Source organism: Ambystoma mexicanum, chromosome 9 (assembly GCF_040938575.1).
Source record: "Ambystoma mexicanum isolate Mex_15411 chromosome 9, UKY_AmexF1_1, whole genome shotgun sequence".
In the NCBI taxonomy this organism is placed as follows: domain Eukaryota; kingdom Metazoa; phylum Chordata; class Amphibia; order Caudata; family Ambystomatidae; genus Ambystoma; species Ambystoma mexicanum.
The window spans coordinates 1,451,545,768-1,451,689,946 of NC_090931.1; positions in this window are offsets into that span (position 1 = coordinate 1,451,545,768).

Consider the following 144,179-nt stretch of genomic DNA (forward strand, 5'->3'; position numbering starts at 1 on the left):
GGCTGCGTATACTTTGCCACGTGTAAAAACACACGCGGATGTCTGAAATCTTCACATGCGGCTTTCCTGGCTGCATGTAAGCTGCATGTTGCATGCAAAATCTCTTGCGGTTTCCTGAACTCTTCAAGTGCGGCTGTCCTGGCTGCGTGTACTTTAGTGCGTGTAAAAACACACGCTGGTTCTTGAACTCTTAATGTGCGGCTTTCCTGGCTGCGCGGAAATTGGTTGCGTGTAAAACTGCACACGGTTTTCTGAACTCTTTAAACGAGTAATTCCACACGCAAGTTGTGCTTCGCTTTGGATTTAATCCCTGGCACCTGTGATGAGATAACAGGTGGACTTCAAGTCATTGCTTCTGTTCTACGTGGGAAAGGATGTTTTGCCAACAACTGTTTATTTGAAGGTGATTGTGCACAGTACTTTGGACGCTATCCTGTGGTGCACCAACCCAGTATCTAGCGTGAGCCTCGTGCCGTTCGGGATAAGTTTCCCTTACTAACCTTCCCTCCTTTTGTCGTTGTTTCAATTCCTGGATTTCTTCAGAGACTTTGGCGGAGCCTCCAGTTCTAAGTCTACAGGTTAGTGTTGTACTAGGTGCTATTGCTGTGCCATTAGTGAGAGATTAATTTGGGACACTTTCTCATTATACTTTATTGTATCCTAAAATGACTTCCGATGATGTTATCACGCCCTTTCCAGTGATCCCTTTCTCTGCCTGTTTTATTAGTCAGAGAGTTGTATCATTTGGAAGGTCTATTTTTACTTCACTACTGTCAAACCGCGTGATTCATCAAGGATCCGGAGGAGCCCTACCAATTGTATCCTTTATGGTTACCTGTCTCCTTTTTCATAAGATACCTGGGTGATTTATGACAGATACAAGGGTTCACCACTGTTTGAGACTGCTCAATGTAGGGACTCTTCTAGTACATTCCATGATTATCTTATTCCGAGCCATGACTTGAAGCGAGAGGTAGCATCCAGAGTGAAGGAGGCAACCGCCATGTTTTCCACATTAATCCTACAGAGAATGTCAAATGTTTTGGGAAAATCCATAAACCTCAAGCAAAATTGTGATTTTTTTGTGGTTTGGTGGACGACTGCTGTAGTACTAAGCAGTTGTGCAGGGTAAATGACACATGTTAAACACTGATCATTTGTTTTTCCTTTTTTATTCTATTTTCTTTTCCCATTTATTGTTCCTTTATCAGGTGTATTTTTATTGATTGTATTTGCATTTATTTTGCTTCTAAAGTGCTTACAACTAATGAAGTAATGAATGAGTTGGTACAATAGTAGTTATGATGACAAGTTAACAACTGAACAGAATAGAAAGAACACGAGACAGAAGAAACCTTCAAGCTCTGGATATGGAAACTCACTCCTATTAAGTCTGTAATGTAATTTTTTTTTTGTAGTCATCAGTAGTCTTTAGGTGGCGTTCTGATGTAGAGTTAACACAGCTATTTACAAGATATCTTAAAGTTTTAGTAACATTATTTTTAAAAACCTGCTAAAAAGTATTTTTAGACGATGTAAATTCGGTTTATTTTTCAACATAACTATGCGGTTTTCAGTTAATGTAATTGACATTTTAGTCCGTTGTTGCTTTTAAACAAGTCAGGCAAGTATACTGACAGAACGTCGATTAGTCTTTGCTAGTCACATGACATCAATGAAGTGGTTGTATGTTTTTAGATTTTCTAATCATTCAATCTCCAATGGGCAGCTTTGCAGCCAGCCAGACTCATTGTTCCATTGTCTCTTGTACGCATACGGTTTCTTGCTACAATGTTTGCTTATTGATTTCAGGCCGCAAGTACGAACGAGCATGAATTTGCGTCACTTTCACAGCCATATTTTTTTTAGGGTAATCTGTTCCTTTCCAGGGCCATAAATATAGTTTGTTTTTTATTTTTTCCTATAAGAATTGAAAAAGGGTTAATATGCGAAACATGTCGCTCACATTTCAAATTCTGCCATAAAATACGTTTGAAGGAACACCGCAATGTGATTTATCAGCTACTATGAATTGGAATTAGATTAACTTTATTTCATATTCTCTCCTTGAGTAAAAGAGTGCTGGCCCAATGCCAGGAAACATTAGTAGCCGCATTTATGTCTCGATTCAGTTTGTGAGTAGGCAATAACGGTATGTTTCATAGCCCAATCCTGACTTTTCTCTAAAAATCAACTTCGACAATATTCCCCCCTCACCCGCATCTCCAACAGGGCAGTGACTCTGCCATTTGCTTCCCTTCTGATGCAAAGGAATAATTATGCACATGTTGCATTAACCAGCACAATGACAGGTGTCAAAGACTCTCTGAAGACCGGAATTAGAATCTGCACTGATATGCTTTCCTCACTAGGGCGACAGACCCATTAGACCCAAGGGCTCTCCAGGTCATTGAGGGAATAGCATTGCTGATGCCCCTATCTAGCACCCTTATCAGAACTCGGGGGGAGGAGTCAATCAGCTCGCTCCAAACACTGGTCGGAACTACTGATCACAGTCCGCATTACGCTTGATCTTGGAGCTGAAGGCACCGCTCCAATCATCCTCCTCCGTTCACAGCTTTCCTGGACCTGTCCTCTCGGAGCTCCCCTTGAGCTCCAAACCCATTCATTGGCCAAGCCAACCTTTCAGAATGTAGTCATTCTTCTCGTATCCTCCTGCAGCACCGTCGCTGCCAACTACGGAAATGGAAGAGGGGCTCTGACCTCCATGGTGGCCATGTGTAAGTGATCCGAGTGCTTTACACTACTATATTGTTTAACATTTGAATACACTTTTATCAACTCGTGGGTTGGTCCTGGTGTGCTAATAGCAATAATACAAGCAGTGGCTAGCTTGATTGGTCGATGCAGAGGCCGAGCATTACGGCACAAGCAAACTTTGGACCCAGGCCTATACCAGCTGATTTAGCCCGCTGCTATGGTTATTATTGCTTACATACACCTACAGCCTCATTTAAGAGACTGCAGTGTCAAGTGATGGAGGCACAACTCATCCTTTCATCCTGCAAAGTTGATAAAAGGAGCTATTCAATGTACACAGGCATACCTGCATCTCTGAAACTCTATGGAACATTGCGTTTCTTTGTTCACCAGTTCAGTGAATACTCCATGATGTTCTTCTGGCCAGAGTCTACCTTATTGAGTGCATGCACTGATCATACACCACAAATGAACAACTGCCTCCAACTGTGGACAAGCTCTACTAGAGGTGCACGGAGCACAGAGCACACAGGGTACATACTCACTCAACCCCACAGACAGACTTCGCCTGCACACAGTAGTTAGCAAACTGGTGGTATCCGCGAAGTGCGCGATGCACAAAACACAACCTGCAACCTCACAGCTTGGCGCTATTCGTGGACTGTCAACTTTTGGACAGAGCTAGGGAAGAAAGCAAATTACTCTGCCCCCCCCTCAACACCCTGACGTCCCATCCCCTTATCCAGTGGTGGAAATGGAAAAAACGTGGTGGGGTATCCCACAGCACAAGGGCCGGGGTGGGGGAGGTCGTGGTCTAGAAGGGGCGAGGTTCATAGTGGTCATCCAGCAATGCTGGAATACTTAAAAAAAAAACAAAAAAAACTGGCAGCATTGCCTTTTACCACCGGCGTTGGCACTGGTGTGTAACGCACAATGCTCACTACATGTACAACTGAAAGTAATCAGTTGTACATGTAGCGAGCATTGTGCGTTAAACACCAGTGGCAACGCTGCGGTAAAAGGCAATGCTGCTGTCACAGGAGTTTTTTTTTTTTTAAAGTATTCCAGCGCTGTTCATGGGCTTGGGCGGCTGACTCTGGCAGGATCCCGGGATCCGGCTCCAGATCTGGTACCGGATCTCAGATCCGCCGAGAGCCGGCCCAATGACCAGCACTGCCCTTATCCCATAGCAGTGAAAAGAAAAGGTAATTGGAAGATGGGAGGTGGGAAAGTGGTCCTCACAATAGACATTTTAAAATAATGGGTCTCAATGGTTCCTTTTACAGCACAATTTTCTGAATTTTTCTAGAAAGCCTCTGGATTTACAGGCATTTCTGGAGGCCAATGGGGCGACCATATTTAACCAGCTTTGCAGAGGCTGTGCTGGCACGCGTCACAGCTCGAATGACAGTGGCAGGCCGGCCCTTCATGTGCGGCGGAGAACACGCGCCATTATGTCCCAGGCACGACTCTCAGATCAGCCTTCAATGGGCAGAAAGACATGGAATTGTTTACCTTGATCCCTCTGGCTTTACAAAAAGCAGATGAATCACACTTATTTTCTAAATAATATCTTGTTAGCTCAGTGTGTGGCCAAATGCAGCATTAAGAGGCCAGGGCGTGGCGATGGCAGGCGATGCAAATGAGGCCGAAGATGGGAGTAATGCAAAGGTTCAGTACCTTCGCACATGAACTCATTTTGGCCTCTTGAATCACAGCCCTCCCCTCATGTATCGCCCCCAAGCCTGTTGTCTGAGCCCCTACACTTCGAAGACTATTCAAATCCCTACCTCTAACCCCAGTTCCCTGCTTTACTCCCCCACCCCACTGGACCACTCTAACTCCACGCGACGCCACCAAAATCCCTCCATCTCCCCATTCACCTGACCTTCTCGGCCACACCACTCTGCTCTCCACTTCCTGGCTCTGTGCAATGAACACCGGATAAAGAAAGTGGACTACACTTTCAGTCCCGTCGTGGCCTGTGGTTTTCAACTACCCATATTGTGAGGAATTGGATTCGATTCTGCCCTCCAGAAGTACAAGGATGAGTAGAGGCCAAAATGCCCACTCAGCCCTCACACTGCTACAAACCAAGAGCCAGGCCCGGCTCCAGCATGGGGGGCAGGGGGGCCAGGCCCCCCCAGAGCCAGCCCCTGCCCCCCCCCTACAAAGGAGGTCATGTCAGTGGTGTAATACACCATTAGTAACCAAGGTAGTGGAGGGTGGATGTCACTCTAAACATTCATCAGCGACCTCACAGACATCATTCTGAGAGGCTGAACTGCAGGAGGCCCAGCCAGGATTTGTTTTCTTGCACTAGACAATGATTTATGCCACACAGCTATGAAAGTACAAATGACCTGGGAGATGGAGGGCCATTCACAACTCTAAGTAAGGTAGCACACATATTCAAGCAGGCTGCCTACAACTATTTTCTCAAACCTAAAATCACAATTTTGGTTTCTGTAATTTAAAGTATGTTTATTTTTTGTGGGAACATAGTGGTTTTTCACATCATGCTTAATAAAATGGTTAATTATATCAAACAATATAAATGACAGTTAAAGTTGCTTGAACACAGATTTCTGCAGAAGGTGCGTCAACTGACTGGTGGCTCTTACAAATTAAATTCAAAGTATATATTCTGCTGCATTAACTACTTGAGTACAAGTGAAAAGATAAGATTGGTAGTAACACACATTTAATTCTGGAGGGGAAGAGTGTAGTAAAATTAAAAAGTGATAGATGCAAGGCTTTGAATTAAACATTACCACTACCGTTTCTCTGCGCAACATTCCATTTCATAATTCTGTAGTATGTATGTGCCATTACAGAAGGGGACAAGCCATTCGCAAATTACTTTTGGTGCTGCCACCAAAATGTGCAGTTCAATATCAATTGCTAGGCTGTGTTTCATCTGCACTGGAACACGAGTAACCACATGCATTTTTAGGCCCTTTGGTCTAGCAGTTTGCGACGGGCTTCTGATATTAGTGACAGGGCCAAGTCTGATATGCAAACAATGGTATGGAAGGCTGGCCAGAGCAATGACAGTGGTTCTAATTGATTCAGAGACTTTTTACCTGTTAGGTGCAACCAGAACACATGCTGTGAAACACAGATAGGATTGCAATAAAATGTGAGGAGAAACGCACACCCTATGGGGGTGTCTGGTCATTTACCCACCTAATGACTAGCCATGGCTATGTTAATGCCTCATCACCAAAACCCAACCTTTCTAGAACTCTTTGAGCAAGCTCTATCACAAACTAACACCAAATGTGTTGCTGTATGGGCCTGCCAGTGTTATATCTAAGCATTCTTTTGAGTGTTTAATTACTTAATTGCCTCTGTAAATGAACTCCTGGTCCTCTTAATGCGTGTCTTCAGCTAGTTGATTTTCAATATATTTGTCAATGCCTCAGTGACAGTGCACTAAAGTCCTGTCTTAAACAAGCAACCACATTCCATCAGTGTTTGCTTGCGCATAGGTATTAGCCGACATTTGCCAGGCAATGCAATCATGTGCCCAGTTACTGGCACCATTTTCCAGCTGTTGCCATTTATGGCCATTTGGTACCCGCATGTGGTACCCTTATGGCAGTGCCTGGCAAATGCCTATCCATGCCTAATCAAAATCCCAAGCTGTTAGCTTTGCCAATGCATGTTGGCTTCCGTTTGTCTCCCTAAGTGAATGTGTATATGCCCAGATGTGGGTGTCTTGCTTGCTACGCCTAGGGAATCAAGCTGCACCGCACTGTGCTGGTCCATCAAGGCCCTACCTGAAAATGATAAGGCTAGGTTGACAAGTATTGACCAGTTTCAGATTTTCTCATGCACACTTACCAGTGGGGCTGCGACTTAAATAGAATGCATCTTTGTTTGGAAGCCTAGTCTATTCTGCCAGAACGTTTCGTGATTCAAACTGATAGGTACTGACTTGATAACCTCATTCTGTAATCTGTTTGAGTAACTTTACAGAATTTGCATGCACACAGAATATGTAATGCTTGTTGTAGGATTTGTTTGGAAAGCATGATGTAAATCCTGGGTGCTAGGTGTTTATGCAGTGCCGGAAATGAAACGTAAAATAACATAAAAGAAGAGCGTTTTCTATAATGTTGCGGGCAAAGTATAAAAGGTGCACATCTTTTATAACTAAAGAGCAGTATTTCAATATTTTCTAAAGAATGCCATCAGAGGTGAATTTAACATCTGGACAAGGTTAAAATGCCAATGCCCCCCACCCACTGTTCTACCCTCTCCCCTTAAATGCAAATAGCATGGCTGAACAGGCCCTACCATTGAGATTGTTTCTTTTTAACGTGCCTCAGAGGCAGATTATTTACAACAGGAAGTACTATGATATGCTGTTGACACTGTGCCTTTTCCCTTTATCAGATGACCACTCCAAAGACACTGAGGTCATTAATGCCACATACGGCTAAAATCCAGCTGATGCTGTATAATGGCCTAGCCGTGAATAACTTAAAAACTGAGAATATCATCCTGGGCACCGACCCAAGTGGCGCCAGCTTGATCAGTCCTATTGATTCTTTCAAATTGTAGACAGTCTGCTCCCCACTTTGAAAAAAGTAAAAACCTTGGGGATCACTATTGACCAGTAGTTCTCAATGAGGTCACATATCAGTGGCCTAGTGTCTAACTCAACATACTACATTACACTTTTGGCACAAATCAGACCATTCCTTGAGGACTCCAGTTGTGCCACCCTATCCAGGGCGATCATTGGGAGCCGCACGGACTTCTGTGCCAACAGTCTACTTGGGGTAGGCAAAGGAGAATTCAATTGTCTGCATGTTGTGCAGAACAACGCAGTGAGGGTCGTTATTGGTATGCGTAAAACAGATCATATTTCAACAGCACGCAGAGCATTACATTGGCTCCCCATTAGAAAGAGAATAAAGTTTCATACCCTTTGCATTGCACATGCTTGCATGTATGGACTAAGCCCTTCTTATATGGCAGCACATTTGAAGTGGCTATCTAACAGGCGTAATCGAAGATCCAATAACAATGGGTTGCTTTTCACCCCAAAGGCCAAGCTGGTAGAGGTGCAAAATGGATGCTTCCCAGCCGCAATTCCTCACTTGTGGAATACTCTTCTGCCTGATTTGAGGCTGTGTGCCAGTCTTCCCAGGTTCAAACGTGTCCTGAACACCTTTCTTTTCAAATACATTGATCCTTGCCCTCCACTAGTTTCCCTCAGGTTTCTCCTGTTGCTTCTCTGAGCTCTGTTTTTATTGTATGTAATGTCAGCGCTCTTATGCCTCCGGGGCCACTGTCCTAGCGCTTTAGAAATAAATGAAAGATGAAAAAAGGTAAAAAGACAGGGATCATTGCTGTGACACTTTAAACAAAAAAAATTATATAGGGTTTTAAAAAGCTGTTTGGGTGATTAGTAATTAAGGGGATACAGAACAAGTTGTGTGAAACAATAACCTTGTTATTTCATTTCACTTTGTGGCTGTATCAGATTTTTTGTACGTTCTCATTAATTGCTATGCTGAAGCTTATAGGCTTCCATTCAGGATGGGGAAAATAAAGCTACAGTCATAGGGGATTATTTCCCAGGTCAAGCGGAGTGGAAGAAGTGCCACTAAATGCATTTAGCTCCACTTTTTATAAGCTGTAGGATTTTGTTTGATTTGATAGGCGAAGTTGGAGAGCAGATCAAACTTAAAAAGGTCCCCCTGCCAAATCCGATTGGTATTCCATCAGCATATATTTTTATGTTGGCAGAAAACCAATGGATTCCTATGGGATCTGCCTGACTTTTACACCAGGCAAAAGTGGACAGAGTCAAAAGGAATCCATTGTGGATGGCTCCCACAATCGTTAATTGTGGAAGTGATTTACACTTTTCCAGACACTTAGTGGTAAAGTAAAGAGCAAAGGCGATTTTCGCCTGTGTTTTACTCTTTACTTTTCCAGTACTTGGTGGAAACAATTAAAATTAATGAATGGCCCCTTTTGCAACAAAAGTGCAAACAGGAGAATACAGCTCTATGCAGTTTATAATTCAAAACAAAATGCCCCCCTTAATCTTTTCATCAACATGTTTCACAATGATGAATACATTGTCAGGTTGTTTTATCATGTGACTTGTGCATTTTTAAAGTCATCTGTAAATAATTGAGCATTATTTTAGGTATACAAAGCTAAAATTCAACATATATTTGTACCAACTTGAGCTCAGAAGATGTGTAGTATCTAAATTTCAGGCTAGTCTGAAATTATGGCTTTACCACTTAACCAAAGTGTGTGATCCTGAGCATTTTATTTTTCACTATGCCTTGCTTGTTAAATTGAGGTGCCCGTAGAAGTGATTCAGTTTGAATTATAAGCTATTCCAAAAAGCCTCACTCATGGTTTAATGGATGGGCAGAACAGGCATTAGGACACACACACACACACACACACACACACACACACACACATCTTACTTTGAAAATATCCGGGCCACATTTATAGAACAAATTTGTATCATTCAATACCAAATCAAAGTAAACACATCAAGCAAAGAGACATCATGGACAATTGCATATTATAACTAGTGTATAAACAGTATGTACCAGACAATGATGTACAGGGCCATGGCAGGGGAGCAAGGCCCTCTCCTTCATGCCACGCCCCACCAGGAGCGATATAAGGATGCCGGAAACCCCTTAACCAGCGCCGTCTGCCTCCTGATGCAGCCTTAGCACTGTCTTGCACTCTCAACTCAATTAAAATGTTTGAAAAAATGCAACAAAATCTAACTTTTTGTGTTTAAAATGTAATAATTTTGGACATGAACCATTGATGGGAAACATTCAGAATGGGACTACTGTAGGGGATCAGTTGGAAAGGAGGGGGGGGGGTTTGTGGACTGGGTGGGTGAAGGGAGGATTGTATACATGTGTATCCTATTGGAGGATATGTTTTTGTGCTCTAAATATTGTTAAGATCAACAAGGCTACCTGTATTGTTTGGGCATGGTATGTTCTGTTCTTGAAAATAAAAATTAGTTTGAAAAAAATTTCATTTTGTAGGAAATAAAATCTCCTATTCCTTGCTTCAGTATTCTGGGGTGTATGGGGGTATATCTTTAACATCAAGATGGAGGGAGCACAAGCATCTCCTCCGGGGTCTGCTGGGAGTAGCCACAGTGCTCAGGAAGGTTTTGTTGGGCAGACACCATCTGAGATGGTACAAAGACTGGGGGCCTCACTGCTCAGCCTCTCAGAGGAAGATGAGGAGGCATCACCCTCAATTCTGAGATGGTACAAAGACTGGGGGCCTCACTGCTCAGCCTCTCAGAGGAAGATGAGGAGGCATCACCCTCAATTCTCCCAAGCCAGGCCAGGAAAGGTGTGCTGGGTGCTATTGTGAATAGGTGGAAGGGTAGGTAAATGGGAACGGTAGTTAGGCAGCTGTAGGAAGGTGTCTGGATGGTGAAAGGTGAAGGAGGATCAGATATAACAGAAAGGGGAGAGCAGATGGGAAGGGAAGATAGGTAGATTGAAGTTGCAACACTATTTGCCTTGCTTCTCTTTTGCAATCTACTGTTTTTTATAGAGCAGTGCAAATGGGAGCTTGCTACGCCTGGATTCACGCCAGCACTTTGATTAGGGTACTCCTAGACCTAGACCCACACCCAATGAAATGTGGGCCCCCCTGGTCAGAACCCTGGCCCACCCAGATGAAAATTCCTGGAGCCGGGCCTGCCAAGAGCCAACACAATCATGAAGCTAAAACAGGCACAGTTAAAAGATATACCTCCTTTGCCTTCAGTGGTAACGTGGGCTGAGGAAAGGCTATACTCTTAAGAGGGATGTGAAGGTGAACCAGTAGCAACCCAAACAGCAAAGTATAACAGTCCAAAATAAAGGGACTATCCAATTAAGATTCTATACACATAGATACACTTTAATAAAACCCAGCATCTGAACAAAATTACTAAATAGAAAAACAAGGCACTACACACAATGCACTCCTAGGGAAAGAGCAGTGAATAAGCAAAAATAACACAATATAATGCATCAGGGGTGTAATGCAAGTCAAAAACACAATATTCTTTAAAAAGGGTATGTTTCGTGGATGCAAAAAAAGAATTAGTGATCTAGCCATTCTCTAGGGCCAAGTACTGGACACAGGGGGCAGTTAATAGTCAAAAGTACCTTTTTGCAGTTCTTGGCGGTTTGTCAGGGACAATCCCATCCTCGAGCAGTGATGCGAGCAGATCAAGCTCATTTCGGTTGTGTGGGGCCGTGTGAGCCCAAGCAGCAAGTGGGCGTTCAGCAGATTCAAATGTGGTAGCTCTGCATGGTTCGGATGTAGCATTCTGAGAAGCAGGTCGGGTGCTCACCAGCATCTCTTCAGAGTAGAGCCAGGTCGTGTTGGGTTGTAACCACTAGGAAGGATCGACAAGTGACGGTCCAACAGTTCGAGTCAGCGAACGGCAATCATTCAAATCAGTGATCCTGTTGCTCCAGTGTGCGATTTGACAAAGCATCAGTGCAAAGGTGAATCTGGCCAAGTCGTGGTGTAACCCCAGGTCCGAGTCAGCAAGTGACTCTCCAGCGGTTCGAGTTGGGTCCCAGTGACGAGTGGTTGAGTCAAGCCTAGCAGGTGATGTGCTTAGCAAGGGCACAATGCAGCGTCAAGCTGGTTCGAGATGCAAGCACTGCAGTTCAAATGGTTGGCGGTAACACCAGTGGGATCCCTCTTGTTCGATGAGTGGTGAATGTTTGTGGACAACAGTTTGATCAATTTGGTGCAGCAGAACAGGGAGGCTTAGCTGATCTGGTTCTCCATATGCTGTGAGACCCACTTCATGGGTTCTGGGATAGAATGAGTCCTTTCACAGTCTGCTCTCCCAGCCTTGGATGATTCTGGTGCAGAGTGGCAGGTCCTGGTCCACAGCAAGAGTCACCTCCAATATGCCATGGGAGTGGGTTGTGAGCAGAACTTTCCTCTGCCTTAGACTCCTCCCTTTTGACCTCAGGGTTTGAGAGCAATGGACAGTACAACTCTCCCAAAAGAGTCCAGTGAATCCTTCTCAGGTGCTGTTCCAGAGTGAATCAAAGACGTGGTGCAGGACCTCTTCTTTTTAAGGCAAAAGCCCACTTGTGACCTGACTAACGCTAGCCTGACTTAGTAGTCCAATCCCTGTTCTTGAATGAAGTGGACGTTGCCCTTCTGACATCACATCCAAAGTGCTTTGTCGAAGTCAAAGTTGAAGTCAAGGGACGGGAAGGAGAGCGAGAGGTAGAGAGAAACACGATGGTGGAAGCTTTCTTCCATGGCACAGAGCTCCCCTGACTACACTGACCCTACCAGGCCTTTATAAATGCAGCACCAATGTGTGAGGCTTCTCCCTTTGAATGGGTGTGCTCCTTTGATGCCTCAGCCCAGGGCAGCTGCCTGGTGGGTGGCTGTCTCTGGCAGAGGGCATTACTACCCTCACAAATGATCAAAGAAGAGGCATGACTATTCAGGTACCTAGCTGTCTTCTGGCAGTCTCAACCCTTCTGGCCAGAATACACATCACCCTCCACTGCTGGGCTGACTGATAGGAGCTTCCACATGTGTGATACCCGTGGCTGTAATAATTATGAGAATACCATCCAACTTACCCTAACTAATGTATGGCTTATATTTAAAGATTCTGCCAACAGGAGGTTCACCTACAATTATAGGGTTTTGGAACAGGGGTGCATATCTTAATTGCAGCACAATAACTGCAGAGACGTTGCTTTCACAGCAGTTGTCAAATGGGCACCCGTGGCATCTGAACCAGCTCTGTGCAAATGATAAAGCAGGCACTGCAAATCAGGATACTGATGCAGCAGGACACAGGTGCACACTATGCTTTTGGCATGGAGCTTATGAAAGGGGAATCTGATCAGCATATTTCCATTTCAGCGATGGAATTACCTGCAGTATTTTATTCATTTAATAACAATTAAAAAAGCTAGGGCTCCTACACATATTCCAACTGACCCATCTTCAGTGTAAATGGGTAGATCTACAGCAAGTAAAGCCCCTTGGCTCACTTCCTTTGGACTCCAGGAGGATGAGGCTGCACTGCTACCATCAGACTCTGCTCTAGCCATGCTCTTTAGATCAAATATCCTTATTCCCACCACTGGACAGACTTTGGGACCGATTCATGGAATTATTTATTTATTCTGTGTGAAAAAAAACATTTGTCGGTTTATGGAATCGACTGCACAGCACTTTTTTGTAACTTGTGGGGACTTCGGCAGGCTTGGCACGTCTCTGTGAGCGGTCGAGTGCCTTGCGCAAGACACCACGCAGAGCATGGGTGAGGCCTGCGTAGGCGGCGAAGTAGGGCAGAACTCGGAAAATGTGTAAGAACATGTGTAAGAAAAAGGGAAAAAGTGGGTGTTATGAGGGACGACCCGTAGGCAATGCATAGCATGCCCATGAATGCGCACAACAAAGCATATTCATGTATGTGACCGCGCAATCTCTCGCCTGCGAAATACCCACGCAAATCCATCCATCTCTACGCCACCCAAAGGCAGGTGTAAGAAATCTTGCACATAGTAATCACAATGCAGAGGTGGGTTTGCATGTTGGATTTGGTGTTGCATATATGCAGCGGGGGATCTGATCGGACTTAGGTGTGCGCATACGCAGTAAAGTGCGGTGCAGGAACGGTTTACTGTGAATCACTTGCAGACTTATACATCATACGCATATTGTCGGGGTGCCAGTAAGAGTTACAGGTGACCCTGCGCACTGTTTGAAGGGTGCGTGTATTCGCGCGCAGGGCAGCATGCAAAGGTAGCTGTTCTGCTGTTTTTGCGTTGTGTGGGTGGGCGTGTCAGTGGTGTTCTGGCTGCGAATTGCACATACGGGTACTTTGCGCTAAAAATTCCATGAATAAGTGAGGCGTGCATTTTTATTCTGCGCTCAGCATTTGCGGGTAATATGCACACTTTTTCATGAATCAGGCCCTGTGCCACCATCCATTGGTAGGAAGACAGCAATCTGCTTTTCTTCGCCAGATTACCCCAGCTGAGCAGACCTATGCAGATGCACATTGAAAGTGAACCCCAATTTACAGGGGCGCCCCTTAAATATACCTTGGTACCCCTGATCATGCCCACACCAGATTAAATGCACCCATCTAGGGAATTAAGGCCATGAGTCTATCTTGCAAGGATAACAAACTTTAATCTTTACAAAGATGAGGATTGGGGGGAATGGCAGAGGACTCTGCCATTCTGACCAGCATTCTGTCTTCTGTGGCTGGCTCCTGCAGAGTAATGGCAAGCAGGTGCCTTTATATACTCTTCAACTTGGTCACTGGATACCGGCATGGCTCATCCAAAACTGTTCTTCTTGACATACCAGGGATTCTGCAAAGTCTTTCTTTCTTCATCATCAGCAATTCCTGGCAGCCATGCTGCTTAACATATTAATACCTTACATAGACACACACTGCACCCCTGCAGATTTTTACAAACCTTGACGCCTAGCCCCCAGGAATAACTAAACATTTGTATAACTAATTTGCATTCATACTCCATACATCTTACTCATATTTGTATGTGGTCCTACAATCTCTTTTAAACCTGGTTTCATAATTCTGTATGTCGTGCATTGAATCTGTACATCCCTATTCTTTATACATGGGCTTTTGATGGATAGGAACAGCTGCTCAACCACTTTGTGTTCTCTGCCAGCCTGCCTGTAGTCTACTTTTAGCACAGGCTGCATTCCTTCTGGCAGAGAGCCTGCTTTTAGATTTGATATTAAAACTACACAGAATAACATGTACACATGTTTTCTACTAATGGCTATTTGCACCTTATATTTAATACTATTTTCATTTAGTGGCTGGCCAGCCAGTATGTGATTATATTTGCATGAAAAAAGCTTTCTCAGTGCTATAGTGCTTGGAGAGTGTTTCTCCGCTTGGGTTTTAGAGAGGGGCAGATTGCAGCAGTTTGCAGCTCATGTTTTCTCAAACTGAGACGCCTTAGAAAAGTGCTGCCATATATTTTTTATTTTTTATTTTAAATTTATAAAGCACTCACACAGCCCGCAGGCATCGAGGCGCTGTTACAAGAATTGTTTGTTTTTCTTAGTTGCGTAATTGTTTTTTTTTTTTTTTTGGTCTTAGTTACGTATTTATAGCGCGCTTAAACACACATAGGTTTCTAAGCGCGGACCCGGGGATCGAACCTGTGTTGCTTCGTGTCGTCTTGCTTCCAAGACGCGCACGCTGCCGCTGAGCTATCCTCCCGGGACTATATATCTCCTTGCAGCTCTGCACGACTGTATTCACAGCCTCTGTTATGGGTGGGCTGGACTACTGTAACAGCATCTACCTGGGCCTGCCCGAATTCTTGGTCCACTGGCTCCAGACCCTGCAGAATTCTGCTGCTCGTTTGGTGCTTAATACCCCGAGTTGGTTGTGTGCCTTGGGGCTGCTGCGCAACCTTCATTGGCTTCCTGTCAAAAGGTGGATTCAATTCAAGGTGCTTTCCATTACACACCATGCCGTTTTCTGTGCATGGTCCTCCTTTTCTGAAACCAAGCTGACCTGCAATCTTCCTAGATGTTGGTTGCGGTCACCTTCTACTAATTTGCTGGATGTACCCAATTTCCGTATGTCCCGAGTCAGAGGCCGTTCTTTCTCGGTGTTAGCTCCCACCCTGTGGAACACCCTTCCAGCATTCCTGAGATTCCATATCATTTGGGATTCCATAAGACTCTTAAGATCTTTTTGTGCCTGATCCCTCTTGCTTGGTGGTGAGTGCCCAGGTGCCTTTTGGCATTTTGGTGCCTGCTCTTAACACATTATTTTACATTAAAATCCCCACTGAAGCAGCATTTTTTACTGTAATTGATTTGGAAAATGCTGTTTCCTCCATTCCATTGCACCCTGATTCTCAGTATCTCACAGCGTTTACATATTGCGGGCAGCAATTTCAACACACAAGGCTTCTTCAGGGGTACTCCGGTATTTTCAACAGAGTAATGCATATGGATTTAGGCAACATACACGTTCAGAGCATCATCATTTAGTCTGTAGATGACTAGGAGGGGCTAGGAGATGGACAGGGTCCCAGAGATTCAGGCCAGAAGTCGGAATGCCAGAAAGAGTGGACATTGGGTGGACCAGCAACCATCATTTCTGTTTTATCCCTGCTGAGCTTCTGCCAGTTTCGGGACATCCACCAGCTGTTATCAGCCACACAGGATTTCAGTATAGATGGGGTGTCTGATATTGGGACATTTAGTTTGAACATTAATTGGGTGCCATTGGCATATGTATAAAAACATATGCCATGTGACAAAATCAGTTCTGCAAGAGGGTGAAAATATAAATCAAACAGTGGGGGAGATAGGGATGATCCCTGCGGCACACCACATAGAACTGGCATGGAAGGTGCTCAGAAGTCTGACAGGGACACAGTCTGCACGCGGTCCCTCAGAAATGATGCAAACTGAGGCAAAACGGGACCAATCAGACCTGCTAGTTCTAGGCATCCTAAGAGGATATAGTAGTCACTTGTATCAAACACTGCAGAGAGGTCAAGGAGAATCAAAATTCTGACCACCCCGTGATCCTGGAGCAGGGCCAGGTCATCCAGAATCAAAACCATCACAGATTGCATCCACATTAGTGGTATAAAACCTGACTGAAAAGGATGAAGCCGCCCATTTTCCTTGAGGAATCTTGACAGCTGGGGACCACAATAACTTCCATCAGCTTTATGATTGCTGGCAGGAGAGATACAGGGCAGTAATTTGCTGGGGACAGAGATTCTAGTGACAGCTTTTCCACAAAGGCGTGACGATTACATCTTTCAGGACCGCAGAGATTATCCCATTCTTAAAGGACTAGCGGAGCGCTGAGGTAAACAGTGCAATCATGTCCAACGGAAGGGACTGCAGCATTAGGTGTACTGATACATTGCTAGAGGGTTGAATCCAATTAGTAGTAGCTCACAAGGAACATCATAGCAAATAGAGATAATAGAGGACTTCAATGATGTTAGATGAATAAGAGTGAGGCCACTGTCCTTTTTAGGGCTGGCTGATCATCTCAAAATATTATATATGCAGGCGATATAAGTTGGGCTATGTCTGGACTGGAAGAATCGGAAACCCATATTTCAGTTAATCAAAAAATATCCACTTGATGCTCAGTCAGTAGCTCAAAGATCTCATGACAATGGGCAACTGCTGAGCACGCATTTATTAGGAGAACAGACAGAACTGAATTACAGGGTGCATAATGACGGGTAGTATCGTTCAGTGGCAACGCGCTCATCTTGGAAGCAAGACGCCACAGAGCAACACAAGTTCGAATCCCGGGTCTGCACTCAGAAACCTCTTTGGTATTAAGTGGGGTATAAAAAAGTAATTATAATGATGGGCATGGTTGGTATGTTTTTCTGAACTAGTGCCCTTTCCCAGTGCTTCACATGGCCAACCACTGGGAAAATGGGTATCATGCGGGGATAGCTTAACTAGCTCAGCTCGGGCATACTCCGTGATCTCCATTAAATGCTCGCTGCTCTCTGGGAAATGTAGCATGGAGCGAAGTTGTCCAATGGATGGGCACAGACAGGCTTGTCTTTTGCATGCCTTAGCCATGCCCACTGTGCCGATGTGGATACTGGCACATAAGGGTTGAGTGTAAAGGCCCACGTGACAGGGGCACGCAGAGCCTTGTGTGCTAATGGGCTAATGAGCAAAGACAGAATAATGCTGCAGCAGGCAAGACACAGTAAATAGAAATCAAGTATATATAAAGAATAAGGCTAAAATGTACGTTTAGGGCAAACACACAATGAGGGAATATTTTGGGTAAAGGAAGGCTTCACACATCCGACATTTAAAATATTAAGCTAAAAGCAAATATCGCAGTAGAATTAAATGAATCAAAGTGATGCCTCTGTTACTTGGAGAATTCTTGGGTATGTTACAAAGGATTGTGGCGGGATTTGGAACTACTGGGAATTCTGCCTCCACAATGTTTTTTAAAGGGCAGAGATCCTGTATCATTCTTCAACTTGACACTTCACTTTCTTGACAGTATATATAGCTGTGCTACAGGGGGATTCTGATAGTACTATACTGCTCTGCTGCCATAATGCCATGATGGTGTCATAAATCCCTTCATCTGCGTCTCTAGATAATGGGTATCATCGTACTCTATGTAATATTGCACCTTGCTTCAGCTTTACGTGAACATCCCCTATGCTCTTCAGTAAGCCTACATTGTGGGGGTTGATAGTCCAGAAGGTTCTAGGTATCTTGGCCATGTCTTCCTGTAAGTGAGAGGGTACTGGTCTAGCAATAAGTGTAGTGTTCAGTTCTTCTCTGCTGCACCGTGACCTGGCAAGGGATACATATTTCAAAAATAATTTCTCCATCATTGTCAGCATCTTTGAACAACTCCTCATCAGACAACCACCTTAATGGCTGGTTGGGATCTATACACAACCCCGTGCACCACTCACCTCCTTCTTCGTCAATCCCTAACAGTACTACCTTATGTTTTTAGGTTGTTGCGCCTCTAGATCTAGTGGCCATGGCATGATATATTCCTGTGGTTGAGCACACTACAATGTCATCAGTAAATGTAATAGTCATCTTTAGCTTGGTCAAGATATCCATGCCTAGCAGGTTCACTGGGGTATCTTTTAAAAATTACAGGGCTACCACCTCTTGGGTACCTACCTTGATGGGTAAGTCTTAGGTAAGATGCCCCAAAGAACCCCTACATGTCCATTACTTTTCCTGATAAGGGGATGTGACCTTCCATAATACAGGACTTTGTAGCTCCTGTGTCTACCATGAAGGTGAATATTTTACTACCTATCCTCACACCTAACTGGGGCTCCTCTTCCAGGTGGGCAGTGACTGACAGGCCTGGGCACGTCAGGACTGTCTGTGGGCTGTCCTGTTGGGGATAGGTGTTAGACCCCAGAAGTGGAAAAATGCTCCCTCCTATTATTACGCTTTCTCCACTGTAATGGGTTACCGTACAATGTGGCATAGGGTCCATGACCCAGCATGACCCAGGGCTGAGATGGGGGCTATGGGTCTTGCTGCTGTATATTCTCCATTATGGGATTTGGACCTGAGTTCTGCATTTGCCGGTGTGGAGGTGTTGGATACTGATAATGTGGTGGTTGTCCAGGGTTAGGCACTTATGAAGGGCCTGGGGCAATTGGAGGCATCATCTTTGATGGCGGGTGATAGATAGGCACAAACATGGATCCACTACGATAAGCGTGGGGATCATAAGAATATACTGATCTGCTCCTAATCTCTCATGCAAAGTGTCCTGTAATTTGAGCCCACTTTGGCACGGGGGGCTTGTACATTCCCCTTTGTATCTGCGACCCACTCACAATGGTATTTGAGAATCTTTTCCTGGTACCACCGAAGTGCTGAACACATTTACTCGAGTGGGGTACTCATAACTCTTCCCATTTCTCTCCTTAACAAAAATACTTATTTCTCAGATAGCCATTCCAACAGCACCTTTCTACCCCACCCTACCAATGCTGTGCACACTCCCCATCTCCCTTCAACCCAATGACATCAGTGATGTCATCAATGACATTTGTGATGTCATCTTTGATGTCCTGGGTGTTAGTCTTAGCAGTGCATGGTGGTGGCGCGAGTTATGGTTGCTTAGCTTACCATAACTGGCAAATTTCAGGGGTTATTCGGTTTTACTTGGAACCATAATGTCCCTTTAACAAAGTTTTTTCACTGAATTTCATAGGTTTTTAATAGCGCAACTTAACCATAATGTCCCTTTAACAAGTTTTTTTACTGAATTTCATAGGTTTTTAGTAGCGCAACTTAACCATAACGTCCTCTTAACAAAGTTTTTTCATTGAATTTCATAGGTATTTATTAGTATTAGTGCAACTTAACCATAACGTCTATGAACATCTAACTTCATTGCAGACCTTCCGGAGAGTGCCACATGAGCATATGCTGGCGCGCACCATGATGACGTGTCCAAGAACCCGTACGCACTTCACAACAAGATCTGTGCTTCACGGACAGTTTGGAACTGCATTTTCTACTGATCTATGAACTTTCAACTTCGAAATTTCCCTTGCACAGCTCCAACACCTATTCTTACTCATCCATTAACAATCTAGTACACAGCACATACTTTTAGCAAAACTACTATTTATCTTAAAATGGCCTCAGCAAAGGCCATCCCTCCTCCCCAAGAGACAACATCACTGCTGTAATCAAGAAGCATGAGAAACACTGCCCCCTACCTTAGAAATAACACACACGCAACATATTCCCCTGTCCACCTGCCCCTCCATATTAGTGTTTGGTGCCTCTTCCCTCATTTTCCTCCCCATCTTTCGTTCTTAGCTCTCCTGCCAAAAAAAAAAAAATACATCCAAAAACAACAAAATAAATGTTCCTTTAGGAACCACCTTTCACAGTTAATAGAACTAAAAAAAAACATATAGACTCCATCTACTTTATATTTCTCACTAAAGTACATAGACTCAATAAGATTTTCCAACATTTCCATTTGCATTTTGTATTATACTAATGGCAATATTGAGGCGTTCATCCTCCGTTCCAGGGACTGGAACAGTGGATTCCGGCACAGCAGCCCAAGTTATCAGCCCAAGCGAAGCGAGGGTGGATAACGAGGTCTCTGGACCATTATCCCCCCATTCCAGCCCCTGAAATGGGGGATGAAGGCCATTAGCAGCCTAGGTTCCCAAAGCAGGAACCCGTGGTACTAAAAAAGAGGATTTTTCGTCCTACACCTACAAGATGGCTACCATGGAAAGGGAAGGCAGGGGTTCCATACAGGACCCCTCTTCGCTTTCCATGACAGCCTGCAGAAGGCAAAGAGAACACCCTATGACCATATTACCACGAGCACATTTTTCATCCCTTTCAAATCTATCCTAATTTCGAATAACTTTACCACAAAGCCAGTCCCAGGTGGACATGGCCACTTTAATCCTATGTTTTGTCCATTCTGGTCATGGCCAGTAACCAGATTGTCCGGATCATGACCTTATTCCATGACCCGGGCATTCTGGCCACTGCCCATGGCCACAGGCTACCCCACAGTCACTAAAGCTATACTGCTTTTTTTTTTTAAATACATTATGACACTTGTCAAATAAGAAAACACTGCCAGATTTGCAAAAACATGCTTGTAGATCCTTGCCAATGCGCCTTACGCAAGTTTGCTGGTAATCCATCCAAGTTTTATTTTTTAAAAAACTGTCAAATGAATGCACATACAACCGTCATATAAACTCTGCACAAAATCCCACCAAACTTTGTAAACTCATTCGAAATCAGGTCAAAAATATCCCATCCCATCCTCATCACCCCTCAACTCCCCAGAGATTATTTCATAAGTTTGACAAGTGCAATGCTCAGAAAATATTATTGTCCCGAGGGTTCGGCCATGTATTTTTATACATACGTTGATCTATCGCAAACATTTCCAATTCACCTTACCTCACTTTTCCTCTTTTATAAACATGCAAAATCTGGCAACAGGGCGCACCCATCTTGTGCAATTCTTATCCATTGCTGCATAGGCCTAAGGTAAACTGCCCTGACGTCACTAAATCATATGCCCCGCCCCTGAGTCTCACATCACCAAACCTAGTGATACTCTCCACCTTTCTCAGTGACGTTCCTCATCAGCGTAGCCAAATGCACCCATAATCACCTATGTGACGTGACGCAGAACCCGAAAATCAACACACATCGACACACAACACAGCACGTCACAATTCGGAATATTAAACCATACTTTAAAAGAAAACAACAAAACTGTATAATTTGTAAAGTACTTTTATTTCCCAATAAACACTCCGAGAACATCCGACTATTACCATATTCATTCAAATTGCACATTTTTTTCTTCGCTCGCGATCCAAAATGTTTATCGTGAGACACGCGTTGTTCTTTTTGCGTACACAATCTTCTGTAAAAGAAGCACTTGGGTCGCACAGTGAATTCCAGTGCTTCTGCATGAGTTTGGGCCTAGACCCCTGTAAAGGGTGTTATGTTGCTCCTAATCGCTAGTACAGTGTAAGGACATATGGGCCCTTGGCGATCGTCCCAAAAAAAAGTCACTGTGATCCAGTTGTTCAGAACTATGGTCAGATGCCGATTGTAAAACCCGCCAGTTGGCATCTGGAATCTATGACAATCGCAGAATGGCAGAATGTATCTGTTTCAAAAACATAACAGAAAATGTATCTCACTACCCGAACTTTATTACAATTTATCTATTGACTTATTAATTCGGCATAGAGTTTAAACTAACGATTAGCACAGACATCAAACAATCTCAACAGAGAGAAAACAACGTGGAAAGTGATACACAATTCGAGATGGTCATGCATGACATTTTAATGAAATATTAGCGTTGAACCAGGGGAAACCGAGCGGTGGTCTACATGCACCTCGATGCTGGACTCCCCATAACCACGTTAAAAAGACAACTACACACAAAGATTGTACTTGCGTTTCATTGCAATAAGCCACACAGAACAGACGAATAGAATGTAACCCAAAAATAATCTTCAGATAATAATAAGTTAATGCTCATTCCGGTATACAATTGTCGAAAATCAAACTTACATTAAATTCACCATTTCCATTCTCTTGGCGTAACTCAGACCGTAACACTCACTGGCCCTCATTACGACCCTGGCGGATATTTTCCGCCATCGACGGACTTTCCGGCCATGGCGCAAAGTCCCTTTACGCCATGGCGGATGGCAGACTTACCGCCCCATTCCGAGGTCGGCGGGGCGGTAAGTCCCCATTGACCCATTTACCCTTCCCCATTCCCATTTCGGCCCCATAGGGCTCAATGGGAGTGGGGAAGGAGTTAATTACGCCACCGTAAAATACGGTGGCGTAATTAACACCAAGGTCCCAGAGCGCCATGGATTTTTCCGCCCGCAAAAAGCGGGCGGAAAAATGACCATGGCGCTCCAGGAACTCGTAGTTGGCGGTAAGGGGTCCGCGCAGCTAACGCTGGCGCAGACCCCTTAGCGCCAGGGTCGTAATGAGGCCCACTGTGTTTGCACCAACTATTCTTCATAAACTGAATTTACATGCTCCTTACACACTTTTGGAATCCATAACCTTATCATATCTTCATTATTACAAACCTCCTTTCATTGAATTCCTTTTGGAATGGTCCCTTTCTCTCAAGGTCAAAAAACAATTGAACCTTATACTGTGTGTCCGATGCGTGGGCTTCCTCAGCTCGCAACCAAAAATTAAAGGCTGGTGACCTTCACTCAGAATCAAAATACATTCTTACTTTGCAACAACTTGCTTCACCGCATCCATGAGAACTGTTATTCTCATCCACGTCCATCAGGCACTGCAGAGCCTGAGGTGCCAGGCTCTAGGGGGCGCCAGTCTGACTCCATTATTATTTTAATTACATTTTAACACAGACACATTAGCCCTTTATTTGCCGTGCTCTGGGTGTACCACCAGCACATCAATTTATAAACATCAAGCGTTTAAATTAAGAGTGTAAAATAACCCGAAATTGCTTCTATTTAATATTAATAAATATTGTGCAACCAATATAAACAATATAGAGGAACAGGCATTCGGAATTAAGTATTACTCTGTAATACCACAAGGTAAGGTTGGGGTTGCAGACTGCTAAAGCAACAATCTATATTTACAAGTCCACAATTCCATGATTATACATCTCCATACCTTGAATGCCACAATGCAATCTCTTTCACCTGTACTTTAGGCACATATTATGGAACATCTCCAAATATACCATGTGACTTTTGCGACAAAAATACACCCGTTTTTTTGCTTCTTGCAGCCATATCCCATCCCATCTTCATCACCCCTCACCTCCACGGAGATTATTTGATAAGTTTGACAAGTGCAATGTTGTGTTTTTTAATATGTTTTTACTGCAATGTCCGCGGACACCAAACATGGATCCAAGATGGCGGGCGCATCGGAACAATCTGACGCACTTCACGCTCTTCACCATCCAGTCAGAAAACATGTCACATGAACGCGGACATGATGCGAGCCGACTAGGCAATCGGTGTCCTGTGCGTGGAGCGAAGAGGGAAGTGTGTCCGCGGAGCGGACATAGATATCACTAATTTTGTGAGACCTACTTTTTGATCATTTTTTTTTAAAAAAAACTACTTCACATATTTTCACCAAATTTACAAAAGCATGCTTTCAGGACCAAGCTGCTGCTCCTGCCGCAAATTTGGTGAAAATCCATCCGGCGGTTTGGGCTGTAGGCGTGAGCAAAGTTTTTCCCCCATTCAGTCTATGGGAAAAAAAGAAGTTTTGGAACCCCCCCATAACTTTGCCCCCCCTGACCAAACCTCACCAAACTTTGCAAATACATTCAGAGTGTTTTGCAAAGTTTGGTGAGGATTCGTCCAGGGGGAGCGAAGTTATAAGCCGCCCAAAAAGTGCTCTTCCTATGGGATTAGCAACTTAACCATAACTAAAGTGTAATATATATATTGTAGAGGAGGTCCCAGATATGGCCTGCACTCCAGCCACCCATTTTGAAATACCAAGAACATATTTGCCGAGATATGTGACGCATGAGGAGTGAATTAACCAACAAAGAGCAACGCTAGGTCTCTGCCTAGTGCCCATCAGAAGAACAATACCTGTTGAAGCGCCTATAATAGACAACCATGGGCAGCACTGCACCCGTTGAGACAACCGTACCAACAGCTGACGCGAAATGAAGACTACTTACAAACTGTCCCCGAAGAGTCCCAAAGGGCCTTAATGGAAGGCAAATGGTGATGACACGAGGGCCCGGACAGACGTACAGATGAACGAACAACAACCAGAACAACAACCAAAGGATAACACACTAAGACGAAACACTATGGATAAAGATATCGTAGACATAGAAGAAGAGACAATGTCAAAATATGAAGAAACATAACCATAAAGCAAGATGAAAATATGCAACCAGTTAATGCCTGTACATAGGCTTGGAACGCAAGAAGCTAAGGAAACAGTACGGCTTGCAATGCTTAGTAGAAGAATAGAGCAGCAAGCGCCAACTATATACATATATATGTCTACCTCAATGGAGCACGTTATATAAATGCAGTCCACTTTACATCAAAGCAGAATTAAGCCCAGGTTGGAAGGGACCTAACAGGCCAGGATTCATATACCAGCTCAAATCCAGATGAAAGAGCAGAATCGAAACTCAGTAAGAAGCAGCTCATGCCTGGGAATTCGAGGTCAACTCCAGAAAGGGAGGAGAGCGGCAACTCCGGAGAAACGAAACCTAAGAGCATAGCAGCCAGCCCGTGAAGGTCGAGATAAGGAGGCCCAGCCAGGTGGCAAGGCTGAAGGAAGAATCAAATACACAAATAGAGGGAGAATGAAGCAGATTCACGGTGAACAGACACGTGACCAGCCAAGCACAAGAGGTACCCACGTCTGCTGTCATCCAAACCCAGAGGGTGCCGTAACTTCTCCTGATAAGAAACTACAGTTTTGAGGCCATCCTCTGCCAACTAATTGACACATAGCCCTCAAGTGCTTATTGATGGTAGGGAGGCAGGTTGAATCTTGGGGCACTCCGCAACTGGGTGTCTATTCTGCATGCTGCTAATTAAAGTGGAGATTTATGCCTAGGGGTGTAACCTACCCAATCACAAAGTACCAAATAATCTAGGGTCCTATAGCTAGTAGAACCAATGTGACGTCATACTTGTAGTGACGTCTATTATGAGTGATGCAGAGGGATGGGCGTAGACTCCCACCCGATAAGAGTTATCCAATCCTCACACTCTGTTACCATATACAGATATAGCACCTATACTTAAGTTACCTTTTACAGCCAATAGAATTGCATGACAAACTTATGAGTGTAACATGTCAATGAAGACGAAAATTAGCTATAACTGTTGCTGTTTATTGTCTATTGTTTCCCTAGAGTTCAGTGCCTGCAGTTCAAGTAGTATGACCACTCTTTGGGGAGGGCATTAGTGCTCTAAATCGTCATCGGGTCTCTTGGCATCAAAGAACCCCATGCCCTGCTCACATGAATTCAACCTTCAAAAGGCTCATCTCGACCATTCCTCCATGGACCCAACATTAATTTCCCAGTTCCTCCGGGCTCTGCAACTGGACTCAATTACCTGTTATCAAAACAGTGCAGCTGCCTGTGACCCTGACAGCATAACTTCTCTCTGTGGCAAATTAAGGGGAACTTGTCTCAGGATCAACTGGACAGAGCTACTTCTCCACATTAGGCCTGTTTCTCAAACTTTCATGAACACATCCTGTAACATGCCCTAAAATCCAACATAGCGTAACTGCTGCTACCATAGCCCCTGGACATCGCCTTTACTGCATCACTTCCCTGACTCCACCTCATACTCCTACCTATGTCAGCTGGCTACTCACACACCCCTTAAAATATAACACTGTACATTAACGCTAAAATTCCTTACCTTCTTAACCGCAATGTGAATATATTGTTGCTCTTTCTGTATGGCTATATGCTATTTCTAATATGTGTCAAAGCTAACTATAATTGGATACATGCACATTATGCAGCACCCAATGAGAACTCCTAGCACTAGGACACCTACCATTATGTTTTTCCCAGTTTAAATCTCTTTGCCTGACTGGGACATTGCATTTGCATCCCAGCAAACTACTCTTTGAAACTTAGAATATTCGGGCACATACTCTAAGGCCTGCTATTTCTTCTACGTCCTGATATAGCATAGGGTCTTATGCCAAAACCTTTCCTTTACAGCAGCCCCCAAACCAATATAAGCACCTACCCACTTAAACTAGAAACTTAAATTCCTATACAAGAGGCGCAGGAAGTCAAACTGACAACCCAATCTAGTGTTCCTTGCCCTGATCAAGGAAGTTCTGGATTACATACCTGCCAATGCAGATATCAGTTTTACTATCCAGAGGGCAGACTGGACAGAGAGGGTCAGGTTGGGACTGGAAGCTGGATTGACTTCCATCCTGAGGAGACATTCAAAAACAAGCTGTTTGCCATGCATAATAAATGACCTCTTCTTGGAAGAGCTGGTGCTATCAGGTACACAAATGGGATTACTCTAGCTAAAAATAAAGGAAACTAAATCTACTCTCTCTCATTAGTGCCACCGCAGTTTCTAAACGGCCATGTAGGCAGTACATGGCCATACATGGAGTGATGTAAGGGGGCCTGCTCATACATGTTATACTTATTTAATATGTGTACAATATGCCTTGGCAATCATATTCGGCTATAAACTGAACTACCCAACATGTTCCTCTTTTTCCCCGAAACATACTTTTCCGAGGCTTGAAATTAATTGGGACACACTGATTTGCATGGTAGTACAACAAGGCTATTTGGTTTAAATTCAGAATCAGCCTTGTGTAGCCAGAGGCAGGAGGTTGCACAGCAATTGCGAGCAGGCTTTAGTTGAGAAATAGAAAGTTGATAACATGTAGTTAAGGGCGCAGCAGAAAATGTATTCATGAGTTGAAAATGAAAATAGGTTTTGTTGTGGGAGAGGAAGAAAATGAAAATAGGACATAGTTGAGGGTGAGGTAGCAGCAGACATGAAAACACATTGAATACCTGTAACTAAGCATGTTGTCTTTATGTGGCCAGTCCACATATTTGCTTTTGGAGGAAAGAGGCGATTACATTCATTGTCTATAACTGTTACACTGTTACTGTTGTTCAAAGGTAAAGGAAACTTGGGTAAGTTTTATTACTTGCCTAGGCTGGCCTACATTGAATATATGCCAGTATAGCCATGTAATAGCACTTATGATGTTTGCTTTATCCCCTCATTCACAGTTACTGTGCACCATGGGTAATGAAAACATGATAGGTGTTATTACTGGGCTTCATTCAATGTAGGCTAGCCCCGTAAATAAAGCATATCACGTTTTCTTTATCCATGATGCACACTTATTGCAAACATACATGTTATTACATGGCTTGACTGCCTGCATTCAATGTAGGCCATTCTAGCCAGGTAATAATGGTTATCACACTTGCTTTACCCTTTGATGCACAGTTACTGATCTTCAAATCTATTCAGGGTCTTGACTTCCACTGCCTTGATGACTTTGACCCATCTCTCTTTACTCTCCATCTGTGAGAGTCTCTTTTCACAACCTTTCTCTTCCCTTCTCCCTGGTGCCTCCTGCCTCTTCCGCTCCTTCTCTCCACTTGCCCCACTCCACTGCAATGCTCTTCTATCCCGGCAATCAAAGCCAGCACAATGGTAGAATATTTTGAACCATGGCTAAAACTCCACTAGCTGACCACTGAAGATGCCTTGCCTATCCTCCCCAACTAACCCCCAGCTTGCCTCTCTTGAATATGTCAATCTCAAATGCATATACGAAAATTGCTCTTATGTAGATTCTGGCTCTATGCTCTCATTGTTTAGCTTCTTTATGTCTGCGTCCCCTTCACTGACCACAGCCTACGTGCAATTATAATAGCTCTTGTGATAAAGTGACCTCATGGTCATCTTGACATGGACATGCAGATGCTAACCCCACATCTTAGAGACCTGCAGTATACCCAAGCCAAATCCCCCACCCCAGTCTGGGATGCCCAAAATCTAAAAACCACAAGTCCCAGAAACCACTTTAAAAAAAATAAAAAAGATTTATTTAGTTTATAGTGCAATTGGTTAGTTAAAACCTTATACACTTGGTAAAAACAATAACATTACACCATTTACATACAGCATTCAGTTACATTTCATCATACATTTATTTAAACCGAATCATTATATTCATATAGTATAACTTATAATAATATTCTATTACAATTACACTTACAATTCACCAATTGACTTTTCCCTATACATAATATCTACAGATAACATGTAAAAGTTCTAATATGAAACAAATTTCCCTTATTTCCATTATTTCATAATTATTCCCCAAGAGACATAGGGCCTCATTATGACCAAGCCGGTCCGGAAACAACAGTGGCGGTAAACCCGCTGCCACCGTTGTTTCCAGACTGGCAGTTTAAGAGTTCTGCAGGCAGGTGGTGTCTGACCTAGTGGGAGTAATGCAACCCGCCTGCAGACGGAAATGGAAACACTGGCACCGTTAATTAGGTGCCAGTGTTTCCACGGTCCCCATCCCCATGGAATCCTATGGGAATGGGGAGTAACGTTATTCTGCTTCCGGTAAATCCGGCAAATCCGGAGGCAGAAATTCATTCCGGGTCTGGCGGAGGCCTGCCGGTTTTCCGGCACGGCTACTGCCGCACTCGTAATGAGGCCCAGAGTGTAGCAATTAACCATCTCTTACATGGTATCCTAGCCTAGTTTCCTTCAATCTGATGATGATTCCCTTCCATACATAGTATGCTGTTCCCACATATACCAAAGTTTCAGCCATATATATCGTGGACCAGAAATTGGTCAGATGTTATAATTCTTATATCACATACTAATTCCTTGTAGCCCTTATAATACCATTCCAGAAGGTAATTACAGGCAGTTAAAAGATGTCTAATCGTCTCAACCTCCTTATGGCAAAACCTACACACTCTTTCATCTCAAGGAACAAGACTCCACGCTCCCACATACTCAAAACATGGTAAGGTATTAAATCAAAGGAGGGTTATGAATAAAGGGAATTTCTTATTATTAATTTTGAATAAGTAACTTTGGGGGGTTGCGGGGTGTAACCCCTGTAGGCTACATGTGACATAACATTCTCTTGACAATATGGCGAAATTATTGATTATATCCCATTCCATAGTTTTCGCATTTAGTCGCTTCTACATATATTTAGTTTTGCCTACCTCCCTTGACACAGATCAATGTCATTTAAGAAAGTATGGACAGTTGTCTGGAAGTCTTTCATGAAGTTACTCAGCTTTTCCCTCTTGTTTATACTCCTGCCAATCACACTCATCAAGGCCACTTTATTGCTTTCCCTTGCCGTAATTATGATACGCTGCTCACAGCAGCGTCCACAATGTCTTTAAGGAGGTCAGTCCCGGGTCACATCTAATGGCTTCAATTGGTATATACCGAGACAGACTCAAAACTGGTCTCCTCAATTTTCCCTCTATTTTATCCAGACCATTAATATACCTGCCCACCAGGGACTCTGGTGCGTATAGTCCACCTGGTACAATGCAGCTCTTATATATTTTTAAGAAGCCTTTCACCGAGTGAATCCCCTTTCTGGCCATGTATTTCCTCATGACACTCCACTTTTTAATTACCTTAGTTTCTACTACATTGCAGTAGAAAGTCCTGGTAGGATTATTCAATGTGGGTATTCCCAGATAAGGATAGATGCCAACTACCTCTACGATCTCCATATCAATCTTCCACTTAAAAGCATACTTGACCCTCCTATATTTATGTCCATCAAACACCACGATCTTGGTTTTGTTTGCGTTAATGCATACATTATTATTTATTTATTTATTTGCATGTTATTATCTTTTGCATATATACACATGGCGTTCAGCATCCTCTGTAAACCTATCAGAGTTTTGCCCAAGATGAGCGTATCATCCGCAAACATAATCCAATTAATAGTTACATCCCCAACTTTAGGCAGGTAATTAATTACTGTTTCTAATCTTTCCCTCATTTCGGCAACGTATTGGTTGTATAGTTTTTTGGAAGAGTGGAGTTTGTGGCGGGACTCCCTCTCTCCTGCGCACCCTTTATTTGGTTGTTAGTTGAATTAGACCTGCAGCCAGAGTCATAGTTTGTCAAGGAACCAACTCCGAGGTTCCTACTGTCTAGAAAGATTGTGGGGGGAGTGACAAACTTTTGGACTGGAAAGGCGCTGGTTGGGTTTGATAGTCCAGTATTTGTTTGTAGGTAGTTTGCACAAGAAAATAGATGGTCCAGGTTGTTGGTGTGTTAAACATGAGATTTATAGGTTTATTCCTTGTTATAATCAGCATAGCCGATCCACGACTCCACACAACAGCATTGCCGAACCCGGCCAAGTACGGCTATTCAGCCCTCTGGCACCCACACTTGGGAGGACCAGCCCATTCCACCTGAAAACTCAACCACCAAACCCAATTGGCCTTGAAAAAGACTTAGGTTGAAACGCGCGTCGGCTGTGTAACATATCATCATGTTATGAATATTACATTTACATCCAATGATGTCTTTCATTGGTGCTGATTATAACAAGGAATAAACCTATAAATCTCATGTTTAACACACCAACAACCTGGACCATCTATTTTCTTGTGCAAACTACCTACAAACAAATACTGGACTATCAAACCCAACCAGCGCCTTTCCAGTCCAAAAGTTTGTCACTCCCCCCACAATATTGGTTGTATAGCACAGGAGATGTAACACATCCTTCTTTCAACCCATGTTGGTCTCAATGGCGGGAGATAAATGAGCTCCTTTACCCAGACAGATAGTTACTGTTGTTTTTGAATACATTGCACTAAAAAAATACAATACTACAGGGCTGACTTCCCAATTTGCTAATTTGCTCCAGAGACTACCTCTCTCGACACAGTCGAAAGCTCCGGCGTAATCGATGAAACACACATGCAATTTGGTATCCTTTCTATCCATACTATCCGTGATAACATGGTTCAACATAACCATGTTATCTAGGGTACTATGGCCCTGTCTGAAGCCAGTTTGCTGGGGACATAATAGATGTAAAATGTTGGAGGAAGACACAAGCCATTTTTTTGAGATTCTGTTTAATAACTATATTTGCTAGCCCATCCGGCCCTAGGGCTCTAGATGATTTCATTTTGTTTATTATCTTAAGGATGTCAACCATGTCAAATGGAAATATGATTCCACCACTATCCCAAATCATTCTGTTTATCCCACAGGACTTATTCTCCATGTAGTATAACTGTTGTATATATGTGGCCCATTCTTCCAATGTAATGACATTTACATCTTTGTTCTCATCTTTAATAAGGTGTTGCCTATACAAGTACCAGCATCATTTGGTTTTGCATAAGATATACACTCTTTTCCAATTGACATTATCGACATCCTGTTTATGGGCTTTTAGTCAATTCGTGTACTTCGCTCGTATGGCAATTCTCCTTTGCCTCTTTACGTCCTCATCTTTCCGCTCCTTATCCTTGTTTACTTGGCTTATTTCTGCCTTTACACTCCTTTTCTTCTTATTTATCATACCGTCATATGTATTGTTGCATTTGTTACCAGTACTTTGAGTGACACTAACTCTGCTATTGGTTTTTTGTATCATACCGAGTAGGTCACTTACCACCTCTAGCTCATTTAAGGCAATATCCTCTCTTTCAATGGGCAGTATATTAAACATATTATCAAATGTAACAATGCTTTTCCCATCTAGAGAATTCTGTTTCCCCCTCTTGTATTGGATATTTAAAATATCTCCACCTTGGTATGTTTGTTGATACACTTTGGAAAATCTACACTTCAGTACCCTATGATCACATAATGGGGTGGGTATATGCTCAAAACTAGCCACTTGTTTGCACAGACCATCACTAACAAACATGTAATCTATTCGGTAGCTCACTTTACCATTTGACCAAGTCACATGCTTTTCCCCCAAATTTTCTGAGTACAGGTAAAATAATCCCCAGCTCTGAAACATATTTACCCATCTGATCCCATTAGTAATTTGTAGAGGGGGATTTTGTCCAATTCCATGTTTTCCCAGAAAAGCAGGAGGTGCAATCTCAAATTCTCCAAACAATCATTCCATTGTACCATCATATCAATGGCCTCATCACAGTAGGCGTTAATATCTTCCACTATCATGATTTCCGATTTTGGGGATTCCATCGTCCAACCTTCAATAGTGTCCACTATCACCTTACCTACCGTTTCTACGTTTACCCCCCGGCCGTGAGTATACATATCACCAATCTTACCCAGACTCCCTATGATGGCACACATAACAAAGGGGGAACAACCACATTTATTGTACTCTCTAATTGTAATTGGGCTCTTAGCACCTATACAATTTCCCCCGACTGGTAGTCCCTTGCCACTGCAAAGTGCATGTTTCACCAGGACACTGTAACCATCAATCAAGACTGCACCACATACCCACGTCTCCTGAATAGCAAAGACATCACAATGTTCCATATTATTTGTCCCGTCGTTATGTAGAAAGGACCAGAACCCTCTGGTGTTCCAAGAAATAATTATCGGCTCTTTGCCTACATGCATTTCTCAACATTCTTCAAAATAATTCCTCTCAGGGATCCACCAGCCATTCTCCTTCTATTCTCTGGGAATTGCTCTTCATTCCCATTATGGATACTTACTCGTTTTGGGAACATTATTCACAATGTTGTTACAAATTATTATTTCCAAACACTATCCCACAGTGCCTCTGAATGTTCCCTAATCAATTCCACCATCACTGCTGTCCCAGATTGAACAGTTGCCCAATAGTCCCAGCTACAAGTTTCAGGGAGTGTCACCCTCTCAATAGCCGTGGTTTTTATGCACTGGAGTTGAGGAACCCTGTGTAGGCGTTCTACCAGCCATGTCCGGTTAAGGTATGGGCTTTCCTCAGAGAGAATACTCTCAATTAGCTTAATACACTTGCCCAAATTAAATACCATGTCAACATTATCATTAGCCACACCCACCATCTTTTCACTGTATTTTCCATTATTATTGCACATGTGAGACTCTCCATTTCTCCCATACATATGTCTTTTTCACTGCAAGATAGGGATTCGATAACCTTGCAAATAGGGTTGTTCAAATACTTTAGAGGTACCTTTGATAGTATAAACCAACACGTAGTTAAAGTCGGGTATCTCCGAACGTCCACAGTAATTGACTCAGCAACTCGGGACAGGAAACAGCACTCACCTGGTCCACTCTGCTGCATGAGTGCGCACGCCTGCCCCTAAAGTAGTGGGTTCTGGGAAGGGGCGAGGCCTCACGTTATCTAGATAAAGAGTAACAAAAATAGTCGCTGTTAGTTCAGAAAACCACAATATTTCACAATCTTTAAGTCCTTCAATATAATCCACTCTTCCGTAGAAGAACCTTTGATGTTATAAACTAACACGTAATTAAAGTTGGGTATCTCCGAACATCCACAGTAATTGACTCGGGCCAGCAAAGAGCACTCGCCTGGTGCACTCCGCAGGATGCACGCGTGCAGAGGCAAGCACCAGCCCCTAAATGAGTGTGTTCTGGGAAGGGAGAGTGGCATCACATTATGTTTGATGGAATAAACCAACACGTAGTTAAAGTCGGGTATCTCCGAACGTCCACAGTAATTGACTCAGCAACTCGGGACAGCAAACAGCACTCGCCTGGTCCACTCTGCTGCATGTGTGCGCACAGATGCGCACGCCTGCCCCTAAAGTAGTGGGTTCTGGGAAGGGGCGTGGCCTCACGTTCTCTAGATAAAGAGTAACAAAAATAGTCGCTGTTAGTTCAGAAAACCACAATATTTCACAATCTTTAAGTCGTTCAATAATATCCACTCCTCAGTAGAAGAACCGTTGATGTTATAAACCAACACGTAATTAAAGTTGGGTATCTCCGAACATCCACAGTAATTGACTCGGGCCAGCAAAGAGCACTCGCCTGGTGCGCTCTGCAGGATGCAGGCGCGCAGAGGCAAGCACCGGCCCCTAAATGAGTGTGTTCTGGGAAGGGGGATTGACCTCACATTATCTTTGATGGAATAAACCAACACGTAGTTAAAGTCGGGTATCTGAATGTCCACAGTAATTGACTTAGCAACTCGGGCCAGCAAACCGCACTCGCCTGGTGCACTCTGCTGGTGCACTCTGCTGGATGAGCTTAAAACCTAAAACCTAAACTGCGTCCGTGAGAGTCCAGTTTGGGGGTGGAAATGCCCAAGAAAATACTCATGTTGGTCCCTAGGATCATGAAGGACATCATGGAATCCATCCCTAACCTAGGATCCATAGCCTTTGTCAATAGATGGGGAATATAACGAATTTGTCTTCCCAATTCCCCTGCCCTACTGAAGGGAAATCTAGAGAAGACTGGGAATATTCATTTGCTGGCGTTGACCCAGAAAAACCATGGGGGGACTGGAGGGCCCAACATGAATGCTTTCCCACCCTTAGAGAGGGCCCTATTGGGAAACCAGTGCCACTTTCCCAGTTAGTGCTCAGAAGAACAGAAAAGTGCACTCCTCCCCCCAGTGATGAGATCTGAAAGAGTCACAGGAAAGGACTGCACAGCAGTCATAGTTTAAGGAGCTGATGGCATCGCAAGCTGAGGAAATTCAGCCTCCACTGCTCTATGTCCCAACAGTGAGACTATGTTATGTTATGTTAAACTATTTTATATAGCACATCTTACACCCAGGGGCATCATGGCGCTTACAGAGATCCAGTGAGAAACAGAGAGAAAAGAATCTGAGTTGACAGGAATACAAAGGTTTTAAGATGGCGCCGAAAAGCGAAAAATGTTCTGCAATTTTTCGGAGGTCGAAATGAAGCTTATTCCATAATTGTGCAGCAGTGATGGAAAATCTCAGCCGCCTATCCAAGCTCGGCGGACTCTAGGAACTAAAACCCAGAAGTGGAAAGAAGAACGGAGCGGCTGAGCAGGCACATAGCGACAGAACGTTTGCCACCAATAATCAGCGCCTTGATCATTAAAGGCACAGTGGACTATACATAGTGCCTTAAACTCGATGCAACGGGACACTGGGAGCCAGTGGAGGCGGCGGTGCCCTGACAAAACGTGGTTACGGGAAGAAAGCCCAAGGACGGCGCGTGCCATAGTGTTTTTCAGCACCTGCAGTCGATCCAATAGATCAGCTGGCTGCTCTGGTATGCCACCTACGCTTATTGATGGCCCATTTGATGCCTTTTAGTCGATAAAAAGGTTGCCTTTTATAAAAGTGACCTCAAACGGGGGACTGTTAGACATAGAACCCCAAACGTGTCACCAAGGCCATCTTTCCCAACCCACAGGTTCTTCTTCATGTCGGGGTCTTCAACCTGCAGCTCCCTGGACGTTTTGAACTCAGAACCTCGTGATTCCCCACCACACACCTACTACCTACGGCTGATCTGAGTTGTAGTGTGAAACATATGGCGAACCAAAGGTGTAGACCCCTTCTCTGTTAAGTAAAAGCACATACACAGAGAGCCTCTCAAACCTCCCATTGTGGACATTTGGGAACTGACCGAGGTTTGGACATTTCCTAAACCGAAGGAGGCTCTGCAAGTCCCAGTTGAGCTGGATGAGGTTGAGAAAGCAGAACATTATGTACTATGTCCCTTTTTAGGTTTTGGCAAAAACAATTGGCATGGACATTGCCAGTTTGCAAATGTGTACGAATACGCACCCACTTTAGTGATGTGTCATTATTCACTCCTTTTGTATGTTACTGGCGTTGTGATTTGTGAACATTCTGCCTGTGACTCTGGAAGAGTTCCAGAGGTCTGAGACTTGGCAGAACAGTGATGGATTTGCTGTGCCTTTTATGTTTGAAGTACGTGACTGTCTTGTTTTAAGTACTTGACCGATTATTGTCACATCTAATGGTGGGAGGTGTTTGATGCCCTTTACTCAGAGAATGGCATTTGTTGGGCCACTGGAGTCTTCCCTTGACATCTGAAGCTGAAACCGTTTAGCTTTACAAATGCTTGTTTTGAGTTTCTTTGAAAAATATTGAAGCCAGAGACTTTTTTAATTTCAATTATAGTTGTCATTGTGGGACCACTGGATGAAGGTTTTTTTTTTCTTTTCTTTTTCTAAACATTCTTACTTTGTGTCTCTTAACCAGAGCGGATGAGGGCATCCCTGATTGGATAATCCACTGTGCCCTGCTACATACAAACCTTCTCGAGAAGGTGGTCTTCCCCCAACTGACCCAACATACTGAGCATGTTGGTTGCACGCACGATCATCGAACTGGATTCCGAGCATCCACAGGCACCGAAACTGCTCTCTTGAACACCCATGAAGAATTATTTGCAGCTCTCGATTCCAACTCACCTGCTGTTCTCATCCTACTTGATCTACCTGCTGCTTTTGACATGGATAACAACTCCATCCTCATAAAACGCTCCATGAAACCCTTGGTATTTCGGCACGGACACTGGACTGGCTTACCTCTTTCCTCACTGACCGTCTCTCCCAGGTTATCCTGGGTTCTTTCTTCGCACCCCTCTCTATCTCCACTTGTGGCTTTTCCCAGGGCTCTATCCTTTTGCCTTAGTTCTTTAACATCTATCTTGCCCCTCTTGGACACCTTATCTCCACTTTTTTCCCCCACTTTCAGTGTTATGCAGATGATACCAAACTCTTCTTTATACTTTCCACCTGCATCTCTTCTGACTTCCTCTGCCATTCCTGATTGCATGTCCACTATCCAGTCTTGTTGCACCTCCAATTAACTCTGTCTTAATGCCAGCAAGACTGAGATTCATCCTATCAGGACTCCTGTTCCATCTTTTCTCCCTTCACTCTGGCCTCCCTCGATGGGCTCTCCCCATCCCCTTCCTCTGTGACCAGAAACCTGTGAGTTATCTTTCAATCCTCTCTCTCTTTTATTCCTCACATCCTAGACCTTGCCGAGAAGACCCATTTCCAACTCTACCTCCTCAGAGGCATCCTCCCTTTCCTCACTTTTCCCCGGAAGCTCAATGTCTCCAGAGCTCTGGTTCTCTCCAGGTTGGACTATTGTAACAGCCTCTTCCTTAAGCTAGCTTCTTCTTGTCTCCGCCCCCTCCAGCTAATCCAGAATAGGGCTGCGAGAATTATCCTTGGCCTTGAGCCCAGGCAGTATATCTCTCCAGCCCTAAAATCCCTCCACTTGCTCCCGGTTGTCGTAAGGATCAAATTCAAATCCCTCTGTATCGTCCATAAGGCTATCTGGGGCCAGGGACCACACTATCTGGAACTTGCTCTCACCAAATACTCTCCTTTCAGATACCTCTGATCCTCCGGCTCCAACTCTATAATTGTCAAGTGCTTCTCTAAGCAGAGAGCAGGCGGCCGTTCCCTTTCCTCGGCTGGCTCCCTCCTCTGGAATAGCCTCCCCCTTTCTCTCCGTTTTGAGTCAGATCTCATCAAGTTCCCTAAGCTCCTCAAGACTTTCCTCATCTCCTCCTCCTTCCCTCTCTCCCCCCATGCTAATCCCAACAGTCGCTATGATTGGTGGCCTGGGCCCTTATCTGTCCTTCTGGGTCCTGGCCTTCTGTCAAATCTCCCATAGAATCCACCCTCCCCCTGCACTTGTCTTCGGGCACCACTTGGCCTGTATTGTCAGACAGGCCTGCACTTACTTATGGGCTGGTGACCCCTCTACTATCTTGTGGTTCCTTCGCTGTGGCCTTTTCAACTAGCCCTCTGGCACTTACCTGTTGCCATTGAAATTGGCTCTCCGGCACTTCACCCCTCTTTGGAACCTCTAGCACTTACCCCCTTTCCCCTGTCCCTTCTCTCTCTCTGCACTTGCACGATGAAAGTGTTCACAAGGCCTAGGAGGACCTTTTTTTTTTCTTTCTGCTAATTATTGTTATCATGCTCCATTTGTTGCTGTTCCTTTGTTCCCTCGTTCCCGTCCCATTGCCCTGTGGGCGCTTTGAAAAACAATTTCTTCACGTATACGCGCCTTGCAAATGCCCAATAAAATCAAATGAAAAATAGAGTGAGTCAAATTAAGATGAAGAAAGTGGTTGTGGACATTGTATATTTTACCACTAGTAATTTAGGTTGGAAAATGAAATGGGTTGGTGAAGAGTCAATGAGCAGATGGATTGGTGGATGAGTTGATGGATGGGACATTTGTGTGGCTGGATAATTAAGCAGGTGAATGAGCGGATGAGTGGATGAGGGGATGGCTGGGTGAATAATGAGGCATTAATGGCGACCCATGCAGGTTGGCAGTTTGATGAATGTTTTTGTTTTGTGTAATTAGAAAAAGTGCCTTTTTTGATTAAGCACCTTCATTCTTGTTCGCCAACAAGACTTTGGTGCACTTAATACATATTGTACTTACTTAATGTATGGATGGATGAGTGAATTGATGGATGTGTGAAGGGAAGAACACATTACAGATGGTTGGGTGAGTAATGGATGGGTAATTGAATGAGTAGTTAGGCAGATGAGTGGCTGAATGGATACATGAGTCAATAGATGCAAAGTAGTGGTATAGGTGGTTGAGGGAGTAGATGAATGGCTAAATGGAAGGACAGTGCTATTGCCATCTGAGGATAATTGGTCTCTTAAAGAGCCCAAACAGATCACAACAATGAATTCCAAACTAAAGAGGGCTCTGTGAAGGAATGTCCAGGTAAAAAAAGTCACAAATGCCATCAATAAAAGATAAACACACATCTGACTTCATTATGGATCAGAGAAACCTCATCATAACCAACATTCCTAGAACTGGAACCAAAGAGTCGAATGAATCCTTGCGCAACAAGGTACTTGCCTGGATGCGGCAAAGGACAGGGCAAGGGGTGGTCAGACGGACTGACCTGATAATAATTCGCAGGATAGATCTGAGTGACTGGTGCTCGATTCCCAAAACTGACTGTATCATAGTGGGGTGTGGGGCTAGTACTTTACCCGCTTTTATTAGAAACTGTAATTATATGCCCAAAGGTGCTTCTCACTGTAATTTAATCACTTAAATACGTTAGGTACCCTCTTCTCGATATTTTTACCCTCAATCATTGTTTTGTTCAATTGCCTGATGAATGTCACCTGCTGTTTATGTTTTTTGTTGTTTTGTCTTGTGTGCGCCATCACACCTGCAGGTCCATTGTGTGCTTTACAAATATAATAAAGTAAAGTAAAAAACAGTTGGGTGTAGCAGCGCATGGATGATTGTGGGTTGATGGGTGAGGCAGTAAGTGAGTGGGTTTGTGGCAACATGAGTGCATTGTTTACCGGGGGAGTCTTATGCTGACTGGAGGAGTGGATGAGAGGATGAGTACATGTGTGAAAGAGTTGGTTGATGGATGGATGAGAGTTATGTGGATGAATACATTAACGGATGGGTAGGTGGATGGATGAGTATGTTGGTGAGTGATTGAGTGAATGTTTAAGTGTTATATTACATTGCACACATTTATAAGACCCTAGTTAACCATCGAAAACCACAGATGGCAAATGGCTGAGGAACAGGGCTTGGACCACAGACCTATATGTTTGTCCGTGATGATGTAGATTTTGGGTAATCATGAATAAGCAGGCATAGTCAGAAACATGTACGCGTTATGAGATATGTTTTATTGTGACACCAGAAAAGCACTGTTCTAGAAACATAACTGCGTACAGCAAACAGCAAGCCTACGGAAACCTTTGCTTGTCAGCAATAAGAGAGTATTCCTTTTAGAAAACATGACCACTAGACAAGTAACCATCATGAAAATACATGGAAAACCGGCATTTTATGACAAGCATGGGTTTCCTGTCTATTAACAAGTGGTTTCTTCTTATTATTATTATTATATTTATTGATCATGGAAATAGCTTCGAGAAGCAGCGGAGCGCTTTACAGAGATACACAACAATACAGAAACATAACAGAGCGCTTTATAGAGGTATACAACATTACAGATGCATAACAGAGTGCTTTTCAGAGATAACAGCAGCACAGATATTCAGCGGGGCGGTAGGAGATAGAGAGGCACAGAAGAGGGGTACAGCTGTACCGAGTGGTGGGTAGGAAAGGAGCGGGCGGTCTCTAGCGAGTCAGACGGTGCAAGGGGCGACGTAGAGGCCTATGTGTTGAGGAGAATCTGCTTGAAAAGGTGGGTCTTGAGTTCTTTTCTGAATTCTAGGAGCATGGGGGCGAGTCTGATGCTGACAGGGAGGAGGTTGCATAGTCTTGGGGCGTAGGCAGAGAAAGCTTGTTTTCTAGTTCTTTCCTTTTTGCAGCTGGCGGATTTCAAGTTTGCACTTGTGCAGGTCCACGCCTTTGAAGGACGTTAACAACATTAGGATGACGTAAATGGATGGTTTACTTAAGAGTTTACCACTGTAACTCAAAAATAAACATTTATATCTGCACTGTGAACTATTTTAGAACTGTATTTATTGTTGTTGAAGTTAACACATACCACAATGCAAACGTACAAAGGATTGTGGGTATGCAAATAAGATCAGCCCTGGGTAACAGAACAAGCAGTTCTCTATCCTGGTAGTGGAGGTCCCCCGCCTGCAGAGCATTGGACAACGGAAGATCAGGGTACCCATCTGTAATATTATGTTGTTTATGGCCACCTGGTATCCTTGTCCACTCTTTGTGTTGTCCCTTGTGGACTAGCATTGCAGGGGTGAAGAGTGGAGAAATCAGGGGAATAGGTACAGCATACAGAAATACCAGGTTCCCCTTCCCCTCACCTCATGATAACCTTAAAAGGAAAACAAATGCCTGGCAAAGATAATACTCTATCACAGGGTTGTCCAACTCCAGGTCTCATTAATATTCATGAGATTCTAAATGTATGCAAATTTGTCCTCACAAATATTAATGCGGGTTATCCTGAAAACCCATCAGGATTCCGGCCCTCAAGGCCTGGAGTTGTGATGTCATAGCGGTTGATTGTGGATTCCTATATCCTCTGCCATGATGTCACAGTAGAAGGATACAGCATTGTGAAAGGAAAATAGTTGCTAATGGATTCCTATGGAAGCCATAAACAACCAATAAATATTTTTGAAATAGATATATGTCTTGAGCAGTTTCTGGAAACATAGTGATTCGCAATGTTCCTGATGTAACATTGGATCTGCTGTCCAATTTCTCGTATCAATACTATACAGTGGTATGTGAATCAATCTGACCCACATTGCGCCACCTTAATCTCCCCCTGTAACCCGTCTTCTTCTGTCTCAGGCTTGACTTGGCACCTCCCTAGGACCCAAAACTCTTTTCACCATTGGCCAGAAGTATCTTCTCTGTTTCACTTGCAGGTATGTATAGATGTATAAAGCGTGATCCCAGCTGGGAAGCAAAGTAAGGCTGTACCAAGTAGACACTCCAGGAGGTGGCATGCAAGGGTGCAGGTGTAGCAGAGTAGCTGGGTGGATATGGGGAGGTGGAGGGGGGAGCTCCAGAAGGGAAGGATTTTGATTCAGTGGAGAGATCAGCGATGGATGCAATGTTCTTTGAAGAGTAGGGTCTTCATGACTTTCCAGAACTGCAGGATGGAGGGGGCATCTAAAGAGAAGGTGCATAGCAGGAAAAGGCCTGTCTCCTATGTTCCCCTCTTGCAATGACCCGGGGGAGCAGAGGGAGGGCAGACAGACAGTGCACACTGGAAGCAACAGGGTCTGGAGGGTATTGAATGCAGCAGGGTAAAGACTATAGGGCAAATGCGCGTGGCTGGACACTGGGGAGAGAATACCCAGAGGGCCATCATAGACTACAAGTGATGCCATCATATACTCACATTGAAGCATCATAGGCCTAATTGTGGCATCACATGGCCATGTACTGTTGTCATCGTTTCAGGAGCTACTGTCAAGTGTCACAGAACTGCAATCCCTTCTGCAGCTTCTCCCACCACATGTCATTTATTGGCATAATATTTCTAGTTACTTGCACAATGTGTTAGTCAGATGTTGCCATAATGGACGTGCTATACTGTGCCATGTACTGCCATCATATGCCCAGGTGTTCCAGTCATATTCAAGACTTTGAAAACGTATTTTGGATCAATATCTCTCATCACATACTCAGTATACTGTATGCTCATACACATACCATGTATGGACAGGAGTGCTATTTTAAAACAGGTTTCTTTGGTGCAGGTGCTTACCCCTGCATGCATGCAGGGGCGTTGCAAATGAATGACAGCTTCCCTCGCTGATTGCCACTTTTGCATGCGCTATAGGAGCATACATGCCAACATTATCCATTCCATTTAGGAGATATAAATCCGGTCCTGGTTTTTATTCTGCATTCTGGGACTTGCAGTCCTGGATGTATACTGGGGAAATCCTGGACTGAAAGTCTCAGAATACACAGTTAAAACCAGGACCGGACTAGCATATCCCCAATGCAATGGATAATGTTGGCATGTTAGACGCAATGAGATCATCTAAATCTGATGCCCCCATGGTTTCCTATGGGCCAGGCATCCCCAGTGCCATTTAGTATCTGCAGATGGCAGAGGCTCTGCAAGCCTCTACGTGGGACAGACATCATCCCACATCAGGGTCTCTGTCACTGAAGGTAATATGTACATTATTCTCTGTTATATGCTGCACTCCTACTTCAAATGACAATTTGTAATTGCCTGGGCATAATGTTAGGAGCTGCATCCCATTGCCCACCGCATATTATGATAATCTGCGACTGCCTGGGCATAATGGGAGCAGCTGCCACCCAATGTCTACCATGCACTGCGATAATCTGTGACTGCCTGGTCATAATGGAAGGATCTGCCACCCAATGCCCACTGTGCTGTTGACTCTGGTATGCCAGAGAGACTGAGGGTTACTACGGGCTCACCTGTTCAGTTCCTAGGGCCCAACAACCCTCCCCCAGCACACAAACGGAGGGCTCAGCCAAGGGCAAGTTAGAGGTGTCATTTATTACGCAGACAGGGATCATACAGGACATTCCAAAATTCTCCAAATCACAGCTCCTGAGCATGTGTCAGGCCATTTTGTTTCATTTCGACGTCACAACATGGGCAATTCCCACAACAAATTAAGAGTCTGTTTGGTTGGATGATTCAGGTGGAATCACCTATGGACGGCACCTGTAGATATTATTTTCTTCCTCCTCACATGTCAGGTGGCTGGCCTGCCCCTTAGGGTCGCAGGATTTCCATTGGCCCTTGCCCTCTGCCACCCACCCTTGTATTTCTGTTTCCTGATAGGTTGGAGATGGTCTCCCCAGGCCTGGGACCCAGCACTGTTCTCAGTGCTCTGTGCACCTTCTGATGGTGAGGAGAAAGACAATGTGTTCCCAATGGAACTGTTTTTCTACCACTTTTGCCTGTGAGAGTGCCCTCAGTGTTGCAACGTTGTTAAAGATTCCATGCTTCACTTCATATCTGTGTTGCTGAGAACTGTTTGTCTACCCACCGCGGGTGAATGACCATTGTCTAGCTCAGCTGCATCACGCGACTGAGGACAGCAAAATGGAGCTCTCCGGTATGAAATTTATGACGATTTGATTTGTTCTTCTGCAGATGGCTCCATGTCTCTTAGCTCCTGAATGTGCTCTTTGTCGCTGACCTTGGCTGCGAGCCCTAACCTGCTGTTCTGTGCAGCCTAGTTCTACTTTTCTTCGTCTCTCATCCAGTGGCTTGTGCCCTCAGGTAACCTCACTATAATTATACTATGATTTCTACATATCTATACCGTGCTATGTTTCCCATAGGTTAGTTGTGCATGGTCTTTCCAGGCTCCTTACATGATCCTTTAGTTCCATAAGGTTAGTTGCGATAAGCATCTGCAAGCTTGCTCTGCATCTCTTTGTTGCCTTGCGTTCAGCATGTCTGCACTTGGCTAATGAGAACAATAATAAAAGCTTTTGACAGTATCTGTCCTCTATCTACAAAACTGTGAAAGTGTGTTCTTTGTGTGAGCACGTGTGTGTTCATGTGACTTAGTGCATGGCTGCGAATTTGCTTCATGACTAAGGTGGCTATGTCGTGGTGTCACTAATGACATCCGCACAATGGTTTCTCTGCATTAGAAACCTCATCCACCAAGGCATTTGGGTCCATGACCATTGTTGAGGCATCTGTGTCCACAAACACATTCACTAGATAAGGTTTTAATGGTTGTCTAAGAGGGTATCTTTCTGTATATGTGAATGTCACTGGCCCTCCTCTGGGGATGTCCGAATTGTGAGTTGCTTTGTGTGTTCTTAACTCTTCAGGCTGTCATGTTCATGGTGGTGAGGGGGGCATTCCAGGGACCCTCTCTTTAGTCCCCCACACTGGTCGACTTGTTGACCAAACCACCATACTTCATCTCTCTTGCTTTTGGTAGCCATATCTTCATTACTCCTCCAAGATGGTCATAGTAATTTGCATGGTCATCGAAACTCCATGTAATATATATCTGCAGTCCCCTTCTGGGGTGCACCATACCCATTTTGCTCAGTATCTGTTGTTTTCATGAGGATTGTTGAATGTTATCATCTCAGTCAGGAACAGAGGGCACTCCTTTATCTTTGCTCTCAGGTTATTTCTTTCTTCCACTGTCTTGTCCTTTTCTTCTTCAATGTTTATATCCACTAACACCTTCATCCCTATCATTTTCTCAGTCATTTTGCAACATTGTGTAATATAGATCTTGATGACGCACAGCCCTACTAGTACTAATAGTATTGCCCCTAGCAATATTTTTAGTCCATCCTCCAACCATGTTGGCATCCATGATGGCAACCAGCTCTCGTCTTTTCCTGTTCCTCAGGCTTCTGCCTCCATTTTGGCGTGCATTCTCGATAATCTTGTCACTGTTTCCGTCAGTGTGCCATTCTCTCTGTCATTTTTGGGCACGAACATGCAAAATGAACTCCCGATCTTGGCACAAATTCTTTCCATTGCTGTGAGGAGGTCTAGAATGCATCTGTTCTGGAGAGCCATCAACCTTACTGCTTGGAGCTCTTCTTTTATTGCATTGGAGCCATTCACTGTTGCGTGTATTGTCTGCATCAGCTCCTATTTTGTCATCTGCAATCTTTTTACATTTGTGTACGTTTGCACAGCTGGAACTACTGACGTGAAAAACATTTCTGTCCTACTGAACAGCCGGGGGTTCAGGTGGCACATCGTACAGTGATGTTTCTGATGGTGACGAGAAATGGATGTCTCTTTTCACTCTACTCACTTCTATCATCTGCTTCCACTGACCTCTTCTTTCTATTGTTATTATCCATTTTAGGGAAGTCCTCCATTTTGATGTCCTTTTGTGTTACCACCAGTGCTGGCATATTGATATGTACCAACAAGCAAAGTCTTCCCCAGTTGGGTGGCAGCTTCTCGTATGCCTTGGATCCACATGCCAAATAATAATCTATTAACAATGCCGTCCTAATCTTTAATGCTGGGTGCTTTATGTGTACCTGCACTCCATATTCTCTCCCACCTTTACTGTACCGTCACTCTGAAAACACAATGCTGGTTTCTTCAGTGGTAGTATGCAATGCATCAAGAGGAACCTCTGACAAACTGGCCTGCGGTCCCCTTCAAAGGCAATACCTACTCTGCATCCACACCAAAAAATATCTTTATTCAAGCCCACATCTCTGTGACATCAAACAACACGGCCAAACTTTTCAAAGTATGTAAGGAACTAGCCAATCCTGCAGCAGCCTCCTATTCTGTCACACCCGTCCAGGGCCTTTGCTTGTCCCTGGCTTCTCATTTCACTGTAAAAAACCATGACATACTTTCCTCTCTCACTTCCACATCTCATCTTACACCAATACCCCTAGAACCTCCCTCAGCCCCTCCACCACTCCTCTCTTCTCTCACTCCCATCACACCTGATGAGGTTGACAGACAAGTCTAGTCTATGAAGGCCGCATCCAAACAGGTGGACCCCTGCCCCTCAAAAATCCATTAAGGACAACATTGACTCACTCACTCCAGCCTTTGCCAATCTCTGCAACCTCTCTTTTGTCACTGGATTGAACTCCTTGAGAACTCCTTGAGAAGCTGTCTATCTCTCAGCTCACCCTCCACACTGAATCTGCCGGTTGCCACCATGATCTTCGGACTGGCTTTAGAGCATCCAGAGGCACAGAAAATGGTGTTCTGAACACCCGTGAAGACCTGCTCTCAAATCTTGACGCTAACACCCCCTCTGTCCTTATTCCTCTTGCCCTCTCCTCTGCCTTTGACACAGTAAAGCACAACATCCTGATCGCACGTCTCTGCGACACCTTGGGAATCACAGGTCAGGCTCTGATGTGGCTAACCTCCTTCCTGTTTGACCACGCATCACAGGTGGAACTTGGACCATTTCTCTCCATTATCACTCTCTCACGTGAGATTGCCAGTTTCATCTCTAATTTCTAGTGCTATGCGGATGACACACAACTCTTTTTTAGGCTACCCTCAGCCACCTCCTCTACCTTGCTCCTATCTGACTATCTGTCAGCAAGTCAGTCATGGTGTGCTGCAGATGGCATCTGCCTCAACGCCAATAAGACTGAGATCGTTCGCATTGGGACTCCTGCTCCCGCTTTCCCACTCTCACTCTGGCCGGCCTCCCTTGGCCCTGTGCCCGCATCCACCTGTGAGGCAAAAAACCTGGTGTCATCTTCAACTCCACTCTCCACTCACATTTTGGACATCTCTAAAAAGTCCAACTACCAGCTGCACCTCCTCAGAGGTACTCTTCCTTTTCTCACCTTCTCCCAGAGGCTCACTGCCTCCAGAGCCCTGGCTCTCTCAAGGCCTGACTACTGCATTAGCCTCTTTCTCAACCTCTCTGCCTCTTCTCTGCGCCCCCTGCAACTCATCCAGAACAGAACCACAAGACTTATGTTTGGCCTCAAGTCCAGGGCCAGCATCTCTCCAGCACTGAAATCCCTTCACTGGCTCCCTGTGGCTGCAAGGATCAAGTTCAAGACCCTCTGCATTGTCCACAAGGCTTTCTGGGGCCTTGGATCCATCTATCCTCACTGATGCCTTCCTAAATACTGTCCCTCCCGAGCCCTCCGCTCATCTACCTCCAACCGTCTGCGCGCGAGCCGGTTCTCTAAGCAGAGATTTGGAGGGAGATCTTTCTCCTCAGCAGGGGCCTGCCTCTTGAATAGCCTCCCTGCTGCCCTCTGTCTTGAGCCTATTCTACTTAAGTTTTGGAAACTCTTTAAGACATTCCTCTTCGCCTCTTGCTTCTCTCTCCCTCTACCCTGCTAACCCCTCTCTCCTCTCTATCCCCCTCTCCCTCTCTTTCCACACAGCGTGCCGACTGGCGGCTGGGAGTATCTCATAGTCTCACAGGTCCTCGGCAACCTCACTAGTCCTCCAGCTCTTACCGAAGGACCTGCACCTGTCTCATTGCTATGGTCAATTACCCAATAAGAATGGCATCTCTCAGCACTTATCCAGTTTCTGACCAACTGGGGCATCTGGATTCCTCCCCCGCACTTGTCCTCCTCCCCCTCCCGTACCATCTGTACACTTGCACAATCTGAACGTACCATGCCTTGAAGATTGTCTATCTTTTCCTCCCTGTCCCCTCTCCTGCATGGTGGCTCCTCTATGCTCTGGAAAAACTTCAGAATTGTCGTCAGACCTATTTGTTGTTATCAACACTGTTAATTGTACTATATGCACTTACTCTGCCTGTGCAGACTGGTTATTGTTCAGAAACTCAAGGGCTCTGAATGACTGTTGTTTTTCTCCCCTGCCCGCTCCCTCCTTGAGCACCTCGAAACACTTGCCTTGTGTGTAGGCGCTTTACAAATAAACATTACCATACCATGCCATTGGTCCAGTTTCAATGTCCACCCAGGTCAGTAACTTGGTGCTTGCATCCCATTCCTTTAGACACTTGACATTTTCTGCTTGTACTGTGTTTACTGGTGCTTGTACTAGGGTGAGTGCCTTGCTAGCTACTACTTCCTCTTTCCATCCTTCAGGTGTGTATACTTGGCCATCCACAAGAATTTGTGGTCTTTCCAACATCCCGGTTTGCCTCCTATTTCCTTGACTGCCCTCGTCGGGCATGGCAATTCCTTCACTGTTATTGTTTTTGTCTCTCCTTTCTGTGGGCCATCAGTTATGTATTCTATGGACTGGTTTAGTTGCCAGTAATTGTTCATCATGGCAGGAGTCTTTATATAACTGTCTTCACAGGGAAATGCTGCCATGGACATCCATCTCAATGTTGCTGTTTTCGCTTGAAATCTTCCTCGCGTCGTAACCATGGATAGGTACATAAGGTATTGTGCTCTTGCTGCTGCTGGTATTTCCGTTGCTATAAACATTCTGAAGGCACTCATGGCATAGGGAATTAATGAGCAAACATAGCAGCTACCCCCAGTCATTCCTTTACCTACTTTGGGCATGTGTTTGTACCACATGTTTTTAGATACTCAAGCAGTATCAGTGAGATATAGGTCCACCCCTCCCATGTCTGTGTCAGCACTGCACTTACCTCTCCTTACTGAGCTTACAGTGCATCCCAGTTCACCTGACATGGTCGTTCCACCTGATGAAGTTGGTGTAATGTTAGTAGAGGATACAGTGGTAGCACTAGCTACAAGGAATATTTGCCAGAAAATTAAAGCAAAAACACCACTTGGAAATAAGAGACAAGACAAAATTAGCACTTTTTAAATAAGTGTTTCCATGACTTATGCTGCTTGGATACAGGTGAAGCTTGAACATATCTGTTGCCCGCCTGAAACGTGCAAAACAAGCATTATTGGGTTAGTATTGAATTAGTCCCGTGAACGAAGTAATGTGCCATAGCAAGAAGGAATAGCTGTTCCCACACAGATTTTATTCTAGGGTCTCGAAGTACTGCAAGGACTGAATGATTTCCCCTTTCAAGGTGTAGATAGACTTGGGCCAGATATGCTTTGAAGACACAGAAACACACATTAGGATGACGTCTCCATGCAGTGTTGGATCTCCTAACAAATTGGACAAATTGACCTTGCAAAGTTTTGGGATGAGGATCACAGGGAATCATGGAACAAATGCAATAAAATCAGTCACACTTTCACGATGAATATGTGCAGGAAGAAAAATAACAAACAGACAGTGTACCCTCACTCGGTATGTGTAGGAAGTCATTGCCCTATCTCTCCTGCCCGTGAGCGAGTAACCATTGGTTGTCCTCTGCCAGGCTGCACTGATTCCAGGTTATTGTTTTGCTCTTCTGGTTGTGGATTGTTGGGCATTTGATGTTGGTGCTAGGAAAGGACACTGCTTTGTAGGGCTTGTTGTCACTGAGGTGGTTCCAAGTATTCTTCCCGACAAGTTGGACAGCTCACTCAGATATCAGTTCATTAACATACGGTCCTGTGAGCTGCGGGGCATCCCATTTTCTGGAGAGATTACGTAAGAATACTTTGTACTGAAGGCCTTCCTCCCCATCTTCCATCAAGCACCAGACCTCTATGAACATTTCTTTAGAGAGAGACAAGAGAAAATCAGACACCTGGGATCTTTTTCATCATGGCCTTTATTAGCTGTAATAACAAGACACACACTCAAACATTTTTTTACCTTAATCTGCTTTATAGTCTTTTTAAATGATGCAACATATTTATGCAAATAACAACCTTGTACATGGTATGCTTCTGATAGGTCCCCTTAATCAGAGAAAAAAACATTCCTTCAGTATCATTGGATAGAATCACTTTTTGTGTACAACAAGCCCACATTAGCATAGCTGTCATCCACAATTTTCTCTGACGCATGAAACTGATATGCTTATTTTAGACTTGGCTGGAAACAACTATGACAGTGCTCAACACCTGCCCAAAAAAGTTCACTCACCAATATCTAATCCTTATCTGATTGCTGGGGTCCTGCCAAGTTAGTTAGTGCTCTATAATGTTGGAGAAATATATATATACTCTATTATATAGTGCCAAAACAATACAGCTGGTCTCTCAGAATCGTCTACATAACAGATGTTGTGCCCTCTTCAATAAGAGCATAGATAATCATATCTAAACTTCCCCTAATCTAGCATCCTCACAATCCCGTCTGCTTTTTCTGCAAATTTCCATCTTTAACCTAAAAAAACTAATAACCTCACTGTGAGATACTGCCAAAGACTTTCATCAATGTATCAGCTTCTGTTACTTGTCTGAAAACTCTTGGCATGGGATATAGGCCTGTAAACAATTTTGTACTTGAGTATCCATTTTGAAATATATATTTTTGTCTGACACTGTATTTTTCTTTAGGGAGCTATTATTTATTTAATTAAGCACTTCTCACTTTGTATCCTTGTGCACTTATGGAGTGTGTGTAATATTAAAAGTACCCTTGATCTCCTGGGTCATCCCAACCAAAATATGCACAGTGCCATGTGCACTTTTTACTTTTAATAAAGGCACTCTAATCCTAATTTCTGCAATGATGGATGGGAGAGTGAAGTGTTTCGATCTGCCTATTATGTTATCTATATCCAGTTGAGGGGGAGGGGTTGGCACACCCTGTACAACTTGGTTGCATGGATACAAAGTTGGCTGTTTAAGTAAGCCCTTGTTGGCTTCAGTACTGTCGCTCTATTCTCCGGCTTCATGCCTCTCCCGTTTTCTCTGCAGCTGGCGAGAAATAAAAGAAGCACTAGCAATCAAGGAAGCTGTATATTCATAAATATCCTGACCCAATACATCAGACACACTCTCAGCATCTTTGATTGCCCTAATGGGAGGAACCAGTGGAAGTTGCATGTACCGTCCTGTTACCACCTTATGTGGGCTTAAATGGTGGTCAGACCCAGACTTATTACGCAGTGCGAACAAGGCTAATGGAAGGCAATGGAGCCCATTTATGCTCAGCGTCTTTTTGAGCTTGGCTATATTTTCCTTGACCGAGCCGTTGAGGCGCTCACACAGCCCGTTTGCTTGTGGGTGATAGTCACAAGAACATTTGTGTTGGATTCCTAACAGGGTTGTGATGTGTTGGAGCATTTCATTGGTGAAGTGAGGGCCATTGTCAGACCGCAGGATGTCACACATGCCCCATCATGTGAATATCTACCGGACCAGGAATTTCGTCGCTCTAAGGGCGTCAGGATGGGAAAATGGACATACAACCACTATTATGTAGCAGTAACCTTGGCAGACTTGGATCATGTCGACATAATCGATGTGCAGGTGTTGGAATCGACCCACTGGGTGAGGTATGGCTCCTCTCACTACCCTAAATTTATAACCTGCAGTGTATTGTTTACACACTAGACAATTAGTCATGAATTCAGCCACGTGTCCACCAAGTTAGGACAGAACCATGGTTCTCCAATATAAGCAGCAAGCACCTCCTTCCATGAATGGGTCGGATAGTTTAAATGCGTTAGTGCATTGTGCAATAATGAGAATGGCATGACTACCTTCTCTGTATTGTTTTGCCACCGTAGGTAGACTGTCGGAGACACTGTACATCCCCTCCTTATCGACAGCTCTTTTTACTTTCTGGGTGCAGCTCCCTGCATCTCCATAATCTGTGTTGCTGGTAATGTGCTGTACCCTTCCTTTAGTATCATAGTTCTTGCATAATCGCCCGCATGGAATGATACCTCCATTTCTAAAATGTCCCCAAAATAGGCGGTGCATTATGCTTCCATGTCTGCTGCTTCATTACACCTGGAGATGAGGTCCTCCCCTTTCATTTGTGCTTGGCACTTCGCTACTGCTATTCGCTCAGGGAGTTCTATTGCGTCTATCAATTTGCCCAATAGGAGTGTGTGCTGTACTGGTGACCCATCAATATGCCTGATGCCCATCCTCAGCCAACGTGACAGCCCAGAATGCTCTGTGGGTATCACGTATGCTGAATCTGAATAAATCATCCCTTCCTTGTCCCTGCTGTGCTCCAATGCCAATATTAAGGCCACTCATTTTGCTGCTTATGTTGAATAATGAGATGGCAGACATGCGCTTGTCCCTACCTCACTTGTCCCGTCCTCTCTCAACATCACAACTACTGTTCCAGTATCCCATTCCCCAGTGGTTTGGTCAATGGTTGACATCCCGTCAATGTGAAGTATGTCTCCCCACTCAAGTACATCCTCCTGTACCTTGCGAGCATCACTGAATTCTTCTATGTTTGCTGTGCAGTCTTGTGCCTAGTCCCCCCGCTGTAAGATGTCAGTGATAAAGGTCGCCAGGTTGACAAGTCTGCATCTCACTATCTTGAGAGCCAGGTTTGATAGTAACACCTCATACCACGAAGAGATCTGTGTTGTCAATGGCCCTCATTACGACCCTGGCGGAAATCGCGGTGCAAAATGCACCATGGAGCACGGCGGAAAGCTGCCGATAGCGCCATGGGGGTTGGCGGATTCACCGCCCCATTCCGACCTTGGCGGAGCGGTGAATCCCCATTCCCCATTTTACCCTTCCCCATTCCCATTTTTGCCCCATAGGGTATAATGGGAGTGGGGAAGGCGTTAATTACGCCACCGTTAAATACGGTGGCGTAATTAACAACAAGGTCCCGTAGCGCCATGGATTTCTCCGCCCGGAAAAACCAGGCGGAAAACGCTCCATGGCGCTACGGAATCTCGTAGTAGGGCGGACGGGTCCGCCGCGAATAACGCTGGCGTAAACCCACTCCGCCAGGGTCGTAATGAGGCCCAATGTGTTCTTTGGTCTTTCCAGTATTGCAAAAGAGAGCATGCTCCACATAGAGATAAGTGCTGCATCCCATGGTAATACTCGCTGACTTGTCCACTTGGAATACGGCTGCAGCCAATACCTGTTCGCATTGATAGTGTCCTCTGATGACTGGGTCTAATTTCCCACTGTAGTAGGCTAGAGGCTTGTGTCCAGTGCTCGTCTTCTGTGTCAGTACTGTGGTCATAACCACTCCATCAGAGTGTAGAATAGGAACAATTAATTTTGATAATTTGGGATACCTAACACTGGAGCTGTGTTTATTGATTCCTTCAGCTCATCAAATGCCTCAGTCATTTATGTTGTCTATTGTAATGTTTTCTCCCCTCTTTGTGCTTCTTTCAGTGCACTCAATAAGGGCCTAGTGTAAGTGCTGTATTCGAATACCCATGCCCTGCAGTAATTACGGAGTCCTAGGAACTGCTGCATTTGTCTTACAGTTATGGGATTTGCTGTCCTGCATATTGCTTCTGCCCTTTCTGGTGTGGCTCTTCTGCCATTTTGGAATATCATATGTCCAATGTACAACACTTCTGTCTGGCAATATTGTAGCTTGGCTTTGCCTACCATGTACCCTTTTTCTGCTAGTACAGTCAACATGTGTACTGAGTCATTTCTACAATGTTCCTCTGTCTTGCTGCAAATCAATGGGGATGCTACACAAAATTGTCACCGGATTCAGAACTAAAGGAAATTCTGCTTCTACAATGTGCTTAAGAGGGGGCAAGTCCTGTATAAAACACATGACCAAACCCCCCCCGTAGCCTTTTTGACAAGGTACACAGACGTGGTGCATGGTGATTCTGATGGCACTAGGATTCCCTGCTTCTTAACCTTTCGGACTGTCATGTTCATGGTGGTGAGGATGGGCATTCCAGGGACCCTCTCTTCAGTGCACTATGATAATTTGTGGCTGCCTGGGCATGATGGGAGGAGCTGCCACACAATGCCCACCGTGCATTACGATAATCTATGACTGCCTGGGCTTAATGGGAGGAGCTGCCACCCAATGCCCACCATGCACTATGATCATCTGAGGCCGCCTGGATGTAATGGGAGGAGCTGCCACCCAATGCCCACCATGCACTATGATAATGTGTGACTGCCTGGGCATAACGGGAGGAGCTGAAACCGAATGCTCACCGTGCACTATGATGATCAGTGACTGCTTGGGCATGATGGCAGGAGCTGCAACCAAATTCGTTCCATTCCCATCATGCCCTAGCTGCCAATTGAGGACAATATCCTTCTGCCAGCTTAGGTAAAAGAAGGTGAATGTTTTTGCTATATTCAAAATGATTGTTTTAGCACAATCAAAAAAAAGGGGAGGGGTTACAGACACCTTTATTATCCAACTAAATGGTATTTGCATTATTGGCTTCGCAGATTGAAAGGTAAAATAAGCCATCCAGGATAATGATAATGATGTGTTATTTATATTGCGCCTTAATCCAAAGCGCTTTACAGAGCACATATTTACATACAATATCAACCAACCAAAATTGTAACCTGTAACGTGCAGGGTACACACAGATCCCAGGTACATGTTTCTTTATACACTGAGCTAGTTTACTGGTGCAAACCCATGACTTGCAGGTAATAAACAGCTATCGCCAGCAAGTGCATTAACTTATTGACCTATTTAAAGGAGTTTTAAACCTGTAACCTACAGGTTTAACTGGCAGCTCTGCGGCACTCGATTTGTGGAGCTATTTTACCAATGTCTGCCATAGCGGTGGGAGGAATGGCTCAGGGGGAAGCCCATTGCCTTTGGGAACAGGTAGATGTCATGGGCCCTATTTCCGTCAAAGCAACAAAAGTGTAAAACTAGGGAGTTCTATTTGTCCAGGAACCCCCGGTCAGTAGCTACGTGTATCACCATTGCCAGCTGGTGAAACTTAGATCATTGCTGGTTCTCTAAACGCATGACTGCCAGTTATTGGAAATCGGGCTACGGGCTACTGGGTGTACTTCTAGGAGACTCCAATGGTCTCATAATTGGTCAATAGAAGGCCTCTTCAAGATAAGAATATGCCACCACAGAACTCACTCAGGGAGGTGAGTAAAGAGTAAGGTGGCATTAAGTCCTTTCTCAGTCACTGCCATGCCTCCGAGCAGATCTGGGATTTACTACATATATGAAGACTGCTGCCCTCAAAGTGACAAAAGGTCAAGTCTGGCAGCCAAAGGGTGGCCATCAAGGGCCCCAGATTCTGGAATCTATGGGCCTCATTACACGGATGGCGGCATGGTTACCGCCTTCCGTGTAATGAGGCCCGCTGCTTTCCAGGTGCTTTGAGTATCAAATAGTACATCAATGACATAATGTGTAATGACATCTGTGGTGCCATGTGAGTGGTCCTGATCTGTGCAATGGTTGCAGAGTTACGGCTATGTGTTACTAAGCAAAGTACATTTCGGGTGTTTTGTACTGTTATTATAATGTCCCATATTATGATGTTCTCCAATCTCTTAGTTTGATTAACAGATGTTGGTTCTTCTGTTTGCCAGGGAGCCATGACTGGTGCCTTACTAAAGTATATCTGTATCAATACTTGGAGCTGCAACCAGGAGCTCTGAAAAGCAACCTTCCAAAGTATGGTTCTGCCAAAGTACCCCCACCTCCTTCATAGTGGTGACAGCCTAGAATGAAACTAGCTGGATTCTGGGAACTGCATCTGCTCATTTGATGGGTGAAGAAGTGTCTATTCAGATGTGCTACCTGGAGCCAAGATGTACCATTACAGACCTTCACCATCTACTGGCAACCCCCAGTGGTGTGCCCCTCTCTCATTCCCCTCACTGATCCATCATCAAGAGGAAATTCATACCTGTCGCCATGGTCCCCAGCCTAACATAGTAAAGGCCCCACTTCAAGCCCTCTCTCCCTCAACTTTCCCACTCCATCATAGTTGCCTTGGTTGATTTCAAAAACAAAATCTCTACCTCCTTTGACCACCAATTCTGATTCCAGCTCTCCCTCTGTCCTCTTGACCTTTCCACTGCTTTTGATACGGTCAATCCTGACACCCTGATCAATCATCTATGTGACAACCTGGGCATCACTGATCAGGCTCTGGCATGGCTGACCTTCTTCCTCCTGACTGACCATCCCAGGTCCAACTTGGGCCCTTTCTCTACACCACTTCTCTCTCCACATGTGGTGTTCCCCAGGGCTCTAGCCTTTCTCCCTGGCTCTTCAATGTCTATCTGGTCCCTTTGGCCCACCTAATCTCCACCTTCTCACCTAACTTTCAATGCTGTGCGGATGACACTCAGCTCTCTTTCAGACTTCCCTCAGCCTCCTCTCCTTCCTCACTCATTCCTGATTGTCTATCCACGTTTCAGGATTGATGTGCCTCCAATGATCTCTGCCTTAATGCCAGTGAGACTGAGATCTTTCTGATTGGGACTACAACTCCTGCTTTCCCTCTCTCACTTCCTGTGAGGCAAAAAACCTTGGTGTCATCTTCAACTCCACTCTCTCCTTCTCTCCTCACATAATGGACCTTGCCAAGAAAGCCCACTTTCATCTGCACCTCCTCAGAGGTATCCTACCATTTCTCTCCCTTCCCCCAGAAGGTCACTGTCTCCAGAGCCTTGGTTCTCTCCAGGCTGGACTACTGCAACAGCATCTTTCTCAATCTTCTAAACTCTACTCTCCGCTCACTGCAACTAATCCAGAACAGGACTGCAAGACATATCCTTGGCCTCTAGCCCAAGGACCGGATCTCTCCTGCCCTGAAATCTCTCCACTGGCTGCTGGTGGCTAGAAGGATCAAGTTCAAGAATCTCTGCATCGTCCACAAGGCATTCTGGGGCCTGGGACCGCACTACCTCTAACTCTCTCTGTCTAAATACCTTCCTTCTCAGCTACCTCTAACTCTCTGAGGGTCAGACACTTCTCCAAGCAGAGAATGTGGAGTAGATCCCTCTCCCCTCTGGAACCGCCACCATGCCCCTCTCAAAATTGAGCTGGACCACCTGAAGTTCCGGAAGCGGCTTAAGACCTTCCTTTTGTCCTCTGCCTTCCACCTCTCGCTTCCTTGCTAACTTACCTGTCTAAGGTGCCGACTAGTTGCTTGGTACCTTCAGGGTCTCACTGGGTAGCAGGCTCCATGACCAGTCTTTCTTACACTGCCTCCTGGCCTACCGCGCACTTAGGGGCTGTAGCTGTAACCCTTAAAGCCTCCTTGCCTCCTTGCACTTACCCAGTGCCGCGATACCCTGGCTGCATTTACTCAGAACATTGCTGCCTTGTTTGCACTACCACCTTCCTTTCCTCTGCCCTTCCCCCTCTCCCTTCCACCTGCACTTCTCGCTGTCGCACTTGCATGATCCGAATGTCACAAGTCTTAGGAGGATCATTTGTCTTGTCTCCCCTCCCTTGTCTTGTGTTGCCTAGAAACACTTGTGTACAGGTGTGTTATAAATATCATATCATATATCAGCACTATCCTGCCCGCTCCCTCACCCATGGGTGAGAGGAGCCATGTGCCTCTGCCTGAGTAGGTCACTTGCACAAAAGTGTCTCCCCTACTCTTCTTGCTGCTTATAAAAACCGTCTCCTTGCTCCCTCCACTGATCTATACTCTAAAATCCTCTATTACTGTCCAGGCCATACTTTTCCCCCTAAAGAACGCTCCCTATCCTCCTCAATCTCTGATGGTGACTTTGACTGCTACCTCTCCTCCAAAATCAGCAAAATATGTGGAACATTGCTCGCCCTCCTATCTCTCCCACCCATCCCTCCCTTATTCCTACTTCCGCATTTCCTAACATTGGTCATTATCCCACTGCACTCATGCCCATACTCTGCTCAGCTAACCCATCCTGTGCACATGTTAATCCCCTTTCTCCACAAGAAAAGAGTTTGCACCTGTCATCCCTTCCCTCTCCTGCCTCTTCAATGTCTTCGTCTCCTCTGGCATATTCCATGCCCTCTAAAAAATAGTCACAGTTACACCGCTATTAGACTCACAGCACACCCCAACAATCCCTTCTTTTACAGACTTGTCTTTCTGCTGCTTGACCAGTCCAAAATCAGTCACAATAGTTTCTTTCACCCTATCATCACCAACCCTGAGGCCCAATCACTCTGTGAACCCATGCAATCTGGAGCAAGCACTGCACTGAAATTGATTGTTTACTCGCCATAATGAGTCCACAATTCTTTTTGGCAATGTCAATCACCAGTTGTTTGTAAGATGTAACTCAGGATGTAAGCTGTTACTGTGTTTTAAAATTACATACTCTTTAATTGCTATTTGCACCTGGGGTGGGGGGAGCAGCCAATCAGGTTTTGCGGATCGCAGGCTTAAATCTCTGATCTCAGCCCTCATTCCAAGAAACCCACAAGCTGCCTCTCCTGCTGCGGGCCACTATCTTCTCCCACCCCCAAAAAATATTCCCCAAGCCCCCTCCCATGTCCCACTTACCTGATTGTTTTTGGGGTGGCAATGCCTGCCGCCTCAGCAGCTGCTTCCCTGCCACTCGCTGTTCCAGGCCGTAATGGAAGAGGGGCCCCGCAGGGAGAAATTTAGGATTTAGGATTTTCATTCATTGAATGGGATGCGTTTTTTTAAAGCACCTTGGGTTACTGCTTTGGTAACCCAGTGTGCTAATGGCGTTAGCACTCCGTTTCAAGGCCTGGAATGGATGGTAACGTCCTGGTGCCCTGGTGATTATCCATCGCATCGCTTGAGCCTATAACTCAGGCTGCCAGGCCACTACCCCCTGTTCCAGCTCTTGGAATGGGGTGCTAATGCCATAGTCTGACATTCACAAGCAGTGAACAAACCCAGATCTCCTGTGCAGTAACATCCCACCACTATAGCAACCCATCACTGGATTGACTTTAGGTTTTCTTTGAAGGAACTTGTCCCCTATTTGACATAGACACTGTTTGGGTGTGTAGTGTCTCATTATGACTTGTTCGTATTACCACTGTTATCATTATCTCCACTAGCTCTGGCTGCAAATCCACCACATTACGAGTGGCAGGTTGGGAGTGTTAGTCCAAATTATTTGCATCCATGGGAATACATTGGGGATTTTGGGCATTTACTGGGGACAGTTAATCTTCAATTTGCAGGAGCCAAAGTAGAGGAACAACCAAGTTGTGAGGTAGCGTGGCAGCAAATCTGTTACTGACATTTTACCACCTTTTACCATGCTACCAGACTCATAATGGGGGCCTAAATTATTTGGGCCTCATGAGTTTGGTGCATCTTGGCAGGAAATCTGCCGACAAACCACCCAAACGAATTTACCGCCACTTGGCCAAGTGGAATTACTGCAGTATTACACGTGAAGGTATGGTGGTGTTAGTTCTCATTTATGAAGTCCATGGAGATTTTGGTGGAATTACCACTGGCAGTAATTCTGTCTGTGGCAATTTTGCCAAAATGGCAATTTATTGGCAGTAAGGTGGTGGAATTACCTCCAGTGGTAATTCCACAGAAATCTCCATGGACTCCATAAATGGGGACTAACACTACCATACCAACGCTTGTAATCATGCAGTAATTCCACTTCATCAAGTGGCTGTAAACCCATTTGGTGTACCCAGAATCTGGAGTTTTCCTCCACCTTACTTGCAAACCCATAGTTCGGTAGTGCGGTAATGCAGTGGTGATGCATTGCCACTGTTTTTATGCACACCACAACACTCATGTAAAGGAGGACTAATTTTGCAGATACAACCTGATAAAAAAACACTCCATGGAACAGCAGACACTGTGGAGAAAACAAAGATTTGTAAATTTAAAAAAAAACTTCAGCTGGGAGGATTAATTCAAAACCAGCCCTGCTCTGAAGTGTTACCAATGTTCTCAGCACTGCCCACTGCTTAAACACTTTTTATACAACAAAACATTCATTAAATTTTGTGCAGGTTAAACAAGCTGATTGGTGTAAATTCCACGACTCCATACATTGTTGTGATTTCATTGGCTAACATATTTCCTGGCACTAAAACCCACACCACTGATTTCTGACATCACAACCTCATATTTCCCCTCTTCTTTACTGACATCACTGTGTGCTGACCAGCAGAATACCTACAAAAAGGAAGTATACCACGAGGCACGGCAACGCACCCAAGGCCAAATAGACTAGAACATCATCCCAAATGATCTCTGATTGGTTCCCTTTGTCCCTCCCTATACTTCCTCTTACTTCGTGCCAAGCCTAGTTATAAAAAGTATTATCAAGGCACTCCTGAAATTTGTATTTTCTGCTATTTCATTCCCATTTTGCATTACCTTTTACTGCCAGAGTCTGTACAACTGGCTTTCTGGGCGAAAAGCCCTCCTCCCATAGGAACATTCTTTCTTCGCGTTTCAACCGTGAGGTTCAGCATTAAACTATCTTTTGCGCCCAGCAAACCCTTGTAATTTGCATGTGTTTTGTAAATTCAGCATTGCTGAGTTGTCTGGAAGGCCTTGCTAATTCTGAACTTTCATTTTAAAGAAGATCTTAATGACCAATGAGTGCTATGTTAGTTCTTCATGTATAAATAGATGCAGTTAATATTCTTCATGTATAAATGCATATTTCACCTAGTGCGTTTTTTCTTCATGGTGAGCGCATATGTGCTTCATGTGTAGTTGATGCATATGTATGGTTACAACATTTGCGTTAGTGAATCTCGCCTGCTTGTACCTTGTATTGGGCCTCATCACGAGTTGGGTGGTAGCCCTTAAATGCAGCGGTAAAGCTATTACTGCCACATTTAAGGGTCCGCTGATCTCGAGTTAGGCAGAAAGTTGGAGTTTTACCTCCAGCTTTTTGCTGGAGGTAAAATTCCAGCTTTCTGCTCCTTTTTGGCAGTTTACAGCACTGTTACCGCCAGCAGTAATATCGCTGAAGCCCATGGCGTCCTATTGACTCTTAAAAAAATTGTGAATTACAGCCTTAGCACTACTCATGATATGGCGCAAATTTCACTGGACCGAGAAGCAGTAATGCTATTTGCATTGGTGGTATTCTGGTGGTATTATCGACGGGACACCGCCAAGGTCATGATTGACCCAGTGTCTCTTACCGCTGTGGCAACAGTGGGGGAAAAGGACAGAATGGGTGTCTTCAGTAGGTGGCATTGACGTAATATACATCTGCGTCATTGGCTGTGGTGTGGTTTTGAAATATATTCCTTATTTATGTTTATTTTGGGCCTATCAAAACATGGCCGCCCAATTGTTCGCATATATATCCCAATGCATCTTCATCACACTCATAATGAGGCCTCAGTTGATGTTAGAGTGCTTTTCAAGAAATATTGTTTGTCTAAGACCAATAGGCATTCATCTTTACAGACCTGATATGTTTGTGGTATACGGTATCTATAGCCATATAAAAGACAGGCACATGCACACATGCCTGTCCACACCCCTCTGTGTAGATTGGTCCTCATTGCTTGATCACCGCTACCATAAGTGACACCGTGCCTATATACTTCAGCGTGCTAAGCCTCGGTTCACAGAGAACTCTAGCAGTCTTACCTTCAGGAATTCCGCTCACACTCTCTCGGAAGAACATGGAAAAGGCCTGGCAATGATGGCAGTCGGGTCAACTCGGATCCATGCTTCCGCCCTCGGTGTTGCAACAGTAAGTTAAGTCCTCTCTGTACACAGATAAGGTGAAAAAAGGTTCCTAGAAATTGGAAAGGAAAGACATAGGGTGTCATTATGAGCCAGGAAGTAATGGGCAAATCAGAAGAATTTGTCAATTGCCATGATTTTTATTACCCTCCTAATGCCGAGTTTGAAGGGAAATATCTCCAGCTGTATTTCTTTGGAATTCAAAAATGCTGGCTTTTGCTTATGCAATTTTTGGACTTCACCCAAAATCTGCACATGTGGTTCATGGCAGGGGAGAGGTGATGTATCCCGAGCGCATCCCTCATTTACACAGGTTTGTGCTGCGGGTGCTGCACCTCTCTGACTCTTTCTTCTATGGGTCACATCAGTGCTTGGGTGGAGCGGCAAAAATGCAGCCGTAACGCTATTACCGCTACAGTGCCGCTCCGCCCAATCCCAAGTTTGGGCAGAAAGCTGGAGATTTACCTCCAGCACTGAGCTGGAGGTAAATCTCCAGCTTTCGGACCATTTTCGGCGCTGTTACCGTCAGTGGCAATAGCTCCAAAAAAACCCATAGAGTGCTATGGCCTCATAACAACTGGAGACTAACAGCTCCACTGCAACTCAGGATCCGGTGCAAATTGTGCCGGAGCGAGTTGCAGTAACCTAATTGCATTGGGCGGTATCCCAGCGCAATTACCGCTGGGATACCGCCGAACTCATGATGAGGCCCATGCTTCTTCTGCCCAGACATAGGGGAAAGCACAGCGCATACTGGGTTGCACTCTCGCATGCTCATGTCTGGCTCTTTCCGCTATGTCCGCACAGGTTTTTTTTCTATTCTCTGAATGTATTGGAGAGCTCAGAATAGAAGCTCTCATGCAAAGCATGAGCTTCTCTATTCCCTTTCTTTCCAATTTCCACGCAATGTGGGGGGAATGTAAAGATGTCATTGGGCGTGATGGCTATCAGCCGTGTTGCCCATCCTGGTCTCAGCTATCTACCTACATGGGCGACGGGTACCAATTCCTATCGAGGTGTCAATCCTGTGCCACTACTTACACCTGTGCCACTAATACACCTGATTAGGGGTTTTACATGCAGATCTTGCTAGTTGCTGGATGCAATGAGAAGTTTGTTCCTCGCGTCATGTCCCCCAGGCCACATGTCTTCATGAGCTAGGGCCTACATAGCTGCTTTCTGATTCCAAAGAGGAAAGTTCAACTTATAATAAACCTAGTAAAACACGACCGGAGAGGAAAAAAGCCTCTGGAGAAAAGAATTCTATTCATGTAGATGCAAAAGTGCCACGAGGTTCTGAGGTCATCAGTGTGTGACGCAATCACCCACGGGCTACACAGATCCTAGACACACATCCCTAGTGTGTACATCCATCCACGCTTGGACCAGTCCCACTCAAACCCACTCATCTGTCTTCTCCGCCCCCTTCCATGGTGGCCTACCCCTTCCTCCTGTCTACTCCCCCTCCCCTGATGGGTCGATTGGATCTCTTGCTCCTGTCTACCCTTCCTGGGGCTGTTTGTTGCGTCTATAGATCCATTGATCGCCTCTGCTTCCTCGTCTAACCCACTGTCTATTTTCTCTCTAATTAGTCCATCACTTTGAGCACTCCAGGCGCCCACCTGAGAAGGGGGGCGCTGGGCCCCCTCACCTCAGCCTCTGATGGGGGGCAAGATGTTTTATAGGTCAATCTCAGATTCGAAAGATCTTCCGTGTTTTGAAAGCCATGCCACATACATTGTCTCAGGAGGATAGCTCAGGGGCAACGTGCTCGCCTTGGAAGCAAGACGAAACGGAGCAACATGGAACCTAACCTAACATATCAAGATTGTACATGATCAGCCTCGTTACGAGATGGGCGGGAACACTACCAGAGGAATGTGCCACTAATGTGAGTGGCATTCATAAGACTTTTACCAATTCAGGGCCTACCTCTGGTATAGTGGCAAGACTGTTGGTATTGCTTTAATACCGTCAGCCATTTTCCAGAAATACCACTTTGATATAGATATATTTAAATATATATATATATCAAACTCAATTCTGTTAAAACCTTGGAGGTGACGGGCGCCTGGACTAACATCCTTAGACCTATGCGCGCGGGCTGCCTTTGCGGCACTGCTTCAATTGAACAGGCCAAACATCTGCTGGTCCAAGGTGCGACACGCTTGGACTCTCTGCTCGGGCGGCAGCAGGCCTGGAGCCTTCCATCTCTGCTCCAGCAACATGGGAGTTATATATGGGGGCGAACCCTGAACCCTCCATGGTGTTTTCAAAAGGTTGCATGCATGTTGAAGAAACCCCTCGCCATAGCAAGCTATTCATTTGTTTACTTGTGATACCACCAGATGGGACCCTTCCTCTTTTTAGATAGGTTTTAAAAAGTAGAGCAACAGTTTGCATGCCAAAACTGTATGCCCATGAATTGGTGGTTGGACACGATGAATACAATCAATGAATCACTGGCATTAAACAAAGTCGTTGAAAAGGTGTTTTGTAGGGATGAGTAGTCCTGAATTGAATGATCCTCTACACGTGTTTCTCCAGCATTGTTAACGCTGGTTCATCAAAGGGAGTTTTGAGGAAAGTTTTTACATTTTCGATACAGCGATAGTTGTACTTAGATGCAGGTTTCAGTTTTGACTCTATAGAATGTGTTCCTTTGAGGGGGGTAAAGTTGTAATCCTTGGCATGGAGACCCATATACGGGTATGCATTCCAGCGATGAGGGGGGCTCCTTTTTACTGTGACTTTGGGGCCCTCACTAAAGAGCTGTGCGATGTACCCGCGGATGCCGGGTGTATTGCTGATGCCTTGCCAGTCAGTTTGGCGCGCAGATTGTTCTACTTCTCAACCAATGTTGGGCAGACACATTATCTGGAGCAGCAGGTGCGTGACCACCAGTACTCAAGATCAAAACGAAGTTCGCAGGTGGTTTTTTGTCTGCAAATGCACTTTCCTCTTTTTAATTTACCGTTAATAAGCTGTTTTCTTTGCTCTTATTGTGTTAAAAAGCTGTGTTTTGCTTCTGTATAACACTGGCTAATAAAAAAAAGGTATATATATCTATAGATATAGATATATATATATATTCAATGAAAAAACTTAGTTAAGGGGACATTATGGTTAAATTGCACTAATAAAAACCTATGAAATTCAATGGAAAAACGTTGTAAGAGGGATGTTCTGGTTACAGGTAAAACCGAAAAACCTCAGAAATTCACCAGTTATGGTACGCTAAGCAACCATAACTCACGCCACTACTGTGCACTGCAAGGACTAACACCCAGGACATCAAAGATGACATGGCAAATGATCCATGTGCCGCCACACCAAATCCAATGACCGCAATTCTGTCAGAAAAGTTGTTCCTTTCTCAGCAAGTTTCTCTTCCTCTACCTCATCTTCCTCAACAAATACTGTAACCACAGAGCCTGATGTCTGCGGGCTTTGGCGCGTTATAAATAAATAAATAAATAAATAAATAAATAAATAAATAAAGGAGGTCTACGGACTATTATTGTCCATTGTAGCCCCTGAAATTGAAGATAAAGGCCATTAGCACCCCTGTCCCCAAAGCGGGAACCCAGGGTTCGAAAAAAGAGATTTTTCTTCCGATAGTGGGACGCCTCCGGTGTCCCGCTGTAAGAAGGAAGGATTATCCTCTTCCAAGACAGCCAACATGGAAAGAGAATGCCAGGCTCCATACACAGCCCCTCTTCCCTTGTCATGGCAGCCTGCAAAACCCTATGAACATATTACCACAAACACTTTTTTTCCCTTTCAAACCTATCCTACCTTTGAATAACTTTACCACATAGCCAGTCCCAGGTAGAAATAGCCACTTTAACACAATTTTTCGTCCCTAGTGATCATGGCCAGTAGCCAGATTGTCTGCGTCATGACCTTATGCCATGATCCGGACAATATGACTACTGCCCACGGCCATAGGTATATGACTATTTTTTATACCTACATTATGACACTTGTCAAAAAAATAAAAATGTTGGGACTTCCCCTATAACTTTGTCCCCCCGGCCCAAACCTCACCAAACTGTGCAAAACAATTCAAAGTGTGCCATATACTGATTTTGCTAAGTTTGGTGAGGATTCATCCAGGGAGAGCAAAGTTATAAAATGCCCAAAAATGCTCTTCCTGTGGGTTTAGCAACTTAACCATAACTACATGGCCGCTACCGTAGGCCATGTAATGTTTCTTTTTTTAGTCATTGTCAATATCATATTGACAGAGGATGTGCTCAATGTACAGTAGAGGGATGCACATTTTGAATGTACTAAAAGAGTGATTTGTGACCCTTCTATGCATTGCATGGGTAAGTAAGATGTTGAGACAGTGGACATTAGACATGCCCCTATTCTTGCCCCCACCCATTTGACGTGAATTGCTTGCTACAGTCTTCACCGGGACTTTTCTTCACCTGGGCTGCCTGACGGAGCACCCTGGGACTTCCAGCATCCCGTTCTTCACACAGGTCTTTTCTTCACTACTTCGCCCCCCAGGGCAGAGATAACATAGTGCTCTTCACCTCCTGGTCCCCCGCCTGGCTTGGGGGTGGCCCGGGAAGACTTCCTCGCTGGCCACGAGGCGGGATGATTGGGATAAGGTTGACAGCCTAGTTTGGGCTGCCTCGACGCAGACCAGCCTGGGCTGTTCATTTCTGGCCTAAGCAGCCCTGCTCACATTCCCGGGCTCTTGGCTCGCCTGGGCCGATCCTGTGTGGCCCTCAAAGTGGTAGACTGCTGCCATGGACCCGCGGGCAGCCGGGCTGCTCCTGCCATGCAGCCTGGAGTCACAGATATCTCGCTGCGGGGCTCCCTCATACAGCGCAGTGCCAGATGCCTGGGGGTGCCACTTGAGGCAGCAACTGCTCCAGGGGATAATAATTCTCTTCCCCCACTCTGATCTCTTTTTCTTTACCCTTCTTTTTTCTTCTTCTAAACCCTGGTATATGCGCGTTGTTCTTTCTAGGTTTTCCCTTAAGGGAAAAGCATGCAGGCCCTTACTAGCCGAGCCCTTTTTGGCCCATGGGCTACATCGCAATCACGCACCACCCTACTATTCCAATGACCACGCTGCTTAGCCCCCCGACCCTATATATCCAAGGCAGCAAAAAACATAGCCATTACGATGAATGCAAATTTGGCATTTATGCATCGAATGGCTGAAGTATTAAACAAAGGAAACTTCCAATGGCAAGTGCTTAAAAAATCAACCCGTATCTGAAAAGGACACAACAGGTTAAGCTGGTCAAAACACCAAACCTTTCAATATTACACTATTGTAATGGTATATTTACAGGTATAGATTAACTGCAGACTGACCATGGGCTTCAAGGCACGTAATTCTGTTACGATTTAGGGTGCTCTGATGGCTACCCATTGAATATGTCAAGCCATTGAAGTCATGTGCTTGACACATCATGGTCTCCCCTACAAGTGGCCCATACACCATTCAGAAATAGCCACCACTATTCCTTGCATGATTCTGCATCTGGAGCTGCTCACTGCTGAGCCAGCCCCACTCACCGCAGATTGGGCACTATCTGATTTTCACGCCCCAATCCGGGGAGCCGGCAGGCGAAGCAGGCACAACCCTTATAAGGCCCACTTTTAAGGCCTCAAATCCTGTCTGGCCGGTGCGGCCTCTCTTTGCTTTCTAAGCCCCTTCCCGCCTCACATCCCTGTTCTGTCACCGGTCATAACGCGATGCACCTGATGAAACACCACTCAACATTGAACTAAAGTTATACAGGAAAGCGGGGCTGCCACCGTTCACTTTTTTTTATGCCCTTCTGGTTCATCGCTGCCTTATTGTCATACCATATGCGTGATACCCACCCTGCTCAAAGCAGGCCTGCTGCTGCTGATGTACGAGCTTGGCCATCCACCACTGTTTTGCCATCTGCTCGAACAAACTACGGACTCACACTCCTCTCTCCCCTCCATCAGTCTTTCTCTCATCCTTAGCGCCTCGATACCTTACGGTCTTTGTACGCTCTATAAATACTACATACAATACAATACAATCTGTCCTGCCCGCTTTTCACCGACCGAGGATTGCTCCCATTCAGCCCACCCTTTATTGACTGGACATCCACGAGCATTTCTCGACCTGCGAGCGCGATATGATGCTTAATATCACCTATTATCTCTGCTTGTTCCTTAGTAGTAGTTCTAGTGCACCATGAGGTGAGGCTCTGCCACTCTGTGTATGTACACTGTGTAGAGGAGGTCCCAGATATGACCTGCACCCCTGCCCCCCATTGCGAGTTGCCAGTAAGGTACTCGCCAAGGTATGTGACATACGAGGAGCAGCTGAATCAACAAAGGGCTGCAATGGTCCTCTGCCCTGTGTACATTAGAAGATCAATACCTATTGAAATGCCCATAACCAGGCAACCCTGGGCAGCACGGTACCCAGTCAGACAACCGTACCTGCCATTGGTACGAAACGATGAGTATTTACAGACTGTGTCCATGAGGAAACCCCAAAGGCCTTAATGAAAGGCCAATGGAAATAGACTAAGGGCCTGGGCAGCCCCGACAACAACCAGAAGTGGCTACTGAAAGCTATGCATGCCAGTACCAACAACTGCAAGGATAATTGTAATGGATGAAGGGGAAAGACACTGTGAAAAACGTAGGAGAATGGTGCCATGAGACAAGATGGAAGCAACCGCCTTATTGAACGTGTGTAAATAAGCTTGAAACGCAAGATGCTAAGTAATCGAGTCTGCTTGCAATGCTTAGTAGAAGTTAGAGCGGCAAGCGCCGACTGTATACATCTACCTCAATACGGCACAATGTACACGTGCAACTCCATTTTGTATAAACAGAAGTACTCCCAGGCGGCCAAGGCCTGACTGGCCAAGTTTCATATCCAGGCCCAAGCGGAGGAAAAGAGCGGGATCAAAACTTAACAAAGGATGGCTCATGCCGGGGAAATCGAGGTCAACCAGAGAAGGGGAGGTGAGCATGAGCTCATGAGGCTCCAACTTCAGACCATGCCAGCATGCCCGTGAAGGTCAAGATAAGAGAGGCCCATGCAGGTGGCCAAGCGCATACAGAATTAAATGCACAAAAGGTTGGAAACTGAAGCAGATTCACGGTGGACCAACACATGACCAGACAGGCGCGAAGATGTACCACCGCCTGATGTCATCCAGAACCAGAGGGTGCCGTAACTTTTCCTGATAAGAGACTACAGATCCGAGGCCATACCCAGCCAACTAATTGACACATAGCCCCAAACCACTGATTGATGGAAGGGGGGCAGGGTGAATCTTGGGGCACCAGGGTGTCTATTCTGCATGCTGCTAATTAAAGTGGAGATTTATGTTTAGGGGTGTAACTTGCCCAATCACAAGGGACCATGTAATCTAGGGTCCTATAGACATTGTAACCAATGAGACGTCGTACTTGTAGTGACGTCAATCACGTGTGGTGTAGAGGGATGGGCATAGACGCCCTCCCGATAAGAATTATCCAATCCGTATGCTTTATTTTCATATACAGATATAACACCTATACTTAAGGTACCTTTTCCAACCAATTATATTGCATGGTTTTTTATAGAAGTGTACGTCAATGATGACTGAATTTGGCAATAAAAGAGGCTGTTTGACTGAAGTTCGAGGAAGTCTAGGGCGAGACAGGTGTTCGCGATGCTGATTATTTCCATAAGCTGATGTATGTATCATTAAACGGACTTCCCTTTGCCAATTTACTGAGTCCTGATTATTGATTCTTGCTGGAGTATGTGAATTCTGCACTCTGTCCTTGCATGGTGCAGCTATCTTGTATTACAAGTTTTCGAGGGTGAGTGCTGACCAATGGGCCCATCAGTAATTACCTCTCCTCGTCAACACTTGGTAGCGTGAGGATGGGTTCGGCCATCGATTATTGATAATCGATTAATATAGTCATAAGACACCCTTAAACCGACGGCGCGAAGTAACTCTGGATCTTCGGTTACATCGCGAGTCCTTTCGTTATTCCGGCTGAGTAGGCCGAGAAGCTTCCCGTGGACAGTGATAGTGTATTTACTCCCAAATAATCTGCAGTGGGTCTGAAGGAACCCGCTTTTCCAAGCATAACCCTTTTCATTCCCACGGAAAGCGGATCGGGCGAAAACCATAAAGCGGGAAGAGGAAGGGGCGGAGATCCAGAGAGGAAAAGAGACGATCGGTGAGTGAAACAACGAAACTCGTTACCTTGGCAAATGGCTTATAGGCATTAGAGCAAGTGGGGGAAAGGTAACGGAGGGTGGCGGAGAAAGATAAAATAGTTAGAGGTAGAGAAGACGGTATATATATATAGTGGGTTAATGACTCGAGTATAAAAGGAAGAAAGATATAGCGGAATACCGGGGGGGGCACCCGAGATAAAAAACTGTAAGGAATACCGGGGGGGTACCCGAGATTAAAAACTGTAAGGAATACCGGGGGGGGCACCCGAGAGAAAACTGTAAATTCTCCTTGTTCCTGCGCTTTAAAGAGTGGTCAGAAGGAACTTGAACCCAAAGCCCACAGAGAGGGGGACGCTAGGCTACGATGATGTTTAAAGACATCATAAAGGGGTAGTTAAAATCCCATGACGGGGTAATAATTAGAAGGCAGGTATACGTTGACCAGTTGGTGTCTGTCTAGTCTGTCAAGCGTCTGTCCTACATGTTCTGTGTATGCTGAATGTGGAATTATTGTGATATTAAATGATGGCAATGCATTTTGGTTTTTGCGATTCTGTAAATGAAAGGGAATCGCCACTGAATTGATGTGTCTCGTGTAAAACTGTTGGTGTAAAAAGTTTGCGGAAAAGTTGGATTGGAGCTTGCGTATGTGGTGCTCGCTCATAATAGTGTAAAAAATTGAAACACTGTGTGATCATTTTTGGTGAAAAAAAAATTAAGAATGGAAGAAGTTACTCCACTTGCACACTTGTGCAAGCAAATGCCAAAACATGCAGCAAAGCTGAGGAAATACAGCCAGGAGTGGGTTAAGGGCACCGCAAATAAAATGTTTATGCCGTAGCCCCAGAATGGTTCATTGTCTAAGGCTGTCTTACAGCACATGACCACGTTCCTACATGCCACATAGAGCGGGAAGAAACTCGAGAAACGCCTTGCCGTTCTCGAGCTTTGGAAAATGTTTGAACAAGTAAAGGAAGAAGAACCTCCCGCAGACTGGATATTAAATGTATGTACGGAGGGAGGTGAGACGCCTACCGCGCCACCTGCCCCGCCGGACCCAGTTGTTGAGGGAAGTAAGTCGGAAGGCCTTTACCCACTACGAGAACGTAAGGCAGCCACAGGTTATAGCAACCCTGCATACGAGTCACCTGTGTGTAGCAGTGACGAGACGAAAGTGAAGGAACAGGAAATTGACTCGGCCTCCACGATCCCGTGGGACAAAGAGAGGTGAGATGAGGAAAGGAAGGACCAGGCACAAACGAGTGCACCTCTCGATAGAGAGAGAGAGGGAAAGAAGCATAAAGGAACCGATGAGGTAACATTTGCAAAGGACGAATGGATGGGAGGGCAGATACTATTGAAATTAGATGGAAAAGGAAGTGATGACGCAAGGCTGAGTGAACGATCTGTTGAGTCGCAAAGTAAGGAAAAGAAGAAAGAAATGGCTATGAGAGATGAGAAGGCAAGAAAAAAGGATAGGTTGAGGCAAGACCAACTACATCGCAAAGAGCAGAGTATAATGCTCAGTCGCACGCAATATGCAGCCTATGAAAAGTGCAGGCAGAACATGCTAAAGTTGGAGGAAGAAAGGAGGGTGCACGAAAGGAAAGTGAAGAAGAGAGAAGATGAGGAAAGTAGAAGGGCAAAAGAACGTAGAAACAAACGGATGAGGGAAGTAGATAAGTCTAGAGAGGAGGCGAAGGAGCGAAGAGAAATGGATGAGGAAGCAGAGCGTAAGCGCAGACAAAGTGCGCGAGATTTAGAGTATTTGCAGCGGGAAGTGAAAAAATCCAATCCTGTTGTAGACTGGGAAGACATAGAAGAGTTCTTTCCAGCAAGTGATGCAGTACCAGGTACAAGCGGGACAATTATTTATGATGACTTCGACACCAGAATCATCGGGGAAGCGATTGATAAAATATTTGATGAAATGGGACTGGAACAAATCTCCCAAGAGGGAAGGGAAGATGAGCGCTTAGAGAGCACTCAGTTATATGACACTGAGGATGTCACCCAAAGTAGTGGGAGTAGGGGACTGTCCCTAGATAGACTCAAAGTCAAGCAGAACGAAGATGATACAAGAAGCTGTGTGAACTGGGAGTATTCAGGGTCTGACTCCGAAGGGGAAACAGAAGAAACTGTGTATGCCGAAGGGAGATGGTGCGAAAAGCAGCATCCAGGGAGCCAAGAGGTACGATGGTCAGATGCTAGAGGGTCGACAAGTAGGACACTGAAGTCCGCTGGACAGTCCAGCCGACACAAAGAGACACCCCACAGTCAGAGGGGGGCATCAGCCCCTGCCTATGCGGACAGGCTAAGAGCATTACCAGGCAGGCGGCAAGGCGGAAAAGTCACCTTGGCAAAAGACCAGAAAGATAGAGAGGACTGCACATTCCAATTCCCGCTATTAGAGAAAGGGGGAGTAAGACCGCAATATATTCCATGGCCACACATGGACCGAGAGAATCTCAAAAATAAGCTTCCAATGTTGACATCAGGAGCCGGGAAGTGGATACATGAACTAGAAAAAATGACGGGGGGCTTCACTCTAGCCATAGGGGACATCAATGGTCTCCTAATTGCTATACTCGGAGAAAGAGCAGACGATGTGTGGAAAAGGGCAGGCTACCTAGGGTAACCATAACTAACACCTCTCATGACGGAGAGCCATTCAATAACTGTAGAGCAGCAATATGGAAAGCGCTACGTATGCTATCTCCAGACACATCCGATATGGGAGCTATAATGACTCGAAAAATGAAGGAGTCGGAGGATCCGTTGCTTTATATCCAGAATTTTCAAGACGCGTGGGTGCTTGAAACACATGAGTCTTGGGCGAAATCTATCCCTGTATTCTATCATATATGTGCCAAGGGTTACCAGAACGGTGCAAAAACAACAAAAGAAATTGGGTGGAATAGAAGCTAAACCGTGGGCCGAAATCCAGTTGACAATTGCCCATTATTGTAGGCTGTTGCAAGAAAAGAATCGAAAGAAAGAGGCAACGCGTAAGGAAGAAGAGACAAAGCTAGTGCAAAGGAAGCTCTCGAAGTATGCGCTCGAGGGAGCCATGCTAACAAGCCCAGCCGATTCGAGTGCGCAATGTGCCACTAACCTGTCGCAGAACAATCAGAGTAACGTGGGATATTATCCGAGAGGAAGGGGATTTGGAGGAAGAGGATGGCAGAGTAATCAGGGAGGCTTTAGAGGTAACCCAGGAGGTTTTCAAAATGTTCAAGGTGGTATCCAGAGCGCACCAATGGGCAGTCCAGCTATGCCAGTTGGACAGATGGCCCGACCACCGCCAGTGTGTTGGCTGTGTGGAGTGACAGGACATGTGGCACGCATGTGCAGAAGCCAAGGCATGTGGCAGAACAATCAAGGGATGGGGGCAGGCACGGTGAATAAACCGGCTACCCAACAACAGGGCAATGCACAAAACTATACCGTGCAGCAGCAGACAGCTGGCTTGCAGCAAGGTGCACAGCAAGTGGTCCAGCCACAGAACATGGGGAATGTACCACAGGGACAACCCCAGCAGACACTGATGCAAGTGGCTCAGAGCACTAACACTGGTGGGGGAAACCCACAGGTATACAGTGGACCGAACCTATACATGAAATAGGATGGCTCACAGGGACCTCTGATGTGCTCTATCCTATCGGTGACACCAGACCCCAATAGGGAACAGAGGGTAAATATCACCATATGCGGTGAGGCAATAGACATGCAGCGTTTCACTGGAGCTCATAGTAGAGTTCCCTTTACAGACACTCTCCCAGTCTCAGTGGGAGAGCATGAAATGAATGTGCCTTTACTGTACTCCCGTCAGTCCCCAGTAAACATCATGGGTCGAGATCTAATGACAAAGCTGAATATGTCAATCTCATTTACTGAGGATGGCATAGTGTGCTCCATGCCAGGAATGCATTATTCCAACGTATGCGAAATGATCAGAGCATACTCGGGACGTGCAGCTATGAGAGCTTTACCGCTGGAGCCAGAGGTCTTCGAATATGGCGTGCGAGTGCTTATGGCGGGATTGCCGGGCCTCACAGGCAAAACTATGAGGACCCCTGACGAGTTTCTTTTTGCCCAAAGATACCCATGCATGAAGAAGAGGGACAAATATTTCCTTTGGAGATACAGTTTGCCGCAGTAAAGGGAAGGTGGTTTTAGTAGAAGGATACGATGACGAAGGAAGGCAATGGTGCGCAGTTATCGCCATTGAAGAGGGGTATTGAGTGACTGACGTCACAGATGATCTGTTCGAAGAGAACCCTGACCTAGAGGAGACATGGGTGGAAGTAAGTCTCATATTCTGGGTCAAAATGGTCAAACGAGAAGTGCCACAGCGAATGATGCTAGTGATGGCACGACCAGAATACTTTGAGGAGGACATGGCCCAGGTGCCAGTCACAGTATGGACAAAAGGGCCTTATGACGTAGGACTCCTGAAGGGGGCAGGAGAGGTGAAGATTACACTCAAGCCTGGAGAGATCCTACCAAAAGCACGACAATACCCCATGTCCAGAGAAGCGGATGAGGGGATTGCGAAGACAATCTCTGCCATGATGGAGCAAGGCATTCTGGTAACGTCAGAATCACCTTGTAACACGGTGTTCTATTTGTATTTGTATTTTGTATTTGTATTTTATTTATATAGCGCAGCCAGGCCCAAGGGCAACCGGGCGCATATCTTGTCACAGGGTGTAAATTTACAGTACAGGTTACATCTTGGCATAGAAACAGTATAATGTACAAGAATATTTACAGTCACAGAGTATCCTGTCAAGAAATCGAAGGGAGGATCTTGGCGTTTAATCCAGGATTTACGAGCATTGAATGACATAGTCGAAGCCGAGTTCCTTCTAGTCCCTAATCCATCCACCATTTTGTGCAACATACCCACGGAGGCAAAATATTTCACGGTAATCGATTTGAAGAATGCATTTTTCTCGATTCCATTTCACCGTGACTCACAAGACCTGGCGTCATTTACTTTCAGAAAAATGCGCCTGAAAAGTACAAGGCTGCCACAGGGGTATGGTGAATCTCCGTCCATTTTTAACAGAGTCCTGCAAATGGACCTAAGCAAAATTGCGGTAGACAGTGTTGTATTGCAGTATGTAGATTACATTCTGATCTGCAGCACCACTGATGAGCAATGCCGACACGACTCTGTTCAGCTATTGACCATATTAGCTGAGAAGGGATACAAGGTGGACAAGTTGCAGTACTGCCAGCTAAGCCACTCACAGTAAAACAAATGCAGAGCTTCTTAGGCCTATGCAATTATGTCAGAGCATGGATCTTCGATTACAGCTCGTACACCAAGCACAGAAAGCCCAGGCAACAGAGGGAAAAATTGAATGGACTGAAGAAATGGAATAGGGGTTTGCAGAGCTAAAGGGGTCAATTTGTAAGGCCCCAGTTCTCGGGATCCCCAATTATGCAGAGGAATTCTATCTCTTCTCTCATACCGATGGCAATTTTATGACGGCAGTGCTCGCTCAGCGAACATGGCTGGGGTATAGGCCCCTAGCGTACTACATTGGGAGCTTGGACCCAGTCATGAGGGGCCACTTCCCATGTGAGCATAATTTAGCAGCCGCCACGTTTGCCATCGAGAAAGCGTCATCCATTGTGATGAGATGCTCCATGACATTATATGTTGAGCACTCATTATTTGCCATATTGGAGAAGCCAAAAGGCACCTTGAATTCACAGAGAGCATCTGCATATGAAGTGATTATCTCAAATCCATCGATCAAAATAGTGCGATGCAAAACTGTGAACCCTGCTATGTTTATTGCTGAGCCAGTCACAGAGGGAGAACCTGTGTATGACTGCGCCAATTATGAAGAGTTTTATGATGAAATCCCCAGAGTAAGAGAGAATGCTCTGTCAAGCAGAGAAGTTGTCTTCATTGACGGGTCATCAAGAATTGACCAAGAAGATGGGCAAAGGTATACAGGCGTGGCCGTGATCAAACACATGGCAAATGGAGAGTTCCAAGTAATTGTCAGTGCACAAATACCATCCCACTATTCGGCACAGGCTGCAGAACTAGTGGCATTGATACTCGCCATTGAGAATCACGCAGACAAGGAAGTAACAGTGTACAGTGACTCTGCCTATGTGACGTCCACCGTGCACGCAGGCCTGGCACGATGGAAAAGGAGGGGCTACCTCCGAGCGGACGGCACGCCAGTGCAACATGCAGCCTTGTTGGACAGGCTGATAAAAGCACTACAGCTCCCAGTGTGCATAGCGGCCGTCGAGTGCGCCGCTCACACCAAGGGAACAGATTTCGTGTCACATGGAAACCATGAAGCGGAAACGGAAGCCAAGCGCATGGCATCCAAGCGTGAGACAATCATGGACGTGGAGGTGGCACGTACCCATGAATGAATGATGATAGCCCGAGCCACTCCAGAAGCCTATAGCAATATGGGGCAGATACAGTTAATGGAACTCCAGGGGGAGGCAGCTCAGGATGAGAAGAATTTATAGAAGCGTCGAGGGTGTTCTTTACACCCCTCTGATGGGTTATGGAGGCAGGACAGCACTGGTAAACCAGAAATGCCTGTCACCCTTCTAAAGGTAGCGTTAGAACAGCTCCACTACCCTTTCCATATGTCAAAAGAAAATCTTGCGGCAACGCTCTCAGAAGACTGGTTCACGCTGAATCTAGCGGAGCATGTTGCATTCTTTATGGTCAATTGCATAATTTGCCAGCAATTCACCTCTGGGCACACATTGAAGGTGATGAGAGGAATCATTCCCAGACCTGAACACCTTTCCAGCACCTGCATATCGACTATGAACAAAGAACTCTAAGACTCTGATGAGCAGTAAAGGCAGGGCACTCTCATAAACTAAAACTGTTATCCTGAAAGCATCCAGTATCTAGACTTTGTTCACAAACTTATGGTACACCCCAGCAGAAGCCTTAAGTGGGATGTACTCACCTACTTCCAATAAGTGACATTGAATTATCCATCACTCATAAGGAGAGAAACAAGTGTCACAGAATGCATCCAAGATCCAGAAAATAAGAAGGTAATCAGGCAACTATTAACTGTCATCACAGAGGTCCTCACTGAATTGCCCGTGCACGAGGAGCAAAAGACGGATGCTACCACCACAAGCAGTCATTGAAGAAGTGACCTACACGTTATTCGTTCGAATCATTGAGGAGTGGCCAGAACTTTTCAGGAGGACCAGATACACTGATGTTCATCAGAGATCCCCGAAACAATCATTTTCTAAACCAGATATGGAGTAAACTAAATAACGTGGTAGCCATCCACGCAGCAGGCAAGTGCAAAGACTGCTCAAAGCAAAAGCAAGGCGTGTGATTGAGACCCTGCAAAACTAATAAATGTCCCTGTCCCCTGAGGACAGCCTACTGGCCCACAGTGTCCTCTTTGGCTTAGTAAATGACTTTCCGTAAATGCTAGGGAGACCTGCCAAGGTTGGCACCCTCACATTCCTCAGAGACCCTGCCAACATGAGAAAGATAGGAACACTCTTCTATAGCATACAGCTACAAATGGAACTGTCCAGCCTTCATAAGGAGGTTCTGAGAGAATTTCTGAGAGAATTCCAGTGACATTATTCGGCGAGGGACAGATCGAGAAGGCAAGGACTGATCACACTGCATGGAAGACCTGTGACCTAAGAGCCAAAGAGACAAAGCAAATGTCGTAAACACCCAAAGACAGCAGAATTGCCTTCACAGTCTTCTTTCACCTCATCGAGAACTTTCCAGAACTAGTGGGTAGACCCATCACTGTCGATGTGCCCACTTTTCTTAATGATCCAGCAAAGAATGCCCAATTTAACAGGCTCCTAAGAGCCATTGCATCAAAATTAAGAAGCAATTATGGACATCCGCTGCTGAGGCGAGCCTTAGAAAGGAGAGATCCAAGATAAAACTCTTTAGAATCCCCAGCCGGGGGCAGAGCAAGGAAACAAAGACACAGTTCTTCATGCTCTCAACGTAGAACGAATCAAAAGGGGATAACTACATCTTGAACTTCTTTTCCTATTTTTCTTATTTTTCTCTGTTTTTCATCATCATCCCACAGTGGATTAAATGGGGGGGAGAGAGACTGTTCAGCAACTCGACCTCAAAGAACCAAGCGAAAGGAGCAGAGCCATGAACTTCACTGCCGTGTTTACTTTTTTCAATCTTTTTCTTATTTTTTCCTACCTTCTCATATGTTGACTTTTATTTTTATTTTTGTTTTTATTTTTGTTTTTATTTTTTCAATGGTTTATCTATGCGTGATGTGCAGCGAAGCCACCCTTTTTATGGTGTCACTGTGAACAAATTCCTGCAGGTCCTCAGGGCCAAGACGAATTGGGAAGGTGCCCTGGGAATGCGCTGTATACACAAATGCAGGAAGAATGTGATGTGCTAAAACCAGTAGTCTAGCCTTTTTCCATAGTCTAGCAAAGGATCTGTACTCCACAACTGGAGACTTCCGTCATCACTCGCAAGAGGGGGGACATTAAGCTGCACCCGCCACTTTAGTGTTTGCTGAACTTTTTAAGTAACAAAATCAAGATAAGAGAAGAAATAAACTAATGACTATGGACTTGTTCGAGATGGGGGCCCAAAACAGTAATTTAGTTGTGCCACCAGTGGATGGGTGCCCCCGCGTTCCTGGAAGGAGGTGCTGCAAACTGTCCTTCAAGGCAATCATATGTATATGTATAGAGATTATTGTAGTATTTTTGTCGTTAACGATCAGAACTGCATTTTTTATTGGTGCACAAAGCATCCCAATGTCCGTGCATCCACCAGGTAATGAGCGTCTGGGCCCCACAAAGGCACCCAGACCTTATATTGTCATCCCTGTTCCAAGAAGAATTGATGATAAAGCAAATGATTTACATTTGAATTTAATTAGCAGTGACATGGATGCACCTGAAATTATAAATGACGAGAAAAGCTGGAGACAGGGTCAACACGGAATGAATGACAACATAGCACTGTCCACAGCACGCACCCACACACTGAGTGCACACGAGCAAGGGCAAGTGTCAATGGCTGTGAGACCCCAGGCCGAACCGACAGAAAACAAAAATATACCTGTGAAACGAACAGCTCCAGAGAACAGAGAACCAAGCGAGCAACAAGACAGAGATGGCATGACAAAATGCCTTGAGAGAACAGAGGAAGCAACAAAAGAACTCATGGGGAAGACACATGCGGTAGTCAAGTATGTGTTTCCGCTCATACTAAGAGCAAAGAAACTACATGAGGAGCTGAGCAAGAAAACTGCAGCAACTGTGATAACGAGCACACCTCCTCCAACACCAGAGATAACAACCGAGCTTACGACACCACCACATGTTGGAAGGATGATGAGCCACATGTGGAAGGAGGTCTATGAGGGAATGCACGAGGGAAAGAGAAGAAACACAAGTACTGCAGGGCAGGAAATGAAACCTGCCCCTCCAAGGATAATACCCGAGAAACTACCTGAACGAAAGAGCAGTACAGACGCATTCAGAGACATAGTGTTGGCCAACTACAGGAAAATGTTAAGAATCAAGAGAAGCCCATATGAAACGGACAATGAACTAAACGACTACTTGGACAGCACAGCCCATCTTGGAAACAACATATGGTACAAGCACATGAAGAAAGTTGGACGCAGAAAATCAGAAGGAGAATGTTTCGTCTGTGCACTCCTGCCATACAGCATGGGAAAGTCCAAGATCTTCGTGGCTGTAGAAGAAGATGTCCCCACAGCACACTGTATATAGCTATGTGCAACATCAGAGGACAATTCATGGGAAGAGATGCCTCATTTATATGGGCCAACGAAAAGGACTACCCTGATGAAGACGGGTTTGTCCAGGACATCAAAACAAGAAACAGGGCGCACACCAAGAATCACGTTATTAGATATAAAAACCCTGACATCAAAGGGTCCGGAATAAGGTGGGAAATAAACTCAAGACTGAACGTCCAAGGGAAAATGGCAGAAGAAGCTCACATTTGGAAAAACCGAGGACAAATGCAGATCTGGGGATCAGTAGTTTCCCCTAATGGATGGGAGGAAGGAGTTGTAATCTGCCGAGCTTCGATGGTCCTTGGAGCCTGCAAGGAAGCAGTAGAAAACTCACAAAGGTTATGTAAACCTCTATGGCCGAAGTTGGTGAAGCTGTTACCCTGGGTCGAAGAGAGGGGAGGGCCCCTGCAAATAGTACCGTTGGAGAAACCAAAACTGTGCTTCAGAAGTAATGGCACAAGGAAAATGGGGGAAAATCCAAACTGTGGACGGATATATGAGGCACCAGGAATGGCACAAGGAACCTCAGTCCTGATGGACCGCTATTGGGCGTGTGGATCCAAAGCATACATAAGACTGCCAAAAAACTGGGGGAGGGGGGGCATATGTACATTGGTCACTGTCCATGTTCCCACACTGGTGATTCCAAAAAATGATCTTAATCTGGACAGCTTCCCGAAAGCAGATGCTCATCTGAGAAGGAGGAGATCCGCAGAGCTGATATCCAGAATGAAGAGAGAAAATTACTTTTCTGCCAAATAAGAAGAAGCATTCTATGCGATTCCATACGAACGCAGTCTGTTCAGCCTCACTTCAACAGTATTCACCACAATGCTCCTGCCACACATCCAAATTGGAGTGAATGCTAAATGGTTGCAGATAACCAGATGGGAGTTACTGCAGACCATCAACACCACAATAAAAGGATTCATTGCGATCAAAGAAGAGCTGAGAGCGGTTAGACTGATGACCCTCCAGAACAGATATGTGCTTGACATGATCACAGCAATGGATGGAGGTGTTTGTGCAAAAATCGGCAAATCATGTTGCACATTTATACCATCACATGATGAGGAAAATGGAACCCTCACAGAGGCCATAAGCATGTTGACAACTTTAAAAAACCAGATGACTGATGAAACAGACGAAGTGGATGATGACAGTTGGTTTGGGAACCTATTCTCATGGGTCCCGCAATGGATGGCCGATATATTCAAGTTTCTGGGAGCTTTGCTAGCAATAGTGCTGCTAGGATTCTGTGTTATCAAGATAATCATCACACAGTGCCAGAAAACTGCAAAGAAGGCCATTGGGATGAAAATTATGGTCGATGTCGAACCAGGCTGGAAGCCCAGAGACCTGACAGATGAGGAGATAAAGGACTTCGTGAAGGCTAGTGAATTTGCACCAGAGGGAACGAAATTCACTTATCCCAAGAAACGAAGAAGGTATGAAGGCAAATGGATTTACTGCAGTCCAAATAGACAATGCCAATTGATGACCTGGAACAAAGATGAACATGTGAAAACAGCAGGAAGCTTGAAAGGGGTGATAAACATACGGACACCAAAATTGCATACTTTCACACCATCTTGTGTAAACCCAGGAGACGATGAGCAAGAAGCTGAGGAATCAAAGAAATTAAATATAAAGGAGGAAGTAGGAGTGGTCGATGAACCGACCAGAGGGGGGAGTGTAGAGAAGGTCCCAGATATGACCTGCACCCCTGCCCCCGAGTGCGAGTCGCAAGTAAGGTATGGGCCTCTGCCCTGTGTACATTAGAAGATCAATACCTGTTGAAATGCCCATAACCAGGCAACATTGGGCAGCACGGTACCCAATCAGACAACCGTACCTGCCATTGGTACGAAACGACGAGTATTTACAGACTGTCCACGAGGAAACCCTGAAGGCCTTAATGGAAGGCCAATGGAAATAGAATAAGGGCCTGGGCATCCCCGAGAACAACCAGAAGTGGCTACTGAAAGCTATGCATGCCAGTACCGACAACTGCAAGGATAATTGTAATGGACGAAGGGGAAAGACACTGTGAAAAACGTATGAGAATGGTGCCATGAGACAATATGGAAACAACCGCCTTATTGAACGTGTGTAAACAAGCTTGAAACGCAAGATGCTAAGTAATCGAGTCTGCTTGCAATGCTTAGTAGAAGTTAGAGCGGCAAGCGCCGACTGTATACATCTACCTCTATACAGCACAATATACATGTGAGACTCCATTTTGTATGAACAGAAGTACTCCCAGGCAGCCAAGCCTAACTGGCCAAGTTTCATATCCAGGCCCAAGCGGAGGAAAAGAGCGGGATCGAAACTTAACAAAGGATGGCTCATGCCAGGGGAAATCGAGGTCAACCAGAGAAGGGGAGGTGAGCATGAGCTCACGAGGCTCCAACTTCAGAGCATGCCAGACTGCCCATGAAGGTCAAGATAAGAGAGACCCATGCAGGTGGCCAAGCGCATACAGAATTAAATGCACAAAAGGTTGGAAACTGAAGCAGATTCACGGTGGACCAACACGTGACGAGACAGGCGTGAAGATGTACCACCGCCTGATGTCAACCAGAACCAGTAGGTGCCATAACTTTTCCTGATAAGAGACTACAGATCCGAGGCCATACCCAGCCAACTAATTGACATTGCCCTAAACCACTGATTGTTGGAAGGGAGGCAGGGTGAATCTTGGGACACCAGGCACCAGGGTGTCTATTGTGCATGCTGCTAATTAAAGTGGAGATTTATGTTTAGGGGTGTAACTCGCCCAATCACAAGGGACCATATAATCTAGGGTCCTATAGACATTGTAACCAATGAGACGTCGTACTTGTAGTGATGTCAATCATGTGTGGTGTAGAGGGATGGGCATAGACGCCCTCCCGATAAGAGATATCCAATCCGTATGCTTTATTTTCATATATAGATATAACACCTATACTTAAGTTACCTTTCCCAACCAATTATATTGCATGATTTTTTTTTATAAAAGTGTACGACAATGATGACGGAATTTGCCAATAAAAGAGGCTGTTTGACTGAAGTTCGAGATAGTCGGGGCGAGACAGGTGTTCGCGATGCTGCTGATTTCCATAAGCTGATGTATGTATCATTAAACGGACTTCCCTTTGCCAATTTACTGAGTCCTGATTATTGATTCTTGCCGAAGTATGTGAATCCTGCTCTCTGTCCTTGCATGGTGCAACTATCTTGTATTACAAGTTTTCGAGGGGGAGTGCTGACCAATGGGTCCGTCAGTAATTACCTCTCCTCGTCAACAACTGCAAACCTCCTACATTCTCTTCCTCACCACTTCCTGCCCGTGCATTTTACACAGTTTTTATCCAATTTGACTTTAACAGCATGTTGCTGTACATGGATATTACTTGCAACCCACCTATTGTGACTCTGACAGCACCCACTGCAAATAATGCCTGTCTAAATGTCTGAAGTAGCCCCCCTGTACCATGTGGTGAGGCTTGCCAGTTGGTTCACACTATTTTGACCCTTACCTTTGTCTGTACTCCTGAAGTAGCCGTGAGGCTTTGCCAGTCGGTGCACACTATTGTGACCCTTATCCTTGACTGTACCCCTGAAGTAGCCGCTGTACCATGTGGTGAGGCTTGCCAGTCGGTTCACACTATTTTGACCCTTACCCTTCTCTGTACTCCTGAAGTAGCTGTGAGGCTTTGCCATTCGTTGCACACTATTTTGACCCTTATTCTTGTCTGTACCCCTGAAGTAGTCCCTGTACCATGTGGTGAGGCTTTGCCAATCAGTGTACACTATTTTGACCTTTACCCTTGACTGCACCCCTGAAGTAGCCCCCATACCATGTGGTGAGGCTTTGCCAGTCTGTGCATGCTATTTTGACCCTTAACCTTGTCTGTTCTCCGGAAGTAGTCCCCGTACCATGTGGTGAGGCTTGCCAGTCGGTTCACACTATTTTGACCCTTACCCTTGTCTGTAGTCCTGAAGTTGCTTTGTACCATGTTTTGAGGCTTTGCCAGTTGGTGCACCCTATTTGACCCTTATCCTTGTCTATACTCATGAAGTAGACCCCATACCATTTGGAGATGCTGTGCCAGTCACTGCACACCCTATTTTGATCCTTACCCTTGTAGAGGAGGAGCCTAAAGAGTGGGAACCAAGGTATGTGACATATTCGGAACAGTTGAATCATCAAAGAGCAGAGCGTGAACTCTGTGCAGTACCAATGAGAATACCAGTACCTAAGAGCATCTGGTAGGCCAGGTACCCAATGAGAAAACCTACCTGCACACAAGACAATATGATGGCCATTTGAATGAGATTCCTGAAGAAGCAGAGCAGATAAATGACAAAGGTGAATGGTGATGTCACACAGAGGGAGATGGCACCCATAGAATAGATGCAGGGACCAGAGAATGCAGATATTCTATAAGGCATCAAGAAAGTACCAAGGATAAGTGACATCTTGGGATCAAGGTGAAGAAGCTTATGCCAAAGAAACAGATGAAGATATTAAGCTAGTTTATACATGTACAGATGCCACAGAAACGCAAGCAGCAAAGTAATCTTAAAAGCTAGCCTCAAGCTTTATAGTAAATAAATTGTGGTAAGCGCCAATATATATAAATGCATATGGACGAGTAAAAGATGGATGTTTCCACTACGCATTATAAGCAGTGCTGAACATTAACAAGAAGGCCTTACTTCAGTGTGGCACAGTTAAAAGGTAAATTAAATTACAAATGAATCTCAGCAGAAGGAGTTGGATGAGCCAAGAAGCCAAGGTCTTCTCAGAACTGGAATTGGCAGACATTAGATACCAATAGCGTGAAAGAACAGAGACTCCTGTTCAGAAGGCTTGAGCAAAACAAAAGACGTCACAGGACTATTAGAAAATAATATTAAATACACGAAAAGCCTCGATTTCATGGTGTCCAGTCACGTGGAGGAAGGAAGTTGGCCGATCAAGGTGGTCACATCTACGCATGAGGGCAGGATGTGCCCACACTCCTTAAAAATTCTCAGAGCACAGTACAAACCAAAGGCCAAACTTCAAAGCACTAATTGAAACTGGACCATTGAGGCGATGATGGATTGATAGATTAATTGGTGGGAAGCTAGTGTTAAGACAAGCTCACCAGCACCTGTCCCACCTGATGTTAAGTACCCTATCACTCTCCTTCACGGTCCTATACTGATATGGAACTTATACTTAGATATTCCCTTAGAGCCTATCACTTTCCTTGATAGGTTTTGTAGTTTGCCGCATAGGTAGTGACGCAGGTCAACATGTCACTGATGACGATTTTATATGATATAACCACCGTTTCTACTAAAATAAGTTGAGTAAGAGGATCACGCGAATGCTGATGTTCATTGTACTCCCTGTTTTAGATACTTGATATTAAAACGGACTCCCTTTTGCCAAATTACCAGAATTGTCTTGTTTATTGATGTATGAATAAAATCTGCATCCCCATTCATCTCCAGGGTATTCCTACTCATCTTAAAGGGCTGGGCAACCCAGTTCACCCTTGCTTGTACTACTGAAGTAGCCCCCATACCATGTGGTGAGGTTTTGCCAGTCTGCGCACACTATTTTGACCCTTACCCTTGTCTGTACTCCTGAAGTAGCCCCCCGCACCATGTGGTGAGGTTTTGCCAGTCAGTACACACTATTTTGAACCTTACCCTTTTCTGTACTCCTGAAGTGGCTTTGTACCATGTTTTGAGGCTTTGCCAGTTGGTGCACCCTATTTGACCCTTACCCTTGGCTGTACTCATGCAGTAGACCCCTGTACCATGTATTGAGGCTTTGCCAGTCGGTGCACACTATTTTGACCCTTACCCTTGTCTGTTCTCCTGAAGTAGCCCACTGTACCATGTAGTGATGCTTTGCCAGTCGGTGCACACTATTTTGACCCTTACCCTTGTCTGTACTCCTGAAGTGGCTTTGTACCATGTTTTGAGGCTTTTCTAGTTGGTGCACCGTATTTGACCCTTACCCTTGTCTGTATTCATGCAGTAGACCCCTGTACCATGTATTGAGGCTTTGCCAGTCGTGCACACTATTTTGACCCTTACCCTTGTCTGTACTCCTGAAGTATCCCCCTCTATCATGTAGTGAGGCTTTGCCAGTCTGCGCACACTAATTTGACCCTTACCCTTGTCTGTACTCCTGAAGTATCCCCATGCCATGTGGTGAGGCTTTGCCAGTCACTGCACACTATTTTGACCCTTACCCTTGTCTGTACTCCTGAAGTATCCCCATATCATGTGGTGAGGCTTTGTCAGACGGTGCACACTATTTTGACACTTACCCTTGTCTGTACTCCTGAAGTATCCCCCTCTACCATGTAGTGAGGCTTTGCCAGTCGGTGCACACTATTTTGACCCTTACCCTTGTCTGTACTCCTGAAGTATCCCCCTCTACCGTGTAGTGAGGCTTTGCCAGTCGGTGCACACTATTTTGACCCTTACCCTTTTTTGTACTTCTGATGTATCACCCTCTTCCATGTATTGAAGCTTTGCCAGTCGGTGCACACTATTTTGACATTTACCAATGTCTGTACCCCTGAAGTAGCCCCCCTACCATGCAGTGAGTCTTTGACCGCCTATGCACACTATTTTAACCCTTACCCTTGTCCGTACTCCTGAGGTATCCCCCTCTACCATGTAGTGAGGCTTTGCCAGTCGGTGCACACTATTTTAACCCTTACCCTTGTCTGTACTCCTGATGTAGTACCCGGTACCATGCGGTGGGGCTTTGCTAGTCGATCCACACTATTTTGACCTGTATCCTTGTCTGTATTCCTGAAGTAGCCCCCATACCATGTGCAAGGCTTTGCCAGTCCATCCACACTATTTTGACCCTTACCCTTGTCTGTACTCCTGAAGTAACCCCCTGGACCATGTAGTGAGGCTTTTCCAGTTGGTGCACACTATTTTGACCCTTTCCCTTGTTTGTACTCCTGGAGTAGTCCTGTACCATGTGGTGAGGCTCTGCCAGTCTGTGTACATTATTTTGGCCCTTACGCTTGTCTGTACTGCTGAACTAGCCTCCCGTACCATGTGATGAGGCTTTGTCAGTCAGTGCACACTATTTTGACCCTTACCCTTGTATGTACTCCTGAAGTTGCCCCATACCATGTGGTGGGGTTTTGCCAGTCGGTGCACACTATTTTGACCCTTACCCTGTCTGTACTCCTGAAGTAGCCTCATAGCATGGCGTGAGGCTTTGCCGGTCGGTGCACACTATTTTGCCCCTACCCTTGTCTGTACTCCTGAAGTAGCCCCATACCATGTGGTGAGGCTTTGCCAGTCAGTACACACTATTTTGACCCTTACCTGTTAGACAGTAAATCATATCATGCCTCCTCTATTGTACATATTGGCCTAAGCCCAGTCGCTCTGCGAAGAAATCCGCACTTCAAGGTTCTGACCTTAGATCGATTTAGCTGCCATTTTAGGTTCATCCGCCATTTTGATTCTCGCTCCAAAGTCACCCTGTGTTCAAAAATGGTGGACAGTGTTCTTCTGTTAGCAACATGGCCGTCTTGACCTCTACATGCGTGTTAATGCTTAAACTGCCCGTATTACTAATGTTAGGGTCATGTACTGAGACCTTGTTCTTCGTTGAGCTGTGGATAAAGGATTACCTGTGCCAACGATACTAATCCACGAACATATATTAAGCAAAATGTTGTGTAAATACTAAACGTGAACACTTGTTGAACTGTATTATATTAAAATATGTACTAAGGCTTATGTTAGATCCAAGAATATACTGCTGCTATTGTGATGTGTTGAACATGTAAACTGAAGGTGATCCATATGCATACAGTTGGGCGAGTCAGAGGTGAACTCGGCACGAACCCTAGATTCAGAATTATTAACGCATAGAGGGGCTGAACATCGTGTTACAAAACTGTATAAAAAACACAAATATTCTGATGTACAGTCCCACTCACTACACACACCGACCAGGGCTGGTATTCGCTGTGTTGTACTGAGGGCCTGATAGCTATCTGTTGCTTTGTCCTTTGAAAACTGTTCAGTTACTTTGAATAAAGATCTGTATATCTTTATAACCCGCATTTAGTGTATTTCCTTTTGGGGTACTCAGCCTCGATATTTTCTTTTGCTTTCACAGGTGGCGCCCGAATAGGGACCCTCAAGATTGATGCCAGCTCGTTGAAGGTTGACGCGGCTATCGGACCGGGATTGGACGGTGTAAAGGTGGCCCCTTTCCTGAATGAGAAGCGACACCTCAGCAGCGCTGCACGGCCCGATCCCTGGACGGTGAGCACATGTTCCGAGTCGGCATCTTGACGAGGGTCCACATATCGAGGCGGACAGATTTGTCGAAATCACCAAACACGAGGTAAACATTGTTAGAAAATTTTGAAATCCGATCGGACCTCCTTAGGATTTGATCAGGTGAGTCGTGACCCGATTCTTAAGTATCCTGATAATTTGTTTTGGCATATTACACTTGCAAGTGCAATTATCGACCAGGTAACACCAGTATTCTGATATGCCTGGGAAATTGTCTGCCTGCTTCAGGGCATTATTCCGCAAGGACAGGCAATCTTTGGAATTTAGCCATCCGGCGAAACAGGAGGAGTCGCCGGCTTGTACTATGTACTGTAAGCATGGCATTGGTAGTAAAGTATTTAATGATATTTGGCACAGACAAACTACACATGCTTCCGAACTTCAGTGGCCAATCAATGGTAGTTTTGAAATCCCTCGTATTGAGCGATTCTATACCGCTTGTCAGGGAGCGGAATCGAGGGATGTCACTCGTAATACTGTGTCTCCTCAGAAAAAACGTGAGTTAATTGCGTGGGCTAAGCATTGATGGAGAAGGGTGATCAAGCTAGTGTTTTTGCCACACTTTCTAATACAGACAGTTTTCCTGAGAAAAAAGTTTTTATTGAAGGATTAGGGATTCATTTGTGTGTAATGTGGGACAGGTTAACTAGTACGGAACTCCCACACGGATTGAGGGATCTAAATATTTTGGCGTTTTCTAGAGACACTGCGGAGAAAGTGCAAGAGCATGTTGAGAGGGTACTTGAGTATAGAAAGGAGTTGGAAAGGTTGCAGAATGAAGATGAAGATGGAGATAGTTTGGGTACTATGTTTATACAAAAACGGTTCCTTCCTTGTCGTAAATTGATAACTGAAGAAACACGGATTTACATGAAAGACGTGATTAGATGGATCTCAGACACATCGATAAATCCTTTGAAGTATGTGACACGTATAGTCAGTATACGCCAGAAATGCAGAGAAAGGTGATACAGCTAATGGTAGAATACATACAGGATGAGTGTGTAAAAAGAAAGGTTTGTTGTCCCACAGAGTTATTGAGTATTTACAAGAGAGCTTTTTCATTCGACACTTCTTCGGCTGCTCTAGCGCTCGATTTGGCTCTGTTACTTAGTAAGCGTTCGGAGTTGTCTACTTCTCAGTTGCCTATGAGAGAGGTTCCTCCGACACTTGTCCCAAAAGTTGAGGTTCCAGCAGACATCGGAACGGGTGTGCAGGCCTATGAAATTCCTGCATACTATGTATCAAAGTTTGTTCACGTCCCGTTCTCAAGACATGAAGTGAACACCATTAGACAATTTATTCCCGACATTAGGAAGAATCCGACCGGGTTCTACAAAGAAATAGAATCTGTTTTGCAATCATCGGTATTCACCTTAAGTGATATCGACTTGTTATTTCCTGTACTTCTGCCTGTAGATTTGTGAAAAACAGATTAGAACTATAGACGATGTAGCAGGGCTTGGAGACACATGGATTAACATAGTTAGACTCGATGGAGAAAGGCCAGCTGGCGAAAGACCGCCTCAGCTAGTATTAACTTTGCCTGACAGAATAGTTACGAAATTGAAAACTATAATTCCCAAAAAGAGAATTATTTGGGACAAGCTTACTGTCTGTGTTCAAGGGAAGCAGGGACATCATTTAGGGGTCACCAGAAGTCGCAACTGCGACCTCTGAGGTCTCCCTTGCGACCTCTGTTAAAAAAAAGAAATAAAAAAAACGTTTTTGTTTTTTTTTTGGTAATGCAGCCTCCTGGGCTGTGGCCAGCACCATGTGGCTCTTTACTTCTGGAGTGGCTGGCTTTCTTTTTCAGGCCCCTTAAAAAATAAAAATAATTACAGGAGTGCCACAAGTCTAACACTTTCATCACTGGCCCTAAATAAGAAAGAATAGGAATACAAAATAATGTGCCTTTCTGGAATTCTATACAATAATTGCTAGACTCATTACATGTTTATTTCAGGCACACTTCAGGGGGAAGTCACTGATTTAGTCTGTTCTTAAACTCCTCAACTCAGCCTTTCATCCTTTTGAGGTTGATAAATGAGTCCCAACACAGGTTGGGTGATGTTGGGTGTATATTTCTTCTATGTAAAGCGCTTAAGCGTAAGTGCTATATAATAACACATCATTATCATTTGGTCATGGACGTCTGCTTGCATTGACAATAATTTGGTAATATGGGCCTATACACACTGATCTTAACGATACATATGGCGATCCATTCCTGTATGAAATGTACATCACATTATAGTGATATTGTAACCATATTTTTCGTAGTGTACAATGCTATGTGATGCCACTCCCTGTTTTGTGAACGGGTGAAAGGTTGTGTTCCATTGCTTCCTGCGATATCACTTTGGGGTGGGTCAAATGACATCACTTCCTGTGATGTCATCAGGGGGTCAAGGGTCGTGTGATGTCACTTCCGCTACCCATGGCATTTTGGTCAAATGACATCCCTGAAGGGAAGTCTGAGGGTGCTACTGAGTTCTTTAATCGGTTCGAAGAGGTATTTTCGGATTTCAGTGGACAAGACTTAGGCACAGATTCTGGGAAGAGATTATTTGTAGACAAATTTGTGCGTGGATTGCTGCCTGACATCCAGTCACAAATGATGTCTTCTGAGAGTGCTTGGCAAGCAAAGTCTCAATCAGAAGTACTACACATGGCTCAGTACTATGAGAATCGTGTCAATCATGAAAAGGAAAGAGTCGAAAAGAGGAAAGGTGATTTGAAGACAAAAGTATTATTACAGCAAATTGTTAGAGGCCCTAGAGGGGTAATTCACAATTTAGAGGTTAGTATGTTCCACAGGGTAATGCGCCCCTGGGTCCTGTAAACATTAACCAGTGTGCCTATTGTAGGCAAGAGAGTCATTGGCGTGCATAATGCCCGATCCTCCGACAGAGGTCAAATAACACATTTGGGAATATGGGTAGATGATCCGGAGGTCGCCCGGGTGTAGGGGGCCCTGGTAGAGGTCCGTTCTCACAGGATTCACAGCAACCTTTTTCCCAGGACAATCAGGCTTCAGGTGTGGATACTAGAAACATTTTTGACCATCCTTCTGCTGCTTACCTCTCTGAAGAACTTCTTTTTGACAACAGTCTGTTTCGCTAGGATTGCCCGAAGCAGGGTTTGGAAACAACACCTATTCCCGTTAATCAAAAAGGTCCCTACGTTGAAATGTTAGTGGGAAATAGGAAACATCTCTTCTTGATATTTACAGGGGCACAGAAGTGTTCCATTGATCATTCACGGGTTCCAAACATTCCACTGCCAGGGCAAACCAATGTTTCTGTAGGGTTTTCTGGTACGCCAGTTGTTTGTCCAGTTTCTTTGCCGGTACCTATATCTTTGGGTCCCTTTATGGACCATTGTCCATTCCTTTTGACTACCAATTGTGGAGAGAATTTACTGGGATTGAATCTGTTGAAGGAATTTAACGCAGTAATTCATTGTTCTTCTGATGGAATGCATTTGACAATTTCACCACAGCAACTCTCTGTCTCTCAATTCTTGACCAGACCTTTGCCACTGGAATTTAGTGAGGTTCTGGAGTGTTTGTGGGCAATTGATGACAATGATGTCGGTGCTTTGCAAATTGAGCTTGTTAAAATTGTCTTGAAACATGGAGTGAAGCTGCCACGTATTCCACAGTATAAGATTTCGGTTGATGGTGAGCAAGCTTTGAAATGCATCGTCTCTGATTTTGTGCATCGAGGGGTGATTGAGGAAACTGTAGGTAGTTTGTGCAATAGTCCGATTTTGCCTGTGTACAAAAAAGGCGATAATGCAATTCCTTTTCGTTTCATAATTGATCCCCAACTTTTCACTAGTGATTAAGCCGATGTTGGCTCTGACGAAGAAGGGCATTTCTTCACCATTGCCGTGGAACATGGAGCACCAGCGTGCATTTGATTTGCTCAAGACTGCATTGTGCTCGGCACCGGTTTTGGGCACACCAAATTATGAAAAAGCCTTTGTGTTATATGTGCATGAAGGTGATGGATGTGCTTTGGCTGTATTAACGCAGGAACATGGAGGGAAGAATAGGCCGTGCGGCTACTTTTCTTCCGCCCTTTATCCTGTAGCATGCGCTTTGCCAAGATGTTTGCGAGCTGTCGCTTCTGCTGCTGCATCTGTAAAACAGAGCGAGGGAATGGTCCTAGGCCATCCTTTAACCCTAATGGTACCTCACTTTGTGGATGTTCTATTGAACAGAACTCAAACGCAACACCTCACTTCTGCACGGTTAACGAGATATGAATTGATCTTGTTTGCACCACACATACAAATTAAGAGGTGTTGTGTTCTTAATCCGGCTGAACTCTTAACTTTTCTGCAAAAGGTACTGCTTGCATTGACGAAGAGTCACATGATTGCCTTTACACTACTGAAAAAGAGACAAAGAGTAGAATCGATCTGAAAGATACTCCTTTGAACAATCCACAAGGGGAGCTGTTTTGCAATGGCTCCTGCTTCAATCTCCCGGATGGTACATCCACAGCTGCTTATGCAATCACTACATTGAGCATGGTCGTGGAAACCAAGAGAATCAAGCATAATTCTGCGCAGGCCACAGAGATTATAGCATTGACCCGAGCTTGTGAACTTTCCGAAGGGCTTACCGTGAATATATACACTGACAGTCAGTATGCCTTTGGAGTGGTTCACAACTTTGGAAGACTTTGGTCAGAAAGAGGGTTCTTGACTTCACATGGTACAAAAATCCAGCATGGCTCCTTGATAGTACGGCTACTCTCGGCGCTTGCACTCCCTACTCAGTTAGCCATCGTTAAATGCGCAGCGCATCAGATGATTGTAGATGATGTAGGAAAAGGGAATGCTTTTGCTGATCAGATAGCTAAACAGACTGCCACTGATCTCTCTTCAGACATGTATACTTCAAGGGATGCCACAAATGCCTGTACTATGGATGAGGGTATTGATTCCGTAAGGGATAGCCAAGCCGACGCTACGTTGGAAGAGTCTAAGAAATAGGCTGAGGGCTTGGGGAATCTTGATGACGATGGGTATCGGGTGGACAGAGTTGAAGGGAATTGGCTACTTCTTGATGCCTATATTATGATGATGGTTGTTATGGCTCATGGTCCCACACACATATGTGCTCATAAAATCACTAAAACGTTGGAAAAAGTATGGGTAAATGACAAAATCTCTAAAGGAGCAAAACCTTTGTTCAGGAATGTATGATTTTTTGGAGCACAATGTGGGTAAGGGCAAATTAACTCCTAGGGGTAGTTATGGTCCATCTTCTGTTCCCTTCGAAGTCATCCATTTTGATTTTATTGAGATGGAATGGTGCAATAATCTGAAGTACGTGTTAGTCGTCATCTGTGCTTTTAGCAAATGGGTTGAGGCTTTTCCTGTTAAAGACGCTACAGCCATGACTACTGCAAAGACTATGTTAAAAGAGTACTTCCCGAGATTTCGGGTTACCAAGAGTAATCTGGTGGGACAATGGTCCACATTTTATCGCTGCTGTAATTCTGCAGATATGTGCGGGATCCCAGATCGATAAACGGTTCAATTCAGCCAGACACACTCAGAGTGCTGGATTAGTGGAAAGACACAACAGCATCATCAAAAACAAGCTTGCGAAAACGTGTGCCGGCACCAAACTAAAATGGCCGGACGCCTTACCAATCTTGTTGTTATCAATGCGAACAACCCCTCAAACTAAGACTGGGCACTCTCCCTTTGAGGTGGTTATGGGGAGGCCTGCTAAAATTTGGAATGTTCCGAAGTGTCGTTCTTTGCGAAATGTTGAAAATGTACTTCTTTCAGATTACTGTAGCCAGTTGACTAAAAACTTGTATTTGATTTATCACCAGGTGCGAGAGGCTTTACATGTACGATACGAGGGTCCCAGTCACAGCATACGACCTGGGGATTGGGTCCTCGTAAAAGCCTTCGAGCGATCTTCTTGCCTCGCACCTTGTTGGCGGGGCCCCTTCCAAGTCCTGCTGCTCACACAAACTGTGGTGCGGGTAGCGGGCCGGAAAAATTGGATCCACGTGACGCACACCAAGAAGATTCCACACCCAGTGCCACTCGCTACAGAAGATACAGAAGCCCTTACCAGTACTGCAACCAATGATCCCGAAGCAGTAAACAGCATCGAGAGTGCATCGGAGATTCTCCCTGAGCCCGTGGGGCCTGGGGAAACAGCCATTTTGTTATAGGCTTCTGGTATCTAGAAGAAATACATCCGCTTGAGGATTTTTTTGCCTACTGAAAATGTACCTACTGTTTCTACCCCTTTTGTGCATCTGCACACTCTGTCTCCTAGAGATTCACAGCACAGACAGAGATATCATAACAATACACTATTATTCATCATGAATGCTACACATTCCATTTTTAACAAATCTAATTGCTGGTTATGTTCACATTTACCGCAACACAGGGATAAGGGGCTAGGTTGGTATATTCATCCTCTACCTTTGACAACTGCATGTTATGCTTCTCTTAGAGCACTATTCTTTGTTCGCTGGAATGATAGCATCTCAGGGAACTTTGATGGGACTAATTTGAACCAGTTTGAAAAACGTGTCCTGACTCCTTTGGGATGCTCGCTCATTGCAAATAGGAGTAAGCCTAATGTTGCTTCTATTAGGCCTTCCGATAGGCTGTCCCGTCCTTTTCAATCTTTGATCTCCTTCAAGATGGCTCCTATAGGCAAAAAGGATGCCACACCTCCTTCTTACACTGTTAATCATAACACTGATTCAGTTTCTTTCTGCATACATAGGAGTGGTACTCAGTCAATGGGGAATTTAAAGGTTGCGCCAATGTTGCGAATTTGACTAGTGAGGACAGACCTTTTTATGTAGGCGAACCTGTCTACTTTGTTTGCGGTAATGTAGCATTCCCGTGGATACTCAGGGATTGGCATGGAACTTGTTATTTAGGGATCCTGTTACCCGGGGTATTCATAGCCAGTACTGTGGACATTTCAAAGGCTCGTCCCGTGACACTTCATCACAAGTTCTGGGAGATGTAGCGAAATCCTTTGTGCCATTTTGGGGGCAAATAATGAACTCTGAAGATATCAGGAGACTAGCGAGAGTACTGGAGAGGACCATCAACCGGACCACTGACATACTCTATAATACGACTCTAGAACAGAAACCAATAAGGTTAGTAGCACTTCAGAACCGTATGGCATTAGCTGTCATCCTGGCTGAACGTGGTGGGGTATTTAAATTAGTGGGGTCCGCTTGCTGTGTTTTCGTGCCAGATTCCTCCCCAACTATCTTCAAGGCAATACAGAATCTGCATGTCCTAAGTTCAGAAGTGCATGTTCCCGAAGGAAACTGGGATCTTAGCGCTTGGTTCTGGGACCTCTTGCGATCTTGGGGTTGGAAATTACTTTCGGTCTTGCTGATCATTTTAGGAGTTGTGTTGTTTCTTTGTTGTTGTATACAATGTCTTCCTGGTATATGTTCGATGCTAGGGGGATGTTGTGGATAGGGGATGGGTACATTAGGACGCAAGGTATATGCCCCAGACAAGAACTCTAATGAATATGTGTTGAAGGAAATCTTAGTAACTGATCTTATGGCAATTGATATCTCTGATAGTGATTCAGGGTGTATGGACGTTGAGACGTGAAGTTACTCGTAAAAGTGACTAGAAGTAGTGTATCACTTGGCTTAGGTCAAAAGAAGGGTTTGTTAGATGGCAAAATATATTGTGCCTCCTTTATTGTACATATTGGCCTAAGCCCAGTCGCTCTGCAAAGAAATGCGCGCTTCAAGTTTCTGACCTTAGATCAATTTAGCCGCCATTTTAGGTTCATCCCCCATTTTGATTCTCGCTCCAAAGTCACCCTGTGTTCCAAAATGGTGGACAGTGTTCTTCTGTTAGCAACATGGCCGTCTTGACCTCTGCATGCATATAAATGCTTAAACTGCCCGTAGGCCAAATGTTAGTGTCATGTACTGAGACCTTGTCCTTCGTTGACCTGTGGATAAAGGATTACCTGTGCCAACGATACAAATCCGCGAACATATATTAAGCACAATGTTGTGTAAATACCAAACGTGAACACTTGTTGAACTGTACACTGAAGGTGATCCATATGCATATAGTTGGGCGAGTCAGAGGTGAACTCGGCACGAACCCTAGATTGGGAATTATTAATGCACAGAGGGGCTGAACATCGTGTTACAAAACTGTATAAAAAGCAAGAATATTCTGATATACAGTCCCACTCACTACACACACCGAACAGGGCTGGTATTCGCTGTGTTGTACTGAGGGCCTGATAGCTATCTGTTGCTTTGTCCTTTGAAAACTGTTCAGTTACTTTGAATAAAGATCTGTATATCTTTATAACCCGCGCTTAGTGTATTTCCTTTTGGGGTACTCAGCCTCGATATTTTCTTTTGCTTTCACATACCCTTGTTTGTACTCCTGAAGTAGCCCTCTGTATCATGTAGTGAGGCTTACAAAATGGATGCTACCACTTACCACTACACTGTAACCCATGTGCCTGCTCTTGCACTCTTCGAAATGTAACATGCACTTTCTGTAACTAGCGCTGTGATACCTCCGGGTCTGGGCGCTATAAACAAATGTAATACATTAATTCATTCATTCATTCTTGTTTGACAAAGTGTTCCTGAAACCCAGTGGTGCCCCTTTGTCACCCAATCAATCCAGACACTAGTACGTAGGGGCCACAGTTACACTTTCGTGAGACGCAACCTGTAGGCCCCCAAACCAGACAATCTAGAATTTAGATCCCTGTCACTTTGCTCATTATCCAGTGAAGGGTACGTTGAGGATATGGTTATAATCTAGGTAGCCGACTCAGTAAGATCCAATGGCATGGAAAGGTCAGCTACAGTATGACTGTGAACTCCCAAATCTCACTGTGCAAGGGTAGAATAAAGCTACAGATCTGCATGGGTTGGATCAGAATCACTTATCACATTGAATGTGTGGGCGAATTTAGAGTACGATGGAAAGAAAATGGTGATGAAACGTACATTTGGAACAAAACTCAATTTTTTCCCTCTCTGACCACTATCCTATTTCCTGTACATCCTTTCCAAATCTCCTATAAGGTACTTGTGATGGAAATTTCTAAAGATGGCTGACACATAATGCACCCTTTGTCTCAATATGAGACCTATTGCCTTGTAGAGTGACCTCTGCTGGATTTATTTATTTTTCTTGATGCTGATATGCATAAAGAGGCCTCATTACAAGTGCGACGGTCCAGAAACAAGGGTGCTGGTAAGCTCACCGGCACCCTTGTTTCTGGACCGCTACATTACGAGCCTGCCTGCTGGGGCCGCTATGCCCGACAGGTCTGACCCTGCAGGGTGCATCGGCCCGGCAGGCAGAGTCATCATGGTAGCACTGGGGGCCTCATTATAACCTTTGCGGAATTGGTTAACGGGCGTCGCTAATGGTGGCAGACCCGTTAAACCCATTCCGCAAGATTACGAGGTTCCCTCGTGGGACCCGATGTGGATGTCTGGTTTTACCAAGCGACCATACCGGGTCCCGCGAGGGGACCAGGAGCTAACAACGGGCCGGTCGTAATCAGCCTGTTGTTAGCTCCCGCACCCATTCCCATTGAGCCCTATGGGGGCTCAATGGGAATGGGGAAGGTCCGGGCCCGGGTTCCTACCGGGCCCTCCAAACTCAGAATGGCCCGGTAATTCCCCATTCAGGGAACCCGGAACCGGTTTTGGTGGCAACCATGCCCCTATTAAGGGCATGGCTACCGCCAAAGTCGTAATGAGGACCTGGCACTTTTAGCAACGGTGCCGGTGCTTCCGTGAACACAGTCCCGTGGGATCCTATGGGACTCCATGGGTATGGGGATTAACATTTTCTGGCACCCAGCTTCCCGGTCCGCCGGGACTTGCCCCAGTGACACCGGGAAGCTAGGTCGCTGTAAAATGTTACGAGTCCAGCAGCAAGCCGATGGAAGCACTGGCAGGGTTGCCGGCGGACTAGTGATGGTCCCCAGTTTCTGCACCTATCCACTCTCTCCATGGTGTGGCGCTATATCAACACTACGCTGCCCATGCACAATGTTTTGTCTGAGCTGAGTGCATGGTGACACATGGCAATGTGTTAAAGCTTGCCTATGCTTCTGCAGGCTTCACTCACATGGTATTGGATTTGCAAGTGGATCTAACATGGCTCTACGAATAAGGAGCTGGCATGAGAGCTGGGATTGAATACTGCCACCGACAATGGGCCTCATTACCCGGTAGGCGCTAGGGGATTACCGGCACCTACTACGAGGTCCCTCAGCAGTCCTGTCCTTAACGTGTGGTCTGCCCAGGCGTTATGGACGGTTCCCGCTGAGGGACCTCAGAGCTAATAACGGTACCGCAAATTGCGGTACCGTTATTAGCTCCTTCCCCATTCCCATTGAGCACTATGGGGGCTCAAATGGGAATAGGGAATGGTTCCCGGAATGGGGATTTACCGGTCTCGCAAAGGTCGGAATAGACCGGTAAGTCCCTATTCCCGGAACCCGGACTCCGATGGCGGTAGGGGGTAGCCATGGCGCTAATAGCACCATGGCTACCGCCTACCGTGTAATGAAGCCCAATGCCTTTTTGGAATTGCCCTTATTTATTTTTGATTTGATTTATTTATACTTCTTCATTGAAATGTCTGCTGCACTTCTTAATATCGTAATGGTGTCAAAAGAAATACAGTATATGGGTGACACAGATTGTCCTTAACACTTGCATAGCGCAATACCTTATTCAGTTGTATCTAATCGCACAGCTTCGATGGGCAAAAGTTGAGCGAAGGCAAATATGTCCCTCCACATTTCAAAAGCCCTTGCCATCCAATGCCAATTTGTCTTTCATCTCCATTGGCCTATTTGATTGGCTTTTCTAATTTTATTTTATGTTGTTTTATTTTGATGCTTTTGTAACAAAAAGGAATATGGGGATGAAGCATAATTCACACACTGTGTACATAGTGTATAAATGAAAACAGACACACTGGGAGTGAGCAATGAGCGCTACGTACAGTCGTACACTGCAATGTGATTTTCACCTCGCATGACACCCAACACTAATATGAATCCCAGTGCCCCCGAACATATCGTAACGAATGCAGAATCTGTGCAGAACACATGGTAAATTACAGACGGAAGGGAAAGAGAGAGCGAAAGAAGACATGGGTCTCATTCTAACTTGGCTGGTCCAGAAATAAAATACTGGTAATGACGTGTACCAGCACTTTTCCGCACTGGCCAACTATAAGTTTGCCGTTACGGTGGAGGATTTACCTCCGGCTAATAGCTGGAGGTATATCCACCACCCTCGTGGCAAAACACTGCCAGTACCACTGGCCCTGCAAAAAACGGTGCTGGTAATACCGGCAATTCCGCCCCAGACTCCACGGGCCTCATTACAACTGTGGCGGAATGGGTTAACGGGTGCCGCAAAAGGATGCGGACCCGTTAACACCATTCTGCCACATTACGAGGTCCCCTCGCGGGACCCGCTCTGCACGTCTGGTTTTACCAGACGTGCAGAGCGGGTCCCGCGAGGGGAAGAGGGAGCAAACAACTGGCCGCTCATAATTGGCCCGTTGTTTGCTCCCTCTCCCATTCCCATTCAGCCCTATGTGGCTGAAATGGGAATGGGGAAGGTCCGGGCCCCGGTTCCTGGAGGGAGGAATTACTGGGCCCTCCAAACTCGGAATGGCCCAGTAATTCCCCATTCTGGGAACCTGGACCTGGACCCGATTTTGGTGGCAATAGCGGTATGGCTACTGCCAAAATCGGAATGAGGCCCCATGGAATGGGGATTTAACGGCATTTACACAACTTGGAATCTGCCGGTAATTCCGGCATATTAAGTGGTGCAAATGGCACTACAGTTTGCCGGTATCCCACGGTAATATTGGTGGGATACCGGCAAACTCATAATGAGCCTCAAGACAACACTGTATGATATGATTGTTCTTTTATAAGGTGCTTAATACCCAGAGGTTTCTAAGCACGGACCCGGGGATTGAACCTATATTGCTTCGTGCCGTCTTGCTTCCAAGGTGAGCATGTTGCCTCTGTGCTATCCTCCCTTGGGGGGGAGAGAGGAAGAGAGAAGGAGAAAGAGGGAGAGAGAGGTAGATAGAAGGGGAGAGGGAGGGAGGAAGAGAGAGAGAGAGAGAGAGAGCGAGAGAGAGAGAGAATGAGCAGTATGAATTAATGTACATAAAAATTGCAGAATGCACCATGTCCAATGCCTGTGGGCGAATGGTGCAACCAATGTCCTGGCAAACAACCCAGGGGACTTCTGATAAGAAAAATTACATTATAATATTATGTTAAAAATTGCATTCTAATATGATGTTATAATATTTTACTACATCACCCAATAGCATTACAGTAAGCAACAAAAGAACATGAAATAGCGAGATAAAGAGAGAGAGTGAGAGATGTCAAAGCACAGCACCCCATAGCAGAAGACATTGAAGTAAGTTACGGAAGAGAGAGATAAATACAGAGAGAGAAAGATAAAGATATATATATATATAGAGAGAGAGAAAGAGAGAGAGAGAGAACGAGAGAGAACGAGAGAGAGAACGAGAGAGAACGAGAAAGAGAGAGAGAGAGAACGAGAACGGGATTTGGATTAGCAGAGGTGAGCAGTACAAATCCAGTCACGTATCCTTAGTTACTGAAAACAGAATGCACAGTACAAGGAACTCAATGCAGTAAGTTAAAGAGGAAATAGAGAAGGTTTACCAGCTGCATAGTCATTTCATTACTCAGTTCAATTACAAGTACGATATTCTTGCATGGCAGCTTGGCAGGCAGCTTTTCTGGGCTTTTTGGCATCAGGCTCCATTCATGTTTCAGAAGCAGGAGAGGCCATCGAAACTCTGGGCATTCAAATAGAGCACCAGGGCTGGAGTCTTGTAGAATGTCTTGCTTTAATGGTTGATGATAAGTCCAATACAGAGAGCCATGGTGATACCATGGAATATTATGTGAGCCTTTAAGCACCCGTGTGTCAATGTCCAGCTTAAAGAGACATTTATATTCCAATTGTGGCATCACCAACATGTAGGCAGAGAAGAAAATGAGGTGCGAGCAGAGAAGGTGGGGGGGCAGCTGGGTCAAAGCCAGGAATGTCTGTTCAGTAATTATATTCTGATAATTTGCGTCCTGAATTGACTGGACTGTAGGATAACCTACATTGATATATACTGTACACATGTTGTGTGTGTGATGATATGGACCTGTAGCTGGCGTGCTCCTAGGAACTTTGGCCATCTTTATTATAAATAGGCACAATAATTCTACTTTTCAAGATTCTGAACAACACCACATTAAGTATAGAACAGCAGTGTGTATAGCTTTGTCAACCTTCGCTCAGGAGTACCAAATTGTAAAGGAAGGCCCAAGATCAACACAAGGGATGCCAGTTCTGTACCTTGTATCTCTTGTACACACTGTACAGTAAGCACCCATTGTATACTTAAACGTTGGGGGGTATGCAACCTGTGACTCTCCAGATTGTTTTTTACTACATCTCCCATGAGCCCTCACCATTGACCATACTGGCTAGGGCTAAGGGGAGTTGTAGTGCAACGCATCTGGAAAGCCAAAGGTTGCAGATCCCTGATTAATTTAGTAACAAGAAAGCTCCCCCCTAATTCTAGGGTATGTTTTTGATGATTTCTGCTGTGCTGTTCTATTCTGAAAAGGCATATTCCACTTTCTAGCATCCATACCTCTGTCAATCGGAACCACTTTTAATGATGCATTGTACATATACTACATAGGAAGAAATGGCCCATTTAGAAAAAAGCTATAGTTTATAATTAGGTATTTTGAATGTTGCATTGTATGTACATGTAATTGTCTTGGCTCCATCAGAGTCAACAGACACTGGATAGGAGTAGCCATGTTAGGCATCAACATGAAGGTGCTGATCTGATAACATCCAGGACCAGAAAGCAGTGCAAGTTCAATGGTGCATGGCTCACAATTGCTGACCATCCCAGAAGAGCAGCTTAAGGTAGGTGTGAATGGCCTGCTTTGCTGTAAGAGCAGTCAAAGGCAGTAGACCTTGGAGTGAAATGCAGGGGGAGTAGAGTTAAGTGTGGGGAGCAGAATGAGCTGAGTATCACTTTCTAACAATGTGGTGGATTGGGTGGTTGAGCTGTACTAGACTGCAGATTGTTTCTGTTTGTGTAGTGCATTGTATGTAGTACACATGGAAATGCCCCATGATTTTAAATATGTACTTAAAAGCAGGAGGAGATACAATCTCTAAAAAGAATAAATAATGACCTAGTAACAATAAGCACTTTATTTCCTGTGTTTATTTCCCGCATCCCAAAATCATATATATAAACATATGGGATGTGAGAACCAGCTAGACATTTTTTTTCTAAAGCAACAGGAGATTAACTCAACTAAAATGATTTGCGCCATTTGGAGAAAAAAAAATTCCATGATAAATTATTCAAGAAATTACCAAAACCAAGGACGATTTAGAGAAATTAAATTTACTGGAAAAAACTTTCAAAAATTATCAAATCTTGGATGACATAATAGACCGTAATACCCAAGAAATCAAAATAAAAAAACAGAGACAATTTATTCGAGACGAGATGGATTACACATTCAAAAGAGTGTATACATATCAAAAACCACAAGACAAAAGAATATACAAAACATTACCATCACGCCAAACACAAAGCTCTAAACCTTTACAGGCTTCTCCACAATCCTCGGATCTGGATTCAGCAAGTGACATCGACCAAGAAATTCCAGTAACAATATCAAGGCAATTCTTCTTCTTCTTCTTTTTTAGAAAAATGTATCCAAAACAAACAATCGAAAAATTATGCTCCATCAACTCGCAATTGGGGCAACCAATCGATCCAAACACAAAACAAAGGAGGACCGGAAGGGGCAGAAGGGGGAAGGGCAGCAACCATAAGTCAAGGGGGAAAAAACTTAGGAATGCAAACCAGATCCAAGGACCCACTTCCCCAAAGGAAAACCTAATAGTAAACCTTACACAATTGGAATTATCACCACAGCTAATCAAAAAACTAAACAAAGGTTTAACCTTCTGCCCAAGCAACCAACTAGACTACTTTGAAGCACACATTGATCTTTACCAGTTCTGTAGGAAACCAAGCTTAAAAAATAATTTTTAAATGCAAATATATGCAAATAATCACCAAGCACAGTATTTCCATCAGAGTTATCAGTTACTCATGTGGAAGACACAGTTGATTTACTTAACTTACAAGAATGAAAAGACATGCATAGTATACAATCATTTGCTGAAGAACAAGACATTACGTTGGGACTCTCTAAGGAGACAACTTTAAAACCAAAATCAAAATGTAAGGGAAGACTATTTTAAAATAGCCACTGAACATTTGGACAACGTTTCATGTTACGAAAAATGGAATGGGAATCCATTATCAAAGTTGCAAGAAGACTGGAGTTTAATGAGTGTACATTGGGGAGACGATGGTTTACTAACAGAAGAAGAACATCAATATATGCATACTTCCTTACCAATCATTCCAACTATCTACTTCATACCCAAAATTCATAAACCTTTAAAAGAATTACCTTCATGTAGGCTCATAATTAACAGTATAGGATCATTGACAGAAACACTATCGGAGTACATAGAAAAACATCTTCAACCATTGGCAGCAGGATTATCGTCATACATTAAGGACGCTAAATACATCATAAAACAACTAGAACTAATAAAATGGGAAGAAAACTACTGGTTGGTTACACTAGATGTCTCAGCATTATACACTAGTATTCCTCATGAAAAAGGACTGGAAACTACTCATTACTTTCTAAAAACAAGATTGGTATGGTTTAACCAACAAAATTTGATGATATTGGAAATGCTAAATGTCACCTTATGCAATAATATCTTTATCTTCAATCAGCAGCTGAACTATTCAACAAAGTACAACTGAAATTGACTTTCTGGATCTCCATCTATACATTCAAGACAACATAGTTCATACTACGCTTTTCATAAAACCAACTGCAGTAAATAATGTACTTCATGCCTTGAGTAACCACCCAAATCATGTCATTTCGAACATACCCTATGGTGAGTTGCTTAGAGATAAAAGAAATTGTACAACACAGAAGAATTTGAAAAACATGCAAATAATAGCATTCAGAAATTCAAACAGAGAGGATATCGATACAAACATTCAATAAATTCCTACCACAAAACTAAATTACGGACGAGAGAGGATCTTCTAAAAAATAAACATAAATTGCCCAAATCACAGGAATAGGAGAATGTGAGATGTATAACTACCTACAGCACTAACAATCGAACAATAAAAAAGTACAAACTAAAAATTGGAGAATTTTTAAAGTGGACACGGACCTCAATTCCATACTGTATAATCAACCCTGCATAACCTTTCGTAAATCCAAAACTCTAAAGGAAATGCTTTGCCCACCTCATTTTAAACAAGGCAAAAAATACATAATTGTTTCTTCAAAAATGTTGCTAAAGCCTCTAACAACAGGGAACTACAAGTGTGGAAATTGTCAAATTTGCAAATATTCAGATGATGGCAAACAAAATATCCAAACACCAAATTGGACTAATAGACCAATAAGGCATTTAATCAATTGTAACAGTAGACACGTTGTATATGGGACACAATGCATCTGCCAAAAATGCTACATAGGAAGCACAATTAGAACATTGAAGATAAGACTTGGCGAACACATAAGAGCAATCAAAAATAATGATTTAAGATCGCCATTGGCATTTCATTTTCATGAAAATCATAAAATAGAACAATTGTAACAAATAAGATTCTTTGGTGTGGAAAAAGTTGAACTACCACCTAGAGGTGGAATTTGGAGAAAATGTTAAGACGATGAGAAGCCTACTGGATTGGTATAATATATACATGTTATTCTGGTCTTAACACAGATATGAAAATGTGCCATTGTCTTTGATTCATTATTCAAAGTATTGGACTGAAAAATGACACAATGAGAACATTGTAAATTGCATGTTTTTCTTAATTCTATGTTAAAGTGAACAGTTTACAGATTGAACTATCAGTACCTGTATTAAGTTGCTATATACAAGATGAATTCAGCTTCATATTAACAAAGAGATATAGATATACTATTAATTGCATTACTTCAGGCAAATTGTTTTCACTCTGCATATTACTTTATTAAAAATATACGAAAAATATGTGATTAAATAAGCACTGCATTTTAAATAATAAAAGAGTAGAGTTAAACTTAGATTAAAACCACCTAAACAAACTGGGAATAAGTAGATATTTAAAAAGAGGACAAAGTATATATATGAAGCGGTCAAAAGAATAATCAGAATAGAAACCAAAAAGGTAATAACATAGTCCATTATATAGGACTCAAAACGAGTAAGAGATATAATTTTAATTTATAACTCAATCAATGAATCAAAATTCATCATTTAACACGCCAAGTAATGTTTTTTATATATACATATATAGTATATGCTTTCTAAAGCAAGATGGCGGTAACGTACGTATGACGCAATCACATATACATGCAAAATCACATCATCAGGCTAAATCAATTGACAGCCATTATAGATTTCAATCGGCAATCATGCCGCGAGAATATCAGAACAGAAATCTGATGAAAATTTGTGGGAAAGTAACAGGATGTAACTATACAGTAATGTTCAACAATTCGAATATCTAGAGGACTATCTTTACAATAGTGCAACCTTATATGTTTTTTTTAGGAAGAATAAGATCGAATATTGGCTATTTAAATTGACAAGGCAAAACGACAGGATGGAATATGACTGACAGAACATAAAGGCTAATTAACAGTAAGTATAAATAGATATAATGCTGATATGACATTTCCTAGAGGTAAAACTATAAAATTCTTACAGATCTGTTTACCTGGTTGGTCTTAGGTATTGAGTGAACCTCCTGATGAACCATCATATTAAAAGCCGGGGAAACACATGTCGAGGAAATGAGTAAAGAATAGAGGAGTAAAAAGTAGTGAGGAACAAAGAGGCGCTTAACACATAGAGGAGCAAAGTGGATTTACATACCAAGGAGTTCAATATAAAGAAGTCATAGTCATATACAAAGGTGCTTCAAAAACAAAGAGACAGAATATTACATAAGACTCTTGCTATATTAAATGAACATAATTTGACTGAGGAGTGATAAACATTTACAGAAGGAGTCATACAAACGTAATTGACAAATAAAATTTGATAAATGGCGCAACAAAATCGGATTCCACCGTGTATTTTTCTACTATTTGGAGCATAGACTCAAAAGGGTTTGAAACTTTCAAACTTTCAAACTAGAATTCAAACCGTTTGTATAGGTATGTGTAGAGGAGGTCCCAAATAATGCTTGCACTCCCATCACCCATTTTGAAGTAACAGGAACATTCACACCAAAATATGTGACGTATGATGAGAAAATAAACCAGCAGAGACCCGCAGTAGGGCTCTGCCCAGTACCCATCAGATAAGCAACACCTATTGAAGTACCAATACCCAGACAACCATGGACAGTAAGGTATCCATTGAGAAAACCCTACCAACAGATGAGACGAAATGAAGATTGCCTAAGTACTGTCCCGGAAGAAACCAAAAAGGCCTTAATGGAAGATGAATGGTGATGTCACGAGAGCCCTGACGGACTCAAAGATAGAATAAATGACAAACCAAGAATGACACAAAGAGACAAAAACGCCCTGAGAAAAGAGATTGTGAGCTTAAAGTGATAGAAAGCTATCAAAGAGTAAGAGAGTTAAGCTGTAAGCAAAATGAATACAGTCGATCAGTTTACGCCTGTCCATATGCTGGGACCGCAAGAAAGCTAAGAAAACAGTGCAGCTTGCTATGCTAAGTAGAAGAATAGCGCGGCAAGTGCCATTATACATAATCTACCTCAAAACGAAGCACAGTGTTATAAGTGCGATTCCACTTTGCATGAAAAGCAGAATCAACTCAGGTTACTAGAGGCCAAACAAGAGAAGATTCATATTCTAGCAAAATGAGAAGAGACGGCTGAATCGAAACTCAGCAGATGTAACTCGTGCCAGGAGAGCCAAAGTCATACCAATAGAAGGAACAAACAAAAGCTACATCTAATTGACACTTAAGAACAGAATATCCTGTCTTTGAAAGGTCAAGATAAGGAAGTGTAGGCAGATGGCAAGCTGAATAAGAATTAAATGCACAAATCGAGAGAAACTAGGCAAATTCACAGTGTCTGCATCACGTGACAATCCGAGCGAGGAGAAGTACGAGTTCTCAACTACGTTTGGCATCCACCCAGGAAGAGATATCGTAACTTTCCCAGACAGAAGATGCAGTTTCGAGGCCAACCACAGTTGTCGAAGTGATGATTGATTGAAACCTGAATTGGAGGAAGGCCGGGTAGCTGAGGGGGCACCCTGCACCTGGATGACCATTCTGCGTGTTGCTAAGTAAAGTGGAAAGTTATGCATGGGGTTGGTGCCAACCCAATCACAATGGACCAAATAATCTAGGGTCCTATAGTTAGTAGAATCAATGGGACATCGTCCTTTTGTGACGTCTACGGTAGCCATTTTGAAGGAAGGGCTTAGACGCCCACCTGACAGTATTTACCGAATCCACTCACACCGTTACCATATACAGATATAGTACCTATATTAAAGTTACCTTTTCCTAGCCAATAGAATTGCATGTTAACCTTTAAGTTTAACGCATCATTATGATGAGTTTTCAGTATAAATGTCACTGTTTGTATGAAGTTCATTGGAGTTGAAGCGAGATGACTATCGCATCACTGCTGATTGCTATGTCTCCCTGTTTTTTGTACTTGTCATTAAACGGACTCCCTTTGCCAAACCATTGAGTTGTCCTTATTGATTGGTGTTGGAGTAATAAATCTGCACCCCATCCATCTCAAGTTGCAGCTATCTCATCTTAAGGTACTTCGGAGCAAACCTCGGCTCTATGGACCGGCCGGGGGTCTCCTGAGTACACTTGGTAGCAGAGATTTGATGGCTATCGATTATCGATTATTGATTTCATTAAGACACCTATTGACCATCGACATAAAGTAACTCTAGGTCTTCAGCAATATCATGAGTCCTTTGCCATTCGTCTGAGTAGACCGTGAAGCTCCCCGTAGACAGTGGTGTAAAGAGACTGCAGACACGGCTTGAAGGGACCTGTGTTCCCCACGCAACCCTTCTTATTCCTACGGGCAGCTGAACGGGTGAAAAGTCGAAGGAGTCGAAAACAAAGGAAGTGATCGCGAGGTTCCAGAGAAGAACCATGCGAACGGTGAGTGAAAAAGACTTGTGTTCTGGCAAAAGTGCCTGCTTTAGAACAAGTAACGGGAAAAGGTAACGAGGGAGGTGGGAAAAAACTAAATATAGATAGAAGTAGAGAAGACTGTATATATATATATATATATATATATATATATATATGGGGATAATGACTCTGCAATAATTAAATAAATAAAGGTTCCCGGGGCAGACACCCGAGAAGTGAGAGGATTCGCCTTAGTCCTACGCTTTAATATAGCGGCTAGAAGAAACGTGTACCCAGAGTCCCACATAATGGGGAACAAATAGACTACCACAATTGTTAAAGACGTCGTGAAAGGGTTACGTTTACACTCCATGAAGGGGTAATGATTAGAGGCATAGATATCTGTGTCCAGCTGGTGTTCGTCTAGTCTGTCAAGCGTGTATCTTACATGTTTTTGTTGTGACATCATATGTAAAAGAATTCTTGAGATAACTGATTTAAATTTTATGCGATTGAAGAGCTGAGATACAATCGCATATGAATTAATGTTTTTTGAGTAAATTAGAAGGTAGAAATTTTTGTGAAAAAATTTCAACTAGAGCTTGCAGTGTTTGGTGCTCGCTCAAATTGTTAGAAGTTGTTTAAGCCACACAAAAGCGTTGACAAGTGTTATATAAGAGGAAAGGGAACAGATTTAAGCATGGAAGATATGATTCCATTGGCACAATTATGCAAGCAGTTGCCAAAACATGCACCCAAGCTAAAGAAATACAGTACTGAGTGGGTTAAAGGTACCGCCCACAAGATGTTTATGCCATGGCCACAAAATGGGTCCTTATCTAAAGCCGTCTTACAACATATGACGACATATTTGCATACCACATACACAAGCAAAAAGCTAGAAAAACGCCTCGCTGCCCTGGAGCTTTGGAAAATGTATGAGCAGGGAAAGGAGGAAGAGCTGCCAACAGATTGGATACTTAATGCATGCACTGTGGGGGTTGAGACGCCTACTACACCACCTGCCCTACCCAAAATGAAAGTTGAAGAAAGTAAGGATGAGGGATTATACCCACTGAGAGAACTCAAAGCAGCCACGGGGTATAGCAACCCCGCATATGAGCCACCTACACATAGTACTGATGAAAATCAAGGGAAAGATAAGGATACAAATATTGCATCCACAATCCCACGGGACAAAGGGAGACGTGATGACGAAAGAAATGATCAGGCACAGACAAGTGCATCTCTCGACAAAGAGAGAGAAGGGAAACGATGGAAGGGAAACAAAGATAGAACTGATGAGATAACATTCGCAAAAGACAAATGGATGGGAGGGCACATTTTATTGAAACTTGATGGCAAAGGCATTGATGACGCAAAACCACGGGAAAGGATAGAGGATGTACAGGGAAAGGGAAAAGAGAAGGAGTTAAGAGACGAAAGAATAAGAAAGAAAGACAGAAAAAGGCGAGAACAGCTGTATCGCAAAGAGCAAGAGAGACAGATCGATCGCAACCCAAGAGCAGCCGATGATCAAGACAGATAGAAACAGCAGAGGTTAGAGGAAGAGCAAAGGATATGTGAGAAAAGAATAAAGAGACGAAGAGATGAGGAAATTCGAAGGGCAGATGAACATAGAAATGAAAAGAGAAAGGAAGAAGATAGGGTCAGAGAAGAGGCGAGGAAATGCAAAGAATTTGATGACGATGTTGAACGTAAACGAAGACAGAGAGCACACAATCTTGAATATCTGGGGAGAGAGGTTAAAAAACCTGCTCCAGTTGTAGACTGGGAAGACATTGAATATTTTTTTCCTGAGTACGATTCAGTACCAGGCATGTCTAGGGCAAATATTGACGATGACTTTGACACCAAAAGCATCAGAGAAACGATCAATAGAATATATGATGAGATGGTGCTAGAACAAATACCCCATGGGGAAGGGGAAGATATGGGCCTGGAGAGCACTCAGCTGTATGGCACTGAGGATGTCACCCGAAGTAGTGGGAATAGAGACCTAACCCTGGATAGATTAGAAATAAGTAGGAGTAAGGAGGACACAAGGAGAGGCACTAGTTGGGGACATACAATGCCCGACTCGGAAAGGGAGGAGAGCGAGGAAAATGAGGAAGAGGGACAGAGCGAAAGATGACTCCCAAGGGAAAAAAGAATAAGGTGGTCAGACACTAGTGAGGCTGCACCGAGAGCATCAGAGTCAGGCACGCAGCCTGACCGACATGAAGAAGTATCTCACGGTCAGAGGGGGGTGTCTTCGTGCTGCCCTATGTGGACAGGCTAAGGTTATTACCAGGTAGACTGCGATGCGGGAATATTACCCCTGCAATAGACAGGAGAACAATGAGAGAAGAGAGAGAGGGCTACACATTCCAATTTCCGTTGCTCGAGAAGGGGGGAGTAAGACGACAATATAGTCAATAGCCACACATGGATCGAGAAAATTTGAAAAACAAGCTGCCAATGCTGACATCGGGAGCCGGAAAATGGATACACGAGTTAGAAAAAATGACAGGAGGAAACACGTTAGCTATACGGGACATTAAGGGTCTCCTAATCGCTATACTTGGTGAGAGAGCAGACAATGTGTGGGCACGAGCAGGCTACCCTGGCGTAACCACAACTAATACCATGCATGACGGAGATCCATTCAACAACTGTAGAGCTGCAGTATGGAAAGCGCTACGAGTACTATACCCAGATACTTCAGATATGGGAGCTATAATGACGCGAAAAATGAAGGCGTCTTAAGATCTGTTAATTTACATACAGAATTTTCAAGACTCGTGGGTGCTCGAGACTCATGAATCTTGGATGAAATCTATACCTGTATTCTACCATATATTGTGCCAAGGGCTGCCAGAGCCAGTCCAGAAACAACTCAAGAAATTGGTAGGAATTGAGACTAAACCTTGGGCAGAAATACAACTGACTATCACACACTATTGCAGATTGATGCAAGAAACAAATCGCAAAAAGGAAGCAACACGAAAAGGTGAGGAATCGAAGTTGGTGCAGAAGAAATTGTCAAAGTGTGCTCTTGAAGGAGTCATGATAACTCCCCAAATGGGCCTTTTCAACACTTGCATGTCGATTACGTCGACATGATTCAAGTATGTAACGGGTACAGATACTTAATTGATGTGGTGCGACCATTCTCTAGATGGATTGAGGCAGGCCCATGTACACACCCAGACTCTACCTGTGCAGCCACATTTTTAGTGAGAGAAGTGTTCCCCAGGTGGGGGGTGTGCGAGGTCATGAGGTCAGATAATGGCCCTCATTTTGTCAATGCAGTGTTCGAGCAGATTAGCTTGCTGCTTGGTATAAAGCACAAGTTGTCGCCGGTGTATCATCATTTTACGCCACACGAGATAGCCACAGGAAGAAGAATGAGAACTCCTCTGACACCCGGAGATAGAGCTAGATGTGATGCCCAGTCAACAGGAGAGGTTTTAGGGTCTGAAATGCAAAAATATCTGAACTGCATGACATCTTGCCTTACTTTGATTTCAGACTAGCTTTAGTGATGACGAAAAGGGTGCAGAGCAGCCAGCACAGAACACAGAAGGAGATACTACAACAGACCTAGTTCAAGGTTTACATATTCCATCCACCTTCCCTGGAGACGTCCTTGTGAAGAATCATACAAGGAAAAAGTGGGACGAGCCAAGATTCAACAGTCCTTTTACAGTGGAGGACTGCACTCCGTCCGCAGTGAAACTACAAGCTTGGATTTTTCTCTGTGATATAAAACCCTACATCGGAGAAGACCCCCTGCCTGCACCCCAATGAGAGGAATTGACAAGTGACAGGGAAGAACCACAGCACGTGCAGACAAGATCCATGACGCAGAAGAAGGACACATGACCAGCCAGACAAAGACAAATAACTTTCTGCAAATTGTGGCTTAAATTGGACACTTCCTATAAGCAAAAAAGGGGAGAAGGACATTAAAAACAGACACTCTGTGCATCCTAGTTGCAGGGTGAAGAAGAAAATTCCAGGTGTAAGTCACAACACAGGCTATTGACTATTGAACTTTAGACTGAGGCACACTTGAGCTTTGAGAAAAGAATATGCCAAATTTTGACCTAGGACACTTCCATTGGAAGCAAACACAATATCCCGACTCATTCCACACCAAGACCCTATTCGGAATCACTTATGGTGTCCCGCAGTAGCGACATCACCAAGGATGTGGTTACCTGTTTTGATCTAGTGCTAAGATCATACCTGTCATTGGTAGGAAGGCTCACCAGTGTCACTGACTTCCTACAAGATCCTGAAAACAAAAAGACAATAAGACAACTCCTCACTGTCATTGCCAAACTATTTATCCTACTCCCTGAGTACAGTGAGAAAGAATCAAATGTTCCCAACACAGATGGAAATGGATGAGCTCATCAACACACTGTTCTTTCGCATAATTCAAGACTGTCCAACTCTTATAGGGAGAACAACATATACACTCACATTCCTTCGAGACCCAGCAAATACAGAACATTTAAGCCATCTTTTAAATAAAATCATAATTCTAGTTGCACTCCACACAACCGGACAGTGCAGATATTGTTCACATTTAGGAGAAAACACATAATCCCGAACCTCAGCAAGACAGGACGAATGTCCCTGTCAACAGAAGACACCAGGTTGGCCCATAATGTCCTCTTTCGCCTAGTTACTGACTTTCCAGAGCTTGTGGGGAGACCACTCGATATTGACGTCCTCACTTTCATCAGAGACCCAGCTAATATTGCACAGATGGGAATGCTCCTACACGGAATCGTGCTCCAAGTGGAACTCTCTAACCATTAGCGGAGCCATCTGAGGAGATTCTAAAAGCCTTCCGCCAAGGGACAGATCAAGGAAGCAGTGTCAAGAACTCCCTGTGTCCTGTTAAACGGGAAATCATATTGTGCCTCCTTTCTAATGTATATTGGCCTAAGCCCAGTCGCTCTGCGAAGAAAACCATGTTTCAAATGTTCTGATTTTAGATTGACTTTACCGCCATTTTGGGATCATCCGCCATTTTGATTTCTGTTAAAATGTAACTCTGTGTTCTAAAATGGTGGACTATGTTTCCAACTTGTAACCGAGCCTTCCCGACCCTTGCACCTTAGCTAATGTTTAGACTGTCCGCGAGAAGAATGTTTGGACTGGGTAAAGAGACCTTGTCCCATGCCTGACTTGTGGTCCTAGTCAGGCATGGGACAAGGTCTCTTTACCCAGTCCAAACATTCTTCTCGCGGACAGTCTAAACAATCCTAGGATTGTCTGCACCAATAAGCCTCATCCGCGAACATACCTCAAAACAATGTAAAGCAAATATCGAATGTGGACACTGGCAGAACTGCATTGTGAAGGGACATGTGCTAAGGCTTACTGATAAATCTGTGAATACACTTTGCGATTGTAACTTGTTTGTAATGTAACCGAAGATATTCCGTGTGCATATTGTTGTATAAGCCATAAGTGAACTCAGCACGAACTCTAGACCGTTGATTATTAACTTGCAGAGGGGCTGGACATTATTACTGAAATTGTATAAATGTACGAATGTTCAGATGTCCAGTACCTCTCACTTCTCCCACGGAATGGCTGGTATTAACTGTGATGTACTGAGGGCCAGATAACTATCTGATTTTGTTCTTTGCAACTGCGCAGTATTAAATATCTGTGAATCTTTATAAGCCTGTGTTTGGTTAATTCTTTTTGTGGTACTCAGCCTCGATATTTCCTCTTTCTTTTACAGATGGCACCTGAATAGGGACCCTCAAGATTGATGCCATCTCGTTGAAGGTTGACACGGCTATGGGACAGGGATCGGACGGTGAAAAAGGGGGCCCCTTTCTTGGATGAGAAGTGATACCTCAACAGGACTGCATGACCCGATCTCTGGACGGTGAGCCCGCGGTCCAAGACGGCATCTTGACGAGGGTCCATATATCGAGGCGGGCAGTTTTGCCGAAATCACCAAACCACGTGGGACCTTTGTAGTTCTTTGTAATCAGATCGGACCTCCTTTGTTCTTTGATCAGGTGAGTCGTGACCCAATTCTTAAGTATCCTGATAATTTGTTTTGGGGCATTTCACTCGCGAGTACAACTATTGACCAGGTAACACCAGTAATCTGATATGCCTGAGAAATTGTCTGCCTGTTTCAGGACATTATTCCGCAAGGACAGACAATCTTTGGAATTTGGTCGACCGGCGCCACAGGAGGGGTCTCTGGCGTGTACTATGTACTGTAAGCACGGCATTGGTAGTATAGTGTTTAATGATATTTGGCACAGACAAACTAGACATGCTTCCGAACTTCAGTGGCCAACTAATGGTAGTTTTGAAATTCCTCGTATAGAATATTTAGAGTCTATATTATTAAAGAAAAAGGCTAGACCTGGAGCATTTGATGTATTACAGAATTGGAAAAAAGAAGCTATGCAGCAACTTAAAAGTAGGGAAAAACATGCGCGCCGTCATATGTCCAACACCGAAAAAGCGTTGTTTTACGATCAAAATAAACAGTCTGAGTCAGTTAGGAATATGGATAGTGCTTTTTCACTTGGTATTCAGAAAATCTATCCGTCTAAAAACTTTCATGTATCCGATGAGCTAATTGACAAACTTCTAAATGAACGAAGGTCTGGTGCCACTGCGCCACCTCCGTATGTACCAATTCCTGTTGTTTTGCCTCTTCCTGCTGTTGTTCCTCCTCCCGTAGTTGTTCCTGTTCCTCCTCCTATCGTTGCTCCTTTGTTGTCCCACGGACATATTGAATATCTACAAGAGAGTTTTTTCATCTGACACTCCTTCAGCTGCTTTAACGCTCGATTTAGCTCTGTTGCTCAGTAAGCGTTCAGAGTTTCCTATCTCTCAGTTGCCTATGAGAGAGGTTCCGCCGACATTTGTCCCAAAAGTCGAGATTCCAGCTAATCCTGCAACAGGTACTGCTGCTCAGGATATTCCTGCACATTATGTGCCGCAGTTTGTTCACGTCCCGTTCTCAAGACAGGAAGTGAACACCATTAAACATTCCATTCCCGATTTTCGAAAGAATCCGACAGGGTTCTATGAAAAGATAGAATCTGTTTTTCAGTCATCAGTATTTACTCTGAGCGATATAGATTTGTTATTTCCTGTGCTCCTACCTGTTGACTTGTGGAAGCAGTTTAGGACTGTAGACGATGTACCTGGGTTAGGAGACACATGGGTTAATATAGTTCGTCAAGATAGAGAAAGGCCAGCTGGCGAGAGACCGCCACAGGTAATACTGACTTTGCCTGATAGGATTGTTACGAGACTAAAAGCTATAATTCCTGAAAGAAGGATTATTTGGGACAAATTTACTGCTTGTGTCCAAGGGAAGTCGGAGGGTGCTACCAAATTCTTTAACCGGTTCGAACAAGTGTTTTCAGATTACAGTGGACAAGATGTGAGCACAGAGTCTAGAAAACGACTATTTGTAGATAAATTTGTGCATGAATTGTTGCCTGACATCCAGTCGCAAATTATGTCTTCGGAGAGCACTTGGCAAGCTAAATCTCAGTCTGAAGTATTGCATATGGCTCAGTACTATGAGAACCAAGTCAATAACGAGAAAGAAAGAATTGAAAAGAGAAAGAGAGACCTGAAAACTAAAGTTCTATTACAACAAATTGTCAGAGGCCCTAGAGGGGGTAATTCGCAATTTAGGGGACAGTATGCTCCACAGGGAATGTGCCGTTGGGTCCTGCAAACGTGAACCAGTGTGCTTATTGCAGACAAGAGGGTCATTGGGGTGCACAATGCCCGATCCTCCAGCAGAGGTCGAATAATGCACTTGGTAACATGGGTAGATGATCCAGATGCAGCCCTGGGGTAGGGGTCCTGGTAGAAGTCAGTTTTCTCAGAATTCGCAACCTTTTTCACAGGATAATCAGTCACCAAATGTGGATAATAGAAACATTTTTGATCATCCTTCTGCTGCCTATCTCTCTGAAGAACTTCCTTTTGATGACATTCTGTTTCGCTATGATTGCCCGAAGCAGGGTTTGGAACCGACGCCTATTCCCGTTAATCAGAACGGTCCCTACGTTGAAATGTTAGTGGGAAATAGGAAACATCTATTCTTGATAGATACAGGAGCACAGAAGTGTTCCATTGACCATTCACAGGTTCCAAACATTCCACTGTCAGGGCAAACCAATGTTTATGTAGGATTTTCTGGTATGCCAGTAGTCTGTCCGGTTTCTTCACTGGTACCACTTACCTTGGGTCCATTCACAGACCACTGTCCATTTCTTTTGACTACGAACTGTGGGGAGAATTTGTTGGGGTTGAATCTGTTGAAGGAATTAAAAGCGGTAATTCATTGTTCTTCGGATAGAGTGCGTTTGACGATTTCACCCCAGCAACTTTCTGTCTCTCAGTTCTTGACTAGACCTTTGCCACCAGAATTTAGTGATGTTCTGGATTGTTTGTGGGCAATTGATGACAATGATGTTGGTGTTCTACAAATTGAGCCTTTTAAGATCATTTTGAAACACGGAGTAAAATTGCCACGTATTGCCCAGTATAAGATTTCGGTTGATGGTGAGCAAGCTTTGAAATGCATAGACTCTGATTTTGTACATCGTGGGGTAATTGAGGATATTGCAGGTAGTTTGTGCAATAGTCCGATTTTGCCTGTGTACAAGAAAGGCGATAATGCAATTACTTTTCGTTTCATCATTGATTTACGTGCCATCAATAAGATTGTTGCTCCACAATTTCCTATTGTGCCTGATATGACGACAATACTAACCATGATCCCGGCTTCTGCTACTCACTTTAGTGTTGTAGACCTTAAGAATGCATTCTTTAGCATTCCTATACACAAGGATAGCAGATATCTGTTCGCGTTCACCTTAGGGGGACGCTCGTTTACATTCACCCGTGCGCCACAAGGATACACGGAAAGTCTGAGTATTTATAGTAAGGCTTTGAAAGAGCAGCTTGATACACTCGAGTTGCCTACCACTTGTACATTACTTCAGTACGTAGACGATCTACTTTTAGCTGCTGACTCAGAAAGTGCCTGTAAGGAGGGCAGGTTGTCACTTAATCACCTAGCAAAACATGGACACAAAGCTTCACTCAAAAAGTTTCAGTATTGTTGACAGGAAGTCACCAATTTAGGCTATCTCCTGTCAAAGGAGGGAAGAAGGTTGACGCCTGAACGAATAAAAATTATTTCTAGCATGTCTGTCCCTAATACACAGAAGGAAGTCAGAGCCTTGATAGGAATGGCTTCTTACTGTAGGCAGTGGATCCCGAACTTCTCGTTAACGATTAAATTAATGTTGGCTTTGACAAAAAAGGGCATTTCTTTGCCATTGCCGTGGAACTTGGAACACCAGCAAGCGTTTGATCTGCTCAAGACTGTGCTGTGTTCAGCACCAGCTTTGGGCACACCAAATTATGAAAAGGCCTTCGTGTTGTATGTGCATGAACGTGATGGATGTGCTTTGGCTGTATTAACGCAGGAACATGGAGGGAAGAATAGGCCGTGCGGCTACTTTTCTTCCGCCCTTGATCCTGTTGCATGCGCTTTGCCAAGATGTTTGAGAGCTGTCGCTGCTGCTGCTGCGTCTGTAAAACAGAGCGAGGGTATGGTCCTAGGCCATGCTTTAACCCTGATGGTACCTCACTCTGTAGATGTTCTATTAAACAGAACACAAACACAACACCTCACCTCCCCACGATTAACGAGATACGAATTGATCTTGTTTGCTCCACACATTAAAATTCAGAGGTGTTGCGTTCTTAATCCGGCTGAACTTTTACCTTTCCCGCAAGGTACTGCTTGCAGTGACGAAGCGTCACATGACTGCCTTTTCACCACAGAGCAAAAGACTAAAGGCAGAATCGATTTGAAAGATACTTCTTTGAATAATTCACAAGGGGAGCTGTTTTGTGATGGCTCCTGTTTCAAACTTCCGGATGGTACATCAACGGCTGCTTATGCAATCACCACATTGAGCACGATTGTGGAGAACAAAACAATCACGCATAACGCTGCGCAGGCCGCAGAGATTATAGCATTGACCTGAGCTTGTGAATTTTCTGAAGGGCTTGGAGTAAATATATATATACTGATAGCCAGTATGCTTTAGTGGTGGTTCACAACTTCGGTAGACTTTGGGCAGAATGAGGTTTCTTGACCTCACATGGAACTAAGATCCAATATGGCTCCTTGATAGTACGGTTACTCTCAGCGCTTGCGCTCCCCACTCAGTTAGCGATCATGAAATGCGCGGCGCATTAGAAAATTACAGATGATGTGGGAAAAGGGAACGCTTTCGCTGACCAGATAGCCAAGCAAACTGCCACTGATCTCCATTCAGAAATGTATACTTCAAGGGAAGCCACTGTTTGCACTACGGAGGAGGGTATCGAATCTGTAAAGAGTATTCAAGCTGATGCCACATTAGAAGAATCTAAACAATGGGCTGAGGGTTTGGCAAGATTGGATGATGATGGGTGTTGGGTGGCCAAGTTAGAAGGAAAATGGATGCTGCCAGATGCGTACATTCCAATGATGGTCGCAATGGCTCATGGCCCCACCCACATCTGTGAACGGAAGGTTTCCAAAATGTTACAAAATGTCTGGGTGAATGATAAAATCTCGAAAACAGCTGAGCGTTTTGTTCAGAGTTGTATGATCTGTCTACAGCATAATATGGGAAAGGGCACATCGACACCAAGGGGTAGTTTTGGTCCACCTTCTGTCCCCTATGAGGTCATACATTTTGATTTTATTGAAATGGAGCATTGTAATAACTATAAGTATGTCTTGGTTGTTATTGCGCCTTTAGTAAATGGGTTGAATCCTTTCCAGTTAAAGATGACACAGCAATGACAACGGCGAAAACCATGTTTAAGGAATATTTTCCTAGGTTTCGTTTGCCAAGGGTCATCTGGTTGGACAATGGTCCACATTTTATCGCTGCTGTAATTCTGCAGATATGCGCGGGATTACAGATCGATAAACGGTTGCATTCGGAGTGGATTGGGATCTTACCTATTCTGAACATGCACAGTAAAGGGACTCACTAAAGTGTTATTTTATTTTGATTTTTCCCATAGTCTAGCAAAGGAACTGTATCCTGACAGAAGAGACAATTTGTCACTCGCGAAAGGGGGGACACTTGTGGAACACCTGACACTCTTAAACTCAGAAGACAATAGTGGTTAAGGGACTAATAACATTGACATTTGGCGAATGATGGAGATGGGGGTCCAGAGCAGCAAGCTGGTCCTCCCACAAGAGAGGCACCCCCGCTTCTCTGGAAGAAAATGCTGCCGCCTGTCTTACAGGGGCATAATGTACCTATGCATCATATTCATTATTGTTTTACTGTCATTAACGATCAGAACTGCATTCTTTATTGGTGCGCAAAGCACTCCAATTTCAGTGCACCCACCTAATGATGCACGCATAAAACCCACAAAAGCACCTAGACCTTATCTAGTCATTCCAGTTACTAGAAGATCTGACGGTGGAGTGAATGAACTTGAAATGATTGGATTAGCAATGATACACACACACTTGTGGTCACAAACAAACAAAAAGGCCAGAGACAGGGTCGGCAAGGAATGAATGAAGTAATATCACTGACAACTACACGCATGCAAACACTGAATGCACACGAAACAGGCCTAGTGTCAATGACTGCAGAACCACAAACCAAAGCAGTAGAGAAGAAGAGACTGCCTGCCATAAGAAACTCTACAGCAAATGTTGTGAGAAAACAAGAATCAAAACAAAAATCAACAGAAGCAGTTATATCAGAAACTCTTAAAAAAACAAGAGCCAACTCTGAGAAACTCTCTGCACGGACACAACTGATAGTAGACTCATTATTTCCGCACATAGCCAGAGCAAGGGAACTGCAAGAGGAACTGAAGAACAAAACCACAAAGACTGTATTACCAAGCACATATTTTCCAATGCAAGGGACAAGTAGCAGTTCTACAATGAAACCATACACCGGACCAGTGTCAGGCTAATTGGCATGGGCATTGTAACCAGCAGGCGAAAGATGTATGATAAGAGGGTAAGAACTGCCAGACTCTTGTCCACTCAAATGGCGCAGATGAGGGGGCCTGAAAATCCTCCAGCAAGAAAAAGCCATACAGATGCATTCAGGGATGTAGCCATAGCCAACTACAGGAAGACATTAAAAATCAAGAGAAACATGCATGGAGATGGCAACGAACGAAACGACTACCTGGACAGCACAGCATATCTGGGAAATAACATTTGGTACCAGCACATGAAGGAAGTTGGAAGACAACATTCAGAAGAGGAATGCATTGTTTGCCCACTCCTACCATACAGCATGGGGCAGTCCAAGATCTTTGTAGCTGTAGAAATTGATGCCCAGACAGCACATTGTCTGTCACACGTAGCAATGTGCAAGAACAGAGGCCAGGTCATGGGTAGTGATGCCTCATTAATATGGGCAACGGATACAGCCTACCCGACGAAGATGATTATGTCCAAGACATTAAGACAAGAAACAGAGCGCATACTAGGAATCATGTGATCAGGTACGAGAAGCATGGAGATAAAGGAGCAAGAATAAGATGGGAAGTGAACCTGAGACTAAATGTCCAAGGAAAAACTCCAGAGGAAGCTCGAAAGTGGAAGAAAGAGCCCAAATGCATTTGGGGAAAAGTGCTTTCACCAGATGGGTGGGAAAAAGGAGTGGTGATTTGCAGAGCCTGGGTGATCACTTGACTCTACAAAGAAACTGTTGACATTGTGCAGAATGGCTGCAAGCCATTATGGCCGAAACTTGCAAAAGTATTGACATGGGTCAAAGACAGAGGAGGACCCTTGCTGATAGTGCCACTAGAAAGCCCAAAATTCTGCTTCAGGAATAATGGCACAAGAAAGATGGGAAAGAATCATAACTGTGGACAAGTTTTTGACGCTCCAGGAATGGTGCATGGAACTGCAGTAATTATGGATCATTATTGGGCATGCGGATCCAAGGCATACATCACAGTACCAAGAGACTGGGGAGGTATATGCACAATAGTGAATGTCCACGTTCCAGCATTGGTGATACTGAAAAAGTTACCTGAATAGTGACAGTTTCCTGAAAGCAGATGCTCATCTGAGGGAGAAGAGATCTGTGGAACTGATAACTCGGATGAAGAGAGATAATTACTTATCTGCTAAACCAGAAGAAGCTTTTCATGCAATCCCATATGAACACAGGTTGTTCAGCCTCACCTCATCAGTGTTCACAACGATTTTCATGCCAAGAATCCAAGTTGGAGTAAAAACTAAATGAAATGGTTGCAGATAACCAGATGGGAATTATTACAGACCATCAACACGACCATAAAAGGATTCAATGCAATCAATGAAGAGCTAAGAGCCATTCGACTGATGACTCTTCAGAACAGATATGTCCTTGATCATGATCACAGCTATGGATGGAGGAGTTTGTGCAAAAATAGTAGAATCATGTCACACATTTATACCTTCTCACGACGAGGAAAATTGAACTTTAACAGAAGCCAAAGGTATGCTGACGAAGCTACAGAACCAAATGATGGACGAAACTGACAAATTTGATGATGACAGCTGGTTTGGATCACTATTCTCTTAGGTCCCACAATGGATGGCAGACATATTCAAGTTCCTAGGAGCCCTGCTAGTGATGATATTACTAGGATTTTGTGTTATCAAGATAGTAATCTCACAGTGCCAGAAAACTGCGAAGAAAGCCATAGGGATGAAGATCATGATTGATGTCAAGCCAAGATGGAAGCCCAAAGACCTGACTGATGAAGAAATAAGAGACTTTGTGAAGGCCAGCAGGCACACTCCAGAAGGTACAAAGTTTCTCTATCCCAGGAAGCACAGAAATGATGTGGGAAGATGGGTTTACTGTAGCCCAAATGGACAATGTCAACTCATGACATGGAATAAAGATGAACGTGTAGGAACAGCAGGAAGCCGAAGGGAGTAATAATGATATGTACTCTGAAGAGACACTTCTTCAAACCATCATGTATAGATCCAGAAGATGAAGAAGGAATGAACCCAGGCGATGGAGTGAAGATAGATATAGAAGAATCAAGTGAATTGCATCCAAAGAAGGAGGTGAAAGTGGTTGATGAATCGCCCAGAGGGGGGAGTGTAGAGGAGATCCCAAATAAAGCCTGCACTCCCATCACCCATTTTGAAGTACCAGGAACGTTCACACCAAAATATGTGACGTGCGATGAGCAAATAAAGCAGAGAGCCTCAGTAGGGCTCTTCCCAGTACCCATCATAAGAGCAATACCTTTTGAAGTACCAATACCCAGACAACCATGGACAGTAAGGTAACCATTGAGAAAACCCTACCAACAAATGAGACGAAATGAAGATTGCCTAAGTACCACCCCGGAAGAAACCAAAAAAGGCCTTAATGGAAGACGAATGGTGACGTCACGAGAGCCCGGACGGACTCACAGATAGAACAAATGACGAACCACGAATGACACAAAGAGACGAAACGCCCTGAGAAAAGAGTTTGTGAGCTTAAAGTGATAGAAAGCTATCAAAGCGTAAGAGAGTTACGCTGTAAGCAAAATGAATACAGTCGATCAGTTTACGCCCGTACATATGCTTGGAACCACAAGAAAGCTCAGAAAACAGTGCAGCTTGCTATGCTAAGTAGAAGAATAGCGCGACAAGCACCATTATACATAATTGTGAGGTGGTCAAAGAGGTAGCAGAGCCAAAGGAGAACCCTATGTTAATATGTAGACCCAGCCAACAAAAGGTTAAAACAGCAGTTATAAGTAAAACTACATGTCCCATAAACCACCACGTGAAACGGTAACCAGGAGGGGGTAGGGACAGGAATAACAAGGGAAAATGGTATAGGTACAGTCCAGTCGCACCATACAAAGATAGGTACACACTGAAACGTACAGGGTGGGAAGGTCAAACAGTGCATGAAACTAGGTGGCAGGGGGAAAGAAAATACGCTGCAGGTGTGGGAAGTGGGCGGGAAAGATGTGTGGAAATTGAATGGAAGGGAGGAGCAGGGTATGGGTTAAAGGCGGCAGCCGAGGGCTCACCAGGTGTTTCTGATTACAGCCTGGAGCCGGGACGGGGACCAGAGCGGACTGGGAAGAATCCACGAGTGATTTACACTTGGCGTATTAAAAGGCTCACGGAGAAGCACAGCAAAGGTCCTTATCAGAGGGGGATTCAATGAGGAACAACGCTGGCCATAAGCCGATAACAGAGGACAGGGCATTCCATGTGTTTTCATTTCTTTTTGGTTTATTTGCAACCCAGTTGAAAGGCGGACGGACGGACTGAAAGCTAAGCGTCCGTGAAAAGAATAAAGTGGGCATTATTATTTACTCATTTAAACAAGGCGAGAAGCTGAGAGGAGACTTCTTTTGGAACTCTTAATTTGCTTAACCCTTTCACGAAAACCCGAGCAAAGTAAAACAAATCAAGTATTGCTGTTTAAATTGAGGGGCTGTTGGAAAGTATATCACTGCAATAAAACTTGAATTGTTAACCCTGCATCAGACTACAGTTCACTATTTTACAATAATCTACCTCAAAACGAAGCACAGTATTATAAGTGCGATTCCACTTGTCACGAAAAGCAAAATCAACTCAGGTTACTAGAGGCCAAACAAGACAAGATTCATATTCTAGCAAAATGAGAAGAGACGCTGAATCGAAACTCAGCAGATGCAACTCGTGCCAGTGTGGAATCATAAAAATAACATATTAAGGCTGTTACACCATGCAAAGGAAAATACACCGACACTGGCTTGTAAAGATTCCCAGAATTTTTATTACAAAACTGAACAGTATTGAACAAAGTACACAAATAGCTATTTGGCTGTCAATACATCACAGAGACCACCAGCAGGGTTCAATTGTGAGCAGTGAGCAGAATTTGCTAGCTGGACATCAGCGTATTTATGCAGTTTGTTATAATGATATCCAACTTCTTACAAGTTAATTATACACTGGGCTAGGGTCGCGCCAGGTTCGTTTCATAATTTACATATCTTGTGCATGCGGTTTTACTTTTAAATACATTTATTAACAAACATTATTATTCTCTAATTTAACGTTACTCTCTTTACACATTGCTTTAATACAGATCAAACAAATGTTTCGCATGTCGTATTTGGATAGCATTATTGTTCCTGTATACTTGTAGGTTAACATTGCTGATTCAAGCAATCCCCTGATCCCGAGGTCAACAAAGGACAAGGTCTACATGACCCTAACATGTAGCCTGAAGGCAGGTTGGACATTAACCCTCATACAGAGGTTGAAGAGGTTAAGGCAAACACAAGAGCACACGAGACGGCCATTTTAGACTGCAGGGTGACTTTGTACAATAAACTAAAATGGCGGTTCTACCCTAAAATGGAGGCTTGATTCACTTGAGGTCACGACCTTGTAATAAGGATTTCCTCACAAAGCGACTGGGCATAGGCCAACATATACTATGAGAACGAAACAATATTATATCACTTCTAACAAACCCTCCTTTTGGCCTATGCCAAGCGCTAAACTACCTTCAATCACTTTGCGACTAACTCCACATTTTCAACATCTATACATCCCGAATCATTGTCTGACATATCTATTGCCATTAGATCAGACGCCAGAGTTTCTTTTAACACATACTCTTTGGAAACCTTCTCTGGGGTCTATATGTTATGTCCTAATACACTTGTTGCTTGCGCGCAACATCCCCCTAATACAGAGCATATACCAGGGAGACACTGTATACAACAACAAAGAAACAGAAAACTTCCCAAGATAATCAACAGGGCTGAAAGCAACTTCCATCCCCATTACCGTAGGAGGTCCCAAAACCATGTTAAGTTCCCAGTTTCCCTCAGGAACATGTACTTCTGAACTAAGAACATGTAGATTTTGGATAGCCCTAAAGATCGTTGGAGAGGAGTCTGGTACGTAAACGCAGCAAGCGGACCCCACTAATTTACATACTCCTCCACGCTCGGCCAGAATGACATCTAATGCCATCCGGTTCTGAAGAGCCACTAATCTTATCGCTTTCTTTTCTAACGTCGTATTATAGAGTATGTCAGTGGTCCGATTGATGGTTCTCTCCAATACTCTCGCTAGTCCCCTGATATCTTCTGAATTCGTAATTTGGCCAAAGAATGGCACAAAGGATTTCATGATATCTCCTAGAGTTTGCGCTGGAGTATCCCCTTTCACACCTCGTCGTGGACGAGTTTTTGAAACATCTGCAGTACTGGCAATAAATACCCCAGGTAGTAGAATCCCTAAATAGCAGGTTCCTTGCCAATCCCTGGGCAACCATGGAATTGCCACTTTACCGCAAACAAAATAGACAGGTTCGCCTACGTACAGGGGTCTGTTCTCACTAGTCAAATTCGCAACATTGGCGCACTTTCTAAAATTACCCATTGACCGTGTTCCATTCCTCTGTATGCAGAAGGATACTTAATCAGGGCTATGGTTAACAGAATAAGATGGAGGCGTGGCATCCTTATTGCCTATAGGAGCCATTTTGAAAGAGATTAAAGACTGAAAAGGACGAGACAATCTATCAGAGGGCCTAACAGAAGCAACATTTGGCTTACTTCTATTTGCAAAAAGCGAGCATCCCAGGGGCATCAAAACATGTTTTTCAAAACTATTTAAATTTGTACCATCAAAGTTCCCTGAGATGCTGTCATTCCATCGGCCAAAGAATAGTGCTCTAAGGGAAGCGTAACAGGCAGTTGTCAAAGGTAAAGGATGAATATACCAACCTAGCCCCTTATCCCCATGTTGTGGTAGATATGAACAGAACCAACAATTGGTTCTATTTAAAATTGCATGAGTGGCATTCATAATTAACAAAAGGGTATTATTCTGATAGTTGCGTCTATGCAAAGAATCTCTAGGCGATAAAGTATGCAATTGCACGCAAGGAGTGGGGATAACAGATACATTTTCAATAGGAAAAAAGTCCTCTAGCGAATATGCTTCCTCCAGATACCATAACCCAAAACCAACAGTTACAAAAAATCCAGTAATTATCACAAAAAGGCAACAATACACTTTGGGGTCCCCTTACATGCTTGATCATTGTCTCTGCTAGTCACATGTTTATCTAAAAGTTCGGTACGAGCGGTAGCGGGTGCAGGCATTGTAGTCTTCAGCCGAAAAACACCAATTGTTTGTTTGCTGGCGACTCCATTCGGGCGTCTTCTTAATGTCTTTCCCACAACCCTTAGCCAACAGAATCTTCCCGTACAGTCGGGCCAAAAGACAAGCCCTCAAAAGATTTTTTTTCCAATCGCACAGTTAGACCATACTGTACGTTTACTTCCTTGGACGCAAATTATATTTCACAGTTTCTGGTGAGGACAAAGTGTTGTCACTTCCTCCTGGAAGTGGCGAATGAACAGAAATGGGATCAGAAAAGGATTGATCCGGAAGTTCCACTGTTGGGGAGTGCGGAGACAAGATGGCCGTTTTGTCTGGCCTTGCGGATTCTTAAGTGGCCTCCGATTCTCCCTTGTTGGTTGTTGCTGTTTCAGGCACGCTAGTTACAGCAGTGGAATGGGATTCTGTATCTTCTGTATCGTATGGCACGGGCTGTGGGATCCGTTTGGTGTGCGTCGCATGGATCCAGTTCTTACGACCCGCTACCCGCACAGCAGTCTGAGTGACTAGCAGGACTTGGTAGGGACCCCTCCACCGAGGTGCAAGGCAAGATGACCTCTCAAAAACCTTTGTGAAGATCCAGTCTCCCGGTCATAGACTGTGACCGGGACCCTCGTAGCGTACAGGTAATGCCTCCCGCACCTGGTGATAAATTGAAAACAGATTTTTAGTCAACTGGTTACAGTAATCTGAAAGACGCACATTTTCTATGTCCAGTAATGAATTGCTTTTTGGCAAACCCCAAATATTAGCAGGTCTCCCCATTACCACCTCAAAGGGAGAGAGAGCCCAGTCTTAGTTTGAGGGGTTGTTCTCATCGACAGTAACACGATCGGTAAGGCGTCCGGCCATTTTAACTTGGTGCCAGCACACGTTTTAGCGAGCTTGTTCTTTATAATGCCGTTATGCCTTTCCACTAATCCGGCACTTTGGGCATGTCTGGCCGAATGGAACCGTTTGTCAATCTGTAATCCTTTGCAAATTTGTAGGATTACAGTAGCGATAAAGTGTGGCCCATTATCCGACCAGATGACTTTCGGAAGCCCGAACCTAGGAAAAAACTGTTTCAACAGAGTTTTTGCCGTGGTTATGGCTGTTGGATCTCTAACCGGGAAGGCCTCAACCCACTTACTAAAGGCACAAATGACAACCAACACATATTTAAGATTGTTACAACGTTCCATTTCAATAAAATCAAAGTGAATAACCTCAAACGGGACAGAAGGTGGAGCAAAACTTCCTCTAGGAGTCGTGGTACCTTTTCCTACATTGTGCTGCAAGCAGACCATGCAGTCTTGGACAAAACGCTCCGCAGTTTTGAAAATCTTATCATTGGCCCATACACTGTCTAGCATTTTAGTTAATTTACGTGCACAAAAATTTGTCGGACCATGAGCCATAATAACCATCATTGTAATGTAGGCGTCAGGGAGTAACCATTTTCCTTCAATATTGTCAACCCAACACCCATCATCATCCAGTCTCCCTGCACCCTCAATCCATCTCTTAGTTTCCTCTATGGTAGCATCTGCTTGAATGTCTTTTACAGCACTGATACTTTCACCCAAAGTGCATATAGTTTCTCTTACAGCATACATTTCTGAACTGAAATCAGTGGCAGTTTGTTTAGCTATCTGATCAGCGAAAGCATTCCCTTTTCCTACATCATCTATAACCTTTTGATGTGCTGAACATTTTAAAATAGCTAACTGAACAGGGAGTGCGAGTGCTGAAAGTAATTGCACTATTAAAGTGCCATGCTGAATTTTCATTCCGTGCGAGGTCAAGAAACCTCGTTCTTTCCAAAGTCTACCGAAGTTGTGGACCACCCCAAAAGCATACTGACTATCGGTATATATATATTTACTGTAAGCCCTTCAGAAAGTTCACAAGCTCGAGTTAACGCTATAATTTCTGCGGCCTGCGCGGAATTATGCATAATTCTTTTGGTTTCCACAATCGTGTTTAAAGTAGTGACGGCATAAGCAGCCATGGATGTACCGTTCGGAAGTTTAAAACAAGAGCCATCACAAAATAGCTCTTCTTGTGGGCTATTCAAAGGCGTGCCTTTCAGATCGATTCTGCCTTTAGTGTCTTGTTCTGTCACATAAAGGCAATCGTGTGACATTTCGTCACCATCAACAGTATCTTGCGGGACAGGTAAAAGTTCAGCCGGATTTAATACACAACATCTCTAAATTTGAATGTGGGGGGCAAACAAGATCAGTTCACATCTTGTCAATCGTGCAGAAGTGAGGTGTTGAGTTTGAGTTCTATTCAATGAAATATCTACAGAGTGAGGTACCATTAGGGTTAACGGATGACCCAGGACCATTCCCTCACTCTGTTTTACAGACGCAGCAGCAGCAGCGACAGTGCGCAAACATCTTGGCAAAGCGCATGCTACAGGATCAAGGGCGGAGGAATAGTAACCGCACTTCCCTCCATGCTCCTGCGTTAATACAGCCAAAGCACATCCATCACGTTCATGCACAATCAATACAAAGGCCTTGTCATAATTCGGAGTTCCTAAAATCGGTGCTGAACACAGCGTGGATTTGAGCAAATCAAATGCTGTCTGGTGTTCCAAAGTCCATGGCAATGGCAAAGAAATGCCCTTCTTTGTCAAAGCCAGCATTGGTTTAATCGTTAACGAAAAGTTTGGGATCCACAATCTACAGTAAGAAGCCATAACTATCAGGGCTCTAACTTCCTTCTGCGTATTTGGGACAGACATGCCAGAAATAGTCTTTATTCGTTCAGGTGTCAACCGTCTTCCCTCCTTTGACAGGAGGTAGCCTAAATAGGCGACCTCCTGACAACAATATTGGAATTTTTGAAGTGAAGCTTTGTGGCCATGTTTCGCTAGATGACAAAGCAACAACACGGTGCCTTCTTTACAGGCACTCTCAGAATCAGCAGCCAAGAGGAGATCATCTACATACTGTAGTAATGTGCAAGTAGTAGGCAACTCGAGAGTATTGAGCTGCTCTTTCAATGCCCTACTATAAATACTTGGACTCTCAGTGTACCCTTGTGGTGCACGAGTGAATGTAAAAGAGCGTCCACCTAGGGAAAACGTGAACAAATACCTGCTATCCTTGTGTATGGGAATACTAAAAAACGCGTTTTTAAGATCAACAACGCTAAAATGAGTGGCAGAAGCCAGAATCATGGTTAGTATCATTGTAACATCAGGTGCAATAGGAAATTGAGGAGCCACAATTTGGTTAATAGCACGTAAATCAATTATAAAACAAAAGGGAATCGCATTATCACCTTTTTTGTATACTGGCAAAATGGGGCTGTTACATAGGCTACCAGTACTCTCCTCAATTACTCCACGATGTACAAAATCAGAAACTATACATTTCAAAGCCTGTTCGCCTTCAACTGAGATCTTATATTGCGGGATGCGAGGCAATTTTACTCCATGTTTCAAAATAATTTTAACAGGTTCAATTTGAAGAATGCCCACATCATTATCATCAATTGCCCATAAGCATTCTGGAACATTACTGAATTCTGGCGGTAAAGGTCGAGTCAAAAACTGACAGGCGAGTGATTGCTGAGGTGAAATTGTTAACTGAACTCCTTCCGGAGAACAATGTATTACTGCATTCAATGCCTTCAACAAATTTAACCCCAGCAAGTTCTCCCCACAGTTTGTGGTAAGTAGAAATGGACACTGTTCCGTGAAGGGAGCCAGTGTTATCGGTACCGGCAAAGAGACCGGACAAACTACACGTGTGCCTGAAAACCCTACGGAAACATTGGACTGCCCTGGCAGGGGAATATTTGGGACCCATGAATGATCAATGGAACATTTCTGTGCTCCCGTATCTACTAAAAATAGATGCTTCCTATTTCCCACCGCCATCTCAACGTAGGGGCCTTTCTGATGAACGGGAATAGGCATAGGTTCCAAATCCTGCTTCGGGCAATCCTAGCGAAACAGAATATTATCAAAAGGGAGCTCTTCACAGAGGTACGCGGCAGAAGGGTGATCAAAAACGTTTCTATTATCCACATTCGAAACTTGCTTATCTTGTGAAGGAGGTTGCTGTGATTCTGGTGCAAACTGACCTCTGCCAGGGCCCCCTGCACCTGGGCAACCTCTGGATCGTCTACACATGTTCCCAAATGACCTTTGCTGCAAGGTCGGACATTGTGCGTGCCAGTGGCCTTCCTGCCGACAATAGGCACACTGGTTAATGGTTACCAGAGACAAGGGCGCACTTGCCTGTGGAATGTACTGACCTCTAAATTGATTACCCCCTCTTGGGTTTCTAACAATCTGTTGTAATAAAACTTTTGTTTTCAGGTCACCTTTTTTTTCTCAAATTTTCCCTTTTCAGTATTTACACAATTTTCATAGTACTGAGCCATATGCAGTACTTCTGATTGAGACTTCGCCTGCCAAGCGCTTTTAGAAGACATAATATGTAACTGGATGTCAGGCAGCAATCCACGTACAAATTTGTCGACAAACAGCCTTTTCCCTGACTCTGTGCCTAAATCTTGTCCACTGAAATCTGAAAATACCTGCTCGAACCGATTGAAGAAATCGGTAGCACCCTCAGACTTCCCTTGGACACAGGCCGTAAACTCATCCCAAATGATTCTTTTTTTTCAGGAACTATAGTTTTCAATTTTACAATAATTCTATCAGGCAAGGTTAATATCACTTGAGGCGGTCGTTCGCCAGCTGGTCTTTCTCTATCTAGCCTAACCATGTTATCGCATGTATCTCCCAACCCAGGTATGTCATCTATAGTCCTAATCTGTTTCCACAAATCGACTGGCAGGAGTACGGGAAATAATAAATCAATATCACTTAAGGTGAATACCGACAACTGTAAGACCGACTCTATTTCTTTATAGAACCCGGTCGGATTCTTTCTTACATCGGGAATAGATTGCTTTATGGTGTTCACTTCCTGTCTTGAAAACGGGACGTGAACAAACTGTGATACGTAATGTGCAGGGATGTCCACCGCGAGTATTCCCCGCGCAGCATCGGCCGCAATCTCAACTTTTGGGACAAATGTCGGAGGGACCTCTCCCATAGGCAACTGAGAGGTAGGCAGCTCCGAACGCTTACTAAGCAACAGAGACAAATCAAGCACTAGGGCAGTCGAAGAAGTATCAATCGAAAAAGCTCTCTTATAAACACTCAATAATTCTGCAGGACAACAAATCTTTCTTTTTACACACTCATTCTGCAGGTACTCTACCATCACCTGTACCACCTTATTTTGCATTTCTAACGTATACTGACTATATGTGTCATATACTTCATCTGGAGTTATCGACATATCCGAAATCCATCTTATCACATCTTTTATACAAATTCGCGCTTCCTCATCTTTTAATTCACTGCGAGGAGAAAACTGTTTCTGTAAGTACATAATACCTAAACTACCACCATCTGCTTCCTCATTCTGTAACCCTTCCAACTCCTTCCTATACTCAAAAATCCTCTCAACATGCTCATATACCTTCTCCGCAGTATCTCTGGACAATGCTAAAGCGTTCAAATCCCGTAACCCGTGTGGGAAATCTTCATCGTTTAATCTATTCCACATTATACTCAAATGAGTCCCTAATCCTTCAATAAAAACATTTTTCTCAGGAATACCTTTTAAATTTTCGAGTGTGGAAAAAACATCAGCTTGTTCACCCTTCTCCATACAATGTTTAGCCCAAGCAATCAATTCACTCTTTTTGTCTCGGGACACAGTATTACGAGTCACAACCCTTGGTCTCGCTCCCTGGTTTACTACAAGCGATGCAGAATCACTTGGAAGAGGAAGAGTAGGCACATTCTGAATATCAACAGCTGGAGGCAAGGGGGCAGGCAAAGGAGCGACGGATGGAAGAACAACAGGAAGAACAGCAGGGAGGACCGGAGGAACTACAGGAGGGGGAACAACAATGGGAAGGGGCAAAGCGCCGGGAGGAGGGACGTATGGAGGTGGCACGGAGGCATCGGGCCTTCGTTCATGCAAAAATGTATTAATCAATTCGACTGACGTATGAAAATCTTTTGAAGGGTAGATTTTCTGAATGCCTAATTGAAACACCCTGTCCGTGTTCCTAACTGACTATAATTGTTTATTTTGGTCATATAACCGTGCCTTTTCAACACTTGTCATATGTCTACGCATATGTTTCTCTCTACTCTTTTGTTGCTGCAAAGCTTCTGTTTTCCAACTGTGCAATGCGTCAAATGCTGCTGGTCTAGCCTTTTTCTTTACTAATACATACTCTAGATATTCTATACGAGGGATTTCAAAACTACCATTGGTTGGCAACCGAAGATTAGAATTATGTCTGGTCTGTCTGTGCCAAATGTCATTAAATGCTATACTACCAAAGCCTTTCTTACAATACATAGTACATGCCGGCGACCCCTCCTGTGGTTCCAAAGATTGTCTGTCGCTGCGGAATAATGCCCTAAAGCAGGCAGACAATTTCCCAGGCATATCAAAGTTCTGGTGTTACCTGGTCAAGTAATTGTGCTCGCGAGTACAATGCTCCAAATTCAAATTGTCAGGGTTAGATTAAGAATCGGGACACGATTCACTTGACCAAAGGACTGGGAGGCCCGATCGGGTTACTAAGGACAATGCTAAGGACCCACGTGTCTGGTGATTTTCGGCAAATTTACCCACCTCGATAAATGGACCCTCATCAAGACGTTGTCTCGGGCTACAGCTCACCGTTCAAGGATCGTATCGTGCAGTTTTGTCGAGGAATTCGCTTCTCATCTAAAGTGGCCATTTCTATTGGCACCGCCCGATCCCGGTCCGATAGCCGAGCCAACCTTCAACGAGACGAAGTCAGTCTTGAGGGTCCCTATTCGGGCGCCATCTGTGGAATCATAAAAATACAATATTAAGGCTGTTACACCATGCAAAGGAAAATACAACGACACAGGCTTGTAAAGATTCACAGAATCTTTATTACAAAACTGAACAGTATTGAACAATTGAACTATTGTATACAAATAGCTATTTGGCTGTCAATACATCACAGAAACCACCAGCAGGGTTCAATGTGAGCAGTGAGCAGAATTTGCTAGCTGGATATCAGCGTATTACTACAGTTTGTTATAATGATGTCCAGCCTCTTACAAGTTAATTATAGACTGGGCTAGGGTTGCGCCAGGTTCGTTTTCCTGATTTTCATATCTTGTGCATGCAGTTTTACTTTTAAATACATTTACTAACAAACATAATTATTCTCTAATTTAATGTTACACTCTTTACACATTGCTTTAATACAGATCAAACAAATGTTTTGCATGTCGTATTTGGATAGCATTATTGTTCTTGTATACTTGTAGGTTAACATTGCTGATTCAAATAATCCCCTGATCCCGAGGTCAACAAAGGACAAGGTCTACATGACCCTAACATGTAGCCTGAAGGCAGGTTGGACATTAACCCTCATACAGAGGTTGAAGAGGTTAAGGCAAACACAAGAGCACACAAGACGGCCATTTTAGACTACAGGTTGACTTTGTACAATAAACTAAAATGGCGATTCTAAACTAAAATGGAGGCTTGATTCACTTGAGGTCACGTCCTTGTAATACGGATTTCCTCGCAAAGCGACTGGGCATTGGCCAACATATACTATGAGGACGAAACAATGTTATATCAGTTCTAACACCAAGAGAGCCAAGGTCATACCAATAGAAGGAACGAACAGTAGCTACATCTAATTGAAACTTAAGAACAGAATATCCTGTCTTTGAAAGGTCAAGATAAGGAAGCGTAGGCAGGTGTCAAGCTGAAGCCGAATAAAAATTAAATGCACAAATCGAGAGAAACTAGGCAAATTCACAGTGTCTGCATCATGTGACCATCCGGGCAAGGAGAAGCATGAGTTGACACCTACGAAGAGATATTGGAACTTTCCCAGACAGAAGATGCAGTTTCGATGCCAACCACAGTAACATAATTGACACATAGTTGTCGAAGTGATGATTGATTGTAACCTTAATTGGAGGAAGGCCGGGTAGCTGAGGGGGCACCCTGCACCCGGCTGACCATTCTGCATGCTGCTAAGTAAAGTGGAAAGTTATGCATGGGGTTGGTGCCAACCCAATCACAATGGACCAAATATTCTAGGGTCCTATAGTTAATAGAACCAATGGGACGTCGCACTATTAGTGACATCTACAGTAGTTAATTTGAAGGAAGGGTTTAGATGCCCACCTGACAGTGTTTTACCCAATTACCTTACTTCGTTAACATATACAGATATAGCACCTATACTAAAGTTACCTTTTCCAAACCAATAGAAATGCTTATTGACTTTTGAGTGTTTCACGTCAGCTATGATGAGTTTTTAGTATAGATGATGTTGTTTTTATGAAGTTCATTGGAGACGAAGCGAGACGGACGATCGCATCACTGCTGGTTTCCATGACTCCCCGTTTTTTGTACTTGTCATTAAACGGACTCCCTTTGCCAAACCATTGAGTTGTCCTTATTGATTGGTGTTGGAGTAGTAAATCTGCACCCCCATCCATCTCAAGGTGCAGCTATCTCGTCTTAAAGTACTTCGAAGCAAACCTCGGCTCTATGGGCCGGCCGTTGGTCTCCTGAGTACATATGTGTGTTTGATGGTTCAACTTTGCTCGAATACAACTGTTGGGTAATACATGGGTATTTCTAGGACACTTGATCAACATAATAGAATTCAGTATTACTGTACGCTAAGGAGATGACAAAATAGGGACATAAAATGCAGACAAATAATGAAGCACATAAGATGCACTTTTTTCCTATGTATTCATTTTAGAAATGTGTAGATCACTGTACCCACAAAAGCAGCCTGCTCATTTCAGGGGGGCTGTGCAGAAGTGCAAATGAGGAAATGGCACAATGATGGGTCAATATGAGCCCACCACTTTGAAATGTTATAAAAAAATAATAATGTCTACGCCTGTTTGAAGGATAGAAATATCAGTGGGACAGCAGTGATTTATTCCGCTGCTGTTCCAGTTAAATGAAAACGCAAGACAGGGTCGGCTATGACCCTATAATGCATTACGCATCCCCTTGCCGCTATTCCAAATAGACTGTGAATTTCAAAAAGCATTCCATTTGTGGATTTAGGGTGCACTTTGGAATGCACAGAAACCCTACTTGCACAACTGTGCAAGGGGGTGAACATTTACATCTGAATGTGGGAATCTCTAATGCGCACATACCCCACCCTTGGAGAATAGGACACACATGTATAGGCGCAAGTGATCAAATGAGGAAGCATTGCTAATTTTTTTGTGCCAAATTATCACCTTATTCACAAAGGTATTTCTAGTGAGCTGTGCGGCAGCGCAAATGATAGGCACTGGCCCCATTGCACAAATTAGTGTTGCCAGCATGCGCCAGACTTTAATATATGACAGGCTCCCAGGAACGGGATGGGTGCTCCTAGGGAATTCCACAGTGACAGGCCCTTAATGGGCTCATCACTGTGAAATTTTAAAATGAAGGAAAGCATTTCTATCTATTTCTGAGGGATGGAAATATAAGTGGGACAGCACAGTTTATACTGCTGCTCCTCCATGTAAAAGTACATAGGCTTGGTGAAATTGTGAAATTCCGCTCAGCCAGAAATGGAAGCGAATCTGAAAGATTTTAATCTGTTCCGCCGAAATCTGCCATTCAGCCAGCACTGCATATCAAAAAGAGTGGTGTAACGTTTCTCGTGCCAACTCTCTACCTGAAACGAGCCGTGTAAAGTTTCTCATGCCACTGCGTGAACCTAGCACAGATCTAAAAGAGTGCCACAGAGATTCTCATGCCGCTGTGAGAATCTAGCACGAAACTAAAAGAGCCGCACAACGTTTCTCATGCCGCTTCTAGATCCTAGTATGAATCGAAAAGAGCCGCACAACGTTTCTCATGCCGCTTCTAGATCATAGCATGAATTGAAAAGAGCAGCACAATGTTTCTCGTGACATCCCATGATCCGAGAAAAAAAGCTGCATGTTGTTCCTTGTGCTGCTGCGTGAACGTAGCATGGTTCGAAACAACTGTGGAAAGTTTCCTGTGCTGCTGCGCGAACCTAGCTTGGTTCGAAAAACATGTTTGAAATTTCTCGTGCCACAACGCAAAACTAGTTTGGATCTAAAATAAGCATGCACAAAGTTTCTCATGTCGCTGAACGAAACTAGCACGGATCAGGGAACAGCATACAAAGTTGCTTGTGTTGCTGCACAAAACTACTACGTATTGAAAAAGACCCACCTGAAATTTCCTGTGCAACTGCACGAAGCTAGTACAAATTGAAAAAAGAACCACTCAAAGTGTTGCTGCTTGTGAACCTAGCATGGAGCATGGATCGATAAAAGACCCACACAAACTTTCTCCTGTCACTGTGCGAACTGATCGTGAATTGAAAAACCACACAAAGTGACTTGTGTCGCTGCACGAAACAAGCATGGATCGAGAAAAGGAGATTTGCATAGTTTCTCGTCCTGCTACATGAAACGAATATGGGAACGAAACACCACGATCCGCAGAAAACAATACAAAACCATGCGAAATTGCAGTGGCAGCGGAACCGTAATTCTGATTTCATGGATCGGGCGGAAGCAGAATACATTGTGGATTCTGTAGTATTCGATTTGCAGGTGAAAACTTTGCTCACGCCTAGTTATGAGCCGGTAATGCATTGAGTATTCCATATAGGCGCAGGAGAGTTTGACTACTTCAAAGAGCATTCTGTTGGCATATCCAGGATGTGCTTCGAAAATGCACAGAAACACTGGCTTATTGGTGCAAATGCGCAAAGCGGGTGGAACATGTAATCGGAATGTTCACTTCTGTAATAGGGTGAATAGGGTGCAAGTATTTTTAAGGACAAGTGATGGGATGCACCATTTATGTCCACATCTATTTGAAACGATTTTCAAGTTAATTTGAGCCATAGTGATATATAGCTCGAATTGAGCCAAGTCGATTTGAGTCGATTCGAGCTGAATCCGATATTTAGTGGCGCAGCTTGATTCAATTCGTGAGCTGCAACACTAACAGGGTAATTCATAGAATTCAGCGCACAAGTAGCGCACGCGGCTGGCGCACAGCGTGCGCGTGCGTTAGTCTGCGCCAGCCGCGTGCGCCAAAACCGAATCCGGCGCACAGCGTATTCATGGATTTTAGGCTCCAAAACCAGCCGTGGCGCAGAGTATCGCAGCAACCCTGCAGCAGCGCCAGTAACGCCCCCAAGAACGCCCTCGCGCAAGGAAAAGCCATCAAAATCGCTAAATCATCGCAAAGGGCTGCGCTAACCCTGGACCAGTTTACAGGGCTGCCAAACAAGGAACGCAAAGCGGGTAACGTGCATATCAGGGGTACGCGTGAAGTTATACACGCGATTAGCCAGGGTACGTGTATTACAGGGGTATGCGGGAAGTTTAACATGCGATTAGCCAGGGTACGTGTATTACAGGGGTATGCGGTAAGTTTAACATGCGATTAGCCAGGGTACGTGTATTACAGGGGTACGCGGGAAGTTAAACACGCGATTAGCCAGGGTACGTGTATTACAGGGGTACGCGGGAAGTTTAACACGCGATTGGCCAGGGTACGTGTATTACAGGGGTATGCGGGAAGTTTAACACGCGATTAGCCAGGGTACGTGTATTACAGGGGTGCGCAGGAATTATCACACGCGATTTGGCTGGGTACGTGTATTACAGGGGTGCGTGGGAATCATCACACGCGATTTGGCTGGGTACGTGTATTACAGGGGTACGCGGGAAGTTTAACACGCGATTAGCCAGGGTACGTGTATTACAGGGGTACGCGGGAAGTTTAACACGCGATTAGCCAGGGTACGTGTATTACAGGGGTATGCGGGAAGTTTAACATGCGATTAGCCAGGGTACGTGTATTACAGGGGTACGCGGGAAGTTTAACACGCGATTAGCCAGGGTACGTGTATTACAGGGGTACGCGGGAAGTTTAACACGCGATTGGCCAGGGTACGTGTATTACAGGGGTATGCGGGAAGTTTAACACGCGATTAGCCAGGGTACGTGTATTACAGGGGTGCGCAGGAATTATCACACGCGATTTGGCTGGGTACGTGTATTACAGGGGTGCGTGGGAATCATCACACGCGATTTGGCTGGGTACGTGTATTACAGGGGTGCGTGGGAAGTCACACGCGATTAGGCTGGGTGGGTCCTCACAGGTGTTCCCTGTACACCCTCCACGGCCCCTCCAGGCAGCCTACAAAACAGGGGACTACCCTGCACACCTGCTCATGTCCCCCTGCACCCCCACCCCCCAGCAGTGCAGGGGCAGCCTCCACCAGGCCCCCACCCATGCCTCCCACCACCCCCAACCCCCAGCAGTGCAGGGGCAGCCTCCACCAGGCCCCCACCCATGCCTCCCACCACCCCCAACCCCCAGCAGTGCAGGGGCAGCCTCCACCAGGCCCCCACCCATTTCTCCCACCACCCCCACCCCCCCGCCACCAGGGGCACCCTCCACCAGGCCCCCACCCATGTCTCCCACCACCCCCACCCCCCCCCGCCACCAGGGGCAGCCTCCACCAGGCCCCCACTCATGTCTCCCACCACCCCCAGCCCCCACCATCCAGGGGCACCCTCCACCAGGCCCCCACTCATGTCTCCCACCACCCCCACCCTCCCGCCACCAGGGGCAGCCTCCACCAGGCCCCCACCCATGCCTCCCACCACCCCCAACCCCCAGCAGTGCAGGGGCAGCCTCCACCAGGCCCCCACCCATGCCTCCCACCACCCCCAACCCCCAGCAGTGCAGGGGCAGCCTCCACCAGGCCCCCACCCATGCCTCCCACCACCCCCAGCAGTACAGGGGCAGCCTCCACTAGGCCCCCACCCATGTCTCCCACCACCCCCACCCCCCCGCCACCAGGGGCAGCCTCCACCAGGCCCCCACCCATGCCTCCCACCACCCCCAACCCCCAGCAGTGCAGGGGCAGCCTCCACCAGGCCCCCACCCATGCCTCCCACCACCCCCAACCCCCAGCAGTGCAGGAGCAGCCTCCACCAGGCCCCCACCCATTTCTCCCACCACCCCCACCCCCCCGCCACCAGGGGCACCCTCCACCAGGCCCCCACCCATGTCTCCCACCACCCCCAACCCCCAGCAGTGCACGGGCAGCCTCCACCAGGCCCCCACCCATGTCTCCCACCACCCCCACCCCCCCGCCACCAGGGGCAGCCTCCACCAGGCCCCCACCCATGTCTCCCACCACCCCCACCCTCCCGCCACCAGGGGCAGCCTCCACCAGGCCCCCACCCATGCCTCCCACCACCCCCAACCCCCAGCAGTGCAGGGGCAGCCTCCACCAGGCCCCCACCCATGCCTCCCACCACCCCCAACCCCCAGCAGTGCAGGGGCAGCCTCCACCAGGCCCCCACCCATGCCTCCCACCACCCCCAACCCCCAGCAGTGCAGGGGCAGCCTCCACCAGGCCCCCACCCATGTCTCCCACCACCCCCACCCCCCCCGCCACCAGGGGCAGCCTCCACCAGGCCCCCACCCATGTCTCCCACCACCCCCACCCTCCCGCCACCAGGGGCAGCCTCCACCAGGCCCCCACCCATGCCTCCCACCACCCCCAACCCCCAGCAGTGCAGGGGCAGCCTCCACCAGGCCCCCACCCATGCCTCCCACCACCCCCAACCCCCAGCAGTGCAGGGGCAGCCTCCACCAGGCCCCCACCCATGCCTCCCACCACCCCCAACCCCCAGCAGTGCAGGGGCAGCCTCCACCAGGCCCCCACCCATGCCTCCCACCACCCCCAACCCCCAGCAGTGCAGGGGCAGCCTCCACCAGGCCCCCACCCATGCCTCCCACCACCCCCAACCCCCAGCAGTGCAGGGGCAGCCTCCACCAGGCCCCCACCCATTTCTCCCACCACCCCCACCCCCCCGCCACCAGGGGCACCCTCCACCAGGCCCCCACCCATGTCTCCCACCACCCCCAACCCCCCGCCACCAGGGGCAGCCTCCACCAGGCCCCCACCCATGTCTCCCACCACCCCCACCCTCCCGCCACCAGGGGCAGCCTCCACCAGGCCCCCACCCATGCCTCCCACCACCCCAAACCCCCAGCAGTGCAGGGGCAGCCTCCACCAGGCCCCCACCCATGCCTCCCACCACCCCCAACCCCCAGCAGTGCAGGGGCAGCCTCCACCAGGCCCCCACCCATGCCTCCCACCACCCCCAACCCCCAGCAGTGCAGGGGCAGCCTCCACCAGGCCCCCACCCATGTCTCCCAACACCCCCACCCCCCCCGCCACCAGGGGCAGCCTCCACCAGGCCCCCACCCATGTCTCCCACCACCCCCACCCTCCCGCCATCAGGGGCAGCCTCCACCAGGCCCCCACCCATGCCTCCCACCACCCCCAACCCCCAGCAGTGCAGGGGCAGCCTCCACCAGGCCCCCACCCATGTCTCCCACCACCCCCACCCCCCCGCCACCAGGGGCACCCTCCACCAGGCCCCCACCCATGTCTCCCAACACCCCCACCCACCAGCACTGTGGGGCACGTGGCCAGCAGGCAGTCAGGCAGCAGCAGATGGCAGGTGGGAGCGTGCTCAGGGCTCTGGGGGGCAGTAATTTGGCCTCCTGGCCAGGAGCGTGGTCTCTCGTGTGTGAACGCGTGGACAGCCTGATAGGGAGTGAAATCCCACACGTCAGCAAAGGCCCTTAGCGCGTAAACCCGTCAACAGCATATGCGCGCCTATAGTCACCTGCACGTGCAGGAAATTGTTGCGTGACACGTCCCAGTGTCAAAGCGTGTGATTGGTGAAAATGGATCTACACGTAGAAGTGACAAAGCGTGTGATTGGTGAAAATGGATCTACACGCAGAAGTGACAAAGCGTGTGATTGGTGAAAATGGATCTACACGCAGGAGTGACAAAGCGTGTGATTGGTGAACGTACACGCCGCGTAAGTGACGCTGAACATGTGGGCCTGTATATAAGGTACATGTAGAACACCATTTCCTTGTACGTGCTTTTCGTGGAGAGCGAGTGGGTGAATTCTGTACTTCTTGTCGTTTCACACGCGATTTACTTCACGGCGTTTCCAGTTCGTATTCCCTGTTACCTCTGACAGCTTTTTCTCTTTTTTCTCTTTTACTGGTTTACCTGGGCCTGTTCCCTCAAACAGTGTCCCCTTCTACTGTTGTCCTGTCTTCTCAGACAGCGTACACATCTTCTTTTGGCGGGGGTTTAGCCAGCCAAACGCGCTCATTTTTCACGCTCTTTTACCTGGCAGACGGTGAGTCACGCACGTATCCAACTTCTGTGCTTGCCCCGTGTGTAGCCTACCCCTTCAGAGGTCATTCTAGGCTGCGTGTGACACGCATACGTTCATTCTTGTGTTACTGGGTGCCACAGCGTAGTGCAGGTTTTTCTTTCTGCACACGTGGTCTAGGAGGGGTTGCGTGCACGTCATCTCCCTTTTTTGGGCCTCCTGTGCGTTGCGTGACCCGTCATCTATCCCCAGGGGTTACAATCAGCCGTGCTAGAGCACTAGGGTACAATTACCATCTGGTACCCAACCCCTTTGACCCCCAATTGGCCAGGACAATTGTCTACAGCCACTCCCATACGCACATTAATATCAGTGCCATGGCTGGGAGGCGAGGATTCCGTAAGGGTGGCAAAGGTGGAAGAGCCACAAGTGGTGGCCGTGGTGGATCCGGTAGGGGACGTGGTCGTAACTTGCAGGGTGAGCCTGTCCCCCCATGTGTGGAGGACCAGTCAAGGGCACCCATCATCCCCCCCCCTCCCCCCTCTTCCCCCCCTCCCGTTGAGGCTGAAGTGGCTGACACCATCCATGCTCAGCCCTTGTTGGACCAGCCCATTGTGGCACCAGACCTGGCTGACTCCATGGCTGACTTCCAGGTCAGCAGGGCTACGACACGTGCGCTGGTGCACGTTGATGCCATCATGCCACGTGGATCTGGGGCAGCAAGGTCATCTGCTGCACCAAGGAGGCAGGGCGGAGAGGCTGCAGGGGCAGCTGCGGCTCCATCCACCCCAGCCCTCACACACCCAGCCAGGACAGTGTCGGTCCTAGTCCATGCTGCTGACATTCCCCCTGACACCATCACACTAGAGCCAATGCCTGCACCAACTCCCATGCTGAGTGTGCAATCCCACACTCCTGATACAGAGTCCACCAGGGCTCCTGCCCCTAGTGTCCAGAGCGGCGCAGGACACTCAGGATCACCACCACCTTCCAAGCGGAAGAGGAAGAGTGCTCGTCCGGCACAGGCTGATGCCCCAGACACGGCTACACAGTCCGGCCCGTCCAGGAAGCCCAGCTTCACGGATGACGAACTGAATGCACTTGTCGAGTATGTGTCCGGACATGACAACGAGATGGTCATTGTTGCAGGATCCAAGACCACACCTGCACAACGCCAGGCACACTGGCAGACCGTTGCGGACATCGTAAGTGCCCTTGGAATCGTGAGGCGCACAGCCAATGATTGCTATAAGCGCTGGAATGACCTAAAGCGCAGGGCAAAGAGTAAGCTGGCCTCAAGTCATGCCGCAACTCCAGTGACTGGAGGTGGGTCTCCAGTAGTAGACATGGAACTCACTCCACATGAGTCAGTCGCTGGGACCTACGTCACGGAGGAACAGATCCAAGGCGTGGGAGATCTGGCTGATTACGAGGCATTGTCCGGTGAGTGCACATGCATGTGTGTGTCATCCATGTGCATGGTGTGTGTGTGAGGGCTTCTGTTCGGGTGCCAGGTGAGAGTGTGTGCGCCTGAGTCGTATGGGTCAGCCATGTGCTTCATGCAATCCTTCCTGCGCAGCTGCATTTGGCCATAGCAGTATCCCTTCTGCCAACAGTAGACATCTAGCACAACTGCACGCCAGTTGCCCTTGAAGTGTCACCTTGACACAACATATTTGCTTCTTTTTCACTGTTCATTCAGTCAGTTTGTTTGCATTCCACCACTTTCACTAGGCATGTCGCTGTCCACTAGTCACATGTCTGACATGGGTATGGTAAAGTGGAGTGACTTTGTTACCTGGATATCATTTGTACACACATGTCCCTGTGCAATTGGACCATTTCAGACTGGCAGCTCCAGGTGAAAATTCTGACCTGTTAGAATCAGAAAAGCTATTACATGCGGGAACTGGACTGAATGAATAGGTGCTTCCCTCCTCTCCATCTTCACTCAATAGCAATGGTACATGCCATCTGTGTGACGGCATGTGTGTTTCACCTGCCAATCACAGGCCAATGTGTGATGCCACTGCCAGGCAGCATGCAGAAAATTTGTTCATCTTCCATCTTGGTGTCATCAGTGTGTGCCATTTGCCTGCACTTCATACGCAGTGAGGGTGCATGCATGGGAGGGTTTTAGTCATGTGGGACATGTGTCAATCAAGTACTGGTTCTCTTGCTTCTCAGCCCTCAATGTGTGCCATGGTGCTAATGCCTGTTTCCATTTCTTTGTTTTCATGTCTTTG